The 144,179-nt window shown below is 40.1% G+C and overlaps 6 protein-coding genes across 9 annotated transcripts; 3 read left to right on the forward strand and 3 right to left on the reverse strand.

Annotated features, from left to right (window-relative positions):
- Positions 1-8,727: 8,727 nt before the first annotated feature.
- adgb (androglobin) lies at positions 8,728-45,953 on the reverse strand. The gene is given in 34 exon segments (XM_034143674.1): positions 8,728-9,140; positions 9,301-9,484; positions 12,364-12,466; positions 12,591-12,681; positions 12,846-13,001; positions 14,172-14,431; positions 16,491-16,599; positions 17,912-17,994; positions 18,821-18,987; positions 19,251-19,438; positions 19,819-19,972; positions 20,218-20,349; positions 21,127-21,220; positions 23,206-23,566; positions 24,151-24,318; positions 24,814-24,928; positions 26,839-26,974; positions 27,265-27,373; positions 28,262-28,363; positions 28,485-28,548; positions 28,711-28,822; positions 29,825-29,870; positions 32,478-32,631; positions 33,217-33,310; positions 33,721-33,895; positions 34,836-34,912; positions 36,745-36,911; positions 38,704-38,790; positions 40,399-40,538; positions 42,782-42,958; positions 43,207-43,278; positions 44,550-44,639; positions 44,805-44,961; positions 45,864-45,953. Coding segments are annotated over 34 exon segments (4,584 nt in total). The 5' UTR covers positions 45,932-45,953; the 3' UTR covers positions 8,728-8,948.
- A 1,296-nt stretch (positions 45,954-47,249) lies between these two features.
- Positions 47,250-60,098, reverse strand: rab32a (RAB32a, member RAS oncogene family). Its single transcript, XM_034142533.1, has 3 exons — positions 59,700-60,098; positions 51,114-51,391; positions 47,250-48,451 (listed from the first exon to the last, which is right to left on the reverse strand). Exons 1-3 carry the CDS (start codon positions 59,911-59,913, stop codon positions 48,302-48,304), a joined length of 642 nt encoding a protein of 213 aa, XP_033998424.1. The 5' UTR covers positions 59,914-60,098; the 3' UTR covers positions 47,250-48,301.
- Positions 60,099-61,183: 1,085 nt separating this feature from the next.
- On the reverse strand, positions 61,184-92,855 carry LOC117492338 (metabotropic glutamate receptor 1-like). 2 transcript variants are annotated; one of them, XM_034142528.1, is made up of 9 exons: positions 92,731-92,855; positions 91,015-91,855; positions 88,095-88,344; positions 71,666-71,901; positions 70,203-70,449; positions 69,436-69,604; positions 67,703-67,829; positions 64,918-65,851; positions 61,184-63,370 (listed from the first exon to the last, which is right to left on the reverse strand). In XM_034142528.1, exons 2-9 carry the CDS (start codon positions 91,739-91,741, stop codon positions 62,560-62,562), a joined length of 3,501 nt encoding a protein of 1,166 aa, XP_033998419.1. In that variant the 5' UTR covers positions 91,742-91,855; positions 92,731-92,855; the 3' UTR covers positions 61,184-62,559. The 2 variants fall into 2 exon arrangements, with proteins under 2 accessions (XP_033998419.1, XP_033998420.1); XM_034142529.1 differs by having other exon boundaries at positions 62,974-63,335.
- Positions 92,856-95,423: 2,568 nt separating this feature from the next.
- Positions 95,424-100,109, forward strand: LOC117492339 (F-box only protein 30-like). Of its 2 annotated transcripts, none has more exons than XM_034142530.1 (3): positions 95,424-95,570; positions 96,802-98,923; positions 99,324-100,109. In XM_034142530.1, the coding sequence occupies exons 2-3, from the start codon at positions 96,851-96,853 to the stop codon at positions 99,516-99,518; spliced, it is 2,268 nt and encodes a 755-aa protein (XP_033998421.1). In that variant the 5' UTR covers positions 95,424-95,570; positions 96,802-96,850; the 3' UTR covers positions 99,519-100,109. The 2 variants fall into 2 exon arrangements, with proteins under 2 accessions (XP_033998421.1, XP_033998422.1); XM_034142531.1 differs by having other exon boundaries at positions 95,434-95,570; positions 96,807-98,923.
- A 768-nt stretch (positions 100,110-100,877) lies between these two features.
- Positions 100,878-106,969, forward strand: LOC117492340 (arachidonate 15-lipoxygenase B-like). Its single transcript, XM_034142532.1, has 15 exons — positions 100,878-100,943; positions 101,092-101,260; positions 101,449-101,641; positions 101,727-101,808; positions 101,918-102,040; positions 102,141-102,244; positions 102,317-102,489; positions 102,592-102,735; positions 102,817-103,020; positions 103,141-103,227; positions 104,549-104,715; positions 105,108-105,229; positions 105,644-105,744; positions 106,392-106,562; positions 106,661-106,969. Exons 2-15 carry the CDS (start codon positions 101,114-101,116, stop codon positions 106,838-106,840), a joined length of 1,998 nt encoding a protein of 665 aa, XP_033998423.1. The 5' UTR covers positions 100,878-100,943; positions 101,092-101,113; the 3' UTR covers positions 106,841-106,969.
- A 22,788-nt stretch (positions 106,970-129,757) lies between these two features.
- On the forward strand, positions 129,758-143,767 carry LOC117492281 (arachidonate 15-lipoxygenase B-like). Of its 2 annotated transcripts, XM_034142440.1 has the most exons (15): positions 129,758-129,776; positions 129,928-130,096; positions 130,285-130,477; positions 130,563-130,644; positions 130,754-130,876; positions 130,978-131,081; positions 131,154-131,326; positions 131,429-131,572; positions 131,655-131,858; positions 131,979-132,065; positions 133,326-133,492; positions 133,885-134,006; positions 134,419-134,519; positions 135,180-135,350; positions 135,449-135,757. In XM_034142440.1, exons 2-15 carry the CDS (start codon positions 129,950-129,952, stop codon positions 135,626-135,628), a joined length of 1,998 nt encoding a protein of 665 aa, XP_033998331.1. In that variant the 5' UTR covers positions 129,758-129,776; positions 129,928-129,949; the 3' UTR covers positions 135,629-135,757. The 2 variants fall into 2 exon arrangements, with proteins under 2 accessions (XP_033998331.1, XP_033998332.1); XM_034142441.1 differs by lacking the exons at positions 129,758-129,776; positions 133,885-134,006; positions 134,419-134,519; positions 135,180-135,350; positions 135,449-135,757 and adding exons at positions 138,572-138,693; positions 139,099-139,199; positions 143,190-143,360; positions 143,459-143,767 and having other exon boundaries at positions 129,935-130,096.
- Positions 143,768-144,179: the final 412 nt, after the last annotated feature.

The following is a 144,179-nucleotide window of genomic DNA, read 5'->3' on the forward strand; positions in this document are numbered from 1 at the left end:
CTAAGGTTCACATAGCCTCTTGCTGAGCTGAGCTCCAGACCACCGCAGTTTGGCAAAGCCTAGTCGGGTGGACGTCTGAGGATTAATAGCTTTACTATGTTTACAGTGTGTCAATAATGCATACACCCTACTATAATTTCTGTACTTCCTGTCTTACTGCAGACCCTTACATTCATTGTTACCCTGCCAGCCACAGCACTGAACTCAGGTCATAAGTTCACAGTAAAGCCCCCAAAGGGCAAAACAATCCCAAGTGAGCTTAAGCGAGTAGATTTCAGATCCTCAGGGCAGCGGTGTATGTTTGTAAGGTCACAGATGAAAGTACCAACCTTGACAAGCTCAGCTGAGGCCGCTCACGCTTGAGTGGCACTGCCGTTGCCACCTGTTTGGGCTGTTTGCTAACATGCTCGTCTTCGACAGGTTTCTGCTGGCAGCAGGGGCAGGGGGTGCAGCGGCGGAAGTAATGGCTGTGTTAGCGCCCTTGCTAACAACACCTGATGCCAACCCCGTCCCAACCTGGGGAAAGTCCAAAAAAGGGCATTTCTATGTCCAACATGTAAGTGCAATTTGTAATAATCAATGCTGATTATTCGAGCTTGCTCATATGTGTTTCCACCTAAGCAGTCCTTTGTTGACACACAGCTAATGTTACTTGCATCAAGAAAATGAACATGCTATTGAATAAAAGGGCACAAAAAGAGAGGACCAGGGAACTGATTATTAATTCAGTAATCGTACCATGGATGCTTAAGAACAATTGTTGCAATTCTGATTTGCATAATGAACTGAAATTGACCATACGCACCCTTCAACCCCAACTGATATTGCCTGTTTCAGAATACATTACGCAGGCAAACAAAGAGGTTCTTATTAGTCAATCCTTGCATGTGTGTGAGTGAGTGATGTTGGAAGGGAGGGCTTTCGGCAACTCTGACATCAGTGATTTAATTTAGCACCATTGTGTTGTGGCCATTCATCCTGCTGCATTGTGTGTATGTGTGTGTGTTGTATTCTGAGTCTGACTGCTGTGTTTGTGCTCTTTGATAAGGATTTCCACTGAGGCTGCCCTGTTTTAGTGTTTTCTTTCTATTTTTGGTAAATAGCCAAAGTGTAAAGAGAATATACGACAGAAAGGGGGTTGGTCTAGCAGAGGTGCAAATCTAATTAAAAGTCATGATCTGGTTATATGTGTTTCCTTGACCAATATTTGGTCTTACGGTATGATGATTTCAGAGGTCATTTTTTATTCTTGAAGCTTGAACATTTTAGCAACAGGAGTACAACAATGTAAAAATATTATGATTAAAATGTCTATTACAGTAAGTTACTATCAAACAAACATCAGAGGAAAAAGAAGAGGGGTAATTTACACTAAAACACCATCAAAAATGGCTGTATGGTGAGATACTGAAATTATCCGACACATTCAAAGAATAGTAAAAGACTAGGTTGTTTTTGTTCAAATTATGAACCGGCCTTGTGACCACGGTGTAAACCACATCAGGTCGTGCTTCCGGATGCTTTTTTAAGATTACAAACGTCTTGCAAGTGAAACTATATTCTACAAAATTCAAAAACATTGTTCCTAACAACAACTGTAAGTAGATCAATTACAACACTGTGCCCCTGCAGCCCATCCATTACCTGTGTTTTATTATTCAACACAAAAACCCTGGGAAATATGTACACTGAACCCATTGAGAAAGTCTATTAGCTGTCATGCATGTGAGCAGAGCACTAATCTGGTACTAATCCCAAATCAGAGGTGAGGGTTGATGCGCCAGCTACAACTAACTATGACAACTGACTATGACTGTATCAAGCAGCTGCTGCACCAGCATTATGCACACTGGCTTTGCTCAAATTAGTATTTATATATATATAAGCAATGGCAAAAGCCTGTTACAAGCAGTCAATCAGTTAAACCAAATACACTCGATCACAAAAGTGTATTAATGATAAGAAGATTGGAAAGTGTAGTGAAAACGCCTACCTACCCATGCACATTTGCATACATTACACAGATGTTTGCATATCGAAAGTGAATATGCATCTACATACTTCATATACAAACATGCATCTCATCACTCTGATTTTACGGCAGGATTGTATGTTGTCTGATTATGTAAGAATGCAGTAGAATTGCATTATATTCCCATTTGAATCTTTACTGATTTTCCTCAACTGTTTGAAAATCACTAAACACGACTACACAACATGAATGAGGTTTGGTAATTCTCACAACAATGCACATATACGCAACAACCACACACAGTATTTCCCTCTTGGGGATTTCGGCCACTTAAAATCTTACAGATGACCTAACAGGGATAGACCTTGTCTCTCACACACTCAAGACAGAGCCTCTCACAGCGCCACACTGTGCATCGGCATCACACTAAGCCCTTTGTGACCCTACAGCAGCAAGTCTCTGTGCTGTCTGAAGAAAGTAAAAAAAAAAAAAAGGACACAGGCGACAATGGCAGGTCGCAGAGAGTCAGGGCATCTGCCTGTCATGCAGAAGGACTGGAGGGACAAGGACCTTCCGCCTAACTGACAGCTGCAGTTAATCAAGCGAATCATAGCACACCTGAGTTTAAAGCTTAAAGCACAGCCACTGTGTCCTTATACAGCGAGTTAACGCAGCATAGCACTAGCTGACAAGTGAGAGGACATCCAGTACTGTATCATCACACATATAACTCACGCACAGTTGTGCTTGGGGCTTGTGATTAAAAGAAACAAGCAGAAGATGCTCACACAAGATGTTTGTCACAAGAATTCAAACACAGAACAGAGGAAGCATAGAAGAATCACACAAAGCTTACACAATGTGCACGATACAAACACACACAGACATAAACACACACGTCCCAGAGGGATTGCAAGTTAATGAGTCAATGCCCTTGAGGAAACACTTGATTGTCTCTGCCTGGTTAAATAGCAGGATGTTTTCAATGTCAAACAATCCCCCTGCAAACACACATGCAGATGTGTCGCATGTGGACGGTTACAAAGCTTACATGCAGGTACACCTTTAAATGTCCCTCAGCATAACCCTCTGCCCTCCTCCTTCTCACCAGTCCTTATGGTTACAGAGGAGCTTATAAATATTGATGGGAAGATAAAAGACATGAGGAAATGTAGGGTGAAGAAATTGAAAATTACAATATTTTCAAAAAACTGGAGTCCAATACAAGCAGTGTTTATGGTCCTGGCATCAAACCTCATTTTTGACAAATGTGTGAGAGGAGAGAAGCTTATCAATATCTATTTTTACCATCAAAACATTTAGATGTTGTTAGATCAAGTTTTCAAGGTCAAACGTCCCTTTCAAGCCAGAAATAACTAAAACTGCATTTATTTTGTGGCATGAGTGTGTGTGTGTGTGTGTGTGTGTGTGTGTGTGTGTGTGTGTGTGTGTGTGTGTGTGTGTGTGTGTGTGTGTGTGTGTGTGTGTGTGTGTGTGTGTGTGTGTGTATATTTGCAGACATGTTTGCTCGAGGGATGAACGTGACCCAATGTCAGCTTGTCTCTACCCAGGGCAGCGCAGCTGGTATCAATTCTAATAATCAACCAAAGCGATAAGCTGACCATCAGCACACACTCTCACACACACACACACACACACACACACACACACACACACACACACACACACACACACACACACACACACACACACACACACACACACACACACACACACACACACACACACACACACACACACACAGGACCTCTGGGAGGAAAGATTCTTAGAAAGAAGCAGAACTCGGCGAGCTGCCAAAATTAAGTTGACTTAAACCAGTCATCCGGAAATCGAAGAGAGAGACATGGAGGGTAATACTGTTGTGTCCTCAGTTCAATGTCACTGAGTCAAAGGGTCAAGTCGGCAACTGCCCAGTTGTCTGAGGGAGCAGAGGGGTAATCCAATACAGTCAATGAAAGGATACCATCATTTTACTGGTATGAAGGGAACAGGGAAGTATCACAAATCCCTTCCCAAGCATTATTTGGTTTTAAAAAACAAATAAAACTAGGCTCAAAGGGATGTGTGTGTGCGTGTGTGAGTTTGAGAAAGAGAGTAGTGTGCTGTCCTGTTTTCTAAGATAGCAATAATCAATGGCAGGCACAGGACGGGTTATCGATGACTCCCTTGCACAGCCACCCCCTGTTGGTTAAAGCTCTAATCAATTCACACTTTATCAAATCAGCACTTCATCATGACCAGGCACCTCACCAAACCCTTTCTGTCCACTCAGCAGAGGTGAATGTCTGTCAGGTAAGAATCATTACATGAAAGGAAACTGAAGCCGTACACAATGGTTTACAGAAATTAGCACTGAAAAGTGGATTCTGAGGAAAGTTAAATGATATGCCTTCTAAGACTACAGCTGTGCGACGGTGATCCGTCTTTCTGCTGACTCTTCCCGTTCTGAAGCCTCTGTTGGTAAATTAAGCCAAACAATTATCCCCTGTGATTGGCAGGGGCTATTGCACAATCCAATAAAGTGGGATGAAACTTCGACTCCTGTTTTATTGGCAAACCTGACACCTCCCAGCTCTGCTGTGTAAACTGAGTCTGCACCGCTGAATTAATGCAATCATTTCCAACACGAGGCAATTAGGTTGTGATTTAAGCAGTCGCTGTGATGCTATTTAAGGAAATTGTGTGTATCCTCCCATCTATCTATTACCCTTGATCCCTGTATTGCTTTGAAGCGGTGACATCAAATGATTCATGATTAGTGCTGTGCTAAACAAAAGTGTTCCTCATATACAGGTACAAACAAACACTGAACCGCACCTGGGGCGGTCTAAATCACCATTCAAAGATCTTTTGAAATAAACACTTTGGACAGGCTGTGGCAGAACAGGACGTTACATCAGCTCCATCCTGACAGCCACGACGGCTTTTCTATAATAACTATGGACATGTGCAACTTCCAAACACACAGCGGCCACCAAAAGCAGTTCCCCGATATCAGTAGTTGTTAGTGTAACTGTCAGGGGATGAAGTTGGGACTAAAATATCCCAGAAGCTCGGATGCAAAAACAAGCATTGACTAGTATGTATTCACACACACATGTAGCAATGTGCCCACACAGCACACACAATCTCATGATCCCTTCACTGTAAAAGTTGTGTAGTGATATGCTGAGCTGTCAACCCAGGCCCCTGCTTTGAATCGCAAAGCAGCCTATTTCTGCTGTCACTGTCAAATCTTTAAATGTACATAGAGCTGGACCAAAGACTTTTATCTATACATGGGATTCAGTCTCAGCCCTGCTTAAATATTGATTGGGTTTGACCTTCAAATAGGCATTGGCTTATCTTTACAAAGTATTAACTGGTAGTCCAGGGAGGATCTTGTAGTTGATAAGTGAAAACCATAGGGAAATGAGGAAGATACAATTAGAAGGCCTATCTGTATAAGTTACAATAGGACACATTCTTACACAGGATTTCTCACGCTATAAGTCTCTTGTCACCTAAATCTGATGACAGGTACTGTTTTTCTATGGTGATGATGACATTGTGTTCAGTGATTTATTCGCTCTGCACCTTTAAAAGTGAAGTGTTGAAGTTCGTGAAGTTCTCCAGACTCATTATTTGATCTTCACATCACCCCCGGTGTCTGCAGAGCTGCCGTGTTGGCTGAAGAGAGTGGTGGTGTTCTGGAGGCTGGGCCAAAAAAAGGGTAAAGAGGGAGTGTAGCCAGAGCAAGGTGAGGCAGGGGAGCAAATTAGTTAGGTTACAAGAGTGAGGCAGCAACCAGGTCAGCATTTCTGTGTCTGCAAGTCTGGGGTTCCGTGTGCATTAGGGGTTTCGTATTACTGCAGTACAGCCTGGACGTCAATCTGTGAGCCCTCACCTTTTCCCCTTCACTGCTAGACTTGGCCTTTGCTCCATTGTCTGAGCTACACAAGCACAGGCTTTTTTCTCTCAAAGTCTTTCTCTCCTGTCTTTTATCAGCGTAGCAGGTACTGAGGACGAACCTCTAAAGACATTCAGTCCCAGAGGAAGAGAGAAAAGGCAACGTGACAATGCTGCAGCATGTTGAGCCAATAAGCCAAAGGACCCTGTATCAACCCCGTGCCAGCTGTTTATGTCTGGGTGTGTGTATGTGTGTATTATTGATGCGTGGGGAATGCATGAGCCTGGGCAAGCCAGAGAAAGGTGAACGAAAAGGCAAAAAGAGCTCACTGAGCATAAGGTTCTTGAAGAGTTGAAGGGCGCTGCATATTCTTTGCAGACATTACAGATTTACACATTGACTTTTTTATGGAATAAAAAAATCACTGGGTTGTGCATAATGCAGAAATAATTCTACATTTTGAATAATATGCCTACTTGCTAAAATAATTAGATGAGGGGATCAATACCACTCTCATATCAATATGAAGCAACAGCCAGAACGTGATTAGCCTAGCTTAGCATAAAAAGCAGTGGGAGGACGCTAGCCTGGCTCATGGTTAAAAAAAACTATTAACACCTCCAACACTTACTTATTAAGATTTTAATATATTTTGTTACCCACACACTCAAACTATGAGTTTTAATTCCCATGGCCAGGCCAGTGAACTCCTGGAGTCTGTCTGTCTTCATGATGCAGCAACACACTAACAGGTCCTGTCGCTAACTGATCTACTGCATTGATGCAGTTCAGGCTTAATTGTCTAGTGGTAAACAAATTAATGATAACGTACAGGTAATTAAAAGTAGGAGACGCAATGAACTCGATGACAACTGTGACCCCCTGATACTGAACCACATGCTCAAAGCTCAATGAAAGAGATCAATGCATACAAAGTTGTTGCCATAGAGACGGAGAGAGAAACCATTAATACACAGTCAGTTCCTGCAAGTTGAAATGCCCTTTTTGTCATTCACAAAAGTAACAGCAAATAAATTGATTAAGGCATTCTTGAATTATTACCTCACTAAATGGAAAGTAAATTAAAGAGCCACCGCAGTCTCCACATCGCTCGGGAAATGTGTACCCTATCTACTTTCACTTCATTTCATCATCCCTCAGTGTGGGTCCATTTAAGAATCAAATATTTTCTTGCTACTTGTGGGAAGTCAAATGCACACACAATCACACACACACACAGGCTGATTGTCCCCCTGTTTTCAAGGTTACACTAGTTCCCCGTTGCTCACAACATATTTGGATCAAACTACCAGCCAACAGCTGCCAATTAACATACAGCCTCTCCGTTAATACACACACGTCAGTGCCAATTACAGTGTAGGTTGATCTCTCTCTCTCTCTCTCTCTCTTTCTCTCTCTCTAATGGTGCGACACTATACACCCAAACACTATACCTCGCACAGAGGAGGGCGGGTTTAGGGGTAAGGAAAACAGCAAATCAGAGCTGATGTTTTAGATGGGGAGGACTGGGTGAGAGAACAGTGCAGAGTCAAGAGGGAAGGCTTTCAGGATTAGCTCTGTCATGCAGGTACAAGCGTTGAAATAGTGATCTGCTGGATGAGGCCTTACAATGATAATGTGTTATTTATTACACACATCTTGCATGAGCAGAAGCAATAAAGACATTGTGTTCAAAGTATAAATGTATGTGCAGGTATTCCCACAAATAATCAAAATACTGTACATTTTTCCTTGTGTCTACAGCATCTTTTTACAAGTCCAAATAGGATGTAATTCATATGTTGTATAATCATAATTTAAGTTCAATAACATAGCAAGGGGGAATCCTTTTCTACAAGAAAAGGATTTCAATGAACAAATTGTCAGCAGCACGGTACAAAAGTTTTATAACAGAGTGGATTACTGCAGGATGACTTTGCACATGCACACACATACAAGCAGGCACAACTAATACCTCTCAACCCTTTATCTTGTGCACACACACACACATACATATACACACACAGACACACACACTCTTACACACGAACAAACCGCAGTATAATAATTTCCTTCATACAGCAGCACGAAATTGAACTATTCATTATTGTCAAGCATGAAAACAGCATAGTGCAGTAATGAAAATCTATTAACGTCGACAGCCACTAGATGGCACCCTCTTCCCTTTCATTTCCAATTTAACTTCCCATTCCTCAGCTGGTCAGCTGACTCTGTGGGATGGAGACCAACTAGATACTTTTTCAAATACTAAGCTAAGATAAAGGGCATTTACTTCACTATATGACATTCAATCGACAAAGAAACACTTGATTGATCAACAGTTATGCACATCAGAAGACTCTCCATCTGAAATATATTCACTTCAACCTTGGGGATTATGGAAATCAATGCTCACCTTCCTATGTTGCATTTTCCATATAAAACACTTTGCCTTGGAATGGACTCTTGTGGGCTTCTATCAGCAGGAACATATCAATTAACCAATCAATCAGCACTCAGCTAGCAGGAGGTTGGCTGTATCCATCATGTCTCAACTCAAACAATCAATACAGTGACCTTCAAGAAAACAAAAGATTTGCAGAATACAATCAGCAAAAAGTCAAAGCAGTGAATTGCAAGTGAGATTGCTTGACATTCTCAGTGCTATAAAAAAAATGCAGAAAGCCAAATGCATTTTTTGTCTTTATTTAGAATGTAAAGCATTGCTCATATTATGATAACAAATGAACGAAAACTATAAAAAAACACTTTTGTAGGTGAACAGTGTTAATACAAGTTCTAAATGAAAGATAAAAGGTATCAATATGTGCTATGAGAATATGTTTAGCTGTCATACAGAATAAATGTTCTCAAAGTTCTTAGTTTCATATTTCAAAAGAGTCTAAAGTCATAAGCATGAGTTAATTGCAGCTCTGAATCAGGTGCTTGAACAATCTTTGAGTGAGGTATTATATCATCAGGCGCAGGCTACGATGTTGTGATTGGATTCTTCAGTATTGTTGAGAAGTGTCTGTTGAGGAGAGCTGAGAGTGATGCCAATGACCATCATTTCTTTTTGCCAGCACTCTTGGCAAGTTTGTTGGGCTGCTGGGTGGCAGCAGAGTCGGGGGTTGTTTTTTCTAAAGCTGCCTGCGGGGCAGGCTCCTCCAGAGCTTGTTTCGCTGCTTGTTTCATTTTAATGTTTGCCATCTGACGGTTACTTAATGCCTCGCAAGCATCGAGGAATATCTTACAGTGCTGCCACAAGAGAGGTAAAGAGAAAGATGTTACAGGATGATGTGAGGGAGAGGAAGCTGATAACATATCTTCCTCACTCTCTCTTACATTGATATTCACAAATGATGATTTTTTTTACTGTCTGCACCATCACTCAGTGCCCTCACTGTTCTTCACTGACCTGCACGTTCTCATATATCTCCGGGTGGTGTGTCCTCAGCTGCTTCCGGTTGAGCTGTTGCTGTTTCTGGTGCTCCAGCACATTGTCTCGGATCAACCGGTAAGTCTGGATCTTTTCTAAGCGCTCCCTCTGCTGGATCTCCTCCATTTGGGAGTCCTTCAGAACAGGAAAATCCGTTTGGCGTCTAAATAATGTACACAAGGAGTTGATACAATGTGTATATGTATCTACTTTACTATATTATATCACCAGCATGTTATTATTTGATGGTTTATGTTTTGCTTTGTGAGTGCTTAAAGGATTTCTCTGACAAATATAATGTTGTTCCGAAAAATATGTTCTACTAAATTGTGATTTAAGGAATAGATATTAAACAAATATCTCCAGCTCAAACTATACCAAACGTGGTAACACTTAACAATAATTTACTATAATTAACATCAATTAATACATTAATAAGCATTGACACACAGTTAATGACCAGTTAATTGATTTGCCAAAATAATCATTTCAAATGTGTTCAAGTCAATTATTCAACTATGGTATTCCTGTATACCTTATTTAATCGTCATCATTTTTTTGTAACCCAAATTAAATGTCAATCTAATGAAGTTCTTTGATATGATCAGTAGAGGGCGCACCATACTGCTCTAAAGGACATGTTATTGCATTAAGCTTATTATGTGTGGTAGTTGTACTTCTTCATTATTAATCATAGCATATCTATGAATGAGGGACTGCTCCACATGGCTCTTCACATGTTCTCCCAATATTTGGAATGAATTATGTTGATAACAGATGATGGTCATGACGAAGTGATTTACAGTTACAAATGTTTGTGAGAAATTAATGCTTGTTAATGCTTTTTACCAGCCTTATGCATTCATGAAGTGTAACTTAAGCAAATGTACAATAAGAACATCTACAGTACATTAAAGGAACAAACACATCTGAATACTATGGAGTCTGTCTACAGATCTCGACTATCGTATTTGAGTATTTCTCATATGATTATATAACTTGAATTTGTGTTTGTGGATAGAGGACAGTTATACAAGAAATGAGAAGCAGTCAACATTTGTTTGAGAAAGACAAATGGCCGGGAATCATCTGAGGCACACAGAGGGATGAATTCAAATAAAGGTGCTAAATACGGCTGTCTAATTCCTATAGATGACCTTAATGAAGAGGGGAGGCCAGTGGAGGTGATGATGGAGTGCATTTCATTTCATGCCTGGTTCAACCTCGTTCACAGCGTGTCTTTAAATGGAATGTGTGTGTGTGTGTGTGTGTGTGTGTGTGTGTGTGTGTGTGTGTGTGTGTGTGTGTGTGTGTGTGTGTGTGTGTGTGTGTGTGTGTGTGTGTGTGTGTGTGTGTGTGTGTGTGTGTGTGTGTGTGTGTGTGTGTGTGTGTGTGCATGAGGGTGAATTAAAAATGTGCCCTGCGCTGCACCTTTGTGTGAAAGAGGTGTATTGCAGACTAATCAGACTCTGCTAATAGACTACTCCTCTGGATCTCTCTCAGCTCAGATTGCAGGCCACGCTGTCAGCAGCCGTTAGCAGCTGGACACAGAAACACACGTGCAGGCACACACATGCACACACCCACAGCAGGAGAGGGTGGAGAGGTGATGAGCGAGGGGCACATCTCATTGGAGCAAGGAGCTCATTGGGGTCCTGAAATAGCTATCTAATTAACAGACCCAAATATCATCTCATTTATCATGGAGAGGGACGGACAGAGGGAGGAAGGGATGGAGGGAGGAGAGGAGAGGTGGTGTGAGGGAGAGCAACGGGAGACAGACGGGAACCGTAGAGGGAGACTCTTCGCTTCAGAATACTGACAAAAGTCAAAGGTTGACATTTCAGCCATAGACGAACAGGAAACTCTCAACGTACGTGCTTAAGAAACTGTATTGATTTGAGACTTTCTTAATAATTATATTTCCATTGTAGAGTGCTACAACAAACAATGTTGCTGCAATTAAAGCTTTGTGTGACCTTACTGATTGTGGAGCTGGAGTACTGCATGCTAAAATGATGTACTGGAGATAAACTAAACCATGAAGCAGGCGGATCCAAGAAGGAAAGAAAAGAAAGAAAATCTCAGAATCAATAAGCATCAAAGCAACACTCTGTTCACTTCATTTCTGCGGCTACAAGTAGGATGTGTTGTATACAGTACTAAACTATTTATGGACCAATCATACCATTATAACATTCACCTCAGCCATCAAGTAAATAAACAACTATATTCCTTGAGAAATCAGTTACAGTATATTCAATTGAGAAATGCAGTTTTTTTGTTTTAAATGTGTGACTTTGTGTTTTGACATATCATAAAACTGGTGTCATTTCTAAGATAGTTTTTCATGAAGAACCCCTCCATTTAGCCTATCCTTAATATCTATAAATGCCACAGTAGATAGTCTATAGATTGCCCTTTCAGGCCAGCCAGAGCGCACAGTCTTGTAACACTGACTGCACCAATAGGAGCAAAGGTCACAGGAAATCCCTAGCAATGTCCTGCAGACACTGCATGAACCAAGCTGGTATGGATGCTGAAGTTTGTATGTCCACCAACATAATATGCATACTGAAAATACACAGATATAAACACACCCTTGTCCACTCCTCTACCAAGCCTCGCAGCTAATGCAGGCCTACAGACTAGAAAACAGAGTAAACAGCATGAGGCAGCTGGAGTGCATACAAACAACACTGCAACAGGAAAACAATAAATAGCCTTTTGGAATAATGCAGTGAGATGATGAGTCCGTCAGTCAGTTAGTTGTTTATGTATTATTATCCATGGCTGACCTCTATGCACACTAAATGTGTTGGTACAGGCTGAAATACTAAATATTGAGGTGTCAAAACAAGCCGCGGTGATAATTCTGAAATGTATAGTTGTGTGGCTATAAACCATGTTAACACAACATGACATCTACAGTCTGCTCTAATCAGCATTCTATCTTTTATACTTATGCTGTTGGATAATATTATTAAGATTAATAATGATATTTCAAACAAATGGAAAATATTGTGTGTGGTGGGGGGGTACCTGATGAAAGGAGTGTAGTCCGTGGACGGACAGGAGCATGAGGCGTTGGTCAGCTTTTTATTAGATGGATTCAGAGAGATGTCAGGACCAAATTCGTGCACAGCTGTTAAAAGAACCAAGAACTAGAAATGATCTCATCATTAACTTACTGTATATGACAAGTGGAGGAAACAGAAAGTGCCTAAATATATAAATATATGCAAGTTTGTGTGTATAAAATATGGTACCTGGCTCTCCGTTTTCTGTGTCATCTGTAGAAGTTTCATCACCTGCTTGCTGTTGGAGTTGGTTACAAAACTTGAGACGAGACTGTAATGCCTAAAATAAAACAAAACATTCTGTAGTTGAAGTAGTATTATAGTAATTTACACCATTTTCTAAATCACACCTTAAATATTTCGTCAGCAGATAACATTAGAAACACAAATATTGGAATGAATTAAACTGATGAGTAACTACATTGAATCACAACTGCTTGTTACCCTGGCACAGCGGCCTGCCTCAGCCATCTCCCAGGCTTTTTTAGTGGCTTTGATCCAGTCCCTCCTCTCTGTGTCCTTGGTCATCTTGATGCTCTCCGATTGGCCTGTATCACTGACCACACGCAGAGTCCAGTTGGCCTTAGTCAGGTCAAGGCTCTGCACAAATATGTACACACACGGACAAAAGCATGACACACACGCTCCAGCACACAAACATCCTAGTTGAAGGTCACCGTACCACAGCACATCATGTCTCTTTCAATGAGCCACTCAGACAGTCTGGTACACAGCCGGCGACCATTACATGCACTGTTCAGCTGTTTTGTCTTCATTGTTAATAATAGATCAATTTTAGTTCATTTATGCAGGGATCATTATGTTCTCTACCTCCACCAATGTTGTGCTCCCGATGCCAAGAAAAATATTCACAATGGAGATGTATCTGTCAATATTATGAAAATGTCAGTCTTTAGGGTTTGACATGTAGCGCAGGAGAGAATAAAAGGCACTTGCTATGCAGCTCAGAGATTTATCAAGCCGCTGTGTTTCTATCTCCTCAACCAAGACAATTCTACTGATTACACACCATGAGATTGTATTATGTGATAAGCATCTCCTATTCAGTGTAAAGACACGCAGGTCATTCTAGCAGTTGTGGGATTGGATGCATGTCAAAGTTGGCTGATAAGAAAATATGTAAATACTGAACTGCCTATTTAAATAGACATGTCCGGAGTGAGCTCATTATATGTGGATGGGAATATTTGAAGAGGAGTGAAGTGCGTACTCAGTAGAAGTGCCTCTACAAACCCTCTTATTAAAAAGGTTAATATTACTAGTTTTGCTAATCCTGACCAAGTTTTACATTACCACTGCAGTGTGTCTAAACATCGGATACTTTGGAAAATACACTGTGGAAAAAAATATGCAAGGATAACAAAAGCAGTGCAGGGCCTTCAGTTCGAGGGCTACTCTATTTGAGTTGGCAAGAACGTTGGTAAATGAATGGTTTTCATAGATAGCATTGTATTATAAATTCCACTTGCAATCCAAAAAGCATATTTAATCCAATAAAAGCTAATGAAACGTAACAGTCATTTGGAAATGCAATTTGGCAGATATGATGAAGAGCTTTTCAGACTTCTCCTTAGCTACACAGTCAGTTAAAGGATTAAACTCCATCAACTCACCTCTGCGTTTACATTAAATATATAATCATATTTAGTTACTCTTTATATTATTTGATATATATTTGTAACTGTACATATTAGTCAATCGCCGTTGACAGTGTTGTTCGTTGCTTTATGTGCAGTGGTGAAGTATTACCGTTTCTTGTCTGGAGACAGATTTGGGGCTGGTCGCTGGCTTCTCCTTCTCCTTCCCCTTCTCCTTCCCCTTCCCCTTCTCCTTCTCCTTCTCCTTCTCCTTCTCCTTCTCCTTCTCCTTCTCCTTCTCCTTCTCCTTTTCCTTTTCCTTTTCCTTTTCCTTTTCCTTCTCCTTCTCCTTGTCACCTTTTCCTTTGCGCTGGGCTTTGGGTGTTTCAGATGTGTTGGTGGATGATTGGTTCAGGTCCTCAGGCTGGTATTCTAAATTAAGCAAACAGAGAATAGGTAAATTCACTTTTCCTATAACTATCTACAACGTCAAGAGTGTGAATACTCAGGTGATCCATACTGGCCACATGGTGTTTATAACTTGATGACGTCAATGTATTACGGTTTAATAAATACATATTCTGCAGTTAAAAGGGATTTTGTTAGGAATCACTTGTTTGAGTATTCTGAAACATTTGACAAGCATACAGTAGTCGTGTATACCTAAGAGCATTCAAGAGTTTTCCTTTCATACCATTATTTATGCAGAATTAACGTTTTTGTGCTTACCATTTTTACAGGTTTATACCAATCTAATTAAAGTGTGAACGGCTAACAACACATAGCATTCGTGTACATTCATCTTCACACTGAACCTTAGCTATGCACATGCTTCTCAACAAAAAGCTCTCTGAAGTGGGAGTGAGCAAACAGGGCATGTGTTGTGCTGCCTCATGTGTGCTAGATGGCACTGTTGCACTAGCTAAAGTGAACACAATCCCCAGTTTAGATGAGGCATTAGCTATGAGTCTCACTCCGCTGAAATAGAGAGGCGTAATCATCCATCATTTAGCTGACACCCTGCCACTCGGCCTCGACCGCTTTGGTGTATGCTTTTGAGTTACTAAGGGTCATGTAGAAATGCGATGTTCAGATTGGATCTTAATTTCTGTCTGTGTGTAATTTTAGGCTCACACATTTATTGATAACTGATTTACTGCTGGCCTTACTTCATCAGTGTACAATGATGTTTCAAAAAATATAGCACCGTTGTTTAGATACAGGAAACCGTTGTAGAGGATAAAATAAAATGTCAATGAGGTTGACAAGGGACTGAAAACCACTGCCACAGCTGCACACACAGCTACTGCTGACGGCTCTAACGGTATATACTAGGGTATAAAGCAGAGATGGAGTTAGAAGTAAATGTGCATACATTAAACATGCGCAGTACAGTATTTTGACTGCAGCTTGTTAAACAGCTTGTTAAAGCGGTTTCAAAGCTTGGCGTGGCATGTAGTGCGTGTGTATCCATGTAGCATGTAGGGGAGCATGATCAAGGGCACAGTCTCACCACTGAGACAGAGTTAAACTGGGTGAAATTAATTCACTCTCCTGCTGAGATATTTCCCAGGGCACCAGGGGGCAAGAGCCAACTTCATTTGACTTCCCATTGACCCACTTCCACAAGCTTATTGGAGAACCACAGGAGGTTTGTGTGGACATTGGACTACACGTACACACATGGACAAACCCATATGTGAATGTTGAAAAAAAAAAAAACTAACATGCTCTATGAACAGAAAGCACATGTAAATGGAACACACGGAATATCTCAGTAACACATCATTACTGTTCATCTCGCACATGACCATTACTGTAATGAGTATCTAAACAGAGGTTTGTCTTCCTTTGTATTCCAAATACATCTGATATTTGGCTTATTAGTTTAGGAATGCCTTCAACACGAGAGAAGAGAATGATAATTTAACGAAAGCATGCTGGCCTTTCTTTTCAGGCGATCATGCAAATTGTCACCCATGCAGCACCTCTGTCACATCAACATCCATCCATGTGGCAATTAATTCATCCCCTCAGAATTTTTAGGAAGCTTCTGCAGATTTCAAAGCCCTGATCCACTTTGTGCCGCATGATTAAAAGGCAGAGAAGCAGAGTTGGTGGCAAAGGACAGGATCATTGCCTCAGCCAACGAGCAGTGGGCACGAGAAATCTCACTCTGATCTGCACAAGCAGCTGTATTCATTTGGCTTTCATTAGGCCTGTGATTAACAGGCCCCTGGCTAGCAGAAGCCAAAAACAAACAGCGTCTGCTTTGGCCCCTGACACTGCCTAATGAGTATCTACCACGTTTCACACTCAACACAAAAATAAGCTGTGCAAAAACAAGCATGAATACCGATTTGTTATTGGGATATCTGAACTCTGCATAATGTGTATTTAGACTCTTATTTGGATGTTCTGTTTAATTTCCTAGGGCGCCTCAGTGTAGCTGACTGTTTGATGTTGGATGTTAATTGTCTTAAGTGTCTACCTCTCATTTCATTATTCTCCAAGTCTCTGAGTTTATGGACAAAAGCCAGCTGAGATTCGTCCAAATCCCAGCTATGAAGCACCTCTGCCTGCACCACATACTTATGACTCTGTGAAATACATACAAGCACATCAGTGTAAAACCCTCACATCACAGATTAAACACAGCATTACAAAAATAACCATATACAGCATCAGACATGTGGCATACAACATCATAAACACACAGCCAAAACAAGATGGAAGCCATTTTGTTTTTTGTGAACATACATCTGTAATCTGCACTACTGCTGATGATTAATAGAGAGATGCAGAGATCATAGGGAACTAAAATGTTTTAACAAGCGCATGCATTACATTGTCTGATGTTGTTGTTTTGGTTGTATTGAACCTAATGCATAAAGAGATTTGAATGTTATGAATTCCTATAAACACCATTTCTATGGATAAATGAAGGCCACAGCACTTTTCCCGCCATCTTTTTACAAACAAATCTCACTACGGGAGCCTTCAGCATTAATGTACCTTTACTGAGCATCAATATGTCTGGTGTGAAATCCTGCGGTGCTTTAATTACTGACCCTTTGCGCTAAGTCTTAGTTGTGATCAATAGCTGTTGATTATGGCCTGCTGCTGATCTAATCTATGGGATCTGACATGATCCGTCTCATTACTATTGATGTCACTCCACTGTTGGGTTCATTTGAAAGTGCTATATAAATCACAAGTATTCTTCGTTGAAGGAGCTTCGTATTTTAAAGTATTTATAACGTGCAAGATGTGAAAAAATGTACTTCATAATAGGTTTATTGAAAAGAAAGAATCATTTTTGTAGTTTAGTGTCTGAAAATCTATTGTTTTTCTTTATGAGGTTAAACAGAAGTCATGTTAAAATGATTGGTTCTGCTGATAGAAATGACAGTCACTACATCAAAACAAATAAACCTCAGTTCATGTTTATGGACATTGTGTGTGTTTTGCCTGCCAGTGCCTGATGGTACACACATAAAGTACTCACTGTATACTTTGGCAATCATTAATCTAGTACAACAGGTCTGTAGATAGGGGGTCTTCAGACAATCGAGTGACTCATAAATCATGTGTAGATCACTGCTCACTGACAAGCACTGATAAGACAGACAACAAAACCGCCCCTCCAGTTTCCGTTGCTCCCCTCTCGCAAATTTGTACTGAGTAAAAGATGAGTCCGTGGGTGTGATTAAGTTCATGTGTGTGCTTGTGTGCATGCTTGCAAGTCAGGCGTTATGTGTATTTGGCAGTGAAAAATTGATATCAACACAGGCAGCAAGTAAGTGGGTGAGAAAGACAGAGAGGGAAAGTGAGATGCAAGCTTGTGTGCGAGTGAGATTAGTAAAGTGTTTGAGCAACAGAAGATACCACGCAGGCAGTTGTCAGTGATACCATAGTCTCTGTGGGAGGCTGGTCAGACGAGGAGTCTGAATTCCCAGCTGTTTTGTCCTCCTCATCTCTCTGCTGGAGGGTGTCTGTAGCAGAAAGAGAGATATTAAACTAAGCCCTTATCTGAGAGAAGACAAATTAGCCAGTAATCTGTCCTTTTGTTACTGACGGGAGCATCAAGTGAAAAGTAAAGTGGGTTTTGTAGAGGTCTTGTGTCTCTACTGTCAACCTGCACTTTACTGTGTATCAGGCTAGCATAAACAAAAGACCAGTTTAATATGAGTTTAAAGGGTCAGTTTTTAAAAACTAAAACATATTTTCTCTTTTAAAGGATTTTACCAATGTTTCCATCCATCCCAATACAGTAGAATTTATTTTAAATGGTGCAATAACAACTTTTTGAACAATTTAAATGGAGTGTCTGGTAGCCGAGTGATAAGACCTCAATGACTGTGGTTTGATTCTGAACAGAGACCTTTGTTGCATGTCATACTCCTTTCTCTCTCTGTATTGGAAAACCACAGGAGGTGTATCTAATGTGTTTCCAATACATTAACACTGATAAACTGATTTAGCATTTTGCCTTTCAACAGGCTTCTTTCTAATGCCATGATTGACCCACATGTTGTGATTTAGCTACAACAGCTTATATTATTCCTGATGACTTTGTCCCTACAGGTACATTTGAAAGACATCAAATTCAACCAATATATAAATTCTTCCATTTTGCATGACGCTTTTTTTTGAAAATATTTGAAACCACTTGTATCACTCTTGTTATCCAGCACCTGATCTTAATTTAGGAAACTACCGTACATGTAACTCTGTAATACCCAAGATAGGGCACTTTGACAAATGTTCTGTCATGATCCAGAATGATTTTATTTTATAACTTAAATTACTAAACCTTACCTTTGTTAGCCAGGAAGCAGAACACAGGGATTAACACATGACCCTTCCCAGTGTTGCTAGCCATCTCATTCTCCTGGTCCAGGATGGACAGTCGGATCAATACATCTGGCTTGGAAGTCTGAAACTGAACAGTCCCTACAACGTCTGCTGTCACCTCCACAAAGTAACTGTTAAACAAAGTTTCAAATGATTGTGGGTACCATCCGTCTTTCAGGGTAACCTTAATGTTGTTTTGTGCAACAAAAAAAATGTTGGCCTTTTTTTCACCCATTATTTTTAATATTTATGATTCATATGTTGTAGTGTGCGTAAAAATAAGTAACAGCACTGTTTTGTTGATCCAAGTAAAATGGATTTCAATTGACAAGTTTAAATATATAATTCCTATTATAAATATGATAATTAAATATATCGTTTTTAATTATCTTACCGACATATGAGGTTCTTCTCATTGGGAATGTAATAATCCCTCAATTCCTTCACCGAGAATGTGTTGAGTGGATTCTCATGAGACAGTTTTGGCAGGAGTTCCCTTGAGCCAATCAAGCGCATCCTCCACTTTGCACCAACAGGGGGGCATTCAGGCGTGACAGCCTCTGCTACAAAGGTATAACCAAGCTGCAAGAGATTTACAGAGATGAAATCATGAAATCAAAACATTTGTTTTTTCAGAGGTGTGTGTGTGTTGGACAGATGTAAAAAGGGAAAAGCACAACTGGTTTACTGTTTTCTCTTTTAGGCAGTGTTTCACATCTTAAAAAAATAGAAATCCTGCCAACATGAAATCACCAGACAGCCAGAAATGGTGGCAAGACAGTCAGAAAATATGACCCCAGTTTTTTTATTAAGTCAGGCAGGAAGCATAACTAAAGTGAATCAATGTATCTTGGTAATAGGAAAAACTGGAAAAATATGCAAATATTCCACACACAAGAAAATATAAAGTACATTTGAAGTCAATTTGGTTTGAAGTGCAAGTATGTATAGCATCCACAGACCTTGTTGGGTTGATAGACATGTTCTGCTACATTGCTGAAGAGCGTGTCCAGTTCCTCTCCTGTGTCATTATTTATGATGTGCAGCAGACAGTTGGGGATTGGGGAGTAGATCTTTGGTACCAGCAGCATCTTTTTAGAAACCAGGAAGACCTCTCTGCAGAAACAACAGGTAATACGGTCTGACCAATGATCCTTTTCAATTGTTTCTGTTGATATTCTAAAATGGGATGTCATAGAAATATCTACATTTCCCAATTAATTGTTCGTTCAGGAATAAAATCTGAGTTAATTGCGTGAAGGCAACATATTGGCATTTGTTGAAAATTGGATGCTTTTCAAGTTCGGTCACTGTCTGTCAGTGACAAGCCTAACAAGCGTTAAGTTACAATGTTCTCTAACCTAAAGACCAAGACCCAGGAATTGGCTGTGTCTTGGAGAGGGACAGAGTAATCAGCGAAGGAGACTCTGGTCCATTCATCCTGCTGACAGGGGTAGAGCTCTGCTTTACTCTCAGAGCGGTCAATGATATACCTGCGCAGAAAACACAGAAGAGCAGAGCACTTTCAGTACATTTATTTTCAATGATCTTTACATTTTGAATGTTAAATAAACACGTGAAAAGATCATGGGAATGTTTATTTGTAGAAAATATTTACACAAACTTATTTGAATAAACATAACTCTATTGTATCTGATTATGAGTGAAATCCAGTAAAATAAAAATACATTGACGTAAATGCACTTCTCCTCTCAGCGTGATCTTTGGCTCTGGATGTCAGTTAAGAAAAACACATGCTCAAAGGCACACCATCAACCCCCACTCCACCCTTCACACACGCACAGGCACACGCACACACGCTGACCAAGCTTTTCAATGCCTATGCACACACATACTTCCCCAGGCAGCGGGTCATTCGGCAGACGCTGCTAGCCGATTGGAACGAGGAGAGGATAAACAGCAGATGGTACCACTGGGAAAAGATGGAACACAATGTGGAAAATGCTCCCTGCCTGGCCGCCACGGGCCGCCACAACCAGGAGAGGGAGCAGATTCTGGGCATGCGGTGCAACAGGGGGGCTAAAGGCATGCCATACAACGAACACAACATTGGCACAGGACTGCAGTGGGAGCGCATGTATTCTCTCAAATAATAATAATAATAGTATTCTCTCAAATAATGAGATTTGTGTGATGAATACCTGCTAGGCTAATAGGGAAGAGGTCTTTGTCTTTGTGTATGCAATTCATACATTGTATGCACATTATTTATTGTCATTCAGAGTCCTTGTGGTTACGCATTTATTTACCGTAGCAAGAGGGCAGCATGCTTTTCTGCATCTGATTCAACCTTCGGCCAGATGTCTGAAAGGATCTTAGATGCACTGAGGTTCTCCTTCCTGCCTGAATTACATCAACACACACACAAACACATTACACACACACACATAGAAAAGTAGCCACCATTAAAGATTTAAGACAATCCATGTTGCTGTCTAACACGTGAACAAAAATAATGAAGCTGACCTAGCTCAGGGTATGAATCAGAAATGTCAAAATGCGTTTTTGTCTCATTCAGTGAGAGGTGTAGGAGGAGATTATTCACACCTTGACATTAACTGTCACACTCATCTCAGCCGACAGTTACCCACTCTGACAGAAGAGAACATTAGATAAAAGATGCAGTACCGTGTTCATGAAGATGTGTGTGTCAGTAAGTGTTTGTCTGTGCATATAAGTGAGAGAAATGCTCTGAAGAGACAGCTGCATGACACAAGTTAGGTGTCCTCACATCCTCCCTCCAGCTCAGCACTTGCTTTTCAAATGCCCCCTTTTCCAAATTGATACAGCCATTATAGCAGGCCGTGTCTGGCTATTGAGAGATGAAGACCTCCTATCATCTTTAGAATCACAGACAGGCAGACAGACGGAGAGAATATTAGGCAGCAGGTAAGAGATGAAGGAACAGTTGAAAAGAGGAGGGAGGGAAAAAAAGTGAGAAGTACAAACATATGTGGTATAAACAAATGTGCTGCATCATAAGAAAAAAAAAAAAGAAAAATTGAAGCTAGACAGGCATTGTTCTTAAAATATGATTGGTGTTTTGACATTACTGTAAGTGCCACTCTGAAGTAAATGCATACAATTTGGGAGAGCTTAACCATGACAGGCCTATGTCATAAAAGCCAAGCTATTCAGTGTGTGTGTGTGTGTGTGTGTGTGTGTGTGTGTGTGTGTGTGTGTGTGTGTGTGTGTGTGTGTGTGTGTGTGTGTGTGTGTGTGTGTGTGTGTGTGTGTGTGTGTGTGTGTGTGTGTGTGATCATGCCTATGCCACATACTGTAACCACCAGCATTATTTGTAAGGTTGCTGGTATAGATGGGTTCTATAATGATGTGGATGTTTTTATGTTTGCTATGATCGAAGCAAATGTTCAAGCCATACATTTTTTTACAAATTACATTAACGCAAATGATCAACCCTATTTTATGCAAATACTGCATATGTACATGAGGCTGTGTATATTCCAATGGCTGCAAGTTATTTAATGGGTGACAGTGTCAAGTGTTGCATCTGGAGAAGACACAGTTAGCTTCAGGTCTTGGTAAAAGCTACAGAATGTCTGAGCAATGAAAAGCTGCAAACAGTAGTGCACCTTCACAGTGAGATAATTACCACCAATTTTAGAGACAATAACATATAAAAAAGTATGAAACGGAAGAAGGTAACAAAATGGAAATAGGCTGCAAAAGAGCTGCATTTGCAGTGAAAAAGTATAAAAACATTATTCCAAGCAACATTATTGAATACATTTATTGATAAAAGCTACTCAGTTCTGTCTCTTATTAAAATGTGCATTCTTTCCAACAAGCTGTCCAGTCTTTCCAAGTCTTCACTCCCCCATCTTTCACTTGCTGTCACTATTGAGAGGTATGGTTATTGATGTAGGAATGTTGTGTTTACGCATGTGCACATTTCCCAGATATGTGTGTATTTCGCCTCTGTGGCTACCCCTCATCTGTCAGGGTGTATTAGTAAGATTGGTAGTCTCATCAATACATATTTGTGTCTCTGCTCAGATATAAGCCACTGGGCTAAATCAAACTGTGAATGATGTTTCATGTGTGTTCTCAGATATAAATAATAATCGACAAAAACGTATTCTGTTTGTTTTGATTTATTTTTCCCTTTTTTGGTTCCTTTAGCTGTCGCAAATGCTGTAGATGTGTTTGCTTTTCAAACATAGAGAATTGAGGAAATAAGCTGAATTCAAGACCACCCAATCAATATTTGGTGAGTATTTTGGACTTCTGTATGACTAAAAGATAGGATTCAAAGCTGACCATGCTACTTGAATTATTACATTCTCTGTGTGAATGAGAGTGTTCACCTGGTTCTGAGGTGTTTATTATTTCTCGAACCAAATGTCCTTTAAACCCAACCTGAATAATTGTGACTGCCTTTTTGTTGAATGTGGTCAAATGAAGGAAATAATGTAGAAACCATAGTAATTATATCTAATTAAATTGACTTAAAGCAGTGTAATGTAGTTTTGAGTATATACTTACGTATGCAGATGTACAATACACAGAAACAAACAAATGGCACTTACATGTATCAGAGTGTTCTTTGGGGTCCATTGCCAAAGGTGAAGGGTCAGCTGTGAGAGCTAGTACAGCAAAGCGCTCTTCTGATGTCAGCTTCCTGCCCAGAGCCTCACACAGCATGCTGTACACTGCAAAGTTAAACACCTACACACACAGTGATAGTGCAGGAGGGTGTTATCAATTGTGTGTCTGCATGTGAAGATGCTTATTTTCTGGCTGCTTAGATTTTTGTAATTACATCCTCATGAGTAGTTGGCTGTGAAGTTGGCTGAAGGAGTTAATATTCATTTATGAATCTTTCAGACAAGCCCCCTTGTTGCTCAAGTAGGTGGGAGGTTAGTCTGCACATCATTCACCTTTTTCAATAGCCATATAGATAAGTGTGTATATACACTGTGTCTGTCTTTACCAGTAATCAAAACCTACAGACATTGATAAGTATGAACTTTCAAGCTTGGAAAATTATAAAGCAATTTGATATCTTACTATTTTAATATGAAATGCTACTTTTACAAAGTAACAGCCTTGTACAAAAATGTAGCCTTGTAACCATGAGTATTAGCTTAGCACATTGTTAGCTTCTGGCCAGGACTGATCATTTTTAAATGGCAATTTCAGTCTTTAAACTATAATATCTGTTGCATTACCAAGCTAAACTATGTTAAGCAGGGTGAGGTATCCACTCAACGTACACAGGAACTGTGTGCCATCATAGGCTAACAAGCTACCTCTTGGTGTTCCCCTTTCGCCAGGCTGGTGTTGATGTTCTGCGGACAGTGAGTCTCTTCCAGGTTTCTTCTGGCTGCTGGCTGATCCTGCTCATCGCTAAAGGAAGACACCACTCTGGAGAGGGCCTTAAAGATGGAGGAGGCCTGCTCTATGAAACGAGCACTTTCCTGTTTTGAACAGGAAAACACATATCCAGATATAAATATAAAAAAAGATTATTATTAATCAAGGATTAATAGAGGATTGTGCAGCCTCTGCAGAGGTATTCATGCTCTGAGTGCTGTCTAGTTCATTTGTTGGGCAAACACTGTATATCTCAGTCAAAGCGTCCCTCTGTTAGAGCTTTAGTGAGTGAGGAAATTACTTTGAGAATGAGAAGGAAATGAAAGAAATATGCATATCACCCCTCATGCTATCTTGTGGCATGATGTATGTTTAAAGCTATCCACATCTCGATTCGTCTGTTTAAGAGGATGTATGAGAAAGCAGCAAACAAGTATAAATGTCATGTAGCTGTTAAAATGCATCCACAGATAAAGAAAACAAATATAAATGAATATTCCTTATTCAGAAAACAAGGTACAATTACCTTTCAAATCCACAAATACTTGTGTGTTTTGAAAGTCATCTGATTGTCAACTGATAACTAAAGCCCTCGTTACCTTGGTGAGGTTTGACATGATGGTTTCTTCATCCCCAAAGATGAAAGGTGTCTTGCTGTACAGGTGAACGTGGTAACCCAGTGCTGCCTTTGTCTGGAAGGACAACACATGGCGCCTATAAGGGAGAGAAATCATTCTAAGTATTTTCAAAACAACAACATAAATCCTGGTGTTCTGCACACTATAAATTCCTCTAAAACAGCGGGCACTCATCTGTTTCACCAGTGACCCTTTAAAGAGAGGTGAAGTCTTTTCATGAAGCCTTTTCACTGGCCGCATACTTTGCTACAAAGAGGGGATGTTGCCTTCTTAGATCATTTCACAATAACTGTTCTAATAAATAATCTCTCAACCTCTCAGATTTGTCTTGCACCTCCTTGCAATTCCTGGTTGGGCTCTTGACAATTTGTTCTCCCTTTTCAATTGGTAAGTACAGAAATGTCAAAAATGTTATGCTACTTAAATTAGGAAACTTATAGTAATCAGTACATAGAGAAACCCTCCACCAACCACTCAGTGACTACACCGTTTTTGGTAATTGTAACTGTACTATCATGGACAAAATGTGTGAAATAAGTGTGAATAAAATCCCTTCCTAGACTTAAGAGTAGTACTATGTTATTCAAGTAATACTGAATGGGTCAAACGGTCGGAAGTGCAGTAGCCTAATGTCCAATGTGCCAAGTGCCAAGTTGAGTTCACAGGGCCTTGTCAGCCATGAGAGAGTGGAACCCAACTTCCATGGCCCCATAAGCTTTACATAATTCAGCCATCACATCCTAACTAAATGGATGAGCACTGAGGCAGAGCTGGGCTGGTGCTGTAGAAGCAAAGGGGAGCGTAGAAAATATAAAGAGAGAAAGAGAAACGGATGGGAGGAAGGGTAAAAAAAGGTGAGGTGTAGGGGAGAGAATACAGGAAGAAGAGAGAAGTGGAGTGGAAAGGGGAAAAATGGGAGTTGTACGAAAGAAGAGGACAAACACCTCTTTTTAAATGAATGGACACACAGGACAGTGATGTATGTTCAAAAATGTGAAATAAGAAAGCATAGTATACCACATACAGTTAACATGGGCTAAAAGTGACATGCAAGAACTAAAATAGTGGACATGTTTTTAAAGATTACTGCTACAGAAAAGCCTGGATGTCAGCTATTCTCTCTTGGAGTGAGTGTGCCATGGGGCATTTGGGCATAATAAGTTGAGTGCGGTGTGTGATAATGGCTCAGTGGTAATTGCACTGCTGCATACAGTACCTGCATCTGACCCCAGAAACTAGGCCCTCTGCTTCTAGGCCAAGTAGCACCCATTAATAGAGAGTAGGACAGATGCTTTTTACCGCTTTTCAGAGCATCTAAAGTAGGCAGAAATCCTCTGCTCAATTTATGATAGCTTTAAGTAGATCTCTGCATAGCGGTGTGAAAAAGATCACAAGAAGAGTGAAAAGCTTCCTAAAAAAACGAATCAAAAACTCTCAAGGGTGCTGTTCAAAATATGCTTACAGGTTCCCATGATGAGAATTAAAGCTCTAACCTTGGCATCATTATTGCAATGCAGAGGAGCGCTTAGGGTAATTTGTCGTTATGGGTTGGAAGCTTGAAGTTGGAAAAAATAAATGTGAAGAATTGTGAGAAAGGATACCATTTTGTAAAGATAAGTATGTGAAATATAAAAGGAAATATGAGTTATTAGCCATCAAGTTTGATAGATTAGACTGGTCATAGTGTAAAACATTTGCCTATATGTACAGTAGAATATTTAATGAGCATTGCATGGTTATCAAAATGTTCCACAAGCAGAGAGAAGAATCAAAGTACCCCCATATCAAATATTGTACGTATGAAATGGCATACTAAACCATTACCTCCTGTGGGAGTACTTTGGTATTAGGTAGTGGGGATCCTCGTAAAAATGGTTGAGCATGCAGTCTATAAAATAGATTTGTGACTGTAAATTCACTTTATCTAAGCCTTTAATTTTGATCAATACAACACACAGTTCTCAGTATTCATTAAGGCTGTCCTACCCCGGGGGTAAGTTAAGCACGGCTGCTTTTGAGGTGGTGGTCTTGATAGTGAGAAATGGCAGCTCAGACTGCAGGCTTTTCCAGGAGTAGGTCTGGGCGGTGAGAACTGCAGACCTACATACTGATGCTTCTTTTTCTATGAAGTGTTGGAGAGCAAAGACAGAAAATGTGCATAGTGACAAAGCACATTGAACTATCATGAACACAGTAGGTTATACATTCATTAGATACATGTTTTTTTTACTGTTTTTAGGAACATTATAAACCTATACTGTATATCCCACACACTTAAGTGATAGTTTAGGACTTATGCAAATGCTTAGATATAGAATTATAACTGCTTGATTTAGTCAAGCGCCTTACATTACTTGCATCAGAAAATCTTTTTGCGTGCAGAAAATGTGTGTGCGTGTTCATAATCCTTACTCTCCTCGGCTGTATCCGCCCAGAGAAGCAGAGCAGAGAAGCTGATGTGGATCTGGGGATGCTGCACGCTGTCCACACACAGGTAGTGTGTGCCTTTTACCTCTGGACTCTGGGGAGGGGAAGATACCCACACACACACATAAGCAAACACGCACGCAAGCGCACGTACGCCACATGCACTGAAACAGACAAAGGCAGTCAAGGAAAAAGACAAGCAAAAGACAGAAAGAGCAGAAAGCCATAGGGAGGGGTGATGATAAACTGATAGAAGAGTGGCTTAAATAAGATACAGGGGGAAGGGAGAAGAAGAGGTGGGTGAAGTAAATAGGAAGAGATGAGTGAGTGAAAGAAGCATTTGAGGTAGCACCTAAAAGAAAGAGGCTAAGGCGGTGAATTTAGTCATGTAAGAAAAAGCAGCTGTGAGAGAGACAGTGAGAAAGACAAAGCGGGAGACAAAAGAGGGAGGGAAAAAAAGACAGATAGGGAACAAGAAAAGAGGGAGAGCATGCATACGTGTTCAGAGTGACAAGCAGACTCAGTACTCTATACACACAGGCGTATAAACACACACAGACATTTAAGACACACACACACACACACTTGCATATGTTCACTCATACAACTGCACAGGTGTGTTTATGTAATGCATGCTTATTTAAGAACTAAATAGATTCCTTAATTGCATGTTCTGAATTGGAAATATTGGGTTGACAAAAACACTATTAATTCAAAGTTTACTAACTAGCCAGATGCCAAGAATGTGACAAAAGTTCCACACATGACAACAGAGCCATCTCCATGAGAACTAAGCAAACATGTGTGGGTACTATGAACCCCGAATTGGTTGAATCGTATGGTAGATGGCAAAATGTGTGCTTATGTGCAATTGGTACATGTGTGTGTGTGTGTGTGTGTGTGTGTGTGTGTGTGTGTGTGTGTGTGTGTGTGTGTGTGTGTGTGTGTGTGTGTGTGTGTGTGTGTGTTTGCATGTGTGTACTTCAGGGCTTGCTACAGCAGATATCAAAGGAATGGATCCAGTGATGTTAGTAGCTGACCCAGTACAGTTGGTGCCTGTTGCAGTTTTGGGCAGGACGGTGCTCTGTGAAAACAAACAGCTATATTCATAACGACAAGTACAAAACTGACAGCAAGAACCAGCAGTAAATTGTAAAGATGCACAAAGTAGTCACTAGATTGTTTTGTGATGATGTAAACTATACCTTAAAATTAGATTTGTGGATCCGATGTGGGAAGCATTGTGGTGTATGGAAAACCAAGAGGGTCCTGGAAGAAATGTATAAATGAATGCCAGTTATTTATGAGCTTAGTAAATAAAAAGCAATTAGAAACATTATCACGTATTTCTTAGGCACCTCAACCAACGTGTTCATTTGTTTCTCTATTGGTACAGTCTGTTTGCAGTAAATATTTGTCTCTGTGTCTCACTGAAAGCATTTGGCAAAGTCATCCAGGTCCACCCAGGTCTCCTGCAGGATGGGATTGACGGGAGTCGTGGGGTCCGCAGTTAAACGATCCTCCAATGCAGTTTTGGGTCGATCTGGAGGGGAGGTTAATTTGTGATTGTGAGTGTTAATGATAAAAACATTTTGTTTAGTTAGACATCTGTTGTAAGGTAGCAAATGTATTTTTTAAATGTATTTATATTTATACATTTATTCAGTATAACTCCTGCAGTATGTAAATAAATAAAAAAACATGTCCTCATAAGGCTGAGTAAAATCTCAGTTTTACTGTTGTGTCTCATGCCACGCTTACCAGATAGACACTGAATTGCCTGTGAAATCTCCTTTATAAAAATGCTGCAAGAAGCAAAATGCCTTTCCTCTTGTGACTCATATCAAGTATTCCGAGACTCAAATCATTATCTTAAACACAGTGAGTCGAATTGGCCAAACTCCCACATAATGGCATAGTTTAAGCACACATGCACATCCATACTCCCACTCACTGACTCACACAATCTCAATGCATGCAGAGCAAAGTCATAGACGTGCACACAGTCACACACACTCCACCCATAAAACACACACACCCGCACACACAGACACCGTTGCTCTGCCCCCAGGCTCTTCTTGAAGCGAAATGTCTGATCAGAAAGCTGAGGCGTCAGGGGTCAGTGTCTCTGCTGCTGAGCTATGTGGTATGCTAGCTCAAACTGCAGGTGTTACTAAGCAACTAAACGGGGGCAGAGAGAAGGCAGGGAATTGGCTAGTTGTCATAAGGCATAATTTCACAGTCCCATCTTCTTCAAAGTGACTTGGTCAACTGATGGAAGCATGGATAGAAAGATGGAGGGAGAGAAGGCGAGATATGAAAAATGTCCAATCTCATGAATTGGACTACTCTACAAAGATGCTGTTTAATGCAACTCGAAGATATTGCCTCCATTCATCATAAAGAATAAAACAATATCAATGACCATCTACCCAATCTGGCATCATAATATTTGACCTTGGGAATGTGATCTTGTGTACTGATACAGTGTGGATTACTTTCAACATGAATGTTGGGACCAGCAGTGCAAATAAACCGTTTTTACCATTGGATATGTCATCGTTGTCCTTCTGCCTGTCCTCTGCAGTAACCTAAAGGGACAGAGAGAGAGAGAGAGAGAGAGAGAGAGAGAGAGAGAGAGAGAGAGAGAGAGAGAGAGAGAGAGAGAGAGAGAGAGAGAGAGAGAGAGAGAGAGAGAGAGAGAGAGAGAGAGAGAGAGGGATGAACAGGGAGTTGCTGATGGAGTAACACTGCCAGAGAAACGCATCCGCCCTCTAGTGATTCCATGCCAGCTGTGGTGTTGAGCCACTCTCGCCGTACACCACAGGACACGAGACCCGGTTTAATGTGACAAGAACTGCATCTCTCCTGCTAAAAACACCACCAGGAAAAACCAGCTCCAATATAATTCCACTGTCGGATGAAGAGTTATTATGTTGTTGAGCATGTTACTTCTCTTGGATGGGGATTACTCAACAGCTGTGATTTCATGCTTGTCTGCCCAACACAATAAAGAAAAATAGCTAATAAGTCATTGTCAAATCCTTCAGATACTACATTGTTCTGTCTGCGCCATGCGAGAGATGATGTTGCCAGGAAAAAGGCTTCACTGCTGCTTTAAAAACACAAGATAAATTCAAGTGCAAGAAGTGCTACACCTGTATCGACTAAACAAACTTTCCTCGAGGCCCCTATATTTGAAGTTCTTGTCTTAAACAAAGTTCCCTTGAGGAACATCCCTGGTGAATGTCCAGTAGTTTACTCTGAATAGGAATGATGTCTTTGTGTCGTGTAACTTTGCAGCAACCCCCGCCAAGACTTTCTGATGAGTCACAGTGAGTGTGTGTCTCTGTGTGTGAGTCACAACTTATTTGAATAAGTACCCAGAGACCCAGACAGACGGAAAGAGGCATGGTGATAGGGAGGCACACTTGACCTTCCCTCAACCACTAGCAACATTTTCACTGCCAATAAAAACAAATAAAGATGAGTTGATATAGGAGTGTGTACCACTTTGAGTCAAGCTCCAAGGCATGGGATGAGCTGTCCACCCACAGCATGATATGTATTAGATCCCTTACCTGAGTACAGTAAGGGGACAATGAGACTGATAGATGTTACACACAATGCTCGTCGGATTTTAATATGTTGCCATAAAGCGATAAAGCTATATTTATTGTGATTAGATCACAGTTTTGGTCGATTGGGGGAACAAGGCTCATTTCTATAATCCCACACTTTATGGGGTTTTAGTTTGGACTGCCAGACTAGAGCTAAGTATTGGCTCTCCAAAAGGTTATCTACACCTGAGGTGTAGCCCATTTCCTACATGAATAATATCAAATAAAATCAAGTAAAAGATATATTTTGGGCTATTCACAGCTCGCAGGCAGAAGGATTTCCATTGATCTCAGAGCCCAGACGTAGTGTAGCTAAAGAAGTATTGAAATGTATTTATCTGGCACAAGACAACTTAAACCGCGGAGGGGCTTTAGCGATTAACCACATTCCAAGCATTTCAGTTTAAAACAGCACCGTTTCACCAAGGTCTAATTCTTTTACCCACAGTAATGTTGAGTAAGTAGGCTAATGAGGGTATTAGGGACATCATGTGACACTGCCTTCTTATATTCTAGGTGTTAAGCCCAGAGATTGATACTCTTGGCCAGAGTAGAGACAAACACAGGAAGGGGTCTAAACAGCAACACCCCATCTCACTTAATGTACAGTGCCGTCAGCACGAGTGCCACCACGTGCTTGTGAAGAGCGGGAACACACCAAGCAAAAATGTGGCACACATATGACACATCCACAGACCAATACACATGAGTGCATGTGCACACACACATCAAACGACAAATCAAATTAGTGTGTCCATACTGCCCTAGCCTAACCGCTCTATAACTGGTCACAGTTACACAAGAGGGCGATTAATATGAACTCTATTTTTTCTCTGTATGCTAGGAATGAAGTGTAATAATGAACCCCCCAGGAGACACAGACACTGATGGCTCACCATCTAATTGCACTGCTTTTTTCATCAACGCAGTACACGACCTCTTCCTGTATGAAACCCACGCGCCCCGTTCCCCGCCACCACCACACCAGAGATTGTCTTTTCCCATCTCCCTCTGTTTCCTGCTCCACTTTCATCTCTCCCTGTCCATCTGTCTTCTTCTTTCCATTTTTCAGTCCCAATTTGTCTGTAGAGTTGTCTTCCTTCTTCCTCTTATCTGGCTTTTTATCCTTGTCTATGTCTGTGTTTGTCTCCCTGCTGCTGCTCTGAACCCCCCCTCCCTTCTCTCACTGGTTCTGTGTTTAGTCGATGTGCCCCTGGTCAGTGGTGGCCTGGCTGGGAGACAACAGAAGTGACTTTGAGACTGGGGGATGGCAGCCTTGTTGTCACTGACACACAGAGCTACTCAGATGAGCCTTCAACTGCATACTTACAGAGTAGACGGAGGGGAGAGAGAGGCAAACATGAAACAAGAAAATAATAATAAAGGAGGGAAAAAACATTTGGCAACAAAATTCAGACATCTGCTACTACTAATAGCATCACACTGGGTTTCACAGATCCCAATAACTATTTCAATAAATGGCTAAGGGTGACCTCAAAAAGAAGATTCTCTGTAACGTGCAAATCACACCCAGGCTGATTATAAAAATCAACCCTAGTAACCAGTAATTGTATGTACCTCTATTTTGCCTGTTGTGCTGTTTGGTTTGATTGTGGTGCGTTCAGCTGCGTCAGGCTCAAGGCCTCCTCTGCAATCAGTCTCCTCTCTCTCAGCGATGGAGACCAGAGGGGATCCATGGGATTGTTTCCCCTGAGCGCTCCTCCTGGCCTCTCTGTTACACAAAGATATAGTCATGCTCTATGTGGACATGGGTCATTTCATGATCATGACATACACACATCTCATGGTAACACATTTAGAAGTATTATACACCATATCATTTACAAATGAGTCATGCATGTCCCTTTATATGCATCAAATGAAACCATAACAGTATTATACCGTAACTGCTGTGTTCGGTGATTAATACTTTTTTAAATCTCTTTCAGTGAGTTTAGTAATAGTAAACTGGGAACAAAGCAATCCTAATGTGCAATTGTTAATGCAAAAATGTTTAATAAAATAAACTGCGCATATCATTAGATTTTTTCAAATGCTAACTGTATGTCATTCCTGCAGGGAGAACTGAAGCAGAGGTACAGTAGTAGATCATAAATAAAACTAATATGATCATGATAATATGTATTTCTTCCCCAGGTATTGGCAGTTTTGTTGCTTTCCTTCCTCTGCATTGAGCTCAGAAAAGGGTTAGCTGAGGACAAGTAATACAATTCAGTTAAACGAGCAGAAGTACATGAAGAAAGAAAAGACTCATCTAGTTTAATTTCTAAGTTTTAGATGATTAAAGTGTACGCACAGCTCCAGGATCGGGCCAGCGCTGCTCTTGACACTGTAGGAGAGAAAAGGGCTGGCCACCTCAATGAACTGCTCTGGTTTGGACAAAGAAAGCTCTGTAAAAAGAGAAAAGAAAAAAAGAACTCTCACATCATGCCAGCATGCTTTTTCACACTCCTGACTACATTTTTGCTCCACTCAGATCAGTTGATGTCAGATATGCCCGAGCCAGCAGCTATTTTCATTACAGAAATATTGTAGCTATCCTCCTTCTTTTCTCATTTCAACATGTGGTGCTGAATGCCCTCTGTACTGCAGGTTCTACATATCCTGCATTAGCACTCGCTCTCCTTTCTAGTCATTTTTATTTATGACATTCACCTACACTCTATCACACAATTTGTACTTTTCTATGTGTTAGATATCCTCCTCTGCATCCTCCTCCTGTTTTCCCCCTTCCAACCTTTTTCCAAACTTAATGTTAACATTTCTTCATTTCCTGCCTCTTTCTCTGTCTCTCTCTTACTCCGTGGTTCATCCGTGACATTGATCTCCTTCGGCGGACGGATGAGTTTCCATTGTGGTACAGGTGGAGGTTTGGGTGGTGCCTCAAGCTGGCAAGCCCGGGTTCTGGTCAACAAGACGATGTGGCTGCACAGCGAGGAGAGACCGTACTGACGAAGGCACTCTGAGGAATTAGCCTGTGTGTCCGCACATAGACAAAAGCACAGATATAAATACACATGCAGTAACAACCCATCAACATGTGAAACTCGGTAATATTAATAATTACTATCACCAGTAACCAACTCTACATGTTAATCACGTCAAACTGTTAAAAGGGGATTTTGACCCAAGATCAGAGAGTGGAGGTGATGCAACACCTCTCACAAAGGAAATCCTGTCCACCAATTAGCCTTAGCATGGGTATAAATAATAAAACAAGTGAAGCCTGTTGAGGGGAAGCATCCAAATAGAACACACCATGCCCCCCGGTCACAAGCCCTGTTATGTTTCATCTCCACCGCCCACTTTTACTTTAGGGCTTCAGAACATTTTTCACATTACTGTGCTACATAAGAGAGGTATGATGGCGTAATAGGGCCAATGCCAAAAAATGATATTACAGCGAGAGAGCGTTAGATCAACCTCACACACCACCGACGCCCCTGCTTGCCGTGCATTATGCCTGCAGTGGATGATCTAATCAAATGATACTTTGCAATCGGATTTAGCAATAAGGAATAACTCGTGATTTTAGCCCTGAAACACCTTAAGCTTCCGGAATTTGCAAACTCAATGCTGTGTAATAAGCCTTTATAATGCATGCAATGGACAGCCATGTTCCATACTGCTGCACCTCCTCGCGCACACGTGCAGAAGTGACTTGGATAGTTTTAAAAGTACTTAAATGTATCTTAATCTCTCAAATGTAGTGTTCAATTATTAATATGTGGGAGTTGCTTGGATCAAATGTGGCCATTTAAAATTGTCTTTATATTTATTTATGTCTATGTGTGCAAGATAGCAATTTCTTCACGCAAATGTGTCTCGTTTCAGTGTGACTGAAGTAAAGAAATCTGTATGAAATGATCAGGTGTATGCATAGCAGCGGAGAGCAGGGATAGAGAAAAGACATACCATTTGTCCAAACCCAAAGGAATTATGATGTGGCTGTAAAGGGTAGTAGCTGGCACACACCACTACCTCAGGGGTACCTGAGGAAGTCACAAAGAAACTGACATAAGTAAACCCCACATGCAAACTCACAGAAACACAAGTAAACACAGACAGTCCAACATGGATACAAAATATATATACACTCTGTGACTGACATTTTACACCTTGCAATGTATCAGTTCGCAGTGCAATTTACTACAATTTAAATTATGGATTGACTCGGATTAAATGCAACGATAACGAAACTAAGTGCCATCTAAAAGTAAACCTAATAAAGATGATAGAAAGTGTAATGTAATGTGTAGCCCTGGAGATCTGAAAGCACTATTGGCCTCCACAGGTATAAATAAGGCAACAAGAGAGTATGTAGGTTATCTATGGATGGCCCTGCTTCTATGGGGCATCTTAGAGTATGTGGTATGAGGAGCACATGAGCCATGAGACATGGAAAATCAATTTGAAGGACCGTAGAGAAGAGAGCACGGCTGGACTGATATAAAGGCTGCGCATTAAGTATTGAACAGAGAAGTGCTTCTTATGCTGCATAGTGATTTATGCATTTCAATGTATGTACTTCAATGGAATACAACAGTGGGCACAAAAACAGTGAGACAGAGAGAGAACGTGTTTTGGTCTTTGCATGCATGTATATGAGGAGCACCTTTTTCTAGAGGAGAAATGTTTTTGAAGTAATGCATGTTGGGAATACGTGTCATTGTGTTAGTAACACTTGTATTCCTGTACATCAGCAGAATGAAAGGAGAGACAGAGGAACAGATTGCAGGCAAACAGGGCAGGTGGGTAAATACGAGGGCAAGAGAGGGAAGAGTGGAAAAGGACTTCCTGCTGTGGCCCAATCATGTTGATTTAAATACTTTAAATATTTTGTTTTTCAGTACATATGATTCTTTAAATTAATTGTACAACCTAAATAAAGCTTAAACTTTTTAGAATGCGTTTACACTGCACTACTTCTTAATGTCTTTCATTTTGTGTTGAAAGGTGCTATATAAATAAACTTGCCTTGCCTTGCCTAAACTCTATCCCTCTAAGTTAATGACCTGAAACATCTTCAAGCCACACACTGTTTTCTGAGGACATGTTTCAATCCTGCCTTCATCACATACCCACATTTAACTTGGGAGGCTCTTCTGCCCTGCGGGAACACCAAATAATTCACCCTGCCACTGCACCCTCTGCTGGTTTATTTATAGTCCACCATACACATATTAACCCTCCCTGCGCTCCATAATACATGAGCTTTAGAAAACAGGAAGTGATGCTTGAAACAACAGGAAAGAGGTCGCAGAGCACTGGCTCAGAATTGAAGGTGTTTTGTAATATGTGTGTGAGCGACCTTCAGCCGGGAGTGTATTTCAAGTCTCACAGCAAAACATTAAACAAATATGAATGTTGCAAAGATATATGACGTATTTCTGGAATAATAGAATGGTATCATTGATAGGATTGAGTTTCTGTAGGACAATGAAATATTCATTGTCACGCTCCATAGCAGTTGAATTATGGATACAGAGGGAGGAAAATAGAGATTTACACACACAGTGCATTTACAAACTGTAGATATATACAAATACTGCATACAGTATAGCGCAGCACATATAGTAGTAGACCATCGATATCATTTGTCAAACAGCCCACTGATGGAGTAATAAGCTGTAAGTATTATGTGCATTCGAATGCTCTCAATCTAATGGATGATTGATTTAATTGACTCACTCAATTATTGTGGAAGCAGAGTGTGTAATAGAGATGTATGTTTCCGGGTATGCATGTTTGCATAATTGCATGCCTTTCTGTGTTTGTGTGCTTTTGTGTGTGTGTGTGACTGTGGCACAGTTCAGTCCTTTACTTTTCTCCTGCTCTGCGGGATCATTCTTGCTGTCATTAAAGCTAGAATCTTTCCCTGCAGCTGAATCTGCAGTCTGAAGCTTCGTCCCCGGCAAACTCTCATCCGGTAATGTAAATATCGGAAGGGTTTCTTGTAAGAAATCCCAGGTTTTTCCCAGGTTTACGGACCTGAAAGGAGGTAAAAGAAAATAGGATTAGGAAATAGACGACAGTATTATAGTATTTGGTTGAAAACACCTGCATTTTTAAGATGGATTTGACTGTAATTTATTTTGCTTCCAATACAAAATGTTTTGAGCAAGCAGTCAGCTCTCAACACAATGACTTCTGCCTTAACAGATGAAGTCTACCATTTCTTCACACTGTCTTAGCACTGAGACTACTGCAGTTTCTGTTCCTGTTACTGTATACATCCCCCTATTTGCAATACAATGGGCTGCAGTTCTTACATCATTATTTAGAATACATTTAGCTTCTGCAGGCAAGGCAAGTTTATTTGTATAGCACATTTCATCCACAAAGGCAATGCAAAATGCTTTACATAATGCTTTTAAAACTATTTTAAAGCATGAAGACCTTCAAATGCAAATCAAAACAGAGACCTAAATGAAACACAACCTCACTGACACAATCTAACATATGCGTGTTAGAAACCAGTGAAGAATGACATTGAAACAGGTTCCTAGCCTCCTTACAATGCCAGATGTGTGGGTCATCTCAGTACACTTGCTGAAAGTATGGTAAAGCAAGTTAGTGTACCAGAATAAGTGAGCACTATTGTTATGTGTGATAAGCAACTCAAAGGTATAGTATGAGGTCATGTTATTTTCTTTGAAGAACATCACTGTGTTGTTAGCTTAAAGGTTTACTTTATGGATTTTCAGCCTGATCCTGTCATTCTAATGTGAGGAGGACATCTACTCTTTGCTTGAACTGCAGCCTGCACTTCTTTTTGAATACTGAATGTATCTCCATAAGAGGGCATAGACATATTGTTGGTAAAATAGTTCCTCCATCTTGTTAGCTCAGCAGTTGTGGAAGGTAGAGACAGTCCAGTGGTTGAAAATGATGCACCAGGGCATCATTTTGACCAAAAAACGAGTACAGTTTTCTGGGTTACAAAAACTTCTCCTCTGTGCTAATTGTTAGCATTAACCAGAATAATGAAAATCACAATTCTTCTTATGCCAAACAGCTGCCACTATATCATGCTAGTAGTACACAAGCAAAACACTCAACACGACCATTAATATTTTACAGAACAGAAATTAGAATGTTGTGGCCACAATATAGGTATAATTGCATTTTTGTCAATTGAAATGGTAGCAGATGTTGTAAATAGAATTGTATGTATGTACAGTATGTGTGTGATGTGTGGGGGTGTGGGAGAATGTGTGTGTACTGTACGTGCACATGGGACTGCAGACCCACGTGTCACGAATCAATTCGTAACACAAACATGTACAGCCCCTGAACGTGTTGATGGATTCCCCAGACACACACTAACAGCAGCTAACCTGCTGAGCTACAGAGAATAACACCACCCAGCTCCACTCCTAAACACTGTTGCCCTACTGAAGTTCCATCACTGACAAGCCGGGATTCTCCACTCCTCTCCTTCATTATAAATCTGCTTGTTTCTCAATAGTTTCTCCCAAAGTGTGACTTTCCATACCATTGTAGACAGATGCACATTTTTCTTTCTTTGCTACAGTAGATTCTATAAAATGGTATATTTGACAGGAAGAATTCACTGCTTGTCAAACTGTGTGATTGCCACAGCCTTTGATGTTATAAACTATCAGATATTAGATAGTCCCACTTTGGGTGGGATAGCAGCAAAGAAAGATTATCAACGGCATTAACATAGGCACAATTATGTAAGTCACTTATCTATGGATTTAGGAAGTGATGCAGAAGACAGAGGTACAAGAGTGGATCAGACCAATCAGGACCTTACCTTAAAGGACGGATTTCTGGGATCCAGCCAGTGAGGGTTTGGATAAAGCTGAACTCACCCATCTCCCTGCTGGCCTCTGACGTTACACTGGGAATCAAATACACAAAAAACTGTAAGAAAAAGACAAACTAGAGACTTCCTATAGTGGCATTGAAACAGTTCTAAAATGAAACCTGTGATGTTATGGTTTCAATGTGAAATCACAAACATGTTTCCCACTAAATTGCGTTAACTAATGACAATGAAACAAAAATTATTAGCACTTCCTCTTGTTTTACGTCTTGATTTTAGCATCATGTTTAGTACTGACACCAGAGAAGAAAACAAGGTAACATTTTAAACAAGATGTTTGTGACAATAATCCATAACAAAGAATGCCAAAACAATAGGATGTTCAAATTGACTCTAGTTACAAAATAATTGATTAACACAATTTGACCATTTAAGGCACCATTCAAAGCTCATATAGGTCAACAAGTAAAAAGTGTTTGGTGTTATCATAACCAGCCTGGACTTTTTCTGCCGTCTGTTTGACTGACTGTCAAAGGGACAGGCTGATCTTATATTCTTCATTTTGAAATGTGTCGTATGTGTAACGCAATTATAATTGAAGTCGCTTTAACCAATTTTCTGGTGTGTGTGTGAGTGTGTGTCCTTCGCACACTATTCTCAGTTGAAACAGATGCCTGCAGCAGCTCTAATTGGCCCTCTTGGGATCCTGTGGCCAACCTGTCCAGTCCACAGTCATGATACAAGAGAAAGTGAAATCAATACAACTAGATGAGTAATGCCAAAGCACATAAGCAGTACAAATCTTAAAAAGCTGCTCGACACAAAGGTGATGGAGCCTTAAAACTAATCTTTTTGTTTAAAAAAAGACTACATCCTTTCATATGAGCCCCAGCAGACACCTGGGCAAAGTTTGGGACTATTTCAGTACGAAGAACTTTCACTATGGTTCATAAATAATTTGCAAGGAAAAAGACTCCTTTGTTTCCTGTCTTGGATAAAACATTTATGTCTCGACCTTTTGTGAACACTGGAACAGCCACCTTTACACACGCCATGCTGCCCCATCACAGACACACATAACGCCTGTCTGTCACCGAACTCAAGACAGCCCCAAGGCAGAGAGTAGGTCACATGAAGGTTTGGTGGCAACTCAGCAAAACACACTTTAAGGGGTTCTAGTGCAAGTGTACGAGCTTTAAGTAGTTTAGTTTACTTCATCAGGTGTTAACACGTCAGCTTTTAAAAAATGTCCCCAATAGTTCAGCATGAAACATTAGGTATCTTTTACACTGTGATCATGAATACTTTTTTAATCTGATTTGATCTGGCAGGGTCAAAATGTTAAAAATAATAATTTAAAAAAAATCACAGTAAGTTCAATATCCTACCTTTATTTTGTTCATTGCAAATTACTCTAATGAAATTGGGTAATGGTACCATCCTTAACACTGCTTTACTTAGGCAGGCTTAGTGTAAAGTGTAAATAGTATAATGGGTAAATATGCATAGTGCATTTTTAAGGTGGTCTAATTTGAGTTAGGGTGCATAGTTTGAATAAACTTGGAATAAGCTGGAGTCTGTTCCTCAGCCCTCTTACTTTAAGACTATTAGAAATGTTTCTCAACTCCTTGCGGCAGTACTGAGACGCTTATGTAGTTTCTGCTGGAATGTACGGTAACTCACTTTGTGTTGGCCACCTTAATGAGAGCCTTAGCCAACAACATTGGCCACAGCTCTGACTGACAGGTGGAGGCTGGGAGAAGCAAGTTGTTTTCTTCATCAAATGGCATTGAATCATCTACTGTTATCTTCCTCCAACAACCCTGAAAACAAGGAAAGAACAAACAGTGAGTGAGGACGTGTAATCAAAGCAAATGAACTAAATAATTCAACATTTTATATTTTTTAAGTTCCTTAGAGTGGCACAATTAGATACTGCAGCTGTGTTCCAGAACATAAAACTCCATAATTACACACAAAATAATCATCTTAAAAGAGGCATCATCTCACAGTATATTTGTAAAGCTGATCGAATGGTGCTTTTTGCACTGATATTTGAGCTGCTGTATGTTCACATTTGGAAATGAGAGCTTCTGAGACCAGAATGGAGCAATGCCTTCAGGCCTATACTGAAATGGCACTGACATCGGCTGATTAGTTATCAGCTGTTAAATCATATGCTCATTAATGCCTCATCTTGCTGATCATCAGCTGACTAGTAACATCCAATAAAATGTGTATCAGTGTGTTAGGCAGCTTTCATAACCTTACAAATCTCACTTTGATTCTGCTGATACCTTCATGACAACACAGGCAGCATCATCAACCACTGATCTAATGCTCATGTACATTAACAGGTTTCAATTAATCTGTACTGAAGTGTTTTATATTAATTGTTCAAATTAACTTAATAACAATTTACAGTGAATTCCTTGACCCTAAATCTTTCTGACTGAAAAAATGGTTCATGCTAGGGAAAGATTGCCTAACTCGTTTAAACAGTCAGTACATTGTGGTTAGGAAAACAACTGCATTTAAAGGAAATAAGAGGAACTGATGTGATTGGCCAGCCCTAGACTGATACTAGCCCTGGACATATTCACTGCCGAGGTAATTTCTTGGATTTCTCCTCCATTTCTAAATGTGCCACAGGTGTCACTCAGATCACATTTTTCCTCAAAGCGCAATGGGTAACACGTGACCTCAAAATCTGATCCGAGGACATTTCCACACCTCTCCTAGCATCAGCTACCTTGCAACCTGTTTGGTGTCAAGGATTATTACATGCTGCCTGTGGTGTGGTCTGTTTACTGGCCGTCTGGGGGAGTTTCACACTGCTTGTAAGAAAAAGCAGGTCATAATCTGACTGACTGATCACAGCTGTGCCTCTCCTTACAAATCAGTGTGCCCTAGCATAACTGTATACAGAGTGGGCGAGCAGACTTTCTTTCTTGCTTGTTCTTCTACTTTCTTGTCAAACCATCGCCCCGAGGAAGAGCTGGATGTGTTCGGAGACGGGGTAAAATACAGCGTGAAAGGGCAAGTAAGAGGAGAGAGGAAGAAGAGGCGGAAAGGAGAGACGGAGCTGAGGGACTGAACAAAAACGGGCTGAGAAAATGGGAATGGAATGGGTATTCACAGCGGCGTGAAGGAGAAAAGAAGACTGGTGTGAATTGGAACAATAAGGAATCATATGAGCAGTAGATAAGAGAGTAGCCTATGAGCAATAACATGGGAGGAAGCAGGAAGGATGAATGGGGGCTGGGTGCTTAATGCCATCTCAACAACCATCTGTTAGCGTGCTATGGTTGGCACGGGGACTGCTGCCTACAACCGTGTCATGCTTGTTTGTCAAGGCAAGAGTCACAGTGCTACAGAACACCATCAATTTTAGCTCTCTCTCTTTTTTCACTTCCTCGTTGACCCAAATTGTTGTGCTGGAAGAAGTTTCCTTTCTGAAATGACACAATGATTTAGTGTCCACTACTTACAGATCTGTGGCAAGCAACACACATACTGAAACAACCAGACCAACAATATCAAGATGTATCCCAATGCAATGATGGTCTTTGATCAAAAGGGAAACACCAGAAATATCTTAACACTTAAATAAAATCTATTTGAATGACATAAAGCCCTACCATGGTTGTGCCTGCTCTCATGATCTTACTTGGCGTGGATACTCAATTTTGAACATGACTTCTATGAAGCAAGCTGACTCCTGTCAACCTTATCTACTCGTCAGGCAATATGAAGCCCGTCCACTTATGGCACAGTAGTGAGACTGATTGATCTGAGCTCTGAGTGGATAAGGCTTTCTCATCCCTCCCCCCCGCTCCAACCCTTAGTCAATCCCCATTCCTCTTTCATGGGGCCTGCTAAACAATACAATGCAATCTTAAGTCATCCATTGCCTCAAGTGTGCCTCTAAAATGTTAATAACAAAGAGGCATTGAGAAGCAATGACTTCACCTGCATGTCAGAAATGTAGTTTTCTTAAAAACTACTTTTTAAATAGACTAAGAGTAGGTGGATGTTTGTGTGTATGTGTGTGTGTCAGGCTCACCATCCAGTAGAGTCTGACCAGGTATTTTCCATAGTTGTTGTAGAGTGGCACATGACCTCTGCCCACCTTACACAGCGAGTAGATGGGATCCCAAGGTCTCCAAATATCTTGTTTTGTATCTGAATTGTTATGCAGCGTCCAAACTATATATATCTCACTGATGATCCACCTCATCAGCTAAGAGTAGAGTAGAGAAGGAAGAGAAACATTATCATGAGTTAACCGACTATCAACCTTTAAATCTCTTTCAATATCATTCACAAAATCAATAGGGCATTGCATTACCCAAGTGTAATTCACTCTGTCATTCAAACGTCACCCTGTCTGACATCTGAATTACACTATTCAAGTGCTGATCAATACTGGTTAGTGAAAAGTCAGTGCAATGCTTTATAGAAAAGAAGAAATAACAATTGAAAACAAACCTCACTGCAAATCAGATGATCATTTGGGGAGATCAGTTCAAAGGTCATTGGATTCTCAACAACTGTGATACCCTAAAATAGAAGATTGCAATATATAATATAACAATTAAATAAAGAAAACTTTCACAGCCAGATGACTGACAGAAAAGCTTTATGCACTCAGAATATTTTACAGTGTGTGGTTGTATTTCTACACATCATAACTAGTCATTATAAATGCACACATTGGCCATCTTGCGTCATCTGTTTATAATTGACATGAATATGTAACCCACTTAACACTTCTCTCCTCCTCAAAAGGTCCTCAACTGGTCTAACCTCACCATGATACTCCCAAGACTGTGTCTGCAATGAATATTTCAATATGAAGTTAATATATTCTACCATGTTACTAATTAAAACTGATTAAATGGGTCAGATGGTGGGGAGAGAGATCAGCTGAAGGTCAATTAAGGTTGTGTTCTCTCGAGACGTCACAGCAACTCTAAGAGGGAACCAAACTTGAAAATATTTCCGTCAATAACACAGCTCTGTAAATAAGGACCGCTATAGACTAATGAAGAGAGTTTCACAGTAGAGCCTCGCCTGCGTCTGCATAGCTGATTGCTTTTGTGTTTATCCCGTGTTCCTCTTGTATGAAATTAATTAAATGCTTTCGGCATCTTGAGTGGAAAGGCAGCTTTTTACCTGGCAAGGACTAAATGTAAAAGCAGGGAGTTTGCAAAAATAGCTTAATACTGCACTGAGAGAGGGGGAACAGAAAATCGGAGTGATTAAATTAAAACTATATTGGAGGTGACTACAGAGAAGATATCCTTAACTACATTACATTACATTACATTGCATTTCACATTATGTGGCAAAGAAATACACTTTGCCAATACAGCTAATGGCTGCAACAAACAGCTACTTAGAGTAATTCCCCTGACATGTTTAATTAGAAAACGAATACTTTCTGCAAGTATATGTAGTCTATTTGTCATTGTTATCTACAAAAAGGGGGACATAAATGACAAGTGACTTTAAAACTGGTTATTTTTTTTATACATATACTGTACATTTAATTTCCAGTGATATCAGAAAATTGAAGCCCTAGCTAAATTGAAACCATTAAGTAATATGAAAGAAGTGAAATTGTTTTTTCATGCGAGTTGACATTAAATCATTTTTCTAATTTATATGTGTACTGTATACCTTCATGACCAATGTGCTTTCTCCTGTTTATTATTGTTTCCTATTTTAACCACTAGATCCGATATACTAAAACAGACCTTCTAAGCGTATGTTTATCATTATACAGTGCAATAGAATACCTGTCATTTTGGTACTACACATGATGTTACCTTGACAATAAACTCTGTAGGACGTTTCCAGGAGTGCACTTTCACAGATGGAGGCAGGGATATTTTTCCCTCAGGATCTTCAAAAAAATGCTAAAGAAAAAGCAAAAAAAGTTAATTTGATACGGAAACACAACAAAAACAAAGAATAAAGATACATTTAGTTGTATAGTGAAATAAAACACTTTTTTGATAGTACACTGAACAGTACACCAATATATCAATATACAAAACAACAATTGTATACTCCAGATTTACAGCATTGGGACTCTTGTTCGAGTTTCCATCAGCTCCTTTACTTGAGTCCCATTTCTCCAGGTTGACTTCTGAGTCATTCCACTCGGGCCAAATGGGAAACCTGCATCTCCAAACACCTCCAAGGCTCTCATAGGAAGTTGCTCCTACGGACGATGCTCTGAAATAATGACATATAAACTATTCATTAAATGTGTAAGCTTATTTTATTTTTTTTGGCAATATTTAGCAAAAAAATGTGCCAGTACTGTACCAGACATTCAGTCCAGTATAACCCTGTTTTTGTCATGCCATATGCGATGTAGTGACATCTTTTCTAAAGTGATTACTTGAGGTTTTGACGTACAGAAACACATTGGCTCAAAGTAACGAACTACATATACTCAAGTACTGAACTTAGGGACCATTTTAGGTAATTTAGGTACTTTTGTTGAGTATTTCAATTGTTAGCTTCTTTGTACTTCTACCACAATTCAATTCAGAAGTAAATCATGTACTTTTACACTACATGTATTTAATAGATTTAGTTACTTTGCAGATTTGGATTAATGATGTGAAATAAAATCAACACTTACAGTAAATAAGACTTTTGTTACACCTTCAGTAACATTCACAAGCTACCCTGCAGTAAATAAAGTAAGTAACATTTGGTGCACCTTTCCCAGCTTTGATAACACTCTAATCAATGCATCAATAATTATAATCAAAACATATACTATTTATTATTCTGAATTTAAAGCTAATACTTTTGTATTTTTATTTGAGTAACATTTGGAATTCAGGACTTTTACTTGAAACGAGTATTCCTACACTCTGGTACTTTTACTTAAGCACAGGAAGTACTTCTCCCACCTCTGCGGAAACAGATAGATAGTACATATTTGTGAACCATTCATAAAACCATTAATTCAGCCACAGTTAATAAAGTATGGTGTCTCGATTAGTACATACTGAATGCTAACGTTAGCTTAGTTGTTTGCTGATATGCTGCTAACGCTCACGTTAATGCTAACAACAGCTGGTCTTAATTAACGCCCGATTGCTAACATTATCCGAACTCACTCAGTCGGTCGTTCGGATAAAGAGACTTTACTGGAGGTCTCCTTTTTCTTGAGTGTTGCCTTAGACATTGCCCCTGGTAAAATAAACCTGCAAGCAAATGTACAAAGAACCAAAAAGTCAGGTAGCTTGCCGGGGGTACATTTGTTTGGTTATGTCTCTGCTCTTCAAAGTTTCTCGTTGCTCAGCAACGGAGCCTTAAGGTGGGCGGGGACTGCAGCTGTGGCATCACTTGTTACTATAGTGAGGGATAGTCAGATTTTCCTTAACAACTAATCTATTTACAAAGCAGCAAAGAAACCTAATCAATTAAAAAGCTGGCCATATTGTCCTTTGTATAAACTGACACAATAAAACAATAGATTGAAACTGAAACCATCCAGAATATCGCCTCAGTTACTGTAACTTGACTCAGTAGCCTACCTTCCTCGAACCATCTTGATGAAAGTGTAACATTAAAAGCGTCACAAAGGTTGCATCTTCATGTATACCATGGCATTGAATAGCATTGATTTGCCTTAAATTAACAGATCATAGTGTAAAACCACACAATTGTAGCACCTCCTACACAGTAACATATACATTCATAGATTAAAACCAATACATCTGTATTATGTCAAGGTTTTAACTTTTTCTCTGAAATATTTTATTAATTTCATGCAGATTGAAGTATTGGCATTTAATGAGAGTTCCTGTAATGTAATACACCACAATACTGGTACACCTCCACTGCATTCCTGCTTCACAAACAGTTGTGTGTGTGGATGAGAGAGTACAAGTCATAGTGGTGAGGACATTGTCTGATGACTATCACACACTGTTTCTTAAGTGAAATCACATGGTCCTGTCTCCCTCTCTGACACACACAGACATGCGCAGAGTCTGAGTCATACATACATACATACATTTCACAAATACAACTTCATCTGTTGCACTGTGTGTCTTCAAGGGTAACTTAAAACCATGTTGTACGCATACACATGTTGTGACCTTGTTTTTCACATGCACAACTCTATAAATTGTGGCCATTAATGCTTACAGTACAGTACAGTGCTGGATGATATAACATCTAGACTTGTGAGTCTTATTCTAGCCATTGACTTTACCATTTGCTATTAATCTGTGCTTTTCATTAGGTAACCAACACTTAGGCCTGCTTTCAAAGATCAAATGATGTTGCCATCTCACTCTGAAGAGTTGCAGAACTTCTACTCGAGCATGGTTTATATATCTGCCACACCACACTAAGCCACACATGGTGCAACTTATTTATTCATTTTCATTCACAGAATATTATATGATACAAAAATAAAATAATACAGTAGATGAACTCATTTAAATATATTACAGAAATATATGTGAACAGACTAATCACCGGTAGACAACAACAATATTTTAAAATGTTTATTCTATTTTGGTCTTGTATATTTAAAGTATTTTTACATACACACTTTATCTCAACACAGTGTTTAAAAAGTCTTTCAGGTTTTTAATCTGAACACTTTAATGTACCAGAAAGTGAAGTCCTCCATTACATTCTGTTTTTCTGATATTTCGCTTGACAGTTGCATGGCAATGTATGACCCAACAATAAAAAGAAAAAAACATGCTGTAAATCTAAATGTTTATGCTGGTGAAAAGACCATGTCTCATATAGTACCACAATTAGATTATTATACTGTATTGTCTTTGTAAAAGTTTGAGTAAACAAAGTGTTCTGCTCTAATTAACATTGCAGTTTTTTTTAACAGAAATTATTAAATCAAGCCAACAATTAATTAAATGAGATACAATAACTCTTTGATAATGCTTAACCGTGAATTTTGTCTGCTTTCTTTTTCAAACAGTAGTAGAACAGCTGGAAACATAAACATGAGCGTGCTGCGAGCTCAAAAGGGACTTGTCTCACAGAAAAATATTGAATGACAAGGAAACGGACAGAAATCGAGAGGCTACAGGTGGTTTTCTAGTTAGTTTTTTGTGAGTTTTGCTTAGTTTGAGCCCCTTTCAAGCATGGTATATTCCAGGGCTTCAGGGGCTAACAGGGCAACTGGAGGAGTAGCAGGGTCCAAGTGTGGAGGGCTGGGTAGGATTTAAAGTTGGTGGTGGAATAAACCATCAGGGAAATGTGCAGTGAGATGAACACAATAATAAAGAAGGGGTGGTTTAGAAGTGTCAACAAAGAAGGAAACAGCCCTACAGAGACAGAGACAGTGACAACATTAAGATAAAATTGGGCTTCTATTCTGGCCTAGTGAGAACAACTATGGATGTGCAGGGCAAACGGGCATCAGTGCAGAGAGGAGAAGATCCTGGAGCTTTGGAGACCCAAGAATTGATATTCCTCAGAGAGGCTGCAGTAGAGGGCTGAGAGCCACAGGCCGGGTGCCGGGTCAGACCCTGCCAAAGGAGGCGGATGGCTAATATGAATGGATTTAGTGTCAGCAGCAGCCGGACTTGCTCTCAGCAGCCACAGTCTCCTGGTCCAGTTTGATCCGGTCTCCATTGCTCTCCTCGTATGGCAAACCTTTGTCGTTAGCCAAGATATTCTCAACCAGGAAACGTGCTGCGTCGTCCACGTTGATGTTGTCCTAGAAAAAGGTCAAAACAGAATATCAGAGTCGTTGTACAAAAGTACATCTGCAGAGTAACAATCAGACCCTGATGCATGTCTTTGCTTGCATCTTTAAATATTTGTTTTGGAAGTCAACTCAACCCCTCTCCATGAAACAGCCTGTTAAAGCAACAGTTTGGAGACAGGGACTATTACCAGAGATCTGAGGCTGACAGGGACGAGTTACAAACAGCCATTTACTTGTGTCCTTCACACTGTGGCGAAAAGCTGTCATCCCATGGGTTGAAGAGTTAATGAATATTAATGGCCTTTCTCCAGGCTCTGTAGCAACAACATTTTTTACAAAGAGGCCTGGTCATCTTGGGTAAAGGCGAACAGAGTTTTTTTTTTTAGAGATTACGTTTGCTATGAAAATCTAATTCCTTTTTGTTCATTTCATTTAATTTCAAACCTTTATTTAACCAGGTGGTCCCATTGAGATCATCGATCTCTTTTTCAAGGGAGACCTGCAGCAAGTAGGTTACAACATGAAACAACAAAAAACAATAAAGGACATCATACATCATATTTACAGGGCTACATTTACATACCTATCGGCATTGTTGTACAAAATAACATATCTGACAAGGAAAAATGTGGTATATTATTTGTCCAAATGTACTGTTAAAATCTGTTGTAGTGTTTAATTAATTGGAAGTGCGCACAATCACATGATTGTGTCTAGTTAACGTTTAAGTAATGTTTTTATGATTGTTCAATGAGTAGAGGGCGTGCTCCAATCAGAACAAGAGGCACCTCACAATTAGAGGGACTAAGTTGTTGATTACATAAAAGGCTGATTAGGACCACAGGAAATTAACAGCCTCTCCGCATTTGACAACGTTTTAAAAACTGGTGAAGACTTTTCAGCTCAAGAAAACTGTGTTTTGCTTCTTAAACTGAAACAAAGTTTGGTACTCATTGAGAAAAAAAAAAATAAAACAGAGTTTGTTGTATGTCTGGCTTATAGCCAACGTGACAGGCATACAAAAGAACAACACTTCATTGCACTCACAGAAAAGCTTTGCACTGATCACACACACCAACACACTTCACATGACACAGCACGTGACATGGCTGCACAGCCTAAGATTATCTGGAATGAGTTAACTAAGTTTACCCGGGCTTCCAAAACTGATCAAAGCATTCCTCTTTACCATTCCACGTCTCCCAAAGCAGAATCAAAAAATGACACAAATGTAAATGCAAAACATGGGAGAGGGCTTTCCCAGGACTCTCGTAGTTAAGAAAATGATCAATTGGCTGGCTGTGATTTTAGCCCTTGTCAGAAACAACTGCATCTTTCATAGGACGTCATTTATAAATGAACATGACACGGCACACCCAGAGTGCTGGCAGCCTTTTGTTCATGTCAGCCTCGTGCTCTCACTCAGTTACCTGCTGAGGAGTCTTGTATTATAGCATAGAGTTTGCACCTCAGAAAAAAACAAGACTTACAGCTGTGGAAGGTAGGTCAGTAGATTTACTCAAGTATTGTGCACTGTTTTTGGTACTTTTCCCTACGTCATGGAATGGAAATATTGTACCTTGCACTCTATATCATTTGTTTAAAAGGTGAAGTTACTACTTACTTTACATATGTACTTTTTATATACAAAACCAGATTAAAAACATGATGCTTTTTTACAAATGAAACTACCCAACAGTATATTAAAGAACTGCTTTACACAAATTATAATCCTACAATGCAAATATTCTCCCTGATGATTTTGTTGCAAATAGTCGTTTACTTTTCTTAGGTAAATGTTGCATGCAGGGCCTTAACACTACTACTCTTACTCTACTCAAAATGATCTCTCTTGACCAAAATACTAGTCACAAAAAGACAGAGTTACAAAAATATAATGTAAACACAATAACATTAAAACTGTAATATCATGACCGAAGTTGAAGAGAAACACAACCTAACATTATCTGTCAGGGGTCCTATCACTCAAAGCTCTGGGCTGCAACATCAATCAACGTCATGCGATACCAGCTGTCCAACAAATCTTTTCCCTGGTTGGAAAGATAAATGTCTGTAGACGTTGCGCATGACTGGCAGCAGAACAAAAACGTATACCATTTGCCATTATACAACACTGACATTTGGATCAAAACATTTACAATTGTTAAAACCTGTTGAGAGAATGCCCCAAGTCTTAACAAAAAACAAATCACTACATGTAACTATTTCACGATTGCCTTAGAAGTGAATAAGCCATTCAGTAAAATGGCAAAGTGTCTTGACCAGAAATATCCAGTCTCATCTTAGTTTGACTTGGCTGTGTATTTCAAAGCTCTCATCAAATCCGATTTTCCGCAAACTCGAGTCACGTTCATGCGTGAAATAAGATTTTAAGACATTACTAGTCATGTTTGGACCATGACCCAGGAAGCTTTAAAAGGAAATGTGTATCCCCAGTGTGAAAGATATTTTTGCCAGTATTAATCCCTGTAATTCCATGCTGCTGAATTGTAGAGTAACCACAAATAAAACGTAGAGAAAAATCAGAGAGCATGTTCATGAAAAAAGCCTGTTAAACAGATATAAATAGAAATACATCTAAGAGCACATAGACCTGTTTTATGCAAATGTGTAAGTAATGGCTTCTGCGTCTAATGTATTGATCTCTCACCTTTGCTGAGGTTTCAAACCAGCCCAGGAAGCCGGTCTCTTTGCAGAAATTGTCCATTAGGGTTGTGTTGTTGGAGCTGTCGTTCTTCTGGTCGCATTTATTGGCGAGCAGAACTGAGGGGATGGGGCTGCCATTAGCCAGCTTCACCTTGCTGTCCAGGTCGTGCTTCCACTTAGACACCGCCTCAAACGTGGAGCCCCTTGTCACATCGAACACCACGAATGCCCCCACAGCCTCTTTGTAGTACACTCGCGTCATGTTCCCAAATCGCTCCTGACCTGGAGGACAGAAAGAGAATACAGTGAAACATTTGCATTTTTACAAAGCCGCTGAAAGCAATACGAGTAATAGGTTTTTGGATTTGTGTAATGATTCAAAACATGTGGATGTAATGAAGCCCTCAAAAGCAAATACCATCACAGTATTTAAAGGATGAAACCAGGATGTCTAGCCCTGAGATTGTCATGCAAGTAATTCAGTCTCATTTCTTTCTCCATTTTGTCCATTGATAGAGATGAGGGCCTAATCGACACAGAGAATGGAAGAAGTAATCTGCTGTAATGATAAACCCTTTCTCTGTACTCATATTCCAAAAAATCTAAGAAAATAGTTCACAAGAGGCAAAGCATATTTGTATTTGGTGTCACTATTAATCTGAGAGAGACTCTTCTTAAACACAACCGGACCAGAGTGTTTTTTACTTCTTTTAAAAACTACCAATATGTCTGTCACACTGCCTCTTTGTGCATTTAACTCTTTGTGAATCCCACAACATCATAGAAAACAGCTACAGATATATCCACTGAACAAATATATCCACTTAGGGCTGTGCAATTAATCGTATTTTAATCGCAATTACGATTTTGGCCTGCCACAATTACGAAAACAACATAATCGAAAAAAACAATTATTTTGCTTTGCTAGGTTGTGACAGTGCACTGCAACATATTTGATCTAATTTATTTTAGTCTAATTTATTTGTATTTATCATATTTACATATGTTTAGTAGCTTGTTGGAGTGCGCTCCAAAATATTTGTTGATCTTGTTTATTGGTATTTATTATTTTTGATATTATTTATTTAAATGTGAATATAAATGTATCATTTATTTTATTTATTTTTGTATTGGTTTTTCAGTTGAATTATACGTTCAGGGTAATCAACAGTTAAAAAGATACTGTTCAAATTATTATTTGTATTTGTTTTAAAGTTCAATAAATGGATGTTTTCAAAGTCAATGAATAATCGTATTTAATAATCGTGATATCAATTATTGACCAAAATAATCGTGATTATGATTTTTGCCATAATCGCACAGCCCTATATCCACTGTAGATTTTAATAATGTTACTCATAACAAATACAAACATCAACAAGATGTTCCATACTTAAGTAAGCAATAGTACTTTATCTTAACCCTTAAGAGGAAACAGACTCTTGAAGTGGCGAAAACAAGTCCAAGCCGAGCTCTCTAACATAACTTTTACTCGGACCACATCACTTCACCTTAGCACAAGTGTGCACTGATGCGTGCAGCACAGCATCTCATTGGAGGAAGTGAATCTATGGTCAGCGGTTCAACAGGTGAACGGTATTTATTTTAATACTATGCTGTCACACTTTGAAGCCTATCTGATCAAAACAAAATCGGTGACGTAAACTGCCTGGATCGCAAATACAAATGGAAAATATGATTAGATAGAAGGTTGTTTTTATGCTGGGAGCTCATAGTTTAAATAACAATTACATTATGTTTCAGACCACATAAAGCAAAAGCAGTTATATATTAAAAGTTGGGGGATTATGGTTGTTTTTCTCTTTTTTGATGACAGCAGTGTTTTTTCTTTAGATAAAATAAAATGTCTCATACACACACGAGAGCTTGCGTAAGCTTCAATATATGGTTCCTATTTTTGAGCTTTTGCGTGCCCATATCAGTTCTGTTTATGATGGTGATTCATCATAACATATGACCTGCACAAAATGCTGATTTTAAGTACAACTATAAATATATGTCTCTTTCGGTTATCTGATGTGAACACACAAAACTCAGATTTAGTTGTTTTTTTTTACTTGAAATCAGGCTACAATAATTTGTTTAGGTTTAATAGAGGGCTATTGCTTCTTTACATTGGCTCACGTATTGTGTCTTTTAAGCACCTGCTCATTTCACTTAGATTTAGTCTCAGCAAACACATCAGGCTTCCAATGACTTTAGGTAACATTTGACTGATTTAGCACATCTTTTTGCTACACTGCTCCAATTTAGGAAAGCCTAGAAGGCAAGTGTAATTGTACTGTGTATTAGGACGTCAGCCTCCACCAGAGCCAAGTTACAAAATAGAAAATGAACCTAAGATTGAGGAACTGCAAGCAAAGCTTCTCTCAGCATACTTTCACTTTACTGTGGGTACTTACCCAATGACACGAGGAACTGGAGTTGTGTGGCGCAATGCGGGTGTGAGCAAGAGAGTGAATACACTGTGGGTCCCACAGGCCTGACGGTAATTGCTCATAATTGAGAGTCTAATTTTAGCTGATATAACCCCAGGTGAATTCACCAGAGACACGACACAGTGGGATAAAGAGCTGATGGACTGGAATAAGTCTTTTATTTCCAGGCCTTTTGTAGCTCATACATCCACAATATAGAAAGGAAAAAATTGCTTAATAATTTACCAGGCTGCTGTCTCATCTTGTTTTAATTATTTTTGCAAGGTCTGACTGAGCCCAACGTTAAGCCAAAACGGAGTAACTGAACAATTTTTAGCACAGAGGCAAAGAATGCAATAAACTATGTTTTATTCAATTAAATGAACTCCTTTCACCAATGAACAAAGCCAGTGATCAGACCCATTATTATTTCATAACATCCAAAAAAGGGCTTTTGTGTTAAGCTGAAAAAATGGAGGAACAATGGCTAAAAAGTAATCTTACGTCGCACAGCACACTCTTTTTTTTGCAAAGTAGTAAGTGAATGATGAGAATAAGTATGCTCATTCATTTATACCAGGAGTAAAGCACCAACTGTTCGCTGAAGAGGCCATGGACAGCATGTCATTGTCCACATTCAACACTTCACTTGATTTTCTGACATGGCCAGTCCTTTTCCTGGGTCGATGTGCAGGCACAGGAGGTTGGGGGCTTAACCTTACTTCTCCTTGGAGAGAACCGCCTGGATGGAATAGACTCATATGGGGTGATTATATCAATCAATACCACCAATGTGATTGGCACAGATATACACCTGACTGTTGCATGGTGTAATGAGTTATGTGGGGTATTGATATGTGGCTGTGGTATACATTAAATGACAGCAAATCCCAAGATGCCTGAACTTTAACTTTTGATAATCATTCAGCTCCATTGACTGAAGCCAGTCCTGTTTTAGAAAAACAACCAAATAAGAAAATTCTACATCATTCCTGATAGCTTCTTCCAAAGCACGGCAAATCTGAACTTTACTTAAAATAAACTACAGTGCACATGATTTTGGTCAAGAATGGAGGTCTACGGCACAGAAGATTAAGCTTTATCAGGGTTTTGATACACAGCCAGTTCCCTTCAATGTCGGTTTTGGTCATTCCTTTAGATTTGTTTAAAAAAAAGAAGGATACTGTATATTACGAATGCTGCAACTACTGTTTATTTGTATTTCTGATTATTTTATCTACTAATCAAATACTTAATTCCAACAAAAAATCCCCATCATTTCCCACAGACTTAAAAAATGGTTTCTTCAGATGTCTTGTTTTATCCTACCAACCATGTAAAACCATTTAAAAGAAAGAAAATAAATTCTGTTTCCTATCAAGAATGACACAGATAATCATGAAATCCTCAAATTTAAGAAGCTGGAACCAGACCACCAAACACTGATATTCAACGAAGCAATAACATTTAAATAAAAGGATAGATAACATTATACTGAAAGTATTAATGGCTGACATTTGCTGCTCACCCTAACAGCAGAAAACACAAGAATCAAAAGAGCTGTGTGAACAATTGAGTATTTACTCTCTGAATGCCACAGAGGCGCATGAGACTGCCAGAGAGAAGAACAAAGACTTGTGCTGCTGCCTCAAACGCTCAACATGCCTGCAAACGAAAGAAATGTATGTCTGAATCTATCCAGGAGAAACGGCAAACTATTGAGAAATCCCAAAGGGTTGAAGCGAGGTCATTTCAGTTGCGTCTACCACACTAATGAACACTGGTGCATGGCCAAAGGTACAGTTTGGTATTCTGGGTATGGACCTGGGATATCTTCAGAAATCTGCCGTTAATGCCTCAGTTTCAGCCACTGTATCATATCTGTTTGTGTGGGAGACATAGAAATAAAAGTCTCATCATTATCCATAGCCCTAGCAACCCCACTTCCCTCTACGGTCGCACATATTGCTATCCTGTGGGTGGGTTACCATAGAAACTGTCCAAGCCAGACACGGCAGTAGCAACAGCAGCAGTCTCCGTCTGTTGATGGGAGGCAACTGGCTGTAAAACTTCACCACACGCCCTCCCAGCAACTACATTACCCAAACTACACAGGGTCCAGTCATTAAAGGTAGTCTTCAGCACGAGCTTCTCAGGACAGACCGTGAACATCACATGACTGGCACGTTCAAATTCCACAGAGCAGCATGTGAGAGGTGACTTACTCCAGCTTACCAAGGCCTCAAGCACCAAACAAAGTCTGAATTCAGGGGAAATCCTCAACCTACAAGTCGTGTGACTATTGTTTTCCTCTACCTTTAACTGAAGGGTTAATGGGGGCCGATTAATATAAAGCCTTGGCACAACGTTGCAGGAATTTAGCTGAAAATACTAACATTTGTTGTAGATTTATTACATGTGATCCATTTAAACTACTACTGCATCAAAATCCTTTTTCAATCTGTGTAAGAATCAAGAACAGGCCAGGAATTGTTTCATGTTTTTCATTATTTCTGGTTATATTAAACTGTAGGATACAGAAAAGTGAAAAACAAAACTATATATTCTACATAATTACTACGAAAACTATAAAAAAAATACCAGATAATGACAGAGTTGTGTAAATGATCAACTTACCAGAGATATCAGAGATATTCTCAAGTGTAAAGTGGAGTGACCAAGGAAATGTTCAGCAAAGACTGTTACTTTTTACACTAAGGAGCTCCTTATTGCACATTGTTGGTGTGGAGCATTCATTGCTCATTCAACATTGGTGCATTTTTTCTACACGGTGTGCTTAAAAAGGCCTCAAGGTCACATTCGGTATTTAAAGTTGCGATTGCTAAATGGGGATTAATTGCTCTGCAGCAATAAAGTGTTACTTAGTGGTTGAGTTGTTTATTCTGTTAGACGATCAACAATCAAAACTAATTAGTCACTTTTTCAAAGATCAATTTGGTTTAAGTAATTACAATCGTTACTACCTACATCTCATCTTCAAAGATATATTAATAAAGACAAAATTATTTTTTAGAGGAAATAATCTACAGATTTATTGATGATAAATGTAATTGTTACATACAGCTCTTTCCTTAACCTTACACACACAAAATCCAAAGACAAAAGGTTAGGACAAACATTTATAAAACATAATCCTGGTGGAAAATGAAATGTTTGAGGGGAAAAGAGAGTAGTTGGAGGGGTCAATGTAAAATCCCATGTTCCTGACAGTACAGTGGGTTAGCACTGTGATGGAAACCCCTGCATACATCATACTGTAGTAACATGCATCCTCCGGCTCTTAGGTTCAGTCCTACGAGGTGCAGGCTATTTTAACACTTTGACTATTGGTAATCATCCTGTCCACAGTCTTTGACAAATCAAGGAGAGAGTAGCAATTCCGGGTGAAAAGGGGGTGGGAGCTCTGCTAGCTTTACACTGACTTCCATGTTGTCCACATCACGTACAAGCCTCTGATTACTGTCATTCCTCCCAGACTGTAATCATTAGTAGGGTTGCTAAAAGACAACCCTACTCTGAAGTTGCCCTCAGCGTTGCCCAGAAGATAATTCCTCCTCCTTTTCTGCACGATTAAATGGCTTAATGACTGGTCTTAATGACTTGGAAAATATACCTCGAGCTCTTTCACACCAACGATTTGATACTTATTTCATCCTCGGAGTCTGCTGGCCAGACCTTGTTGAGGTGCGATAATTGTAATTGACTATCTGTGTCATTTTACCTCAAACGTACTTCTGGGGGAGAGCCCACTCTGCCAATCAGTCTGCAATGACCCCCCCCCGCCACACACACAAACCAACTGTCCACCCCCTTTCCGTCACTGCTGTTAGCGATGGAATAAAAATAAAAACAGCAGTCTTCTTACCATCTGTCCTGATCTATCTCAGCACATGAGGTTTGTTAGATTGAGGGAGAAGAAAGGCCACGGTGGCGTTGGGAAGTATGAATTGAGTAAATCTAAAAAGGGCTATTTTATTTGTATTTGCACAACATGAAAAAAATATTAAATGGACATTAAAAATAGAATTGAAAATATGTTTACATTTCCTTAAATCAGAGCTCACATACTGTATGTATGTACAAAATGCAATGTAATGTATGTACACAGTGGATGTGACATTGAGCAGCTGACTCTTCAAAATACAGAAATCTTGACAAGCAACTCAGTAGTTAAAGATTTTACAGCAAAGCCAGATTACAAGCTATAACTGTGCCATGCCTATGAACAGCATGTACTAGGAAACAATCCCTATTCTCTGTGTTGCATGTGGTGCTAAATCACTTGCACATGGTGATTTTCAACCATCTTGAATAGTTTATAGTTTACCCATCTCAAGCTCTGTCGTGTGCATCATCTCTGGAAACCCATGACTGAGAGTCAGAAGGTACAGTGAAGGATTCATTGTACTTTAAATCCTTCGGTTGCAATTCAACTTCAGGAAATAGCAAATAGACAAATAAGTGTGAGCACAAAGTCCAATCTTAATGACAGCCGATGTCATCATAAGTAGTCATTTTGTCATCCTGTCAAAACAAAGGTTATGTCCACTACAAGCCTGCAGCTGAAAACAAAACCTGAGCTAGTTAAGTATTCACTGAATTACAGTTGCAAGGCTTTATGAACGACCAATAAGTAAATCTGACATTTATTTTGTTGTCAACTGCGATTGCTTGTTTTCTGCGTCTTTTATGATAGTAAACTAAATATTTTTGGACTCTGGTTCAGACCAAACAAGCAGTTTAAATATCGTGATGACCACTTATCAGTATTTTCCGACATTTCATAGTCCTTACAATTCATTCTTTAACTGAGCACATAATGCACACACAGACAGTGCACAGTCCTCTCCTCGAATGCCACCTTCTCAGAGAAAGATTAACTACTCCTACTTTCCTTCTGCACATGTGAGATCATTACTGTTTAGTCTAGGACTGTACCGAACAGATAATACAAATGGCATTTCTTAACTGTCACTTTTAAAGAACATATTTGCCATTTAGAATTACAGCAGCTACATAATAAAAAAAAAGAGACAACCCTTGGACTCTTTACCATCAACAGCACACACAGGCCCTGAAGCCATGTGATCTCATTAAACCAAACGAAAAAATACCTACCATAAATTGACCTTATGATTTACAGTATATCTGACTATTTCCCAAGCACTAATGTGAGTTTTATTTTAGGCTAGGAGGATACTCTAGGAATAACATGAAAGAAAAGAGGCTAATAGGATGTCAGAGAGACCCTTCACCCTCCCATCACCACACATTACATCTCTCATTCTGCCGATTTAAATGTGGAAAAAGCCTGCATTGATCAACATGGAAGTGTAAAAGAGAGTTATTGTGTGTGCTGGTTTGTCTACTTCTCACTTCCTCTCTGACCTGTCCTTTCCAGCAAGCCATTCTCAGACACTTTCTGTTTGCAATGTGATATTTTGGTGCCTGAAGATGAACACACAGTGAGAGTTTGAAACAGCCTGCAAGTGTGAAACTTTATTTACACTGCTCTGATTTGTCTGGCTTGCTTACTCAAGCTGCTGGAATTCACAGGTTGCTGTGTGTGCTAAGTTTAGAAGCTCATAGGGAGTTTACCCAAGTTTATTGAAATCCTCCCATGAAAAAAAAGGATCACATGGCAGAAGGACTTTTGGGTAACATTACAGTGACATTGCAACATGAACAACAGCATTGAATAACGATGAGGAACAGTTAAGTCAAATTAGCAAACCTTTAAACAAATTAATCCCTAGAGAAAATATAACAAGAATATGATGGTGAGTTCAGGGAGGGGGGTGGCGCTCTGTCGGTAATGACAACGTGACCTACATTCCTCTGAATTATATCATAAAGGGGACGAGCAGACATGATCAACCGGTCTTTTCTGTTGGAAATTCCTCCTGCCTAACTGAGCTTGTGGTACTTACTTCTGTACATTATGTCTATATTTCTGTTTGAATATTAAAACTTAAATGTTGAATTTCGTCATATCTTGCAATCTGTGAAAGTGAAACTTCCCCCTGTGCCACACAGAGAAGTTGAGCTTGGCATCCATTGATAGTGAAAGCATCTGATTCGGTTTAAAGCACCAAGTGTCACATGACTGTAGTGAATTAGCGTCTCCTTACCTGCGATGTCCCACAGCTGTAACCTGACCAGCGTTTTGTTGTCCCAGTTGATCACTTTAAGAGCAAAGTCGACCCCGATCGTCGCCCTGTAGTGCTGCGAGAAGAGCTGGTGCACGTAGCGTTTGATGATGCTCGTTTTCCCGACGCCTAATTCCCCGATGACCAGCACTTTGAACAAGTACTCCTTACACTCAAATACCGAGCCCCCGGCCATGCTGACACAGACACCGACAACTTTTCTCTAAACTCTGGCAGCTTCTGCTTTGTCGCTCATGTATGCTTCCTGTGAGAGCTGCTGTAGGACTGGGCTGGTCAGAGGGCTCAGGGCCAGATGCAACAGAAATTACGTTTGTCTCTCCCCTTTCAATTATCCTTCTCCTCCTCCTGCTCAGTAACCACCTGATAAGTCATAGGACCCGGAAATGTAAGAAACTTGACATACGCTCAGGCGTCCTCGTGCTGCTGCAGACAGAAACCTTCTCATGTGTACAGAGTGATGTGTTGTCCCCGCATTCAAACTCAAGCTCCCCAACTGTGTAATGTCAATGTATAATTGAAATAAAGTAACCATGAACCAAAGCCACTGTGGGACTTCCTTTGTACTTTAAAAACAAAGAAACAAGTATGCATTATTTGCTGCATTCAGAATAGTGGGTGGGTGGATACATTTTTGGAGTATATTACATTTCTTTGTTTTTAAATATGTGCCTTAAACATATTTAATTTGTTTAATTTGAAGAAAAGGGTCAAATTAACTAGTTCATTAAAAAAAAGTAAAATATAAAGCTATCGATAAATGTATGCAAATATTTTTACTTCAAAGATTTTACTGCTGGATGGACACATAATGAAAAAAAGTCCATTGTTTTCTTGAAAGCTCCAGCATCACATCAGACATTTTTAGGTGGAATATTGAGCAACAATTGCCTCAAAAAAAGTTTGGGTATCAAAATTATGTTATCTACCAAATGTCAAACTATGTCTTAAGATAAACATTTAATTTTAAAACATCTATGTGAAGTAACAATTAATAAAACACGTTTTTTAGTAGAGTTTGACCTAAAAACCTTTGAATTTAGCTTGACATACCTTGATAACCACTTGCGGATCATGGATTTCACACAAACCGTATTTTCCATCGATGTAAACTAATATTGAGCTCGGCAAGTCTTTTTGCAGGCGAACCGAATGACAACCCCGTTTTTGAAATCTATTGTATGCAGTAATCAGTCTTCTTAATATAAATTGTTTTTATTTTACAGCATTGTTCAGCTTGCCCAAAACATAAAGGCCTATTTCACTCTAGATTTGACAGTGTTAAACAGGTGGCACCCTCGTATATTTTACATTGAAAAATCATTAAAATCATATAACAACTTACACTATAATAGACTAAAAACATTTGGAAATACAATACAATTGCACTATGCACTGTATAGTCTTGAACTTTGAAATAATTTGTATTCTTACTGTATAGATAAAGAACTAAGAAACTTAACCTCAAAAGTTTATAATGCAAGATTTAAGCAAAATTGAAGCATGTATAATCTCATTACAAGAAGCAACTAATCATTGGTTACTTTAACAACTGAATATTATCAAGAGGATACAGTCGACTCAAATTAGCTTAAAAGTTACCCAAAAACCAAACACACTGCTCTGTGATAAATATTTGAGGACAGTTTCAAAATGTATAAACTCTTTTTTTTCTGTTGACATTCTAAATATAGAAACATTTATCAGTATTACAAACATACCACCTGTGTGAAAAACAAGAGATGGCTTAACAGTATTACAAACTTTGAGAACTTGTACAAGTACTGTGTTTTTCATTACAATGACACAGCCAACTCAGAAAACATGAGAAATATCAACACGGCATTGAAAGCAAAAGTTGTTCTTTATCACGTCCCATGCTCGTAAAACTGGTTCTCAGGGTTATGATTGAGTGTAAACTGAATACACAACATCGCCATCATCTACAATCGCGCTAACCTGTATCAGCTACATCGTAAAAACTGAAAGCAGGAATGTAGGTTGATAACAACTCTGATTGGAACATTATACCCATACCACATATCATACAGCGCAAGTGTTCAGCAGAATCTCAGTTCAGTGATAATATTTGTGCACAACTCGCAACACATAAAAGTAATATTCAACCAAATTACTGCACGTTTCTTGTTAATTAATCTCAGTAATATTTAAATTGCGATGAGTTTGGGTGAGAGAAAGCTGAGGTGAAATCAATTAATGAAAAAAAAAGGCGAGAAGTTTTTCAATGCAGCTGCTACTGCTACACACATAAAGAGACCTGTACATGTGCAGCAGAGCTAATCAAAACCGGCATGAAATGCACTTGAGCTACTGCACTGCTTAGAGCTAAATTGGTCTCTGGTTGTATCTAACAGTGTACATATATACACACAGAATGTTTCTCTTTCCATTTGTTCCCCATAGACCATTTAACTGCACTGCCATTATGAGAAGCACAACTACATCCTTTATTATGTCTCTAAGTGTCTCTTAATTCATCACAATTTGGCATGAGAGCTGTCTACTTTTGGCACTCTTCCCAGTTTAACATTTTCCAGAAAGGCTTTGTGCACCGGCAGCCCTTCAGAAATGTAAGCACTCATGGATGGTTCCTGGTGTTTGTCTACTTATCACTTGATTAACCCCTTACTTTTAAAAACAGAGTAATAAATAGAAGCAAGCAAATGGCAGGGAAAAAGGGTTACAAACGTGAAATTATAATACAATTAGGTTGTACAGTATGTTTCTGTTTGTGTGTGTCAACCAGTATGTGACAATTGCAATGTCTGTGTGATGCACAACTGTGTCAGCGCCTGTTTCGCACTCACAGTGTTGAGGAGCTGTGTGCGTAGTCATGGAGCATGTTTGAGGTGTAGACTGAGCTCGGAGGGCTCCCGAACATCGACTCCATGATGGGGGAGTCGCTGACATACTCCCCCGAACACACAGAGTCTCTGAAGGGGGAGGGGGGGGACAGAGCAAGGGAATCCTCCAGATATGGCTTGTTCTGAGTTAAATCCACGCTATCCCCTTCCTCCCCCTCCTCCTCCTTGGCATCATAAATGTAGCTGTGTAAGAGGTCCAGTGACTCGTCCTCGGACCCCTCCTCATCAAACACCCCCACTCGTGGGACCAAAGGAGGCTGAAAGGGGGTCAAGCTCAAAGGCTCGTTGGCAGGGTGTGCCTCCTTGGCGGTGTTGTCATTCAGTGCAGGGGCATAGGAGCTGTGTGTGTCCACCACAGCCCCCTGCAAGCGCTCCGTAGTGCAGCCCTTTAAATGAGAGGGCAGAAAAGATGCAGGCTTATCTAAATTAGACTCCAGCCCTTGCATCTGACCAGAGCAAGAGGGAGTCCAGAGGGGACGCTGCGAATCCTCGTCGTCCTCCTCCTCCAGGTTGTACAGAGGCTTAGCGCCGCGCGGTTCTTGATGGGGTCGGGGTTCTGTGCCACGGTTGCAGGTGGAGGGCTCACAACTGTGGGGGTCGGGCGTGTTAGTTAGGGGCCTGATGACCGCCGTCTGATTCAAGCCTGCTTCCTGTTTCCTCACATGCACAGACAGTCTGTGCCACACATTCCCCCCCCTTGGAGGGTGTCTTGGACCTGATTCAGACCATGACACAGACTTGCCATTAGAACTATGAACGAGATAAAGACCCAAGTTACTAACACAGGAAACCAAGAGGTGGTTGCAGATAAACAACATCAGCATAGCAGCAACATAACACAACAAGAGCAGCAGCATTTCAACATTTCTGATGCATGTTAAAATACTTTTTAACCACGTGACTTTGACATTAACAGCTTTGATAAGGGGTTCACTCATGAGCTCTAAGGAGCGTTACATTTATCCACTGTGTCACCAAACACTGTGAGTCATAATGTGCTGCAGACAGCATTATGATCTGCAAATAGCTTTAAACATTGAGGTACAGAATAAAGAGCCACCTAACTCCTTTCCTTCTGTCTTAACTATAAGCTTCTATAGTTTAAATGGGACACATGCATTTGTACTTTAGTTGATGCCTGAACTGACACAGAGTTTTAGTGCAGACAGAGCTAGGACTGGCTCTAATGTGATTAGTTGGAGAGGTAGGGAGGGGCGTTCATGCTGAGAAAAGTTAAATGTGAGGTTAATTCAGGATAAACCAAAGCGGCAGGGTGGCAGAACTTATTCTTGGAGGGCTTCAGTGTCAAAAACATTTTCCCCATATCCAGCTTAGAAGTGACAGGATCACAGAGGCAAGTGATTCCTTTAATTCACCAGACACTTGAACCAGCAGCATAGGCTTTGTTGTTGAACAAAAACAACAACAAAAACTGATGCTGAGTCACAACAAATGATATTCCATATATTTAACATATAGCTTATTTTATATTACTCGTGAAAATCAAGCATAATCAAATGCAATTGTTAAAATGCAATAAACAGAAGGTTTCTAGACAACATTCCACTTTTTTTAATCTAAAACTTTGAGGTAATCTCACAGATTTTCTTTCAAATGTCTCCAATGGTTGTTTATAATGATAAAATGTCTTAGTGGACAGTGCAGCTCTCCAGGAAAGAAGTTCAAAGACCACCATGCCAACAATGTGCCAGCCTCGACACTTTGCAGACAGTGTGCTGCTCAGTTCAGAAGGTTTAAGGGTTAGATGATTAGAGAGGCTGCATAGCAAGGGTGAGAGACAACACGTAAACATATTGGGATCACTCTCATACTCTGCCCAACTCCTTACTTTAGACACCTGTCCAGTGTCACTGCTGTGAATCTCAAAAAAGTTATATGCAAGTCTTATATATAATTTAAATGTCGGAAATATATACTTGAATTAACGCTGACACAGTTGTCTGTTAAATGTAGCTGAACTTCAGTGGTATTATTTTATGTTCCTCAGTGGGAGGGGGATGTGCCTTATAAATCAGTGTTCAATGCTTACTGTTTCTTAATCAATGCATCAGTTTAGGTCTGATCTGGAAAGTTAAAATTGGACAAATTAAATCAAGCATAAACACTCAAATATTGTTGTAAAAAAATCAAATAAGCACCTTCATGTTACTTTTAATGATGTATTTCGACAAAATACCAACAGATCAGCTTTGGACAAACCACAGTACAATTTGAGTGTTTAGGCATCTTATAATTGTGCTTCTTACCAAATATAATCATCTTAAAAAGGCACTCACTTGGCATTGCCAGAGACAGCCTTTTTCCGGCGGAAGATATTGAGGAAGCTGTTGGTCCCACATTGAGCTGACTTCCCATCTCCAACGTGCATTCGCACCACATCAGATGTTGTGAAGGCGCTTCGGACGTTCCTCTCTGGTTTGGCAAGCATAATATACATCTTAGGCGTGAACATGCACCCCAGAGCCACTGTGACACTGAGGCTGACAGAGAAGGATGTGGTTATGATCTTGTAGTTTGAGCCAAAATAGATTGGCACAAAGGCCAACCAGATGATGCAGGTAGTGTACATTGTGAAGGCAATATATTTCGCCTCATTAAAATTGGCCGGGACGTTCCGCGTCTTGAAGGCATAGTAGGTGCAGCTCATGATCAGCAGGCCGTTGTAGCCCAGTGGCGCCACCATGCCTACAGTGCTAGTATTACAGATGAGGTAGACCTCACGAATGCTGGGGTAGGACTTGACGGGCAGAGGAGGCTCCAGAACGATGAGTGTGATCTCCAGAGTTAGCTGCACGCTGACCAGCATAAAGGCGATGACCACCTGGGCCCAGGCGCCCATGAAGCGGGGCTTCTTGGTGCAGATCTTCTTCTTGCTGCCTGCCAGGATGCGGGCGATGCGGTTCGTTTTGGTCACCAGGGCAGAGTAGCACATGGCAGATGAGAGGCCCACCAGGAGCCGCTGCAAGTAGCAGGAGACCAGAGTAGGATGGGCGATTAGGGTGAAAGGACAGATGTAGCCCATGAAGATGCCTGCCAAGATTATATAACACAGTTCTCTGCTCGAGGATTTAACCACAGGCGTGTCACGGTACTGGATGAACACGAACGTGACAAAGGAGGTGATTAGGATTCCCACACAGGAGAAAGCCACGGCCACGATAGATTCCACATCCGACCAGTCCAGATACTTCAGAGGCAGCGGCTGACAGCCTGGAACAAAAGCAAAGGAGATATCAGGTTAATCTTTTGTTAGTTCTGTCGCAGTTCTTTGTTTGAATGAAAGTTACATTACAATAGCTGAAAAGGACCAATGAGCAGACAGTAGAGAGGGGGAAGAGAGGAGAGCAACACAGATTTGGAGGCACAAGGTAGTCAGATGTGTAGAGAAAGATCAGCCCTAAGATTGTTCAGGAATTAAGAATCTCCAGTTCTGTCAAAAATCTCTCATTTTTATTTGATGCCTAATGTGTATGTTATGTGATTATTTGTCTCAACTCTGTCATGATGAGCACGTTGACGGAAGTGTGCAGGGCTTAATGGGAGAAAACTGACATCCTTGACTTCCCCTGTATCATAAATGACATGCTGCTGCTAAAAGCATTCCAGTCACTGCCAGCAAAAGCAAGGCTATTCACACTGAAACCCACTTCTGGTCTGCTTGTTAATTCCCAATATGTCAAATCATAAGAAACAGACATTTTCAAACAACCTTACTTTTAGCCTCAGGAAACTCAACACAAAATGTGAAAGGTACGCCTGTGAATATGAAAGTTTAAAGCAGTTTTTACACTGAGGTAAAAGCACTACTGCAAACACACACTGAGGCCCACTTTCAAAGGAGAAGAGTCTGAAGAGCACTGAAGCACACTAAACTGTTTTCTTTGGACCACCCACCTGGCAGGCACCAGCCACACTGCGTCCATAGACAAAGGTGGCAAATATGAAATGCTCATATCTGGATCTCTTCTTACACTATCTTCAAATCCCTCATTCCTCGAAAAACCTATGCTGTCATTACATATCTAAGCTGGGGAGACCTTTAAATAATTTAAAAACAAAGCTCACTCTTGTGCTGAACAAGGTCTCTCTGTAGAGTCACATGGACTTCAGAGAAAAGCCAGCGTCATATAGAATTTTGTGAAGGTATTTAAGAAAAAAAATCCTGCCCTAAATGAGCAAATGAGTGGACAGTACAACCTCGCTCTATGAATAGAATACCAACTCTCTCTATTAGTATTCTCCAGATAGGTTACATGTAATGAGAGTGAAGGGAGAAATCTCTTCCTCGACAGACTGCTGAAATATATCCCCAAGCCCCTCATGGCCGTAATAGGATTTTACACCTGGGATCTGAGAGCTGCTCTCAACTCTATAAATCGCTGTCAAAACAATCACTGGGTCACAACAAGGCAAGGAGCAGGGGGGGGGAGAAGGATGTGGGTTGTGGATGCCAAGAGAGCAAGGTCATAGGACCTGGATGATGAAAAGTACCAGTGAACGGAGGTGTCAGGGTGTGAAGTGTGAATAGGCTTATGGGGGAGGAGGATTTTTGAGAGCCCAAAATAGTTAGAGGCTTTGAGCTGTTTTAGTGATGTTGGTGTTATAATATATGAATGACCTGACTAAGTGAGCAGGCAGATGTAGGTTAGCGTGAAATCAACGAAGAATGTTTATAAAATCAAAAGTAGACAGAAAAACACTATTAAATAACCATGGAAGGAAGCCCTGATATCTTCTATAACATATGGGAGAAATTCCTACATTTTTGTAAAGGAACTACATGTAACCTTGTCAAATTAGCACGCAAGATACTGCATGTACTGTATGGATAGTAAATAGCTACTTGTTTACCAGCTTTAAACTCACTGTTAAAACCTTTTCACAAACTTTCATTTTTGAACTATTATTTATTACCAAAAATTGAACATTTATGTATTTTGTATCTCTTTGGGGTGGGTATACATTTATGTAATGTATTTTGCTGGAAAACTAAATGAAAGTATTTGTCATACAAAAGGTTGATTGGCTCAGTGTTTTTAATTGGGTTTTTTTCCAACTTACCTTCCAGGTAATCGTCGGGCCACCACCCCAGCTCACACGCCTTGCAGGTGAACTCATCCTGGACGTACTCGTTGTCCTTGCATGTGGTGCAGATCCAACAGCAGCTCACCTCTCCCTTCCTGATCACCTGTAAGCAGAGAGGTCAATGGTGAGGGGTCACAGACATCTTAGGTACACTCATCAAACCAGAAGCACATCACACCCAAAGCAGCCTAAATAAGTAATGAAGGGGATATCAAAGACGAGGTAAGTTTCTTTCTCTTGAGCCCCAGACATACTGTTTATAAAACAAGGCCAGCTGCTTTTACATTCTGCTCCCAGATAAGCTGTTACCAGCACTGTGATATGTAAAGCAGGGTGAAAGTGGGGCAGAAAACAAAGCAGAGAGGGGGAGCAAGAGCAGCCAGCAGAGAGGCTGCACCCTCCCTCAGGGCGACTTACTGTACAGCTAGACTGAAAACAAGCACATTTCTGCATTCTGAGCACAATAACAGTTTTCATTATTTACTGTCCCAACTGGCCTTCTCCTCAGCCAGGTAGGGTAAAATGCACAGGAAATGATGCGTCACCTTGTTCAAACCTAAATGTTGTGTGACTTAGTTTTGACAGATAAGACTTGAAATATCATAAGAGATCCTGAAAAACACAAGATTATTTGACTATTTTACGTTTTCAAACATGTTTATTCAGACCGGAAAAAAAAAAGGGATCGTAAATTCCTTTTTCCTTTTAATGCATTTAAGATAATATTTCATAGAAGATGAACAAGGATGTCAACATGTAGGACAGAGTAACATCCAAAGAAAATGACTTGCCGGCTGAGGGATATGTTGTATGATGACCAAAGAGGACAAATGTGAAGCTACGAGATTCATAGCAGGAGTGGTGCATCACATCCAAGCAGTGACACAGTTACCAGTAAAAAAAAGTTTTTGGAGAGCACAGGGGAAATGCCATCTCTGTCTTAATTGATTGCACTCTCTGAGAGTATTTTTAGCCATGAAGCTGTGTGGACCGAGGGATGGCAATGTCGGTCGGTCAGCCAGTCTCCCGCTTTGGTCCAACAGAAATACCTGAAACTGACCTACTTGGGTGTATTGCCATCACATTATCTACGTACATGGTTCCAACAGAAGGACCCTTCATCTCTATCACCATTAGAAGTTCAGAGTGACGACAACACCGACAATTTTTTTTAAAATTCTTTGATGACTTCTTAAAGGACAATTTGACATTTTGGGAAATACATTAAGTTGTTTTCTGGCCGAGAGTTACAGGAGAAGATAAATACTGGAACCAGGACAGCAGCTTGCCTGGCTATGTCCAAAGGTATACCTTATGCCTCATATTTTTAACAGTCCAGTATGCCACATAAACACAGAATATTGATTTTACTACCTCAACATCACATTTTTACTCAAAAACAACTCGAAGAGAGAATTTGAGCATCCCATTTGTGTTGGCTTTCTTGGAAAAAGTCCTTTGTGAAAGTCATTGTATGTTTTACCTGGCATAATGAATCCATAGTTAAATTAGCTACTTAGAATCGCTAAATTGGACCTGCTGGTATTTAATTATATACATTGGTGTTGAATTAACACTTGTTGATAGTTTTAGACCTCTAGAGTCAGATCCCCACTGTTATTGACTATTGATTTATTAGACGTCAGGTTTTTTCTGGCTGAATGAACACTGGTTGAGTTTATCTAACGCTGGAGGGTTTGAATCCCTACCTTGATCTGTCCTTTGGAGCAGGGCTCGCTGCAGACTGAGCGCACGATGTCACTGTGGTTCATCCACAGCTTGTCGTCATCTATGCTTATGATGCCCTCGTGCCAGGAGCCCACCTTTAGGTAGTCATAGTGTTCCTCACCCACACCCTGTAGATTCATGATGTCATACCTGGATAGACAGAGGGACGGATGGATATAATGAGCAAGGACAAGAGTTACAATAGATAAAAAAAGACTAGAAGAGGGACAGAACATAGAAGAGTTAAAGATCACAGAGAAAGAAGGAGGAGGAGGGAGATATAGCGGGAGGGGAGAATGACAGAGTGACATGTAATTTAATAATACAAATATTGCAGCTTAGCAAACCTTTTATGCAAAGTCACTAAAATAGCTTCCTGTTAGTGTACCCTAAACAGCTCGTGGCAGAGCACTGTGGCTTCCTCTTTACATTTAACCAGGATGTGCTCCACCTGACCTCTAGCTGACGGAGTATTGACACGGCCATGTTTTCTGACTGTCAAATGCTGTCTGTTGGACTGAGCAGAGATGAAAGTGGTTGCTAGAGCGGACAATCCGCTGAATCTGTTCCAGTCCAAACTAATTACATCCTTCTGTGCTCAAGATTGGTGCACACTTGTGTGCATGTACATGCCTGCTAATTAGTAGCAGACCGTAAAATCATAGATTACAACCACGTCAATGATAGGAAATCTCTTTTTCATTTTCCTGCCATTTTGTATATTCTTACCACCTCTTCGTTCTCTTACCTTCCTGGGGTGTCTCCATTTTGATCGAAATAAATGTCCTCCCCTGAGACTCCTTTGAAGGATATCTTCAGCAGGTAGTCCAGCAGCTTGCTGCCGTCGATAGGGTCCATCGCCTCACACAGCCCTGGCTGCCCTGGGCACAACTCCAAGTGCATATCATGGAGGCCATGAGCCATGGCATAGATGGCATTGATGACAAATCCCATTTTACTATCCTGAACATAGTTCTCATGTAGACTCTCATTGCCTGTTAGAGAGGAAAAACAAGAGGGCATGAAAAGGATGGATAAATTGTGACCATTAACGAAGCTGTTCTTGTTTGTCCTTGTTTTTTGCTGCATTCAAACGTACACAGTAGAAACATTGTGTTTCAACAATGCATGATTAGAATTAGCCAAACCAGACACGGAGAATATATTGCAAAGCCTTATATAATATAATGTCCAAAAGCCTGAAAATGACAAATTGCACTTCACCATCTGCCCTCATTAAGACCCCTGTCCCTTCAGTCAACAGCAACAAGATTTGGAGGGTATAAATACAAATATGAAATGTTAACTATCTACATCCTTGTATGCAGATATTTGTTCAAAATGTTGAGACTGAATTTAAATGTCTATTTGCCCCCTTTGAAATATTGGTATTTGTTGTCTATATTGTTCACATCAACATGCACATACAGCAGACGGTGAGATCTATTTATATTATTTCATGTGCTTCTGACTGTCGAGTGAACTGTGTGTGCTGGGTGAGCCATTCCTTTGTGCAATTTTCAAAGTGTAGGGCCATTTTCTTTTTATTCCTCATACACTATAAACAAGCCCAGTGCTCCACATCAGAGTTTGACTAATGCAATCTTCGTTCTGGCCGAGAGCCTGACTCTGTCAAGATCAAGACATCTCACGGTCACAATCTTACAAAATTGCAGTTTCAACACATTAAAGAGAGTGTTGTGTTAAAGAAAGCATCAGTCAAACTCTTCCTCTCTTGGATGAGTCAAACGCTTACAGAGTGCAGGTGCAATTCTGATACAACCATCACCATAGTAGTGGCAAGAAAAATGCACTTACCACCTTGAAGGTCTTTGGAATAAAAGACGTGTATGTACAAAGAAAGTAAAAAAGCAACTATGACTGTACTGCTCTGAGATACTAACAGTCATCAAAAACCACACATGAATTTGATTTATCAGTTAATTAAAAGCATGCTGAGTTAATTTTAGTTTGTATGGATAATTCAATTGAATATTTTTTCAAATTCTTAATTGGATTTGTAATTTGTTCATTTGTTATTTAAATGGTATTAGCAAGCCGAAAACTCAAATTACCATGATCACCTTTTGGGAGCAAAGGGAGAGAATATTCGGGAAGGAAAACAGAGAGAAAGATACATTTCATTATTACCCTCTGTGACAGCAAGATAAAAGAGTAAAGCATATTGTTTTTTTTTTTGTTGTCACCTACCAGAGCACACTTTCTTGTAGTTCTTGTTCTCCTGTGGGTGGCCCGCGAGGCGGCACTGGAAGCGGTACTGCCAGAACTCAGAGAACCAGGGGTTCCTGGTGTTGGTGTCCAGACGCAGCTTCAGGTAGTAATCATCGAAGGTCTTGACCACCTCTGACTGCAGCTTCATGGTGATTCCTCCCTCTGCTTCCTGCTCAAAACCCTCCACCACCTCGTAACGGTCTGCCCATCCATCACTGCAGGAGCAAGAGAGGAAGAGTCTTTAACACAATGACCGCAGGGGGACCACTTAAATGTTATGAAAGAGATTTGACATCATTTAAAGTGAGAAGCATTACTTGACAGTGGTGGTAGTCTATACTGTACATGTTATAGTATGAGTCTTGTATTGGACTGTTCAGACTATCAGTCATTTGTTATATTCAAAGATGTTGCCTCCCCTCTCCCCCTGGTGTTGCATCAAAGCATTATTCTGCCCATCCCACTGTAATGCTCCATCTGCTTCTTTAACAACCATTAACAGCGAATATGCTACCATCTAATTTGAGATACAGGGTCCCGCGATTCAATAAAGTCAGACTGAAACACTCCTTTGTGCATCAGTCAATCCTCACAGTAAATACAGAGCTAAATCCCAGATCAAATGTACGCTAAAGGGTCTTTGAAAATGTTTTCTCTCAGTGATTGTGCTGTTATGTTAAATGTTTGTTTGTTGTTCATGTATTGTGTCTTGATATTTATCTATGTTGATGTTACACATGGAGCTGCTGTGATGCTAGTCAAATTTCAGACTTGATCTGACCAATAAAATATTATCGTATCGTATCGTATTACAAACAGGGCCCAACTCACAGGATAATCGGTCTCCCCACACCCAACTTCGCAGAGTTGAACAATAATGCCACTGCATGCATCACAACATCAGTGGAAGAGGAAATCACACACACTCAATCACCGTCTAACCCCGCTGCTCTCCATGTGAAGGTACAGAGCACTAGACCTCAGTGTGTTGTCTGTCATCGTATGTTCTTGTTGTGCTCTTGTGTGTATTTCTCTCTGACGTGTACAATGCATGTGAAAATGAATTACACCTTGGGGACAATAAAGACTAAATATACACACACAACAACTGCTGATTCAGACTGACGTGCCCAAAACACCTTTTGCATTACTGATACACATAAACAAACCAGGTGTCAAACTTGACTTTGAATGATAGATTCTCCATTCCAACATGATTTATTGTCTTTTTCTTAGCGGGACATGGCAGTACAGGTTTTGTCTTCAAACTGAACTCTGGATTACAGCTGTTACTGAATGAATGTTTTGCTTTTAGCAGACAGACCGTAGTTCCTTGTGAAACATTTTTGAAAGCTTAACTCACAAATAGTCAGCTGTTTGGCTATTAAACTTATGTACAGTGCTTGCATTGTACATTTGAATAGTGATCTGATGCTTAGCTGATAGGGAAAGAGAGCAAACAATGTGAGTGACCACAAACCTTAATAATCAGTTGATTCATTGTCATTTCCACATCTAAAAGAGTGTTTGGAGTACGGAGGAAGTAAAGCATAAAAACAGAACCACGCAAAAAACGATTTGAATACACAGAGCAGCGATTAAAGCAGCAGTAACATCAATGTAAAAGGAATTACTGAAGGAGAGCAGCTGTGAGTCGCATGTTGGTGTGTCTTTGTTCACAGGGAGACTCATGTCAACGCTTTTATAACAGCAGCAGACCTAATGACATAAAAACATCTGTGCACAAACCCAAACTCTAGGTTGTTGCTTTAATATAAATATTGATCTTCAACAACAGGTAGCTAGACTACAGCATCTATTCTTGTAGGATGTTAAATTAACTTGGCAGCACTGTTTGCAGGCTTATCTGAAGTCCAACCCAGCAATCCTCAATTTAAGAGGATGGAAATCTCACCATTAGTGCCTCAAGAGTAATTGTAGGCTTTACAAAATCCCTTCAGCTTACTTGTGTGACCCTTTGTGCGAGAATTTGAAACCTACCAAGCCAATTTTGACACACAGCTAGCCAGTGTCAGAGAGAGGGACCCTGAAAAACTAATTCGAGATACACAGCACCACTTTAAGCTCAGCTCTTTCTTTAAATCTATGTGGGGTTTTCAGCTGTATTTTATTCTGTGTTTCTCCATCTCCAAAGTGGTTCCGGGCTACTGCCTTGAAATACCTGAGCTATTGACTCCTACCCACCAATTACCTATGACTCACCATCGAGCCAATTACCTCGCACACATGGGATGTTCTGGGTGATGGATAAGGACGTGTGTGTGTGTGTGTGTGTGTGTGTGTGTGTGTGTGTGTGTGTGTGTGTGTGTGTGTGTGTGTGTGTGTGTGTGTGTGTGTGTGTGTGTGTGTGTGTGTGTGTGTGTGTGTGTGTGTGTGTGTGTGTGTGTGTGTGTGTGTGTGTGTGTGTGTGTGTGTGTGTGTGTGTGTGTGTGTGTGTGTGTGTGTGTGTGTGTGTGTGTGTGTGTGTGTGTGTGTGTGTGTGCAGGAGACAGTCTCTGACCTTTATGTCCACAGTTACCATCAGTCAAGAAAAAAGGAGACATTCGGCCAAACACCTGGAAGGAGGAAACTTTGAAACCAAAGTGATACAGCTGGTATACTGTATATATCTTCTCAAGCTAAAAAAAACATTTTGATTTCTACACATATTGGATATTAGTATTAAAAACAATCCTGGAATTAGAGCCCAAGTCATGCAGAAATTGTTCAAATGTCTCCAGCTGGGAGGTACAGTAGACATTAAGTGGACAAGGCTGGCGTTTTTTCTATTAATTATATTAATTACTTTCTATTAATCTGGCTTTTTATACTTTCTCACATCCCAACCATGTCCCATTTGTTCCTACTGAAGAAGCAAGTCTTTAAAAAGCTAAAGTTATTTCCAAAAGTAGCAAGGCACTGTTATTACTCGAAGAGCAAATAAACAATTTGCTGGGGCACCGATGAACAACCTGTATCAGGCTTTGCCTTTAGAGGCAGAAATCAATTTGGCTTTCAAGTTTAAGTTTTTGAAGGAAACCCAGAAACTTAAACATGAGAGCCATATCCAATACAACGCTCCATTTAATTTCACTATTACAAGTGAAAAAACGGTAAGCAAATCCATTCTTCTTTTTATAGTGATGTCGCTCTGAATTTGGCTTGAAATTGTTCGTCCTTCACAGTTCCAACTATCAGAGCCAGCTTAATATGTGTTGACATGTGGGAAGCAAGATAATACATCCTTGTGTCTTAGAACAAATGCATTGGAAACATAACAGATTTTATATAAATGTCCACATTTGAAGGGATTATGCAGAAGATGTATGAATCCATTAATGGGGGGAAGCTTGCGAGCTAGTTCAGGCAGTCAACTGGAGCACCAATGATTAACATGTGAGTTGTCTGACTGAAATGTGTTAAGTTTGCAAAGGTGTGTATAGTCTAAGGCCAGAATCCATTGAATTATACATGTATACTGTGTGCAACAATTACTGTTAAAGATGAGAACAGTGTGTGATAATGGTGAGAAGAAGAAAAAGCGCAATATGGGATCGTGAAATAATGTCCTATTCTTTGTGTAAGAATATCAGCCTGTTCCTAAAACATTTGCTGTATATTTAAAAGGAACAAATCAACTGAGTCTCTCTCCTAATTGAGTTTAGAGTCAGAAACACGTGAATGTCATTGGTGCCAGTCACATTTTCTTAATTCGCTCCAAGTGAATACTGTCTCTGTCCCTCCTGCTCTCTTCACAACATGTAGAGTGCAGATGGATTCACAAACACGCGCCCCTGTATCGATGTGTGCATATGTCTTCCATGTGTTTATCATAAATGTACTTTACCTGACAGGGTAGCTGTTCAATACAATTCAGTGTGGAACATGTTTGTTCTAACAGAACAGTGGAAAACAGATTGGGTTTTTAGATAAAGAGAGAGAAGAGGGGGAAGTGCTGCTCAACACTCCACATGAATAATGCACGAGGCACTGAAGACATGCTTGACTGTTTCTCGCAGTAGAGTTTATGATGAAGTAAAATGACGTTCTCTCTTCTCGCTCTCCTCTCTCAGGATTGCGGCTTCTGGCAGAACTCCAAACAGCTCATCAAAAACGCTCGGCCATCAGAGAGACGCTTAGTGGGACAAAATCTGATTTAATGTCACCTCAGTGTTCACGGCTACATACTGGAAGGCTCAATATTACATAACCTGAGTCTGACATACGGGAATTAAACACCTGTTAAAGAAGATTAAGGAGTCAATGCTGTTCAACTAACCTATCAGCTTTACTTTATCAGATTTACTGAAGACAGAAAAGGTTGTGGGTTGAAACATCAAACAGAGAATACCTTAAATACAGTTACAGTTTTTAAATAATTACTTTAAATTGTTTTAACTTTTAATTTAAGAAGGATGAAGTTTGTGACACAGGACAAAATACTGAATTATAGCTATTAGCAATGATAAGAATAATCACAAATGCAAACACTAAGCCTTTGAGATCTTGTATTTAAGAAACAATCCTCATACCTCAAACGCAAAATAGGTCATTTGTCATTGTAATCGGGTTTTTTTTAATAACAAAACCTCTCAAAATGACCCATAACACCGTTACAAACTCTATTCATTTGAGTGTAATTCTGATCCGGCACCAAAAAACATAAGATATTATAAGGAAAGATACTTTTTCAGCCATCATAAAAGACCATTGTGCATGTTACTTATGAGACTTAATTAAGGTAATTACAGCTAAAGTAGAAATATGTATGTGACATAGTTAGTAAAACCAACAAAACAATCCTGACAGTTTAAACTCATTTGAATGTCATTTTTATCCTCAAAAGAAATAAAAGAAATAAATTGTCTCTGCAAGTAAAGTCAGCAGGAGGCTATTCCTTTGACGCCAAATGCCTAATAATGTGCTGAATGCATTCTGATGATTTACTGAGACGTGATGATGTGTGGCATTGTTTAGAGGCGCACAGCATGCCAACAGCTGGATCATTTATAGAGTAGTATACAACAGTGAGTAGACTGAGAGCTCCCCCGACGCTCCCGGATGATCTAGTTCCAGTTTGATAGCACATTTGTATATTTATGAAGCCATGAATTAATTGGCAGGGCAGAGATTTAATCACATGCGCTGTTTCCCCTGGAGGATGAACAGGAAGAGTTACTTTAAAAAGAGGAACAGGATGATAGGGAAGTCAAGAGTTTCCTAATTGCTGTATGCGATTGTTCAAACAAAAGTTTCGGTAGGTTAGGTAATGGAAAAACTTTTAATCTGTTGTGAAAAACCACTCGAATGCACAATAGACACAATAGACTTGTTGCACTACTTTTAATTTTGTATTTTTGTATTTTATTATATATGTTGGATTGTTGGACGAGCTCAGGTCATATTTATTTATTTTTTATATTCCTGTATTTTACTTGCGTAGGGTGGACTAGCAAAGTAAGATTTCCATTGTACGGTGTAACTGTCTGTTTACTGTGCATATGACAATAAATATCTTGAATCTTGAATCTTGAAATGTCAACCGTCTAATTACTAGAATGACATGAATATTACAATTAAAATCATGTTGGGATTAGTATTTAAAACACAAACTTCATTTACTACCATTACTGTTTTACTTTTTGATTATTTTCAATGTATCTCATTTTCAGTGAGATACATTGAAAATGTATCTCTTGGGCAACTTGGGCTATTTGAAAATGAAAATTTGATGTAAATCTTTTGAAATATTGATATGTATACATGTTGTTTCTCTTGAAGATGGCTGTAACAAGATGGATTTTGAGAGAGGTTTTTTGTGCGAACTAGAAGTGACTATGGGCTTCCACCAGCCTCAACTCAATAAATCTAACAGCCTTCATACTTCATAGGGTTCAAAGATCAAATCCTGGGTTTTGAATAGTTTTCAATGGCAGCATGTACTCCTGGAGCTCATTTTCTCCGTAAAAGGTGCAACGTTATTGATATGTCTACTGACACACATGTTATATCAATCACTTCATAAGCTAACCTTGCTTAAACAGTGCGTAACAATTTATCATATGTTGCAAGATGAACATTTGAAGACAGCTGCCAGATAAAGTGAAGTAACCATACAGTATTTCCTTCAGAAACCTAGTAGAGAAGAGCAGATATTAAAAGAGAATACCATTAAATACTCAAGTAAATTAAACTTAACAAAAAAAAGTACTTAACTAAATGTTTTAGCTGTTTTCCACCACTGCTCTCTTTAATTTCAAACAACAGGAGCTCTTAGGGGTATTTTTTGTTTTGTGTTCTACATTTATCTCTATGATGATCCCACAGCATTCTTAATTAATTCGAAACCGCTCTGGCAAAGGAAGGAATATTCATAAAGGGGTTTCTCTCCTCAGCTCAACTCTAAAGCTCCAGCTCCAAAAACTCTCTCTGCCTTTATCCCTTCCTCCCTACTCTCCCATTCTCCTACATTTCTCTATTTCTGAGACTCTGTGGAGTTAAAGTAGGAGTGCTGGTGGCTGGTGAGCTAGATGGCGGCAGCAGCAGGGCTCTCTTGAGGTGACACAGAGGACCCTGGGTGAGCCGGGGAGCCTTTAAAAGCCCATCCAAGTTGCTTTTGACTAATTCATCATGCCCCAGTTTGAGTTGGGGGATCAGTCTCCTCTGTATTGACAGGGAACACTGCTGGGAGAAAATCCTTTTTGCTTCTCACTACCAGGGGACATTAATTCACCAATAAAACCCTCCACAAGCTCTGCATCCAATTCCAGCCGTAGCAGGGACTGTTAGATTTCAAGATCTTATTATTAGTTGGTACATTTATTTCCAAACCATTACATAAGGTTAGTTGGAACACTGCTGCTCAAAGACTCCTACGTTCTTCTACATCTAGCCATAGTCCTTTTTGGCATTTTGGTTGCTCTTTATTGCAAATAATATAACTACTCGTGATCCATGTTTTGAATCTCCCTCAGAAGAGGGAAAAAGGATGTAAAACATGTAACAATGTCACATTTTGTCCTGCATTGTGTCAAGTGTACACACATGCGAACAACGTGGACCACAAAATGGCAGCTCCATCTACAACTGCGAGATGTAACTATATTATAAAAAATATAGCATGTTGTTTCAAATTGACAACTAGCCTAAACAAGAGACTGTAGATAACATACTTTATGTCATTTAATTTGTACATCTTCGCAATAATCTTTTTTTAAATAAATGCAAATGTGTGAATGTTGAAGTTGCACATGAGATTAAGTCAGGGATGACATGCCAGGTTACATTTGCTTGACTTGGACCTTAAAGGTCTAATATATGCGTCATTCAATTATTTGTGAGCTTGCAAAATTCAGGTTGCGATGTGCCATTTCCTTTGTATGCTGAACCCACCTGGGGGTTTATGTGCATACTATTACTAAATTACTAAATCTGCCTCAAACCTTAGGTTGTTAAGATTTATAATAGCAAAACTGAAATAAGCAATAATATTAAAAAACTTCTTCTGCAATAATCAGTTGCTGTATGGTTTAAATGTGTTGCTGCTTTATTCACTATTCTCTTTATGTATGCATGTCATATTCACAAGGCCCAATATTAGCTGTCCAAAGAAGAAAGCATTTCAGCTTCTGCAAATCAGGATGTGACAGCTATGTCCAGATGCAAAGCCAGTGTGCTATTTCTGATCACTCCAATGTCGTTCACCCATCTCCTCGCACTAGGGAACACTAGGCATCAATTGGAAGGAAAGAGATGTCCTTGACAATGTGTGGCTGCTTTCAATTAACATCAGAGGCGTGTTATAAATATTCAGATGCTGCTCATTGTGTTTCCTTGCTTAGTGAAACCCAAACAGATGCAATCATGTTTCCACTAGAATATACTTTCACATGTGTGTGAGTAACGCAAGCAGCCCTGCCCCTTTTGCATGAGTGTAGACAATGTGTCCTTTTCTCATAATTACCATCTTTGTTGCTGTTGTTTCCGGGAGTATTTTTTCAGATGTCAGCCATATTTCCCAAGTAGGGACCATTGTGTTTGTAGCCATGCTGACAGACTGAATGACAGATCTGCAGTGAGACGATCACACTGACTCCATCATGAGCCCAAACAATATCTCCATGGTGACGAGAGCAAGCAGCACACGAAGCCTTTTATTCTGGTGGTACAGTAAATCTTGCCCTGGTAATAAAAATGATATTGCACATGATTCCTGCCCCACTAAACTCTCACTAAACTTGCATAAAGATTGCTTTAGTGCGAAAGGACAGAATAATGTCACACAGAGAGAATTACGTTAAGATGGAGGCTTGGCGCTCAACATTTCTCTTCTGCTTTTTTGTTTCAGTCGCAGCTCACCCCAGCATCACTTTCTCTCCGAGTCCTTACATTCATAAGTAATGATTCAGTCACTATTGTGTTCTCACTGAAAGCCTAACGCAAGGAATATGTTTCTGGGGAGTGAGCCTAGCAAGAGAGTGGAGCACATTGTCGGGGATCATGCCACGCACATCTCAAGATAATCCTGGAAAGGGGAAGAGGAAAACTGGAGATGATTAGAAAAACCTGCCTGTGCTTCCAGGCTCCAAACAGTCATGCAGTATCTAAAGCACGAATGCCATCATCCGTCTATTTTTAAATCTGTCTTGAATTTTAAATTAATTAAACTTAAAGGACACCTATCATGCTATATTTAAATGATATATTGTAGGGCCATACCTATATAAGGTATATTTATACGTTTCTGTTTTCAAAATACCAAACAGATCATGCATTTTAGCCATGCCTCATTTCGCTCTATGTGCTGTTTGCTGTCTACGGGGCTGATTCTGTGAGCTGCAGCTGACCACGCCCCCCTGCAGGAGAGGGGAGCCGCTCTGATCAAGTCAGAAGAGGGGGAGAAAAATAGATCTCCGTCCTCCGTGTTTTATTATATTATTATATAGAGTCGTTATTCATTTGTTTTAAAGCTCAATAAATAACAAAGAAGACCTTTGACCGGCACTTTTCTAATTTTGTCCGGAAGATTTAAACTTTAACGGACATCTTGACTGGCGAAAGAAAACCTAACTGAAACTCTGCCGCACGGTCCCCTCGTTCCTTGGAAGAGGCGGAGAGGTGGGTGTTTGTCATCTGCTGGTGGACTAACCGGAGAGAATTACAGTGCTTGCCTCGACGGGGAGGGATTGCATTGAATTAAAGCAGCAGGAGGAGCAAACGCTTTGGGGAGGGAGAAAAAAAGCCACAGCGGAGAATAAACAGAAGGGTAACCATGGTAACCATGCACGGGAAGTCTTCTTCGCTGCTTTTGTGGCAGACTACAGCGCCACTTACAGGCCTGGCATATGTACTACAGCGTCTCCAGCGCTTTCGAGCGGCAATGGCCGGCTGTGGCCCAACTCCACATTCCCCTGATAGGTGGAGAGTTGGCCCAATAGCCGTAGCGCCACCGTCCTGACGTCAGGACAGTGTTCAAATCTGGATCAGTTTTGATCAGATCCGTTGCAGCCCCTTTTTTAGAGATTTGGGTATGGAGGAAAATAGAGAGGGTTGTGTTTTCTGACACTTGGTGAGTTCCCTGGAACACCGGGGACACATATTCATGTATAAAAGACGTACAAAAGTGCATTTTGCATGATAGGTCCCCTTTAAACTTTAAATATCCATCAAGTTACTAAATGGAAATCATTTTCTGCATTCAAATAAGTCCTTGAAGCAGTTTTCATAAACCTGAGTATATCTTTGCAGGTCAGATAGCAAATCATTTCTAAAAGATAAATTACAAGAAACAAAACATCGGTTTTAACCCCTTGTACATCTTTCATTCTTGATGAAAAAGATACAGATTTATTTGGCGCTTTTGGCCAGTGCTGTTGCCAGAGATAAGACAGAATCTCTTTCTGCTCACGCCCCGCTATTTGCCAAATTACTCGAAGTCAATAGGCAGGATTCCACATCCTCCGCGCTCTCCTTCCTGAGATGGGTAGGAGATGAAAGCCTTAGAGATGACAGGAAAAAGAAAGCTAACTGTGTTGCGCCACAACTCCCCTTTCTCTCTCTCTGGCGCCCTAAACGTTCCATTTATTAAAGCTCAGAGCAAAACCTGGGTCTCCTTGTTACAGAAAACCGAATAGGACAGCCAAAATGCATGTGACACACAAAATATCGGGTCACAGCTTTCTTTGCACCTCAGCACAGTCTCAAAAGACACAGTCATGCCCTGCTAATGACTTGTGCAAAGCCATTACAGAGGCAGAACATCCACATTCCTGTCTCAGTGTCCATTTTGTCAGGAATATAAAAGAAAAACAAGCGGCAAGCATTCAAAATGGGACCCGGACCAAAACTGTGTGTGTAAAACAGGGGCAGAAATGAGCGTTACATGTGGAAAAGCAGCTTATGCAAATGATGTTTAGTAATAACACCATTCAAGTAGCATTAGAAGGAGAGAGAAAATGAATGCCGCTAATTGCAAGAGAGCGAGCAGCCGGGCAAATGGGTAGGTGGGTTCAAATGCTGCCTCTCAGAAACTAGGCTGGGTGCTGGGGAACAGGAAGAGAAGGAGTGATAACAAAATACATTGTAGATGTGTTTCTATCTCTCAAAGCTGATACAAAAAAACCCATTAAATGGAAATGTGTTCATATTACTGAGTAGGTGGAGATTCAGTTAGGATTCTGAGATTTACTGTAATGCTCAGTTTAACTGCAGGGGAGTTTAATGAAAGACACACCATGTTAGATATTTCTCAGAGATACAGTGCGTTTCTGTCAGTTCAGAGACATACTTTATCACATTCACTTCTTAAATTAGAAAATCTAATTTATGAACCATTCTTTTTTTAGGAGTCTATTTATTAAATGTATTAAGCCTGTGTTTCAACTTCACTTATTCGAGTGTTTGACTGCAACAAAAACGTCTTTTGCTGCCTTTTTGGAAGAAATCAGCGCGTTTTGAGTGTTTCATCTATCTTCAAAAGGCTAGAGCCGTAATTTACAAATAAAAAAAAAAGTAAATAAATGTTTTACCTGCAGCTGAATCAGCTGTATTTGACACTGCAAATGTCAACAAAGCATTACGAAAACAGACAGAGTACGCATTCAATTGTTGGCAGGCAGAGAGCTTTTTCTTAGTCTTATTGAGTACACTCTCGACGTCCAATTGTGATTACTGTGCCAAATGTCTATCTGATGTGTGATGCAAGGTACATTTGACTCCTATCAAGTGTCTTTGTGTTATGTAATTGGTTTTACAATTAGTTGCAAATACATTTATTTTCTAAGGAGGTTCCAAAAGAACAAAAAAGGGGTACTTTTTTTGGGCCTGGATTTTTTATTCTTATAGTAAAACAAAGATTGTGGTGACGAGATGAATGATCTCGACAAACAAAAATGTATAAATGGAAAAACAGCCTTTTTTTTTGGCTGCGGGCACTGTTCACAGCTACCTAACAGGAACATGCTGCTGGTGGATCTGTAATAATAAGGCAGCACCCTCCTGGGAGCAATGCATTGTTCTCTGTGGTTGATTAACAGGCAAGGAGTCTGTGGCCATTTTACAGTATCATGTGCACTCTATGTAGCACACTCTGTTCTCTCCTCTCCGGTTATTTACCATGCTGACCATGTTAGTACTTAATCTGTTTGATATTAATTGGGGAAGAATCAATCAGGTTTCGTCAATTTCTGTCCAGTCTAGAAAAAATGCAGCTTTGGTTGGCGTGTTAATCTGCAGTAAGACAGCGAACAGATAAACTGCAATGGAAGCAAACAGAATCAGCAAATGTTAGCTCTGAGAACAGCGTAAAACCTTTTTAAGATGCAAATGTTACAGCTCAAGCCAAGATGCAGGCATGGGAGGATATATATTTTTTCTCCTCTGCCTAAGAAGCTCTTAAGCCTCTTAAAAGTCCTCCTCCCTACTCATAATAGTGGTTCACCTCAGGAGCTCTCTAATGGCTAAGGTGCTTTGTGAAAAATGATTATATGGAATTTAGTCTTGACTGTGAGTGTACACTCTTAGAAAATGTCAGAATTGTGTCACTTGGAGTACTCTATGTACCAGGAAGCTTTACAGTATGAATACGCCCCATTAAGCTTGATGGGAATAAACGCCACTCTACAAGTCTTGTGGCTGTACTCTCAAGACGATAACGCTGTTTTAAGGATAACCTGGAATAGAGACTTTATTTCAGTTTCCTATATTCTGTTCATATTATGTATTATATTCACCTGTAGCTGCTGCTTGCTCTTTGAGGACATTCAAATGATTCCTCCCTACAGTGAGAATTATTTCTGTCCTAAACGTGTTCGGTTAAAGCTGAACCAACTTCAGAGAGGCTTTGAGAAAATGATTTGGAGTCATGTTGTGCTCACTCATTTCGGCAAGGTCTGTTTGTCATGCCTCTGCCATTTGCTGAATTATGTCTTTGATAGTTTAAAAAGGTAGAGCAACACTTTATACAATTAAAAAAAACGCTTTATGAAAAAACATCAACTCCCACAGGCTCCTTTATCAGATGACATCTCCATTAGCCTGGGTATGAGGCTTTTATGAAATGTGTTTTATGCAACAAGTCCTCCAAAGTACACAAGACAATACGTCACAATGTGGCTTTAAATGAGTTTGTAACTACAAGTGGCACCTTTCACATTACGTTTAGTAATATTTATCTCAACTATTGAGTGGTGCAGCTTTAAAGGAAATGTCAACAAAGCGTGTGTCAAAGTAACATGCTTTGCTGAACTATCTTTTCATACCAGACTGCTCCTTTGAGGTGTCACACTACGTCTACTGTACCTTTTCCCCCTGAAAGACAAGGGTCCAAGATCAGGGATGATAACATAACACAATCTACAGCCAGCCATGCTTATCCTTCTCATCTCCTCTGTGTTTGCCTTTGTCTTTCATTACATACATGTTCTACTTCTCTCATGGTGGCTAATAATCTCAAATCTACTCCTATCTATCATCATCCAACCTATTGTAGAACTGATAGACTCTCCTAATCACTTCCAGTGCAAGTGCAAAAACGATTCAGTTTTAATGAGGCTTTATAAATGGATTTTCTGTGCTTCTCGCTTTATTATGCCTAAACAGGATATGTGACTCATCTAGTACAATCTACTTAATGTAATGTCCTTTAACAAAACAAAACTACGGACATCATGTCTTCTTGATTGGAATGAAGTGTATCATCTATGTCGGGTCTCTCTATTTGTGTGCCAGAGTGTATGCCGGGGATAAATGTTGTCTCTTGTGCGCATATACCGTGTGTACATGTTGTAGATTATTGGAGGCAGCTGAATCATGATGGACATCACAGAGAGAGAAAGACAAGAGCCCTGTTGACTGACAATAGCCGAGCAGAGTGGATGTAAAGTGTTGAAGTGATGCAGAGTAGAGTCTGCAGGTCGGGGATAAAGTGGGTCGAGCACACTGCCACACCTGGCCCTCGTCTGAAGAGCAGGTTAGCCGAGCAGCTGAAACAAAAGCCCTCACGTCCAGAACCCTGCATGTCTATTTGCAGTTTACGCAGACTGTATTGTGCCTCTGTGGAGTTTTATGATCATCTCCACATATGACATCCACAACATTGCCTGCTCTTGGATTTTCCCAAATATTTGTTATGTCTTGTATGCCATTTCTTAAGCGGTTTAGTTTGTTTGTGCAGAGTGCTATAAAATGGTGAGATGTAAAAGGTCAAGGAGACGTATAAACCAATAACTGTCTCACCGTCTCACTGATGTTGATGAAACCTGCTGGCTTACAAATTATACTGACCACCCTGAGGCAGTGCAATGATAAAAACAACAATATCCTCAATGTTGTATTGTTAACTCTGTATGTTAACTGTGATGAGGGGTGATGCCTTTTGTTTGGATGATTTGACATTTTAATCATTAATCTGATTGGCCTGATGGGGATGCTGTAATAGAATATATACATAGAAAACAAAGCTTTAAAAGGCAGGACTCCAACAGTGCCAGTCTGATTAAGGAGATACTTGGACCTATGATGGGGCCTGTCTCATTATGCTTCCTCTGGCAGGATTATAGCCATGTGTTGGCTACTGGTTCATCACTATAAGTGACCCCTTAAACAAACACATGGTCAATTGGTCCCTTGATGGATATTAGATTATTTAAAATACATTTTCAGTAATAAAAGAGAGCGTGAAAAGAAGAAGATGTTCAATGAAAGAACAACAGAGTGGCCTGTGTTGTTTCATTCACTCTCTGTTTGTCTTTGTGAATCTTACATCCCTACAACTCTCTGTAACTCTCTGTGTACACACACACACACACTCTCTCACACACACACACACACACACACACACACACACACACACACACACACACACACACACGCACACTTCATCAAAGAGGCTTATTTTGAGGTGAAAGCATGAATTAAGAAGAGAAAACCCCTTTGATGAGATAATATGCATCTGACAGCTTCATTCAGTTGATCACTACATGCCGGGAAACACACACATGGCTTAGCATCTGTGTTGGCCCAGACTTCCTCTCTGTCATTTTTACACACTCTGTCTATCTCCTTCTCTCTTTCCCTCTCTTTCTTTTACCTCTCATCTTTCGTTCCTCTCTCCCTGACCCAGAAGCATTTCTTACGCCCATGGAGACTTCCACAAAAGCTAAAAAAAGACCCACTTTACCGTCTCCTATGGAGGAAACAAGCTAAAGGAGAGATATGGAAAGGAATGTAACCCTAGAGTGTCATTATAATGGATAATTTAAAAGGCATGTTCTCCAACTGCAAAGAAAGAGTGGTTTCCCCTGCCAAGATCTTAAATATGCATTGAATATAACACATACAACATAAACAGAGGCTGGTAAGAGACACACTTTTCTTCTCTTTGTTTCTACCACTGGGATTTATTACAGGAAATAGGAAAGGCTTCCTCAAGGATAATGGCAATGAAAAGAAACAAATCCTTCAGCGCCTGCCAATAGAGGAGTGTTCCTTCGACTGGATAATCCTATGTGTGTAAGTTCATACAAGTAAATGCAACAAGGTGTACTAATTGACATCTATTAGATGCTGTAGCTATTCAACCAGGCAATTTTGAGGTTGTCTGCAGTTTTCCTACTGTCAGATCCCATGAAAAGACCCAAACCAATACAGTGTTAAACCATATCTCAATGTGACATCTTTATACTGCCTGTGGCTCTCAGCCTGAAGCCTAGTAAGAAAAAGATAGTAAAAATCGGGTGAAATGAGTGAAAAACAGGCCATTTGTTGGGGAACAGTTTTTTGCTGCAAATTATTACACATTTAGTGCTACAGTGAGTATGTACAGTTCAATCTTATTTAAACATCAATGGTAAATACATCTTAATATTGTAATCTTAAAATCTTAAAATATTTTAAGATTAGGCATGGTCAATATATTCTGAAAATTGTACATTTCAAAAAGGGCCCCACCCAAACAAAATTGGCCATGAGTCTTCATGACTAAATTACCTTTTGCTTTTATGAAGAAATGTAGAGGTACAAAACAATCGACTACTATGCGCCAAAATCTGAGGGAACATACAGTAATGACAGAAGCTACTATTCAGTATATTGTCTCGGATATTTCTCCTGTTTGAAGATGATGGCTGGAATCCTGAGCTGCACTCATGCAGTGCTTATCTAATCTCCAACAAATACTGCTTAGCTCGGCTACAAGTCTCAGTCATCCTTAGCTGTCTTATTAATGTACTCCTCTTGTGACAAGCAGCTGACAAGTGCCCTACAACAGACCAATGCCAAAAAACCTCGCCCCTCTCTGAAATGATGGGGGAGAGGTATCGCATGAATGAACTGAAAGGAGCATCAAAGTTGTTGAATTTTACTAACAAGTGTGAATGGCCCTCGAGTACTATTTAATGGTGTAATGTGCCGCTGTATAAGTGTGTGAGAAGGCTCTGTTTGCCCTTTTGCAATGACTCAGATTGCAGCTACAGCCACTGTCACTCAACACTGTCAAAAAGAAAATCAAGAACGAGGTAAAATGGAAAGAAAAATATTGGAGAATATCCAAAGAGGAGGTTTCATCATCAAAAAAAGAGTTTGACAATTCGGTTGATTCTTGATGTCCTCGCATTGCCTTTAAAAAGCAAAAGAGAGACCGCCCAACATGTAGAGAATAGACGAGACGCATTGTTTCCCTCTCTAGTTTTGTGTCTGTGACAGAAATACCAATTATTCATCGCTGGAGAACATTTCTATTCAGTGCTATAGGAATGTGATCTAATACTTCTCTGTTGCCTTGGTGACATGCACATCAGGAAGACAACACAGCATATCGCAGCCTTCCAGCCTGTTAACCGATTTCTTGCCATCCACAGAGATGCTGTCAACTGTGAATCAAAAGGTACGATAGAAAACAACACATCCATACCTGCCGAGGAGGAGGAACTCCCCGGACACCCCCAGCCTCCTCATGGCCATCAGGAGACCTCGGACAGTCATGCCCTCACAGAAGCACACCACCACACGAGCTTTGGGCAGACGTTCCCGTAGTTTCCTCAAAAGGCGATCAAAGTGCTTCTCCCCCGCGTTACTGTAGATCTTGTCCGAGTGGGCAATGCACAAGCCTTCCAGAGAGGCCAGCTCCTTGAAGGCCTCCATGCCACTCTCCCCATAGTTTCCTATTGGTGAGGAAGAAAATGGATCGTTACTAAACAGGGCGAATTCAGACGGAAACCATTCTGTCCTTATCTTGATCTTCCTTGTAAAATGCATTTTCATTGTATCCACATTGTGAATATGGTGTGAATACACTGGTTATGGCACTACAAAGTTGCCATGAAAAAAAATGTTTTAGTGCCAACCATAACATGCCTTCATAACTAAATGCTTTCAACTTTCTAATTACTTCACTGTTGGACAATTAATGTCCAACAGTGACATTAAAACAACCACCCCTCTCCCCCCCCAGCAGTTGTTTTAATGCGTTCAATTCAGATCCTCTCGTAATGAGTGTCGGAGAGTTTCCTGGCTCCTGATTGCAATCAAAGCCAAAAGGGGTGAAGATGGCTATCCTTGTTTTAACTGCACAGCATCACAATCAAGAGCCCTGCAAAGCTGTTTTAGTACAAATCTTCTATTTCCATGCGGACTGCAGTGCTACTGTGTCACGGTCTGGATTGTTGATAAAGCCCACAGCTCTTTAGCATGAGAGCTGGATTAAACAGACAATCCAATCACTTGTGCATGCTTGAACATGTGTCTCTCTCTCTCTCTCTCTGTGTGTGTGTGTGTGTGTGTGTGTGTGTGTGTGTGTGTGTGTGTGTGTGTGTGTGTGTGTGTGTGTGTGTGTGTGTGTGTGTGGGTGTGGGTGTGGGTGTGGGTGTGTGTGTTGTCAAAAAGTAAATAAGTACCTCTATCCACAGAATTCTGAAAACATTTGAAATGCAATTGCCTTATTGAGAGTACAGGTTCCTTGGGGCATCCATGCCGTGTCCCTTAATATGGGTGATGTAGACTGAATACTCCATCTGTTTGTGGCATGGCTCTTTATGGAGCAGTACAAACGATAGATGAAATAGGCGTCACAGTAATGCATTTACTATGGCCCACAACGGGCGCCTGTGTTGGTTTTCCAATAGTACTTTGAGGATATTTTGCCTCATTTCATTTTGTGACTGGTAAATGGGAATAATGGTATCCAATTATTTTACTTTTTCCATCTAGGCTGTGAGACAGGTAGGTGTGTGTGCATTAGTTGACAGCCCATTTGACAATGATTACCAAAAACCTGCTTTTTGTATTCCCACCAGACTGATGATAATCAGGAAAGGCAATTTATACAATTTCACAGCCCTAGCTGTTGCTAAGGGAACGCGCTGCATTTGTAACTTGTCTACAGTGGTGGAAGGAGAAAACTCATGAGCTTAAGCCAGTCGTGACCACTATTTCAGAGATGGAGCTAAACAAACAAGTGGGTTTACATATGACTCTTCAAAGGTCAGAGTAAGGTCTGCATCAAACAAATTCGAATGTGAAGTCTCCTCTGTTTTCTCTTAGGAAATTGAAGCTAAAGTGTAAGGATTTGTATTTACAGTGTGTGCAATTAAAAAAACAAAAACACAATTTCAACTATAGCTTACACATTTGTTCTTTTGCAACATTTTTGGAAATTATTTTACTTTTATCCCTCACATTTGAGTAAATCATGTTGCTGGCTCCAGAGGGCAAGCCTAGAGACACCAGGTGCATGTTGAAGGTCAGACAGCTGACGCCACCTAGTTATGTGGTCAGGTACTACAGCGACCTCTCTTCATCTATCTGACAGCAACTTGTGTTAAAAAGCCCCTTGCCATCAGATGACTATATTGGGATTTTCCAAAGATGTTCTTCACCCCCAGTGAGCTCCCCAGGGGGGATCCTGCAATATAGCCTGCAGTTGTGCTTTGGGTGCAAACTACTGGCTGGGAAAAAAGCTATGGACATAATTCACTTCACAGTAATTACTCTGTCTACCCAACCAGTTGTGAACCTAGCCCATCATAGTATGAAAAGCTATTATCGCAGGGGTTCGTGTTGAGATAAGACATTTATTTTAATTTCCATAAATCGGGTAAAATTTGAAACATTCCTGTCATTTTCATCCCTGCCTCACCCTCCTGACTTAACCATCAAATTAATTTAACATTTCTAAAGGGACACCTAAATTGTTAATGCTCAAAAGGTTCCATCATGTTCTTTGATTTTAAAACTGCCGCAAGTACAAATAACAGTCAAAAACCTCCAGCTTTGGTTCCACAATGCCAAAGCATGTGAAAGAAATCCAAGGAGTAAGAGTTGGAGGATACCTTGAAAGATTGTATTGAAAGATAAAAGATGAGACCATTCATTGTTTACTAAACATACACTATACTTACACGTTAAAGAATAAATGCAAACAAAGCTGCATGATGGTGCATTAGATGCGTGGGAAGATGCTTGAAGCAATGTCCACACATCAAACCTCATCTCCAGACAACATAAAAATGATGAAGATGATGAAGATATACGCAGGGAGGCACATGTCTGTGTGGCTGCAACTACCTGCTCTGATAAGACTGACTGAGACAGAGACATGGAGAAAGTGTGCATGTAATTATCTCTCAAGTAAAACGTATGTTGGGGGGGAATGTATAAGTATCCTGAATATTTTCCAAATGATAGCATGAAATATTAAAACAAATGTAGGTTTCTCTCTAAAACGCTAAATGCTAATAGTTGAGCACATTGAAGAGATGGTAGGTGACATTTCTACAAGAACAACAACAATATAGTGATTTGACTGTAAGAGAGGTCAGTGATAGGAGTCTCACCCTCAGTGTGCACTGCAGACACATAGGTCCAGTTGTATCGCTTGACAATGTCCAGCATGGCCCGGGCCTGCAGAGTGTCTGAGGGCACGACCCTCAGGAAGTACTTGAACAGGGTCTTGTCGCTCAAATCGATGCTGGTGGCAGAGTATGCGATCTGCGGGATGTTAAAGAGCTGCAGGAGGTTCTGCACCTGAATGGCCACAGAGCTGGATCCGGGTCCGATCACTCCAGCGATGGGCTTCTTGGTGGGTGGAGGCTGGTGGGACGGGGTGCCGTCAATGCACCATTTGGACCCGTCCTTGTCATCCCGGATAGAGATGAGGGAGTCACGGATGAACTCGATGCTCTGCTCCAGGGCCACAGAGGAGTGCCAGCAGGAGTCGCGGATCTCGCAGCCCAGGCTGATGTTTGGGAGGAGGTGTGGGTCCGCGTTGATCCGGTCCAACGTGTGGAACATGGCCTCCACCCTTTGGATGCCATACTGCTCGCGGACGTCCCCGCACTTCCGCTCAGCTACTTTCTCCGCAGACGGCTGGTGGTGGACGGAAAAGAGCGCGCCGATGATCACGTCTCCATCCATACGAGCCACGGAGCGGACAACCGCACGGGGGACCGCCGCCCGCTCATAGATGCTGCTGTGGGAGACCACGAAGGCGCGGAAGAAAAACGTGGGGAGAAACAGAAGAGCGAGGAGACCCATCTTTACGCGTGCCATATTGTGCCACATCGCGTGATCCGTGCCAACTGTGCAGGCATACTATCTGCTGTCTGACAATACATCCACGTTTATCCAAGAGACCATGATTTGTGAGCACGACACCCGGGGCATATCCACGCGAACCTGCAGAGAGAGAAGACAAACTGCTGTGTAATGTAAGCTTGGAGAAAACCAGGCCAGATGTGCTACACTGGTATGTGGGAAGAGTTGACTAAGCACGCATGCTCCTTTCCATCTACGCCCTGATTTACATTCCTACAGCTGACAACAGTCGTCATGCCTCTCCCATCAGCTCACATCGAGGTGCCTTTGAGCAAGGGATTTAACTCACACCCACCTGATCAGCGAGCATTATTGGCTGAACAGGAATGCAGTCCACTGGGAAATGCCCAACCGTGCAGGTGGTTAGCTCTGTAAGGAGCAGCGAGGTACTTTAAAATGTCTCAAACAATCGATTCTTTACACTTTGCACCGGGAGAGGCTGAGGGTGCTGTGCTCGCTGTCCATTGAGAAAAATCATGCAGACAGATTTCAGCACCGTGGACAGCGTGCTTTCCAAACACATTACAAGGACGTCTTTGGGACTGTTGCCCAGGTTCGTCATCCTCACAGACATCCCTCCCGATTTGACTCAGCTAGTGTCTATTAATAAATACAATAAATATATAAATAAAGCCAAGAAACTACATGTTTTCATAGCCACCACCTATTTCAATTCTACATGAGAATGAATAAAAGACAGCCAAGGTTGTTTTTATTTTCAAACGCACCTTACATTATTCGTTTCTACCGTGCAATCTAAAGTAGCCTTCATTGATGATAATACTACAATAATAATGACAATAAACGAATGATAATAAAGCAGGGAGAAGCTCAAGATAATAGTATGTTCCCAAATGCCTCGATGAACGTATAATCTGTTTATCTTTTTCCATTCTTCTATTTACATCTTACATAGTTTAAGCTGCTTTTTCTGTGTCTGTTGCATCAAAACTTACCTGAATCCTGGAGACATGCCTTCGTCCGTCTTCTGTAGCGCGTGGTCCTCGGCTGTATCACTTGAATCCCTCTGTCTCTCTCTCCCTCTCCCTCTCTCGGTCTCTCTCTCTCTCTCAACTCGAACGTGTTAACTGTCGCCTTTTCAGTATTTGCTTCCAATGCTTGCACGTCTTGCATTAGAACATGTCTAATTCTTATTCATATTAAGACATGCATTAAGACGGGTAATGTTTTATCAGAGCTAAAATGACTGCAAAAACCTGGATATATGCTGCCAGGTATAATACATTACATCAGTGGAGCAACTGCAGTGCTATGCAAGATAGTTGGATACTGAATTATTGCCATTACTAGTAATATGATTACATCTTGCATGGTATTTTACAAGCAAGTTTGGAAATGTTCGTGGTACAGATACTGTCATCTCTTCAGCAGCACTATTATAAAAATGTGGTTAGCTGCATAACTGCTATACAGCATGATTGTATCCCGTTAATGCTGTCCCATCATAAATAGCTGCTTAAATTAATAATTGAATGTATCTATAATTCTGGTATTTTGAGAAGGACAGAGATATCGGGTCTCTCTCTCAGGCGTTGGCCACCAATTAATTATATGACAGCTGAGCTCTTGAGTGTATGTATTGGGTGTTCATACGGTTTTAAACTGTCAAACACTTACAACACGCAGACATGGCGACATGCACCCCTGTCTCTCGTAATAAATATATGATATGTTCACTATTTGAGTTTACCTGACTTCCACAATGGATGTTTTCGGCACCATGGACAGCAGTCAGTTACAGTTTGCATTGCGCCATCTAGCGTTTGAATGGAGGTCATTGATGGCATTTAAGCAGGCCTAAACAGACTTAGACATGAGACAAACACCTATTTAATTGAAAAATAAATGACTTTAAGTATATATTTTGAGTGGGCTATATCACTGATTGCTTGCCCAAGTGCAGGAGTTTACCCCCACTGTACCAGTTGTAAATTGAAGTTCTGAAACTAATCAGCCCATCAGTGATGAAGACTGGATGAGTCCAGGCAAAGACACGACTCACTCCGGGGGGGCATGCAGTTCACTTGGTAGGGTCCTGTCGTGACTCATGCCAGGCGGTATAAATCACAAATAAACGTATAAAAGAGTCGCAATGACACTGCCACTGCTGGTGCTCGGGGCTTCAGGAGGCCTCATCTGATATTGAACCTGAATAAAAGTGACATGTTTGGGAAGCAGAGACTACTTGGATACTGCAGCCACACTTCAGGGCAAAGGGCGACAGCGGTACTCGGTTTATTCTAGGACTGCTGTCTGCGTGGGTTGACCGCAATTGCGCGTTGACTTAAGCTGTAATATCATTTTTGATTATGTTGGCTAGTATTGTTCAGGAGAGAATGTTTTTGAACAACATTTTGTAGAAGTCTATTTTAGTCTATGGATTGCTTGCCGTATTCCTGGTGCAGGCTAGTATCGATCAGTCAAAGACCTTTTAGTTGTCTGTTATCATACTTTCAATGCTGGCCTTAACATTAGGATTCAGGTATCAGATTGTTTTATACTGTAGTTGCCTGGCAACTTTAAAAAGGCCATTTATTAAATGAAGCAAACATACTATATATGAACCAGTAAAACAATCATGTCAATAACACAATTCTTTGTCTTGTGGGAAATCAAATATGCACATATCACATTAAAAACAGTCTGCAAATGCTGTCATAATGCAAAATCCACATTTAGTCAGGTTTAATCTAATACAGCTAAAATTGTTGTAAAATGTATGTCGGCAACTGCTTATTAGCTTAATGTATAAAGAGTTGTATGACAACTCTTTGTGAATTCAGTCTTAATTTTATTTTTAAATCATGTAAATGGTGATGGTCCCACTGACTGCATGGGTTTGTTTCAACACCTCATGACAAGTGTATTCAGTATTACTAAGCACTGTCCTGCTGATGTGTCCATGAGTCAGCCCTCCCAGCTTCAGGGGGGCTGCTTTGTAGGTGACCCCGACCTCCAAAAGTGGCATGTCCCTCAGTTAACTGCAGAAGTCCAACCACTACCAGCCAGGAGGCCGTTTAGCAACAATAAGAGGACACTGCTCTCTTCTGGTTGTTACTGGTTACTGCATGTTGGTTGTTTTTCAATAAAGAAAGAAAGACGTTTAATAATGAAGTTTATTTAATACAACTTTTGAGTTTTATTTATATAAATAAGTATATCATTAAACATTTAATCCAGTGTTTGTTGAATATTTTTTAAACAGGATTAAGTAGACCAAGTCGAAATGAACAGCTCAAATAAATGTAATTCAGATTTGTATAACTCATTTTAATTAAAAGCATTTTAATTGGTGAAGATACAATTGTTATAGGAAGCAGAGGATCATTTCAGTGTAACATTTAGCTGAATTATTAGATTTTATTGGTGGATAGGTTTAATTTATTGACACATGCAAACCGTTTTATTGACAACTCATACCTTCATAATACAAATCTGATTTAACATTTTTGTATTTTTTTTAATTACAAAGCTGTTCGGTGTATATCTATACAATACAATTCTGTTCTTTTTTCTCTCTTACCTTTTTTGTCGACCTTTTATAATGTCGATATCGTCGATATGAGCCATCAGGCCTTTTAATGATACTGTAAATGGTTCAACATCTTGGTCAATAAAGTTTTGAACAGAAAAAAAAGGGGCTGGATGACAAGGATTGTAGTTAGCTGTTATTAGCATTTTTTGAAAAGAGACAACTACAGCAGCAGCTAGTAGTATTTATATATAACAACAATACACATCTCAGCATACATTTTTCTACCAACGCAACGATAAGGTGAGGAACTATTCGCATGCTAACATTAGCTCGCTGTTAGCTTGTTGTGAACTTCCGAGCTGTTGTTAGCCAACATTAGCCGGCTAGGATAGCTAGCTTGCCATTGTTTTCAAAACAAGTTGGTTTAACAGCGAAATAAATGTTGACAACAGGTACGGTGGCATACAAAACTATTGTTAACTGTTTATAAAGCTTATCTTGTCATCGTCGGTTCCTTTAGTACAGTGCTGATTGTGGTAAGTAAACTTAAAGGTCTAACTGTGAAGCTAGTTACAATCGACTTACTGTGTCTTCCTGGTAGGAAGCTACCTCGGTTGCCATCTGTATATGCGCTCTGTTTTTGCTACTTGTTAAGTTAAGTTAACCTGATTTAACCTTTACAACTAAACAGAATCGTTGCATGCTACATTTCGCAACAATTCAGGATTTAGTTATGACAAAAATGTATGCTTTTTATGGCTCAGTGACTACTTAACGTTAGATGATGTATTTTGGCAATGTCCATGCAAGCTGCATTCGTAAACTGACCGATGACTGATTCGTAAAAGTGACAGAATATAAATTCCCTTAATATATCGTTGATAAAGTGGTTATGGAAACAGAATACAGTTTCTGTGTTATTTCAGCAGTAGCATCTTAGATGTGCATCTCAGTTGCAGAAGTTTACATTTTCAGTAGTCTTTCTGCACAATTATCAAAATACAATTGCAACCATGTTAGATGTAATGAAATAAATGGTCAATAAACGTCCTTTATGTCTGTTCGAGATATTCAGCATTAATTGCACTGTAATACTTATCTTTATCATTCATTATTTTCACACTATGTTTCCCTTTTATACTAATGATAGGAAATCCCACAAGCACTCTGTACACAATCAGATATCAGATATAAATGTTTTGATTGGACAAAACCTTAAGATTTCTTTTTTATGTTTCTTCCTATTTGTTCCAAATGAATATTGTAAGCTCTGGGCTCAGATCTCAGCAAGCACTGTGACTGACATCTGGTGGTCTGAAGTAAATATAGCAGCCATTTACAAGTGGGCTAAAATCCCTGGTACTACACCAAACCTTATATGTGTGCAACAAAAGTTTTAAAACACTACTATCACAAAGTCATCATGCAACAGAAGATCTGACACAACAAATTGAAACCGTGCTCTCTGTTTTTTTGTCTTATCCCATCTCTTATATACTGACAATATTTGCTCTTTTTGCTTATTTGGCAGGACAGTGGATTTTCTCACACTCAGAATCTTCCACCCCTTGAGTCTGAAGATGGAGGAAGATCATGTTCACTGTATGTCCTGCTTCAATCAGAGATGCAACTTCAGAACTCAACCAGACATTTCTTGTGATATTATGACCTGTCCTTTAGTGTGTGGGGCTGTATTTCACTCCTGCAAAGTTGATGAGCACCACCTTATGTGCCCACTGATGAGGGTCCCCTGCCTAAACAGAGACTATGGCTGCCCCGCCAACCTGGTGCGTAACCAAATGTATGCTCACCTCGATGTGTGTCCAGCTGGAGTGGTGTGCTGCACTATGGAGTGGAACAGATGGCCCGTTAGCTGCCTGGACTACACTTCCTATGAAAGCCTGAGCCGTGGAGTGGAGGAGGTGGAGCAGCTAGACATGGCACTTGCTCTTCAGGACCAGCGTACACTACTCGAGTCCCTCAAAGTGATTGCCATGTCACCCACTGCAGAAGGAGAGCCGTTTCTCCCTGTTAGTAAGGAAAACAGGGAAACGGGCTCATCTTCGCCTACATCCGCCCCTGAGGCCTCCACCGTTATTGATACAGCTTCACACTCATCATCCTCACACCAGCCACAACCTCCCCCGTCAGTTTTGGCAAAGGAGAGAATTGCCAGTGGAATTAATGGCTTGAATGAGGAGCACTTCGGTAAACTCTACGAGGCCACAGTGGAGACAGCAAGAAGCTTAGCTGCTGCTTTGGACTTTGTTAGCAATGCCAACTCTGTTGACAGCAGCACAGAGTGTGTGAACAGTGGAGCTGCTACTCCGATGAGTACATTGAGCGACAATGGAGACCCTAAGAAGGAACTAGAAATCAAAACACCAGTAGCCGCTGATGGTTTAAATAAAAAAGACATGGAGGTGCAAAGTGTCTGTTCTAGCTGTTTGATAGGAAATGGGGCTCTCAAAGGAACAGATCCAAAGATTTTAAAACCTGCAAATGGACCACTGTCGGGAGCAATGGAGGCCTTTCCTGTTGAGGTTCAAGATGACATGAACGCTGGGGTTTCTGAGGAGCCCGTCACCCCTCAGATGGCATCTCCGGTGCATGTCAGACAGGGAGTGGCACCGAGCGCTGGTCATGTGTTGCTTGAAGACAGGGGGCTAGCTCTTTTAGAAAACCATGGGCATGATCGTAAATTTCACAACTACAATTTTTTTAGGGGCCAAGGCCAATGTTCATTACCTAATGGACGGAAAGGTTACTTCAAAGACAGGTCACTGTATAGATTGCGACCGAAAATGGAGGACAAGGCAGTAGATACCTCAGATTTGGAGCAGGATGAAGACCCCATGGGTCTGGGAGAAATCGATCTGATCACAGCAGCGCTGTTCTTTTGTTTAGAGGAGTCCAGAGAGTGTAGAAGGATCTCTGACAAAGTCTATGTTGATGGCTACCGTGTTGACTTTGGCACACAGACTTTCACTTTCCCTGCAGCCATCTTGGTTACCAACACTAGAGTCGGGGACATAGCTTCTGCATCTGCCTGTGACCATGCGGCCCCCCAGCTTTCCTACCCCAGCCCTTTCCGCACTCTCCGCCTCTGCCTTGTCTTGGAGGCTCTGGAGGTCGAGGCAGTTCCACATAACCGCTACCTCCCTCCTAACCCTCGCTACCAGCATATGTTCCCTTTCGTCTGTGGTCAGTCATTGCGCAGGGACCAGTTTTCTTCCCATTTCATAAATGTCCATGGTGACATTCACGCTGGTCTCAATGGTTGGATGGAACACCGCTGCCCGCTGGCATACTATGGCTGCACATTCTCTCAGCGAAGGTTTTACCCATCCACCCAGGGGGCCAAAGTGGTTCATGACAGGCACCTCAGGTCCTTTGGGGTTCAGCCTTGCCCAGGGGCTCAACTTCCTGTTGATTTCCAGTCGGACCAACTTAGTGGGCTTCCCATTGAGATATTGTGGCATATAGCTGGGTTCCTGGACAGTTTCAGCCTGTGCCAGCTGTCTCTGGTGTCACGGACTATGAGGGAGGTGTGTGCCAGCCTCCTCCAGATAAGAGGCATAGTGGAGCTGCAGTGGGAGCGAAGACGTTGCCCTGGTAACCCTGGCACTGTATCATGGCAAATCAAAAATAGAGTGAGTAGAAAACCTGTATTATAAAGTTACTGTATGTCAGTTATTTTTAATATTTCCTTTAATCTGTATCTGAAATCTGAGAAAAGTGCTTTTACAAAAGGAAACATTTCAAATAGCTGATGGAGCTCTACAGTAAATGCTACAATATTATACATAGCCAACATAGACTAAAGAATAATTACTTCAAATCTGTTTGAAATAGATAGATTTTTCTGGAGGGTGCCCCTAACATATATAATGTTTGTTTAGGATAACATTTTACATTTTTGTAAATCAATGTAAGCAGTAAGATAGAATAAGATTTTGGATGCTGTAACAAAAGAAGGGAATGCAGCTTCACAAAATGATTAGTATGCATTGACCTCTTCATTCAGTAATCCTTTTTTATTTATTTATGCAGGTGTGGAGATTCAGCACTGCCTTCAGCCCGGTGTCATCATGGGGTTTCAATGATCTCCCCAGCATGTCGAACCATCTCAAGAAGTGTCACTTCAACACAGCAGAGCACAAGACAGAGCCCGTTCCCCTTCCTGCCATGTGCACTGCACGAGATGGACAGTCGCTGCGCCGCGTCCTGCGTCACATTAACTCCTGACTCGACGCGGCTCGCCTCTTGCTTCTGCACGGGAGTCACTGTGGGAATATGTGGATGTTGCAATAATAGATTTTCTGTCATTAAAACAAATAACTCTACCTGTAATTCATTTGTGATGAAGCCTTAAATAAATCACACCATACTTTTCACAATGAAGGTCTGTGTTTGTGGGTGTCCCTATGACGAGAAAAAAAATTGTTAGCATGGATTTGTGCTGAAAGTTCCACTTTATTCTGGTTAGATGAAAATATATATATTTTTGAAGACAAATATGCACAACAGATTGATATGATTCTATAAGATATACTGTATAACTGTTTGCCTTTGAGTAGTAGCCATTGGGGAAAAGCAGATTGTTGGTTATGTTGCATTATCTCTGTGTTACAGAAACTTTGCCAGCACTTTACACAAGATTTGCTAATCCTTTCTTTGTTGATGTGACCATAAATGTTCAGTCTTTCTGATCCCTATAGCGGGTGTCAACCCAGGGTGTGTCAGGACATAAGTCAAAACAGATGGATATTAATGTGAGGACAGCCTGACAACGCATGTGATTTACTACCATTTAATAAAGTCTTTATAGCCTTCTAAGTATTTGTTGAATTCTTCAAATCACTCACAAAATGAAAATGCAAAATGTTATTGTCTTGCTTTATATGTTAACATCCAATTTTCCATTTGAAAACAAACTGAAATCTTTAATATGATTAAGACATAGCATTGAACACATCCACATTTCTTCTTACAAACTGACATGCCGTCCAGTTTCAACACTGCATGGTGAAATACCTGATCTCAGCTAGTTACATAAAGATCTTTCCTTCTTATATAATTTCTATAAAACACCAATACCATATTATCATCCCAAACATAGACACTTTTGGTTAATTGCATGTTAATCAGCCAAATCTTATTACGTGGCTCACAGATTCTCTGAAAATATATTTCCATTATTCTGAAAAAAGCCTCAAACCAATGTAAATGTGGTCAAAACTATGAACATTATGAAGAATCAAACAAACATGTGAACATTACATTTTAATAAAGCTTAACCCGTTAACTTTTCTATGTTGTTTTGGTGTGTGGCCATCCTTTTTATTAATCATTTCCAAGATATGGCATGTGTGTAGCTGCGGCCTCTGCTGGTCACTTCTGAATGAATTAAGATACCTTAAAAGTTACCTAAAGATACATTTATGAATGGCACTTATTCTAAATAGTGATAATAAGAGCAACTTAACTTCCTTACTGTTTTAATGTGTTTAAGACAGATTCTCACTCTGGGCCTCTTTGATGGACTGACCTTATAGAAAACAACTCTGAGGTCTCAACACTCTTGATTAGGGAATGCTCAACACCTGTGATTTCCTTTCAAATAGCTCAATCACAGTCCTGCTACACCTGTGTGGTGGTTCAACTGAAAAGGTGGGTTACCTCTCTATGGGGCTTTATCAGTTCAACAAGAACACTCATGATTGTGCATGTTGGATGCGGTCATATTTGAACGTTTTGGAGTAGAGAAAAGCTATGTACTGCATGTAATCATTGTTGTTTGTTATCCATTGTGTTTCAGTTGTTGAAGCTAGCCAGGCATTATGGCAGAGTACACTCTGAAAGTGACCACAGGAAGCATGCTGCATGCAGGCACATTTGATAACTTGTATGTTACCCTGATCGGTACTGAAAGGCAATCGGAGCGCACTCAGTTGACGAGTTTGGGATTGGATGATACAAATGGAAAGGTAATTGGTAAAACTAAATGAATTGTAATAGTCCATACAGTATCTGTTTTTCTCTTAACATTATGAAGGAGTTGTTGTTCCAGCATTTGATTTGAATTCAGGACAAAAGTTAAGGGTGGAAACTGTTTGGTAGAAGCTTAATATATGCCCATATTGAATCCTGAATGCATCTTCCTTTACAACACCAGGTGGGAACGTTTGCTGTGACTACACTTTTTACGTTGGGATGTCTTCTCTTCCTAAAAATGGAGAAAGATCCTTTGGAGAAGGATTGGTTTTGCTCCACAATAGTGGTGACAACACCTGAGGGGGATGACATGATTTTCCCCTGTCACCGTTGGCTTTCCAAGGGGGAGTTTGTGTTGTTGAGAGGGGGAAGAGGTTAGTGAAGTAATTGTTAGAAGCTATGTCATGTACATTTTAAGCACATTTAAGAATGTACATGTATTTCTTTGAAAACACACAGCTACAAAGGCTTTTGAAGATCTCCATCCTAAACTAGTAGACCAACGGAAAAAAGAATTGGTTCAACAAAAAATAATTTACAAGTGAGTTTTCAATCAACTTAATTTTGCAGTGTACCAAGGTGCACCTCAATGACTGTTGATTGGGATTTATATCTTTTTGTATCTCTTTATTTCCTGTTTTACTCTGCAGATGGGCTTCGTATGCAGAAGGATTGCCATACATGGTGGATATCAAAGATAAGAATGCTCTTCCTGCAGAAAGTAGGTTTTCATTCTCAAGAGCCTTTGAACTCCAAAACTCAAAAAAAGAAATGTAAGTGCCCTAACGTACCTTATTTTGAAGACCAAGTGTCTAAAACAAATATCCAGTGCAATAACAAGTGATTTCTCTTCTCTTTTTTTCTCTTAACCAGATATGCTGAGTTCGAACTAAAAGGTCTGACAGATTTGAATCAGCAGTTTGAAAGCTTTGAGGCCTTAAAGATGGCCTCATTGGTTAAAAAGACACCATTGGCAGGTAGGATCTCAGTAAAGTGTTTCACTGCTCTGTTAAACACCTTTTTATACTAATACATCATTTATGTCCCAGAGTATGTGTCGGAGCACTGGAAGGATGACGACTTTTTTGGATACCAGTTTCTCAATGGAATCAACCCCTTCATAATTCAACGTTGCTCAAAGCTGCCATCCAACTTCCCCTTAACAGAGGAAATGGTTCAACCTTTTTTGGCCATAGGAAGTTCTTTGAATGCAGAGATGAAGGTAAAGTGAATTTCCAGTGTATTTTAAATTACATTTTTTAGATGTGTTAAACATTGTCCTCACTTGGCACTTATCTGTTTTATAATAATTTGTTTCCTACAGAAGGGCAATATGTTCCTTGGTGATTACAAGATCATGGAAGGTCTTTCCACAAAAGTTATTGATGGTAAACCCACTGTGGTGACTCCTGCTCTCTGCCTGCTGTACCTAAATCCACAGAAGAAACTACTCCCCATTGCAATTCAGGTTTCTCATATCTCGTGATCTCAATTAAGTTTTGTTTTTTTGAATACCTTCTACAAAATAAAAAATTGTCCCCACCCTCAGCTCAGTCAGCAACCTTCAGAGGAGAACCCAATTTTCCTGCCTACCGACTCGGAGTCTGACTGGATGCTGGCCAAAATGTTTGTAAGGAGTGCAGATGCCCTCCATCACTTATTAGTCAGTCATTTGCTGAGGACTCATCTACTGCCAGAAGTTTTTACAATGGCGACACTTCGCAACCTCCCAAAGAATCACCCCCTGCACAAGGTAAGCCCTATTTATTTTTTTGAGTGCAGTGTTGCAGGCCATATGAGATGTGTTTACTTGAATCAGCTCAATGATATTACAGTAGGTTCATTACTGTCACCTATGTCTTCTTTCTTACAGCTGCTGACCCCCCATCACCGATTTACCATTCCTATAAACATACTTGCTCGTGAGACTCTTTTAGGCCCTGGTCAATTTTTTTCAAAGGTATGACTTTTTAATATATTTTTAAAAATGGAAATCATACATTAACAATTTAAACAACATAGTCAATTCTATAACTGTTTAAATATCTTGATCAAATAAAAAAAAGTTAAAGCCTTTTATTGTAATTGTACAAAGACACAATGAGATTCAGTGCAACCCTCTCCCAGTGTGCAATAACTAGACATACATAATATTAAAACACGGCAGTTAGTCAAAAAGATATTGTAGGAGCCAATTAACACTGTGGGTATAAAGGTAGGAACCAATGTTTGTGGTTAGAGGTTCCGCCGGAAGGCCATACAGTTTTTGACTACATGGCGAACACTCACACAAACACGGGAATACAAACATTCATTGGCGTTTTTATATGTACAAAAGTGGTGGGGCACGAACAACTTGGATGTGTTTGTGTATGTATAAGCTTCTGGTGCTTTTTTAAACACGTAAACAAATGGCTGTAGGCTATCCATGGTTCCGATAGAGAGGGGGGTATAAGGAAAACAGACACTCATCACCGAGGTCACAATATCAATCGATCCAGCAGAGCAATAGCCTATAGGCAAAACACAGAAGATCAACAAAAGATATGAACTTACCAAAGTAGATGGTCAACTTCATTCATTTTCTTTCCGTTTGACTGATTTGAATCGCTATACGCTCCTCTCGTCTCCTCTTCACAAACAACTACTATTTTCGCGGCACACGTACTTGCAGCCAATCGGCTCTCTGAATTATGAGATGACGTTTGGTAGGTATGTCAGCACAGTGCCCCTATGGTGTTTATTCTTTTGCCACACACATTGAATCGAAAAATACTCTGAGCATGCGCAGTGTAGTTTTTACAGCAACCATTCACTTTGACAGAGAGAGAGGGGCTAGATCGGGGCTTGACCCACGTTGCTCAATAGGCACACTGTAGACACTAATTAGAAGAACACAGACTAAAACAGCAATGTACAGACAAATCGGATGATTAAACATGATCTTAAAATATATTTTAAGATGTATTGTGTTTTGCATTTCTTTGGAATTATTATTTGAATTACTTTCTGCTGACACTAGGTGAGAAAATGAAGCAAATTAAATGGACACCAGTCAAAAGGAAATCAATGGACTGTATTTAACTGGAAACTTTGTATCAGACTTTTATTCACCTGGCAAACTTTGTGTGCGTCAATTACGCCAACATAGCGGATCCTCAGAGGCTTAAAACGTTGGCTTAGCCTCTACAGATATGTTTGGGGTTTTAACGGTGAGAAATGTTATGTAGAGGAAAATGAAATTTGTGCATTTGAAATGTAGCCAGTATTTGTTGTTTCAGAGTTCACTTGATAAAGAGGGACAACTAGAACTAATGAGAAGGGGGCTCTCCAGAACGACCTACAGCTCCCTCTGCCTGCCGGAAAACATCGCAGCTAGAGGACTGGAGTCCATCCCCAACTTTCATTTCAGAGATGATGCACTGAGGCTGTGGAGCATCATCAACAGGTGACTTTCTGCTTGATAGCTGTCAACCCTGGTGTTTGAGGATTAATGCCATTATATGCCACATTAGACAAAATAGGGGGACACATATTAAAACTAAGTATTAAGATTCTGGACTTTAAATTGGATATTGAAGCAACAATCTCAAGATGTCACACGTGTAGATATGGGGAAATGCAATTCACATCCTGATAGGGATAGTGGTGGTCTAATGGATAGTGAGGTGGGCTGAAGATCGGAAGGTTGTAAGTTCAAATCCCGCCAGGGATATCACCACTAGTGTGCCCTTGAGTAAGGCACTTATGTCCTTAGTTACTCCAGGGAGAATTCGCTTTGGATAAAAGAGTCAGCTAAGTTAAATGTAATGTAATGATACTGGTACATTTTGTCCTCAGCTTCATCCAGTCAATGGTGGCATACTATTATCCATCTGACAGTGAAGTGTCTGCAGATTCTGAGCTCCAGGAATGGATCAATGAGATATTTTATTATGGATTTCTGGGGAATGGTGACTCAGGTATATATATATTTGTTGTTATATGCTCCTTTCAAAATGTTTACATGTGTATGTAAAAGCCTAAGGCCCTGCAGTAGTCCTTTTTTTGTTAGGGGCAGATTGTAGAATATCATGTAAATTGGCTTTAGACGCCAAGTCAACCCCCTCCCTTCACATTAAGTTTTAACTTGTCTTAAATGGATAATCTATCTTTCCAAAAGGCTTTATCTTGATTGGATGATATTTGCTGTAAAACAAATGTTAAGAAACTTAAACAAAGTATCACATTCTGAAATAGACAGTAAGTAGAATGATGAATGCATGTAAAAACAAAAGCTGGTTATTACATTTTGAGATTTTTAAAAATATACAAAAGTAGGATGAGATGCTCTGTGAGAAATGTGCAGTAGGCTTTTAACCAAACATTCTTGATAGGATTTCCTTCAAGCCTTCAGACTGTGGAGGAACTTATCCAGGTCGTCACTACAGTGGTCTTCACGTCATCAGCTTCACATTCTGCAGGGAACCGTGGACAGGTAAATATTACATTTTTAGTAGAATCTAGTTTTTTGGGGATTTTAATGTTCTTTTGGGTGATGAGGTCACCCTCAATTTGTACTGGCTATCATATAAATGTTTAAGTTCTTCAAATGTGACTATGCCGTGCATCCTATAGTTTGACGTCAGTGTTTTGATCTCTACAACTGCTTGTCCAACACTTCTTCTAAAGTCCCAATGTGTTGGTGCCATAATGACTGGTTTTGTGCATGTAGTGCTCCTTGCCCTCAAACCATTGAAAACCAGAGATACAACAAGGGTAGAAAATCAGGCTGGAGGAGCTTGCATCTTAGTAGTTCTTCTAGTTTAGTGATTGTTATCTCTCTTTTGATGATCCCACAGCTCCATTAAAGTATGTAAGAGGACAAAACCACTAACCATAACCTAAAGTTCAATGATTTAGTGTTACACCTCTTGTGTTTTGTACACATACAATTGCAACATTTTACATTGATAGCTGGCTGGCTCAGTTGTGAGCAGTAACAGCTTACTTGGTAACATTATGGGTGAGATTAAAGTAATTCAACATTCATCTCTACCATAAAGAAATTAGGAGAACAAATGAGGTTTATTAATGTCAAACTATACCTTTTTTTTATTTTAACCCTCAAGATTTTTTTTTAAGTTTGACCATCTAGGTTGGATTCCCAATGGTCCACTTAGCCTGAACAAAGCTCCTCCAACTACAAAGGAACAGTCAAGCATGGAGGACATCTTGGCATATCTGCCCAAAAAATCAAGCGCAATACTTGTAATGTCATCTACATGGCTGTTCAGGGGGAATTTCAGTGATTTTGTGAGTATCCTGCGTTACATTAATCACAAAACCAGTAACTCTACCTTTTCAAAGATTTCCCATTCCCTTGCATAACATTTGGATTTTGTCCCCGTCAGGAACCCCTCGGTACTTATCCTGAGCAACGCTTTGCTGAGCCTGCAGCCTTACAGATGATCGAAGATTTTCAAGCAGTGCTGTCCTCCCTCAGTGTGGCCATTACCATGAGGAACTCAAAGCTTGAGCTGCCTTTTAATTATTTGAACCCAAAAGAAATTGAAAACAGTCCAGGAATTTAATCTTGGTATTTGACCAAGAAAATACTTTAAACTGTGGCTCAAATAAACAACCTGCTGTCGCTTTGTTGTCCAATGTACTGCCATCTTGATACTGTAATCTTATCTTGAAAGTAAAGTTTCACATATTTATATTGTTGTTTTTGTTGATTGCATCTCTTCACCAAACCGTTCAACTGCAAGTATTCTAAACCAAATGGTTAAAATTGTAAAGACCAATGGCAAATATCTTCATTAAGTAGGTTTTCCTGATGTAAGGGTTGAGGCACAGGTGTTTAGTAAAATGAGACTTTTACTCCATTGCTTTGTTACCCTTAGATTATGTTCAGCAACTTCCGATATCACCTTTAGTACAGTATAAGGCTACGGTTTTTATGGTCATCGAATACAATTATTAATCGAACAAAGACTTGACACGATCAAATTTGCTTTTTTTTTTTTTTTTTTTAAGTCCGGTCAGAATGAGCAGAGGGAGGTTAGCAGAAACTGTAGCAGCATTTAGTGTGGCAAACAAAACTCAACACAAACAGTGCTGCATAACAAACTCGTTTCACAAGCTGCATCTGTGCAGCAAGTTCAGTGTAAACTAGTGAAATGTTGTGTGCCTCGGGCTGCAGCTACCAGGATGCATGTTGACACGTAACTGTTGTCTCAGCATTCTTGTTTTAGCTCACAGCAACAATATTTGGTAAAAATGTACTTAAAATACAGCTTTAATGCAACATCAGTCCGTCTATGCCTTCAAAAGACTCATCCTTGGAAAAAAGTATTGTCCCACTCTGCAGCTTCCCTGTCATTCAATGCCTCTTCAAGGTTTAGATACAGTTACGAAGAGCTGGTGCTTGTTTTATAATCTGAACCTTATTTTTTTACATTTGTTTTACACTTTAAAAATACCGAAGCTGGTGGATGGGACCATCAGTTTTTTTTTTAAATTAATTTATTGAAGATGAAAATATTCAGGGTGTGCTTGCTAATATTTGTTGCTAGATTGTTTTGAATTTAATATGTTACCCTCTTTGAACAAACTTGCTGATCCCTTCCATTACTCTCAAACTAAATGCTTCCTGATAAATAACCTGACAGGATTTTGAAAACAGTATGGATGTTTAACTTAAAGGAAACCTATCATGCTATATTTAAATGATATATTGTAGGGCCATACCTATATAAGGTATATTTATACGTTTCTGTTTTCAAAATACCAAACAGATCATGCATTTTAGCCATGCCTCATTTCGCTCTGTGCTGTTTGCTGTCTACGGGTCTGATTCTCCTGACCACGCCCCCCTGCAGGAGAGGGGAGACGTGCTCTGATCAGCTGCTGGGCTGTCAGAAGAGGGGGAGAAAAAGAGATATCCGTGTTTTATTATATAGAGTCGTTATTCATTTGTTTTAAAGCTCAATAAATAACAAAGACCTTTGACCGGCACTTTTCTAATTTTGTCCGGAAGATTTAAACTTTAACGGACATCTTGACCGGCGAAACAAACTGAAACTGAAACTCTGCCGCACGGTCCCCTCGTTCCTTGGAAGAGGCGGAGAGGTGGGTGTTTGTCATCTGCTGGTGGACTAACCGGAGAGAATTACAGTGCTTGCCTCGACGGGGAGGGTTTGCATTGCAGCGGGAGCAAACGCTTGCCTCGGGGAGGGAGAAAGAAAGCCACAGCGGAGAATAAACAGAAGGGTAACCATGGTACTGTAACCAAGTCTTCTTCGCTGCTTTTGTGGCAGACTACAGCGCGACTTACAGGCCTGGCATATGTACTACAGCGTCTCCAGCGCTTTCGAACGGCAATGGCCGTGGCTGTCTCCTCCTGATTGGTGGAGTTGTCCCAATAGCCGTAGCGCCACCGTCCTGACGTCAGGACCAAGCCCCCAGGAAGTGCGCCGGACTCTGATGAAAATATTCGTGCTGGCCAAACGGCGGTACTACACTTCCTTTTGGTTGCCAGGCCCGGAAACACTTTTTCCCATTGACTTACATGGGGAAAGAGTGGTCTGTAAATCGTTGGATAATTTTTTTGAAACTAAATAAACTACCCAGTATGAACACTTGTATAGCCCTTATTAAAAACATTCGTTCCTCAAGTTGTAAAAATGTGCTAATAACGTTATTCTGTGAGTTATTTCCCTCTGCATTATGAACGCGCATCTAACCCACGGGACCGCGCCGCCCGGCACGTTCATGTTACGTGTTCAGCACTACATGCGTTTATCTTTACCCATGGATGCACAATAAGAACGGACCCATATTTGCCAGCCCACGGAGCTGTAATAATGGATATATTGCACATGTTTGCTGTAATTCATCATTTGTCAAATATTATACTACATGGGCTGTATGATTAAATCTTGTGCCGTAAATGTTGTATTAAAGTTAATATTACCGACGTAGATTAACGTCCCTGTAGCTTCTTATTGCACTAAGAAGTTTATTGCACTGTATATATATATATATATACATATATATACATATATATATACACATAAATATATATATATATATACATATATACATACATATATACACATATATATATATACATGTGTATATGTATATACATATATATATACATGTATATATATATACATATATGTATATATATACATACATATACATATATATATATATATATACAGTGCAATAATTCTTTCATGCTAAATGAAGCTCTGCTGCTTGGATATCACTAGATCCTGTTACAGCGTAATATAAAAGTACATAACGATTGATGTGTAAATAAGCATAATTACTAGCTAACCGCTAGCTGCTAACTGCCGCCTCGTTAATATCAAATCCATCATAATAACAATCCATTACCATGCTGTCATGAACGTGCGGTGCTGTTACGTGTACGCAAATGGACGTGCTTGATGTGAACGAGCATTTTGGGGGGCATGGTTAAAGTTGCGCATGCGCTATGAGCGCACATACGGGTACTTCTCAGGCATGCCGGGTAATCTGTGACGTTTCGCTCTCTCAAAAGTTGGGCCATTTTATCATCATGCGCGAATGAGCAACTCTCATAGGAATGAATGAGGCCCCGCCTCCCACGCTGTATCCAGTTCTTATTATACATCCATGGTCAGGACAGTGTTCAAATCTGGATCAGTTTTTATCAGATCCGTTGCAGCCCCTTTTTTAGAGATTTGGGTATGGAGGAAAATAGAGAGGGTTGTGTTTTCTGACACTTGGTGAGTTCCCTGGAACACCGGGGACACATATTCATGTATAAAAGACGTACAAAAGTGCATTTTGCATGATAGGTCCCCTTTAATCTTTGAATAGTCAGTCAGTACTGTTGATGCTACATCTACAACAAATCACAAGACTTCACCTCAAGAAACAGCAAGAACTTGCATATAGGTGCAGGGAACTAAAGATCAGACCGAGAGAGTAATGAATCGGCATTTCAGAGAGTTAAACAGAAATGTGTACTTTGTATCTAAATACTGAGTATCAACAGGGTAAATTACTGGGGGAAAAAACTCAAGTTTGTGGATAATAGTGTGAACAACACTACACCATCCAGTCTGGCTTTTTGACATTTCTAATTTTCTAAAACAAGATATTTAAGTTTTCAGGTTTGTTAGGATTTGAATGTTCTTTTGGGTGATGAGGTCACCCTCAATGTGTACTGGCTATCATATAAATGTTTAAGTTCTTCAAATGTGACTATGCCGTGCATCCTATAGTTTGACGTCAGTGTTTTGATCTCTGTACAACTGCTGTCCAACACTTCTTCTAAAGTCCCAATGTGTTGGTGCCATAATGACTGGTTTTGTGCATGTAGTGCTCCTTGCCCTCAAACCATTGAAAACCAGAGATACAACAAAAAGGTAGAAAATCAGGCTGGAGGAGCTTGCATCTTAGTAGTTCTTCTAGTTTAGTGATTGTTATCTCTCTTTTGATGATCCCACAGCTCCATTAAAGTATGTACAAAACATCAAAGAACATCAATATGTTTTGCGCCTTTAAATATAGTATGACTCTTCACTTTTCTTAATATTTAGACAATCCAAATACAGCAAATAAAGCAGTAGCTGAGCACTTGGTGTATTATTATATAGTATTTAGCTTTGGGCTAAAGAATAGCTGATACTGGTACATTTTATTGTTGTCCTCAGCTTCATCCAGTCAATGGTGGCATACTATTATCCATCTGACAGTGAAGTGTCTGCAGATTCTGAGCTCCAGGAATGGATCAATGAGATATTTTATTATGGATTTCTGGGGAATGGTGACTCAGGTATATATATTTGTTGTTATATGCTCCTTTCGAAATGTTTACATGTAAAAGCCTAAGGCCCTGCAGTAGTCCTTTTTTTGTTAGACACAGATTGTAGAATATCATGTAAATTGGCTTTAGACGCCAAGTCAACCCCCTCCCTTCACATTAAGTTTTAACTTGCCTTAAATGGATAAACTATCTTTCCAAAAGGCTTTATCTTGATTGGATGATATTTGCTGTAAAACAAATGTTAAGAAACTTAAACAAAGTATCACATTCTGAAATAGACAGTTAGTAGAATGATGAATGCATGTAAAAACAAAAGCTGGTTATTACATTTTGAGATTTTAAAAAATATACAAAAGTAGGATGAGATGCTCTGTGAGAAATGTGCAGTAGGCTTTTAACCAAACATTCTTGACAGGATTTCCTTCAAGCCTTCAGACTGTGGAAGAACTTATCCAGGTCGTCACTACAGTGGTCTTCACGTCATCAGCTACACATTCTGCAGGGAACCGTGGACAGGTAAATATTACATTTTTAGTAGAATCTATTTTTTTGGGGATTTGAATGTTCTTTTGGGTGATGAGGTCACCCTCAATTTGTACTGGCTATCATATAAATGTTTAAGTTCTTCAAATGTGACTATGCCGTGCATCCTATAGTTTGACGTCAGTGTTTTGATCTCTACAACTGCTTGTCCAACACTTCTTCTAAAGTCCCAATGTGTTGGTGCCATAATGACTGGTTTTGTGCATGTAGTGCTCCTTGCCCTCAAACCATTGAAAACCAGAGATACAACAAAGGTAGAAAATCAGGCTGGAGGAGCTTGCATCTTAGTAGTTCTTCTAGTTCAACCCTGTCTCCTAGAAATTACGTTCCCACAAAACTAAACTGCATTCTCAAATACGTTTCGCAAGAAACGTATTTCCTTCCACGTTACGTTTGTTATGAACATATCTTAAATACGTTTATTTTCTACATATCTTCTAGAAACCTATTTTCTCTCACATGACGTTTGTTATGAACGTATCTTAAATACGTTTGCTTTCTACCTATCTTTGACATTTCTTTTCTAGCTTATAATAATGATAATAGTCATTTATAAATATCATTTTAGAGCACACATTTGAAATCGACGATCGGGCTTGATATCCTATGGTTAAATTAAAATCAGTAGGCGAGGCTGTAATTTCGCCAGCTGCGAGGCAGAGTTTTAACATGCCAAAAAGCTGCTGTGTCGTTTATTGCACCTCAAACACCTCAAACTTCACGGGGACGAAAACGGGTTGAATCCGCATATTTCTCATGCGTATAGCCCTCTAAGCTCGACGACGCCGTAAGGGAAACGTAGAAACAGACCCCGCAAACGACAACGGGTCCAAAGGTGGATAGATCTGGGAACGGAGCGCTCTGGGGGGTCCAACGGGGCCGTGGAGTCGCCTATACGGTCATTCGTTTTTATAGCCCCGCCTCTCCCCCGCAGGGTTGCTATCGTGCTCCAGTCGCTACTGACCATGCTACAGTTCTTTGTGCAACATCTACAGGAGCTCCTCCTTGAATTCAGATTATTTATCTTTATCTCGATATGGACATAAACGCGAGTGAAGTCTAATCTGACAGGACAGAGACACGCAGCTCCTGCCGCTGTGATGCAGCGGGAGCAAAACACACACTTCAAGTCAGATCATCACCCTTAGCTATTTTAATTACCTCTCAAACTACCTAAACTAGTTATAAATATGTTCATTTTTACTGTCGGGTCACTCATTACAGGATCAGCTGCTGCATGAGACAGACACTGACGCTGTCAGAAGAGAGGAAAAAGAGACAGGCTCCGTGTATTTGATGATTATATATCATTATATCGTCGTTATTCATTTGTTTTAAAGCTCAATAAATAACAATGAAGACCTTTGACCGGCACTTTTATAATTTTGTCCGGAAGATTTAAACTTTAACACACGCTGACCGGCGAAAAACTCTGCCCGGTTCTGTCGGCCCCCACCGCGGAGAATACACAGAAGTGCAGCCATGACAACCATTCTTCTTCGCTGCTTTTGTGGAGGAAGTTGCTGCTTTTGTGGAGGAAGTTACAGTGCCACGTACAGGTTCGGCATATGTACTGCAGCTTTTCCAGCGTTTGGATGTAAACGGAGCCGCCTCGTGGAGCTTGACACAATCCGGTGTATATTGCGTGGGGACGGAAGGTTTTTTGCGGTTGCATTTGCGTTACTCCGATGCGTTTTGCCGTATTTGTCCTCGTGGAGCCGGGGCCAGGAATTTAATCTTGGTATTTCCTGGTAGGAAGCTACTTCGGTTGCCATCTGTATATGCGCTCTGTTTTTGCTACTTGTTAAGTTAAGTTAACCTGATTGAACCTTTACAACTAAACAGAATTGTTGCATGCTAAATTTCGCAACAATTCAGGATTTAGTTATGACAAAAATGTATGCTTTTTATGGCTCAGTGACTACTTAACGTTAGATTATGTATTTTGACAATGTCCATGCAAGCTGCATTCGTAAACTGACCGATGACTGATTCGTAAAAGTGACAGAATATAAATTCTCTTAATATATTGTTGATAAAGTGGTTATGGAAACAGAATACTTTATGTGTTATTTCAGCAGTAGCATCTTAGATGTCTGCATCTCAGTTGCAGACGTTTACATTTTTCAGTAGTCTCTCTGCACAATTATCAAAATACAATTGCAACCATGTTAGATGTAATGAAATAAATGGTCAATAAACGTCCTTTATGTCTGTTCGAGATATTCAGCATTAATTGCACTGTAATACTTATCTTTATCATTAATTATTTTCACACTATGTTTTCAAGAACTCATCAAGCTTTGCCCTTTTCTACTAATGATAGGAAATCCCACAAGCACTCTGTACACAATCAGATATCAGATATAAATGTTTTGATTGGACAAAACCTTAAGATTTCTTTTTTATGTTTCTTCCTATTTGTTCCAAATTAATATTGTAAGCTCTGGGCTCAGATCTCAGCAAGCACTGTGACTGACATCTGGTGGTCTGAAGTAAATATAGCAGCCATTTACAAGTGGGCTAATATCACTGGTACTACACCAAACCTTATATGTGTGCAACAAAAGTTTTAAAACACTACTATCACAAAGTCATCATGCAACAGAAGATCTGACACAACAAATTGAAACCGTGCTCTCTGTTTTTTTGTCTTATCCCATCTCTTATATACTGACAATATTTGCTCTTTTTGCTTATTTGGCAGGACAGTAGATTTTCTCACACTCAGAGATGGTAACAGGCATGCGCTTAGGGCCCGCTTTCCAGCCAGTTTCTGTGGGGTGACGCATTCTGAAGTGAGGCAGAGCTCATCTGTGCCTCACCTCACCCCACAGTAAATGGCTTGAGCGCGCTGACAAAATAAGTGGCCGCGCTAAATTAGTGCCCGCGCTCCAGCAAGTTACTGTGAGCTTACGAGAGGCAGAGCACGTCCCTGCCTCACTTCTCATCGCTCCCGTAGCGGAGCTCGGCAAATTTGCTGATTTTGACTATAAAATGCGATTGGAATCATACAGAAATCACATTTACACAAGATCAGTGGAGACATTTTATTATTATTATTATTTAGTTTTTCTTTAATTGTTTTCCCGTTACATTGGAGTATGACAGGTGAGGCTCTGCCTCCCCTGCCTCCACTGACTGCACGTCGCTGGTGCCCACTGATGAGGGTCCCCTGCCTAAACAGAGACTATGGCTGCCCCGCCAACCTGGTGCGTAACCAAATGTATGCTCACCTCGATGTGTGTCCAGCTGGAGTGGTGTGCTGCACTATGGAGTGGAACAGATGGCCCGTTAGCTGCCTGGACTACACTTCCTATGAAAGCCTGAGCCGTGGAGTGGAGGAGGTGGAGCAGCTAGACATGGCACTTGCTCTTCAGGACCAGCGTACACTACTCGAGTCCCTCAAAGTGATTGCCATGTCACCCACTGCAGAAGGAGAGCCGTTTCTCCCTGTTAGTAAGGAAAACAGGGAAACGGGCTCATCTTCGCCTACATCCGCCCCTGAGGCCTCCACCGTTATTGATACAGCTTCACACTCATCATCCTCACACCAGCCACAACCTCCCCCGTCAGTTTTGGCAAAGGAGAGAATTGCCAGTGGAATTAATGGCTTGAATGAAGAGCACTTCGGTAAACTCTACGAGGCCACAGTGGAGACAGCAAGAAGCTTAGCTGCTGCTTTGGACTTTGTTAGCAATGCCAACTCTGTTGACAGCAGCACAGAGTGTGTGAACAGTGGAGCTGCTACTCCGATGAGTACATTGAGCGACAATGGAGACCCTAAGAATGAACTAGAAATCAAAACACCAGTAGCCGCTGATGGTTTAAATAAAAAAGACATGGAGGTGCAAAGTGTCTGTTCTAGCTGTTTGATAGGAAATGGGGCTCTCAACGGAACAGATCCAAAGATTTTAAAACCTGCAAATGGACCACTGTCGGGAGCAATGGAGGCCTTTCCTGTTGAGGTTCAAGATGACATGAACGCTGGGGTTTCTGAGGAGCCCGTCACCCCTCAGATGGCATCTCCGGTGCATGTCAGACAGGGAGTGGCACCGAGCGCTGGTCATGTGTTGCTTGAAGACAGGGGGCTAGCTCTTTTAGAAAACCATGGGCATGATCGTAAATTTCACAACTACAATTTTTTTAGGGGCCAAGGCTAATGTTCATTACCTAATGGACGGAAAGGTTACTTCACAGACAGGTCACTGTATAGATTGCGACCGAAAATGGAGGACAAGGCAGTAGATTTGGAGCAGGATGAAGACCACATGGGTCTGGGAGAAATCGATCTGATCACAGCAGCGCTGTTCTTTTGTTTAGAGGAGTCCAGAGAGTGTAGAAGGATCTCTGACAAAGTCTATGTTGATGGCTACCGTGTTGACTTTGGCACACAGACTTTCACTTTCCCTGCAGCCATCTTGGTTACCAACACTAGAGTCGGGGACATAGCTTCTGCATCTGCCTGTGACCATGCGGCCCCCCAGCTTTCCTACCCCAGCCCTTTCCGCACTCTCCGCCTCTGCCTTGTCTTGGAAGCTCTGGAGGTCGAGGCAGTCCCACATAACCGCTACCTCCCTCCTAACCCTCGCTACCAGCATATGTTCCCTTTCGTCTGTGATCAGTCATTGCGCAGGGACCAGTTTTCTTCCCATTTCATAAATGTCCATGGTGACATTCACGCTGGTCTCAATGGTTGGATGGAGCACCGCTGCCCGCTGGCATACTATGGCTGCACATTCTCTCAGCGAAAGTTTTACCCATCCACCCAGGGGGCCAAAGTGGTTCATGACAGGCACCTCAGGTCCTTTGGGGTTCAGCCTTGCCCAGGGGCTCAACTTCCTGTTGATTTCCAGTCGGACCAACTTAGTGGGCTTCCCATTGAGATATTGTGGCATATAGCTGGGTTCCTGGACAGTTTCAGCCTGTGCCAGCTGTCTCTGGTGTCACGGACTATGAGGGAGGTGTGTGCCAGCCTCCTCCAGATAAGAGGCATAGTGGAGCTGCAGTGGGAGCGAAGACGTTGCCCTGGTACCCCTGGCACTGTATCATGGCAAATCAAAAATAGAGTGAGTAGAAAACCTGTATTATAAAGTTACTGTATGTCAGTTATTTTTAATATTTCCTTTAATCTGTATCTGAAATCTGAGAAAAGTGCTTTTGCAAAAGGAAACATTTCAAATAGCTGATGGAGCTCTACAGTAAATGCTACAATATTATACATAGCCAACATAGACTAAAGAATAATTACTTCAAATCTGTTTGAAATAGATAGATTTTTCTGGAGGGTGCCCCTAACATATATAATGTTTGTTTAGGATAACATTTTACATTTTTGTAAATCAATGTAAGCAGTAAGATAGAATAAGATTTTGGATGCTGTAACAAAAGAAGGGAATGCAGCTTCACAAAATGATTAGTATGCATTGACCTCTTCATTCAGTAATCCTTTTTTATTTATTTATGCAGGTGTGGAGATTCAGCACTGCCTTCAGCCCGGTGTCATCATGGGGTTTCAATGATCTCCCCAGCATGTCGAACCATCTCAAGAAGTGTCACTTCAACACAGCAGAGCACAAGACGGAGCCCGTTCCCCTTCCTGCCATGTGCACTGCACGAGATGGACAGTCGCTGGGCCGCGTCCTGCGTCACATTAACTCCTGACTCGACGCGGCTCGCCTCTTGCTTCTGCACGGGAGTCACTGTGGGAATATGTGGATGTTGCAATAATAGATTTTTTCTTTTTTTTTTTTTTACAAGTCTTTTTATTTCATTATAGTGTACAATAATCGATGCCATTTCATTTATATTGTAATATCACAGTACACTCACTACACTCCCCCCTCCCTCCCTCCCTCCCTCCCTCCCTCCACCCACACATACCCGCACAGGCAAAACCAAAAAATGCTTATCAATATAACTTAAACAACAGAGCCATGAAAATAAACATAAAAAGGAAAAGGAAAAAATAGAACCAAAAAATAAAAAATAAAATAAAAACCAGACAAGTAAAACAAACAAATAATTATACAATACAAATAATTATACAATACAGTGACAATGTAGACAATGACAACACCATAACACGTATTTCCGGCCGTCAGGACAAATAGCCACAGAATGCACCATTCCATCACAGGTCATATCTCAGATGTTTTCCAAATACGAAAACAATGGCAACCACAGAGCTTGAAAAATATGTCCACGATTATATTTTTCCAATGTCATTTTCTCCAGAGGTAAAAAATGTGTTATCTGATCAATGAAAAGTTTAAATGTTGGGGGACGTTCATTCTTCCAGAATAAAAGTATACATTTCTTGGCAAAATATGTTATTGTGATTAGTATTCTGTAATGTTTTGGGTTCAGTTTAAAGTTTGGCATGTCATTTAACAGGAAAAAACATGGATTTAGGCTAATTTCGATGTCTAAAACGGCTTTTGTGAGAGCATGAATCGAATCCCAGAAATGTTTCAAGACATCACAATCCCAAAACAGATGCATAAATGTTCCTTCTTTTATTTTACATCTCGGACATTTTGGAGGGTTTTCTTTGGAAATTTTATGCATCTTTATGGGTGTGAGGTAGAATTTGTTGATAAATTTAAAGTTTGCTTCTTTGATTTTATTGCTTGTGAATGGAAAATGTGTTCTTTCACAAATGTTCAGCCAAGTAGTTTCATCTATCTGTATCCCTAAATCCTTTTCCCAGATCTTTTTTAAGGTTAGAAATGATGACTGAGCTCTTTTAGAAAAAACTGCATTAAATTCACTAATTTTACCTTTGATCGTGCTCGATGACATCAATATCTCCTCCTCTTCTAACAATCCCGGTCTCAATTTATTGCTTTTAATAATTGATTGGATCACGTTCCTAATTTGCAGGTATCTGAAAAAATCCTTATTTGAAATGTCATATTCTGCTCTTAAATCATTAAATGATTTCATTGTTATATCTTTGTGAAACAAATGTTTCAATTGCTTTATACCTGATTTTGTCCATTTGTTTATATCGATTGACAACAAATATTTGCTAAGATCCGGATTGTTCAAAATAGGAGAAAAGATGGAAATACCAGAGTTAACATGAGCTTTTTTTGTACAGTCCCTCCAGGCTAAAAGTGTATTGACCACTGTAAAACATTTGTCCATATTCTTCACCTTATTGAAATCTTTAACAAATATAAGAGTTTCCACTGGCAACGGGTCAAAGACATTGGCTTCTATCTGAACCCATAGTGAATCCTTTCTTCCCAGAGACCATGATAGTACATTTCTTAATTGAGCTGACCAGAAGTAGTGTTGAAAGTTAGAAAGACCAAGTCCCCCCATAGTTTCTGGTTTCATAAGAGTAATTAACTTGATTCTTGGTTTTTTATTACACCAGATAAATGTTGAGATATGTCTATTGAGAGATTTAAAATAGTCAGCGGATAAATAGCATGGTAACATTTGAAAAAGAAAATTACATCTCGGTAGAATATTCATTTTTATGACATTGATTCTTCCTAGCAGTGATATTGGCAATGTGGACCATTTAGATAAATCCTGTTTGATTTTGTCAATGAGCGGATTGTAATTCTCTTTAAACAGATTATCCAGGTGTGGTGTTATATTTATTCCTAAGTATTTAAAGCCACCTGGTGACAAATTAAAAGAACAAGACTTTTCCAGATTTGCTGTTGGCGTCATATGTAAGAAACAAGCATTAGATTTCTTAAAATTAATTTTATATCCTGAGTATCTTCCAAATTGCTCTATCGTGTCGTGCAGATGTGGTACTGAATTTTCTGGGTCTGTTAAGTAAAGAATGATATCGTCAGCATACAGAGAAATGTTGTGTTCATCGTTAATCTTCACTCCTTTAATACCCATGTTGTCTCGCACACATGACGCCAGTGGTTCAATTACAATAGCAAAAAGCAAAGGCGACAGTGGACATCCCTGTCTTGTCCCCCTTGTTAGTGGAAACAAATCTGAGGAACTGCAGTTAGTGATAACCGCTGCTTTAGGGTTTTTATAAATTGATTTGACCCACTCTATGAACCGAGAGCCCATATTCAATCTATTCAAGATAGCAAAAAGAAAATTCCACTCTACCCTGTCAAACGCCTTCTCGGCATCTAAAGAAAGAAGCAGAGAAGGCCTCTGACAGGTGTCCAAATGGTTTATAATATTCAAAAGTCTCCTTATATTATCAGAAGAATATCTGCCTTTGACAAAACCTGTTTGATCAGGACTAATTAGTTTAGGTAAAATAATTTCCAGTCGTTTTGCTAATAATTTGGTGATAATCTTATAATCATGATCCAAGAGGCTTATAGGCCTAAATGAAGAACAATTCAAGGGGTCTTTTCCATCTTTATGTAGTACAGTAATATATGCAAGATTCATTGTTTGAGGAAGTGTTCTGTTGTGAGAGAAGTTGGTAACCATTGACATAAATATAGGTTGAAGTTCAGTCCAAAACTCTTTATAAAATTCTGCCGAGAAGCCATCTGGCCCTGGGCTTTTATTTATAGGCATAGATTTAATTGCAGCCAGAACTTCTACTTCTGTAATTGATGAGTTTAGATACTCTTGATCTAAATCAGATAACGTAGGTAAATTAATGTTATGGAGATAATTGTCCAGTTCATCTTGTGAGTAATCAGATTGAGATTTGTATAATTTGTTATAAAATTCATAGAAAGTCAGGTTAATCTGTTTTGGGTGGTAGCTTATTTCGTTGTCTTTCAGACGAATTGCTTTTATAGCCCTTTCTGCCTGCTCCTTCTTTAATTGATAGGCAAGTAGTTTACTTGGTTTATTGCCGAATTCATAATTCTTTTGTCTGATAAGATTCATTTGTGTTATATTTTCATTTGTTAAGTCAATATTTAATTTAGCTCTGGCTGTGTTTAATTGTTTCCAGTTTTCATCTGTTGATGCGTATTTATGAAGTGCTTCACATCTGTTTAATTCTCTTTCAAGTTCTTGTCTGAGCCTAATTTTTTCACGTTTTTTAAAGGATGTGTATGAGATAATAAGTCCTCTTAAAGTAGCTTTTGCAGCTTCCCAAATAATATTCGGATCTATAGAGGGGTCATTGTTTTCTTTTATATAGTACCTTATCCACATTCGCATTTTTAATTTTAATTTTTCGTCTCTAAGTAAGGAGTTATCAAATTTCCAGCGCCTGGATACAAATTCTCCACTCTCCAAGTGAATAGTTACATGAACTCTTGCATGATCCGAAATATTAATGGAATCAATTTTACATTCTTTTACCCTATGCATGTATTTTGAGGGAATACAAAAATAATCTAGTCTAGAATAAGAGTTGTGGACATTTGAAAAGAAAGTGTAATCTTTGACATCCTGATTTAGTTGACGCCATACATCAATAAGGCCACATTCTGCACAAAGCCCCTGAAGGACCTTTGAGGATTTAAGATTGTGGCTCTTGGACTGGTTAGATTTATCTAATGTAGGGTTAAGAGTGCAGTTGAAATCGCCGCCCATCAGTCCTAATCCTTTACAATTTTCATTGAAGAGCAGCACCATGTCAGACATGAACATTGGTTCATCTATGTTGGGAGCATAGATATTTAAAAAGGTAATTGGGGTTCCAAAAATAGTACCGACAACCAAAACAAACCGACCATTTGGGTCTGTAACTAATTTTTCTAATTCGAATGGGCAAGTTTTGTTTATCACAATAGCTGTCCCTCTACTATGGGTTTTATATGATGAAAAATACACCTGACCTATCCAATCTCTTTTCAATTTAAGGTGTTCAGTATCTGAGAGAAAGGTTTCTTGTAAGAAGACCACATCAGCTTTGTCTTTTTTAAGAAGAGATAGTACTTTATTCCTTTTTATGGGATTTCCCAAGCCTTTAATATTCCAAGAATATATTTTCATATTTTGCATGGTGACTGCTGCATATCTGTGGGATTATATTTAATACGTTGTATATTTTGGCCCCATACACAAAAGGGATTGTCACTGCTTTTATTATTTACCATTAAAACTAATGTAACAAAAACGTAAAACACAAAAAGAAAACAATATAACATCCCACCCAAACCAGGGTCTTCCGACCCTGGCAGTTCATCTACCCAATTTGTTGTAGCCCAGAGAGAAACAAACGTCAGAAAAATGTTCATCTCAGAACTAACGAAATGTCCTCTTTGTGTTGGCAACTTGGAGCTCCCTTCCTCAGTTCTCATTGAAAATAAATACATTTCTTCATAATTTTCCTCCTAAACAGAGGACGGGTAGATAGAAAAAAATAATGGAAACAACTTTCCCTCATATTGAAAACCCGTCCGCATCCCAAATTTCATCATGGTATGTTCCATCCGATTATTTACATATCAAATAATAAATTGCCATAAAAAACAAGACAAATTAAAAAAGAACGATCGGAGGAGTACATGGTGATATCTTAATCGTCAAATAAAAGTGGAGGAAGATTGTATTTTAAACAGAACAGTATGTTATTGTTTTGTCAGACCCCCTCCACTACCTTCTTTGTTGGTGTGGTCCGTTACGTCATTCTTTGTTGCCGGAAGCAAAGGCACTGGTAAATATAACAAAATACAAATGAACCAGTTCGATCCTTTAAACAGGAAAATCCTCTTAATGTGTCCTTGCGAAAAACGATTTCCACACGTTTCCCCAATCCCGATGACAGTTAATTTGGAGTTCGATTATGACTTATAACCGTTGCAACATGGGAATGATAAGAAGAGGAGAAAAAAGAAAAAAGAAAAGAAGAATGTACATCTTACCTCCACTCCGGTAGGTTAGAAAAATAGCGACTTACTGCAGCTGCTTGACAAAAGTGTCGGCTTCTTTGGGATCTTCAAAAAAAACAATCTTCTCTTTATGAAGAATACGGAGCCGATGAGGATATGCAAATCCTCTGAACATGCCTTTTTCGAGGAATAATTTGATCACCAGGTCAAACTCCTTGCGTTTTCGGCGTACCTCTGCAGACAGATCCTGGCGAATGGTGAGTTTAGTATTACCCTCGTGGATTGACATTTTCTTCGCAGATTGCAGTATCATTTCTTTATCTCTGACTCGTAGAAAGCGGATCATAATTGGTCTTGGAGGCTTCCCTGGCTCGGGATATGGTCGTAGAGAGCGGTGAACCCGCTCCAACTCTAGATTCTGATCGAGGGAGAGTTTGAGCCAGCAAGGTAGTTTTTGTTGAATGTATTGAAGTAGTAGTAGTTGGCTGCCTTCTGACTTCTCTGGGAGCCCTAGTAGAACAAGGTTTTTACGTCTCCCTCTATTTTCGAGATCATCCGTCTTAGATTCCAGCGTCTTTATCAACTTTTCGGCTCGGTGAAGATCCCGTGCCGTAGTTTGTAAGGTGTCTTCTAATGTCGAAATTCTTTGTTCAGCTTCATCCATACGCTGAAGTTGATTCTCAAGGGCCTGGTTTGTTGTAGCTAGTGCTTCTTTCATTGTTGAAACTTGACTAGTCACAATCTCCAAACGATTATCAATTCCATCGAGACGATTGTTGGAGCAGAACACCTCTGCTACGCGCCGTTCGTTGGATGAGGCTGGATCTCTATTAAATTAAGAAAGGAATTGAAAACACCGGAATCAAAGTTATAACAAATTATCTGAGTTTACTTCTGGTAGGAAACCAAACACATATACAAGTTATACAGAGTACTCGAGTACTCCGGATTTCAGGTTTGTGATGCGATGCGGACACAGATGTCGGGACCGGCCACTCACCAAACCAGAAGCATTTTTACATACAAAAGCATCAGTATTCATATCTATTTTTGGGGCGGAGATGTGTCGACTCTTCCTTCCCATTTTCCTCCCAAGCGAATCAGAGTTCCGTGAGGAGGAGCTGTGTAAGCTGATCACCTCCCCCAAGTGTCCTGACTGGCTGGATTCACTTCTGGTTGAGTTCAATAGTTCTTCACCAGCACTTGAAATTCCAAAGTTCCCTAAGGTCAAAAGTCAACCTCTATCTCCGATTCGAATCTTAACTCCATTCCTTTCCCATGAGTTCTTCACATAAACTATCCTATTTCAGACATTTAAACCTTTCTCCACATATTTAAGGAGGTCTTTAACGACTTAAAAAACAACATCTGGCTTTTAGGGGTGAAAAGGTCAAGTTGGTGTGTGAAACAGAATCTCTGGATCAGTGAGTTTGAAAGTAAGAATATCATTTCTATATATATGATTACCCAAAACCGTTGTGATTACTTGAAACAGTTCAAACAATACATGTTCACTAAAATACAATTCAAAATAATACATGTTTACTTCAATACAGTGTAGAATCATATCTTTTTACTTCAATCCCTCTTTTGATCTCACCTCATGAGATCAACATATAGCATTTGAAACATTACCACTGTCAATTTTTTTCTTACTGTGTCTGTCCCAACATTTATATAAACCCATCAGAAGTTGGGATATAGAGCACTTTAAACCTTTAGGAACAGTCCACAACAACAACTTATTATGACAGTGGAGGGAGAATAAAACATGTCTAAAAAGCAAAGTCCTTGTCAGCTGAGTCATCTTTACTCTTCCCTCAATGGTGGAACTGATGAGTCTAACACACAATGAGCGGATACAAGGCACACAACAACAACCACATGTCACTAAAATGGCAATAAAAGTAGCCACAGAAATTAGAAAAGACATTATCATACTTTTCCCTCTTTTGGTAACACATAGTTCTGTAGAATAAAAAATACAAATCCCTTACATTATGGGATATAAAAATAAAGTTGAAAGTTCCTCAAAAAAAATGGATTGTTCAGACAAAGTTCCACACCGGCTATATCAACCTGTTTCAGCGGGAAATGGAGTTCCCTGTGCCGTCTTGGTTTGCCATATCTTCGTCCCCCCAGCCCGCTGACGGCGGCTTCTGGGGTGCTTGCTAGAGAGATGTGGCCTGATTGTCTTCCGCCCGCCCGCTGATGGCGGCCTCCGGGTCGATGCTGGAGAGATGTCCCGATCCTCCTCCTCCGGCCCGCTGATGGCGGCTTCCGGGTCGACTGCTGGAGAGATGTCCTGATCCTCCTCCTCCGGTCTGCTGATGGCGCCTCCTGGGTCGACTGCCTTGACGAGAGCCAGATCTGTTCTGATGTCGTCTAGGGTCCTCGCGACGAGGGCCAAATCTGTCCTGATGTCGTCTAGGGTCCTCGCGGCTGTTTTTCCCGACCGCACACTGGCTCCAGTGGTACCAGTTGTCTCCCTTTCCATCTAGGCGGACGGCATGGGAGGTCCCCTCCAACCAGACGTAATCTGCTGTGTTGGCCTTGTGTTTCTCGGGTCCCCCTTTTGGTGTCAGCAACCTGTGTGGAGAAGTCTCATACCAAGCCCTTAAGTTGCTGGAAATATGGTTTTGAAATCATCTCTTCTACTTCTTTAGTGTTTATTGGCGGCACCAACTAGACTGGAGTGTGGACAAGAGACTATGCAGAAAATAATAAACAAAAAAAATAAATAAAAAAATAAAAAAATAAAAAAAATAATAAAAAATAGAACAAAAATAAAAATAAAACAAAAAATAACCAAAGCTAGATTATTTTAAATGTATCAATTTCTCTTAAAAGCAACAAACAAAACAAAACAAAAAATACCAAAACTAGTATTTTAAATTGATAAATTTCTCCTAAAAACGTAATAATCTCACATACATATTGTCTGATGTATATCCTATCCTTTTCCCCCTTTTTCTGAAATAGAACGCCGTTAACGGTGTTCTTATTTTCAGAAATATCGAGCCTTATACATCAGTTATTTAATATCAGCTATATATTTATTATTACTATTACTTATATATCAGGCATTAAATGTCAGCCTTCTTCCATGATTGACCTCGTTTATATTATCTGACTTATGTTGATACGTGTTCGTTTGTATTTATTTAATATACTGGGCAATTATTGCTTTAATTCTAAATATTCAATACGTAATTTTTCAGAATGTTGTAGCACTCCCTGTTCGCTTAACAACTGGAGCTATGGCTATTTGAAATCTGACTTGGTTAAGAGATGATTTGTTTATTGGTGAGAGGAACACTCTTCCCCTTGTGATGGGGTGGGGGTGGGTAGTTTGGGAGAGTTCCTTACAATCTCCAGATCTTCCTCTCTGTGTTGAGGCCATAAAACCTTTTAATGGGCTCTGTGGTCTGTTCAGATTTAGATTTTCTTCCTCTCCAGAGGTCATGCCTGTCTTTGACCCTGGGTGCTGCTGTGAGTCTGCAGCACCTCAGGAGCAGAGAAAGGGGGAGATCTCTTCCCAAAAGTGTAAGCTCCCTCATGAGCAACATAGCACCACATTTAACTCTCCCTGACTTGTTTGTAAAGCGTTCTTTAAGGCCTGAATTGAGTCTTCTGTTGTGTAACGGAAAATCCCATTTCCAAAAGGGGTCCGTTTAATAGTCCTTATCATATTATCGCTCTGTGCTTGCATGCTAGGACCTATTCTCTTTGCCAGAGCTGCTGCTATTCCTCCTACATGTTTTAGCTCCATATTATCAGGGTTCACTAACATGGTTGGTTGATCCAGTTTAAGATTTTCAATATCTGCCATTACTATTTCCAACATTCCTTTTCCCTGAATATCAGGTCTAACAATGTGTTTTCTTTTAGGAGTATTAGATGGGATACTCATAAGTGGCATTTGTGAGCTATCATCTCCGTAGGGTGGAGGTAGGGTCTCAGACATTATACCACCTGCTTGTTGCTCTCTGTCTCTATGTCTTCTGCAATTCTTTACCCACAGTTCTTTTTACTGGATTTTTCTCTCAAGTATTACACAGATTTGACTTAAAAAATCACACAGAGTTTTTCATATATTCACACAGTACAGTCAGGCACATTTTTATTGTGCGATGTATATTTCAACAGATAGCGTGACTTCCAGAAGCAAGCTTCTACAATCCCCTCACGGCGATTGCGGCTTCAGGCAAGGAGTTAAAACTCAGTCAACAAAATCTCTTTATCGTCACGTTTAATGAGCCTGATTATCCCCACAGCAGTTTTTGTGATGAGATTCGGTCGTTCCAAATAATTAGTTGGAGGTCGCGTCTCTCTCCTCCTCTATCACCCACCATATAACAATTACAGTAATTTTATACATTTAAAGCACCACGAAAGGTAACCGCATTAATCAATCTTATCATGATCTGCGGGGAATTTAACCCATCTGTTTTTTACACCTTTCCAGCCTTTAATTGACGCACTGCAAGCTAACCGCATTAATCAATGTTATTTTGACTTGCGGGGAATTTAACCCATACATCTTTTACAGCGTTGCAGCGTTCGTTTTTAGTGGGTCATAGGACGGGACTGAACTACCCGCCTCTTATGAGCACTTTTGTGCCTTAGGTAAGGACTGAACTACCCGACTCTAAGCACTATTAATCTAATTCAACTAGAATATGTATTGTATTTCCCACCGTGACTAAGAACACTGAGAACGCTGCTGACAACTCTAAATTTTTTAGTATAATCAATCACAGATTTTTGATAGTCAAAACAGGTGTCTGCTCACCTTTTGTATATGGCCATTGGATTAGTTGTCACCAGTATCTCTGTGTCCTCCCCCTGGACTGAATTCCGTCCCCTGGCTATCGGTGTCCCTTTCTAGAGATAAGCACTCATCACGTCGGGGTCACCACTTGTTGGAGCAGAACACTTCTGCTACGCGCCGTTCGTTGGATGAGGCTGGATCTCTATTAAATTAAGAAAGGAATTGAAAACACCGGAATCAAAGTTATAACAAATTATCTGAGTTTACTTCTGGTAGGAAACCAAACACATATACAAGTTATACAGAGTACTCGAGTACTCCGGATTTCAGGTTTGTGATGCGATGCGGACACAGATGTCGGGACCGGCCACTCACCAAACCAGAAGCATTTTTACATACAAAAGCATCAGTATTCATATCTATTTTTGGGGCGGAGATGTGTCGACTCTTCCTTCCCATTTTCCTCCCAAGCGAATCAGAGTTCCGTGAGGAGGAGCTGTGTAAGCTGATCACCTCCCCCAAGTGTCCTGACTGGCTGGATTCACTTCTGGTCCAGTTCAATAGTTCTTCACCAGCACTTGAAATTCCAAAGTTCCCTAAGGTCAAAAGTCAACCTCTATCTCCGATTCGAATCTTAACTCCATTCCTTTCCCATGAGTTCTTCACATAAACTATCCTATTTCAGACATTTAAACCTTTCTCCACATATTTAAGGAGGTCTTTAACGACTTAAAAAACAACATCTGGCTTTTAGGGGTGAAAAGGCCAAGTTGGTGTGTGAAACAGAATCTCTGGATCAGTGAGTTTGAAAGTAAGAATATCATTTCTATATATATGATTACCCAAAACCGTTGTGATTACTTGAAACAGTTCAAACAATACATGTTCACTAAAATACAATTCAAAATAATACATGTTTACTTCAATACAGTGTAGAATCATATCTTTTTACTTCACGATTAAGTATCTCAGAGCGTTGAGATTTTAACTCGGACATTATCTCAACAAACGAAGGATTTCTATCATCCTCTTGAGACTCAGCCGCCGGTTCTGGTAGGCCCCCATTGTCTTGGTTGTTTCGTGGGGGTTTTCTTGGCATCCTTCCTTCTTTTTGTAGCAGGAGTCTTTCCTTAGATGTCGACTCTTAACTATAGTCGATAAAGATGTTAAGCTTTTTCTCTGAGTGGAGGTAAAAAACTCAAATTAATCACTGAGGTTGTGCGGAGCTCTCAGCTCAGGCTGCCATCTTGTTCCTCTCGGCCTCCTCCTATCAATAATAGATTTTCTGTCATTAAAACAAATAACTCTACCTGTAATTCACTTGTGATGAAGCCTTAAAGAAATCACACCATACTTTTCACAATGAAGGTCTGTGTTTGTGGGTGTCCCTATGACGAGAAAAAAAAGAGTTAGCATGGATTTGTGCTGAAAGTTCCACTTTATTCTGGTTAGATGAAAATATATATATTTTTGAAGACAAATATGCACAACAGATTGATATTATTCCATAAGTTATACTGTATAACTGTTTGCCTTTGAATAGTAGCCATTGGGGAAAAGCAGATTGTTGGTTTTGTTGCATTATCTCTGTGTTACAGAAGCTTTGCCAGCACTTTACACAAGATTTGCTAATCCTTTCTTTGTTGATGTGACCATAAATGTTCAGTCTTTCTGATCCCTAGAGCGGGTGTCAACCCAGGGTGTGTCAGGACATAAGTCAAAACAGATGGATATTAATGTGAGGACAGCCTGACAACGCATGTGATTTACTACCATTTAATAAAGTCTTTATAGCCTTCTAAGTATTTGTTGAATTCTTCAAATCACTCACAAAATGAAAATGTAAAATGTTATTGTCTTGCTTTATATGTTAACATCCAATTTTCCATTTGAATACAAACTGAAATCTTTAATATGATGAAGACATAGCATTGAACACATCCACATTTCTTCTTACAAACTGACATGCCGTCCAGTTTCAACACTGCATGGTGAAATACCTGATCTCAGCTAGTTACATAAAGATCTTTCCTTCTTATATAATTTCTATAAAACACCAATACCATATTATCATCCCAAACATAGACAGTTTTGGTTAATTGCATGTTAATCAGCCAAATCTTATTATGTGGCTCACAGATTCTCTGAAAATATATTTCCATTATTCTGAAAAAAGCCTCAAACCAATGTAAATGTGGTCAAAACTATGAACATTATGAAGAATCAAACAAACATGTGAACATTACATTTTAATAAAGCTTAACCCGTTAACTTTTCTATGTTGTTTTGGTGTGTGGCCATCCTTTTTATTAATCATTTCCAAGATATGGCATGTGTGTAGCTGCGGCCTCTGCTGGTCACTTCTGAATGAATTAAGATACCTTAAAAGTTACCTAAAGATACATTTATGAATGGCACTTATTCTAAATAGTGATAATAAGAGCAACTTAACTTCCTTACTGTTTTAATGTGTTTAAGACAGATTCTCACTCTGGGCCTCTTTGATGGACTGACCTTATAGAAAACAACTCTGAGGTCTCAAGACTCTTGATTAGGGAATGCTCAACACCTGTGATTTCCTTTCAAATAGCTCAATCACAGTCCTGCTACACCTGTGTGGTGGTTCAACTGAAAAGGTGGGTTACCTCTCTATGGGGCTTTATCAGTTCAACAAGAACACTCATAATGATTGTGCATGTTGGATGCGGTCATATTTGAACGTTTTGGAGTAGAGAAAAGCTATGTACTGCATGTAATCATTGTTGTTTGTTATCCATTGTGTTTCAGTTGTTGAAGCTAGCCAGGCATTATGGCAGAGTACAGTCTGAAAGTGACCACAGGAAGCATGCTGCATGCAGGCACATTTGATAACTTGTATGTTACCCTGATCGGTACTGAAAGGCAATCGGAGCGCACTCAGTTGACGAGTTTGGGATTGGATGATACAAATGGAAAGGTAATTGGTAAAACTAAATTAATTGTAATAGTCCATACAGTATCTTTTTTTCTCTTAACATTATGAAGGAGTTGTTGTTCCAGCATTTGATTTGAATTCAGGACAAAAGTTAAGGGTGGAAACTGTTTGGTAGAAGCTTAATATATGCCCATATTGAATCCTGAATGCATCTTCCTTTACAACACCAGGTGGGAACGTTTGCTGTGACTACACTTTTTACGTTGGGATGTCTTCTCTTCCTAAAAATGGAGAAAGATCCTTTGGAAAAGGATTGGTTTTGCTCCACAATAGTGGTGACAACACCTGAGGGGGATGAAATGATTTTCCCCTGTCACCGTTGGCTTTCCAAGGGGGAGTTTGTGTTGTTGAGAGGGGGAAGAGGTTAGTGAAGTAATTGTTAGAAGCTATGTCATGTACATTTTAAGCACATTTAAGAATGTACATGTATTTCTTTGAAAACACACAGCTACAAAGGCTTTTGAAGATCTCCATCCTAAACTAGTAGACCAACGGAAAAAAGAATTGGTTCAACAAAAAATAATTTACAAGTGAGTTTTCAATCAACTTAATTTTGCAGTGTACCAAGGTGCACCTCAATGACTGTTGATTGGGATTTATATCTTTTTGTATCTCTTTATTTCCTGTTTTACTCTGCAGATGGGCTTCGTATGCAGAAGGATTGCCATACATGGTGGATATCAAAGATAAGAATGCTCTTCCTGCAGAAAGTAGGTTTTCATTCTCAAGAGCCTTTGAACTCCAAAACTCAAAAAAAGAAATGTAAGTGCCCTGACGTACCTTATTTTGAAGACCAAGTGTCTAAAACAAATATCCAGTGCAATAACAAGTGATTTCTCTTCTTTTTTTTTTCTCTTAACCAGATATGCTGAGTTCGAACTAAAAGGTCTGACAGATTTGAATCAGCAGTTTGAAAGCTTTGAGGCCTTAAAGATGGCCTCATTGGTTAAAAAGACACCATTGGCAGGTAGGATCTCAGTAAAGTGTTTCACTGCTCTGTTAAACACCTTTTTATACTAATACATAATTTATGTCCCAGAGTATGTGTCGGAGCACTGGAAGGATGACGACTTTTTTGGATACCAGTTTCTCAATGGAATCAACCCCTTCATAATTCAACGTTGCTCAAAGCTGCCATCCAACTTCCCCTTAACAGAGGAAATGGTTCAACCTTTTTTGGCCATAGGAAGTTCTTTGAATGCAGAGATGAAGGTAAAGTGAATTTCCAGTGTATTTTAAATTACATTTTTTAGATGTGTTAAACATTGTCCTCACTTGGCACTTATCTGTTTTATAATAATTTGTTTCCTACAGAAGGGCAATATATTCCTTGGTGATTACAAGATCATGGAAGGTCTTTCCACAAAAGTTATTGATGGTAAACCCACTGTGGTGACTCCTGCTCTCTGCCTGCTGTACCTAAATCCACAGAAGAAACTACTCCCCATTGCAATTCAGGTTTCTCATATCTCGTGATCTCAATTAAGTTTTGTTTTTTTTGAATACCTTCTGCAAAATAAAAAATTGTCCCCACCCTCAGCTCAGTCAGCAACCTTCAGAGGAGAACCCAATTTTCCTGCCTACCGACTCAGAGTCTGACTGGATGCTGGCCAAAATGTTTGTAAGGAGTGCAGATGCCCTCCATCACGTATTAGTCAGTCATATTCTGAGGACTCATCTACTGCCAGAAGTTTTTGCAATGGCGACACTTCGCAACCTCCCAAAGAATCACCCCCTGCACAAGGTAAGCCCCATTTATTATTTTGAGTGCAGTGTTGCAGGCCATATGAGATGTGTTTACTTGAATCAGCTCAATGATATTACAGTAGGTTCATTACTGTCACCTATGTCTTCTTTCTTACAGCTGCTGACCCCCCATCACCGATTTACCATTCCTATAAACATACTTGCTCGTGAGACTCTTTTAGGCCCTGGTCAATTTTTTTCAAAGGTATGACTTTTTAATATATTTTTAAAAATGGAAATCATACATTAACAATTTAAACAACATAGTCAATTCTATAACTGTTTAAATATCTTGATCAAATAAAAAAAGTTAAAGCCTTTTATTGTAATTGTACAAAGACACAACGAGATTCAGAGTGCAACCCTGTCCCAGTGTGCAATAACTAGACATACATAATATTAAAACACGGCAGTTAGGCAAAAAGATATTGTAGGAGCCAATTAACACTGTGGGTATAAAGGTAGGAACCAATGTTTGTGGTTAGAGGTTCCGCCGGAAGGCCATACAGTTTTTGACCACGTGGAGAACACTCACACAAACACGGGAATACAAACATTCATTGGCGTTTTTATATGTACAAAAGTGGTGGGGCACGAACAACTTGGATGTGTTTGTGTATGTATAAGCTTCTGGTGCTTTTTTAAACGCGTAAACAAATGGCTGTAGGCTATCCATGGTTCCGATAGAGAGGGGAGGGGGGGGGGGGTATAAGGAAAACAGACACTCATCACCGAGGTCACAATATCAATCGATCCAGCAGAGCAATAGCCTATAGGCAAAACACAGAAGATAAACAAAAGATATGACTTAAATGAACTTACCAAAGCTGAAGTAGATGGTCAACTTCATTCATTTTCTTTCCGTTTGACTGATTTGAATCGCTATACGCTCCTCGTCTCCTCTTCACAAACAACTACTATTTTCGCGGCACACGTACTTGCAGCCAATCGGCTCTCTGAATTATGAGATGACGTTTGGTAGGTATGTCAGCACAGTGCCCCTATGGTGTTTATTCTTTTGCCGCACATATTGAATCGAAAAATACTCACTAATTAGAAGAACACCGACTAAAACAGCAATGTACAGACAAATCGGATGATTAAACATGATCTTAAAATATATTTTAAGATGTATTGTGTTTTGCATTTCTTTGGAATTATTATTATTTGAATTACTTTCTGCTGACACTAGGTGGGGGCTTTTCTGTGAGAAAATGAAGCAAATTAAATGGACACCAGTCAAAAGGAAATCAATGGACTGTATTTAACTGGAAACTTTGTATCAGACTTTTATTCACCTGGCAAACTTTGTGTGCGTCAATTACGCCAACATAGCGGATCCTCAGAGGCTTAAAACGTTGGCTTAGCCTCTACAGATATGTTTGGGGTTTTAACGGTGAGAAATGTTATGTAGAGGAAAATGAAATTTGTGCATTTGAAATGTAGCCAGTATTTGTTGTTTCAGACTTCACTTGATAAAGAGGGACAACTAGAACTAATGAGAAGGGGGCTCTCCAGAACGACCTACAGCTCCCTCTGCCTGCCGGAAAACATCGCAGCTAGAGGACTGGAGTCCATCCCCAACTTTCATTTCAGAGATGATGCACTGAGGCTGTGGAGCATCATCAACAGGTGACTTTCTGCTTGATTGCTGTCAACCCTGGTGTTTGAGGATTAATGCCATTATATGCCACATTAGACAAAATAGGGGGACACATATTAAAACTAAGTATTAAGATTCTGGACTTTAAATTGGATATTGAAGCAACAATCTCAAGATGTCACACTCATAGATATGGGGAAATGCAATTCACATCCTGATAGGGATAGTGGTGGTCTAATGGATAGTGAGGTGGGCTGAAGATCGGAAGGTTGTAAGTTCAAATCCCGCCAGGGATACCACCACTAGTGTGCCCTTGAGTAAGGCACTTATGTCCTTAGTTACTCCAGGGAGAATTCGCTTTGGATAAAAGCGTCAGCTAAGTTAAATGTAATGTAATGATACTGGTACATTTTGTCCTCAGCTTCATCCAGTCAATGGTGGCATACTATTATCCATCTGACAGTGAAGTGTCTGCAGATTCTGAGCTCCAGGAATGGATCAATGAGATATTTTATTATGGATTTCTGGGGAATGGTGACTCAGGTATATATATTTGTTGTTGTATGCTCCTTTCAAAATGTTTACATGTGTATGTAAAAGCCTAAGGCCCTGCAGTAGTCCTTTTTTTGTTAGGGGCAGATTGTAGAATATCATGTAAATTGGCTTTAGACGCCAAGTCAACCCCCTCCCTTCACATTGAGTTTTAACTTGTCTTAAATGGATAATCTATCTTTCCAAAAGGCTTTATCTTGATTGGATGATGATATTTGCTGTAAAACAAATGTTAAACGTAAACAAAGTAACACATTCTGAAATAGACAGTAAGTAGAATGATGAATGCATGTAAAAACAAAAGCTGGTTATTACATTTTGAGATTTTTAAAAATATACAAAAGTAGGATGAGATGCTCTGTGAGAAATATGCAGTAGGCTTTTAACCAAACATTCTTGATAGGATTTCCTTCAAGCCTTCAGACTGTGGAGGAACTTATCCAGGTCGTCACTACAGTGGTCTTCACGTCATCAGCTTCACATTCTGCAGGGAACCGTGGACAGGTAAATATTATATTTTTAGAAAAAAGTAGTAGAGTAGAATCTAGTTTTTTGGGGATTTGAATGTTCTTGTGGGTGATGAGGTCACCCTCAATGTGTACTGGCTATCATATAAATGTTTAAGTTCTTCAAATGTGACTATGCCGTGCATCTTATAGTTTGACGTCAGTGTTTTGATCTCTACAACTGCTTGTCCAACACTTCTTCTAAAGTCCCAATGTGTTGGTGCCATAATGACTGGTTTTGTGCATGTAGTGCTCCTTGCCCTCAAACCATTGAAAACCAGAGATACAACAAGGGTAGAAAATCAGGCTGGAGGAGCTTGCATCTTAGTAGTTCTTCTAGTTTAGTGATTGTTATCTCTCTTTTGATGATCCCACAGCTCCATTAAAGTATGTAAGAGGACAACCACTAACCATAACCTAAAGTTCAATGATTTAGTGTTACACCTCTTGTGTTTTGTACACATACAATTGCAACATTTTACATTGATAGCTAGCTGGCTCAGTTGTGAGCAGTAACAGCTTACTTGGTAACATTATGGGTGAGATTAAAGTAATTCAACATTCATCTCTACCATAAAGAAATTAGGAGAACAAATGAGATTTATTAATGTCAAACTATACCTTCTTTTATTTTAACCCTCAAGATTTTTTTTTTAAGTTTGACCATCTAGGTTGGATTCCCAATGGTCCACTTAGCCTGAACAAAGCTCCTCCAACTACAAAGGAACAGTCAAGCATGGAGGACATCTTGGCATATCTGCCCAAAAAATCAAGCGCAATACTTGTAATGTCATCTACATGGCTGTTCAGGGGGAATTTCAGTGATTTTGTGAGTATCCTGCGTTACATTAATCACAAAACCAGTAACTCTACCTTTTCAAAGATTTCCCATTCCCTTGCATAACATTTGGATTTTGTCCCCGTCAGGAACCCCTCGGTACTTATCCTGAGCAACGCTTTGCTGAGCCTGCAGCCTTACAGATGATCGAAGATTTTCAAGCAGAGCTGTCCTCCCTCAGTGTGGCTATTACCAAGAGGAACTTAAAGCTTGAGCTGCCTTTTAATTATTTGAACCCAAAAGAAATTGAAAACAGTCCAGGAATTTAATCTTGGTATTTGACCAAGAAAATACTTTAAACAGTGGCTCAAATAAACAACCTGTTGTCGCTTTGTTGTCCAATGTACTGCCATCTTGATACTGTAATCTTATCTTGAAAGTAAAGTTTCACATATTTATATTGTTGTTTTTGTTGATTGCATCTCTTCACCAAACCGTTCAACTGCAAGTATTCTAAAACCAAATGGTTAAAATTGTAAAGACCAATGGCAAATATCTTCATTAAGTAGGTTTTCCTGATATAAGGGTTGAAGGAAAGTTGAGGCACAGGTGTTTAGTAAAATGAGACTTTTACTACATTGCTTTGTTACCCTTAGATTATGTTCAGCAACTTCCGATATCACCTTTAGTACAGTATAAGGCTACGGTTTTTATGGTCATCGAATACAATTATTAATCGAACAAAGACTTGACACTATCAAATTTGCTTTTTTTTTTTTTTATTAAGTCCGGTCAGAATGAGCAGAGGGAGGTTAGCAGAAACTGTAGCAGCATTTAGTGTGGCAAACAAAACTCAACACAAACAGTGCTGCATAAGAAACTCGTTTCACAAGCTGCATCTGTGCAGCAAGTTCAGTGTAAACTAGTGAAATGTTGTCATGTTGTGTGCCTCGGGCTGCAGCTACCAGGATGCATGAGCAGGATGTATGCATGTTGACACGTAACTGTTGTCTCAGCATTCTTGTTTTAGCTCACAGCAACAATATTTGGTAAAAATGTACTTAAAATACAGCTTTAATGCAACATCAGTCCGTCTATGCCTTCAAAAGACTCATCCTTGGAAAAAAGTATTGTCCCACTCTGCAGCTTCCCTGTCATTCAATGCCTCTTCAAGGTTTAGATACAGTTACGAAGAGCTGGTGCTTGTTTTATAATCTGAACCTTATTTTTTTTTACATTTGTTTTACACTTTAAAATACCGAAGTGGGTGGATGGGACCATCAGTTTTTTTTTGACTAATTTATTGAAGATGAACATATTCAGGGTGTGCTTGCTAATATTTGTTGCTAGATTGTTTTGAATTTAATATGTTACCCTCTTTGAACAAACTTGCTGATCCCTTCCATTACTCTCAAACTAAATGCTTCCTGATAAATAACCTCACAGGATTTTGAAAACAGTATGGATGTTTAACTTAAAGGAAACCTATCATGCTATATTTAAATGATATATTGTAGGGCCATACCTATATAAGGTATATTTATACATTTCTGTTTTCAAAATACCAAACAGATCATGCATTTTAGCCATGCCTCATTTCGCTCCATGTGCTGTTTGCTGTCTACGGGTCTGATTCTCCTGACCACGCCCCCCTGCAGGAGAGGGGAGACGTGCTCTGATCAGCTGCTGGGCTGTCAGAAGAGGGGGAGAAAAAGAGATCTCCGTGTTTTATTATATAGAGTCGTTATTCATTTGTTTTCAAGCTCAATAAATAACAAAGAAGACCTTTGACCGGCACTTTTCTAATTTTGTCCGGAAGATTTAAACTTTAACGGACATCTTGACCGGCGAAACAAACTGAAACTGAAACTCTGCCGCACGGTCCCCTCGTTCCTTGGAAGAGGCGGAGAGGTGGGTGTTTGTCATCTGCTGGTGGACTAACCGGAGAGAATTACAGTGCTTGCCTCGACGGGGAGGGATTGCATTGCAGCGGGAGCAAACGCTTGCCTCGGGGAGGGAGAAAGAAAGCCACAGCGGAGAATAAACAGAAGGGTAACCATGGTACTGTAACCAAGTCTTCTTCGCTGCTTTTGTGGCAGACTACAGCGCGACTTACAGGCCTGGCATATGTACTACAGCGTCTCCAGCGCTTTCGAACGGCAATGGCCGTGGCTGTCTCCTCCTGATTGGTGGAGTTGTCCCAATAGCCGTAGCGCCACCGTCCTGACGTCAGGACAGTGTTCAAATCTGGATCAGTTTTTATCAGATCCGTTGCAGCCCCTTTTTTAGAGATTTGGGTATGGAGGAAAATAGAGAGGGTTGTGTTTTCTGACACTTGGTGAGTTCCCTGGAACACCGGGGACACATATTCATGTATAAAAGACGTACAAAAGTGCATTTTGCATGATAGGTCCCCTTTAATCTTTGAATAGTCAGTCAGTACTGTTGATGCTACATCTACAACAAATCACAAGACTTCACCTCAAGAAACAGCAAGAACTTGCATATAGGTGCAGGGAACTAAAAATCAGACCGAGAGAGTAATGAATCGGCATTTCAGAGAGTTAAACAGAAATGTGTACTTTGTATCTAAATACTGAGTATCAACAGGGTAAATTACTGGGGGAAAAAACTCAAGTTTGAGGATAATAGTGTGAACAACACTACACCATCCAGTCTGGCTTTTTGACATTTCTAATTTTCTAAAACAAGATATTTAAGTTTTCAGGTTTGTTAGGATTTGAATGTTCTTTTGGGTGATGAGGTCACCCTCAATGTGTACTGGTTATCATATAAATGTTTAAGTTATTCAAATGTGACTATGCCGTGCATCCTATAGTTAGACGTCAGTGTTTTGATCTCTGTACAACTGCTGTCCAACACTTCTTCTAAAGTCCCAATGTGTTGGTGCCATAATGACTGGTTTTGTGCATGTAGTGCTCCTTGCCCTCAAACCATTGAAAACCAGAAATACAACAACAAGGGTAGAAAATCAGGCTGGAGGAGCTTGCATCTTAGTAGTTCGTCTAGTTTAGTGATTGTTATCTCTCTTTTGATGATCCCACAGCTCAATTAAAGTATGTACAAAACATCAAAGAACATCAATATGTTTTGCGCCTTTAAATATAGTATGACTCTTCACTTTTCTTAATATTTAGACAATCCAAATACAGCAAATAAAGCAGTAGCTGAACACTTGGTGTATTATTATATAGTATTTAGCTTTGGGCTAAAGAATAGCTGATACTGGTACATTTTATTGTTGTCCTCAGCTTCATCCAGTCAATGGTGGCATACTATTATCCATCTGACAGTGAAGTGTCTGCAGATTCTGAGCTCCAGGAATGGATCAATGAGATATTTTATTATGGATTTCTGGGGAATGATGACTCGGGTATATATATTTGTTGTTATATGCTCCTTTCAAAATGTTTACATGTAAAAGCCTAAGGCCCTGCAGTAGTCCTTTTTTTGTTAGACACAGATTGTAGAATATCATGTAAATTGGCTTTAGACGCCAAGTCAACCCCCTCCCTTCACATTAAGTTTTAACTTGTCTTAAATGGATAATCTATCTTTCCAAAAGGCTTTATCTTGATTGGATGATATTTGCTGTAAAAAAATGTTAAGAAACTTAAACAAAGTATCACATTCTGAAATAGACAGTAAGTAGAATGATGAATGCATGTAAAAACAAAAGCTGGTTATTACATTTTGAGATTTTAAAAAATATACAAAAGTAGGATGAGATGCTCTGTGAGAAATGTGCAGTAGGCTTTTAACCAAACATTCTTGATAGGATTTCCTTCAAGCCTTCAGACTGTGGAGGAACTTATCCAGGTCGTCACTACAGTGGTCTTCACGTCATCAGCTACACATTCTGCAGGGAACCGTGGACAGGTAAATATTACATTTTTAGTAGAATCTAGTTTTTTGGGGATTTGAATGTTCTTTTGGGTGATGAGGTCACCCTCAATTTGTACTGGCTATCATATAAATGTTTAAGTTCTTCAAATGTGACTATGCTGTGCATCCTATAGTTTGACGTCAGTGTTTTGATCTCTACAACTGCTTGTCCAACACTTCTTCTAAAGTCCCAATGTGTTGGTGCCATAATGACTGGTTTTGTGCATGTAGTGCTCCTTGCCCTCAAACCATTGAAAACCAGAGATACAACAAGGGTAGAAAATCAGGCTGGAGGAGCTTGCATCTTAGTAGTTCTTCTAGTTTAGTGATTGTTATCTCTCTTTTGATGATCCCACAGCTCCATTAAAGTATGTAAGAGGACAAAACCACTAACCATAACCTAAAGTTCAATGATTTAGTGTTACACCTCTTGTGTTTTGTACAAAGTGTACACATACAATTGCAACATTTTACATTGATAGCTGCAGTGGCGGCGCCAGGGTATGGCTGGGGTAGGCTACAGCCATACCAAGAAATGGCTTAGCCCTACCTTAGCCACACCATGAAAAATTATGTTAAAGTAAGCAAATTACATTAAATAATAAGCACGAGAACACGGCTTCCTCCCGGGGTCATATTTCTCCCGCATTTCCCGACAAAATCAGATTTAGTCACGACTGTTTCCACTCGGACTTGAATACAGCTGTACCATTGTTTGGTTTCCATGGTAGCGCGTCTCTTTAGTAGCGCGCGCAACTGAGAGTCTGAGAAGTCAGATCAAAATGCCTCCGAATGCAATTTGAATAGACAGCCAATCAGAGCAACGAAACGTTGGGTCTGCGTCATGCATTACTGATTGATCATACGTCACGTTCACAGTGAAAAGTCCCTAAACTCGCGCCGAGTAAATTGCACAGACAGCAGAACCTTTATATTTCGGATGGATACATTTGTTCTTAAACGCCCTCGCATTGAGGTACACGACGAACAGGTGCCAGAGTCACACGACCCACCTGAAGAGGATGCCAGCCAGCGGGGACCCGATGGGATTGGAGAGGCCAGAGGTGGCGAAGATGAGGAAAATATGGAGCAGGAGGCCGCTAACGTTAGCAACATCAGCCAAGGACCTGAGGCTGTTAGCGACATTAGCCAAGGACCCGGAGATGGACCAAAACGTCCCATTCGAAAAAACTATCCGTCAAGACAGATTGGAAGCCAGCAACGGTCTTTTAATGGGGCCTGGTTTGACACATACAGCTGGGTCGAATATTCAGTTGAAACTGACTCAGTGTTTTGCTTTGCCTGTCGTCATTTTTTGGGTGCTGGGAAACGATTCCATTCCGAGCCTGCCTTTACCAATGGCTTTAAAAACTGGAAAAATGCAACAGGAGCTTTCAAAAAACACAACGGGAGTGCAGCACACAGGTGTGCCATGGAGGCATGGGCTGAATTTAAACAGACAACGAAAGATGGCTCAAGACTGGGAAACATGATTGATACAGGTCATTTAAACTTGTGAAAGAAAACCGTGAGTACATGAAGGCCGTGGTGATGTCCTTACGTTATACTGCATGTCAAGGCATTGCACAGCGAGGTCACCGGGAGCAGGAGGGTGAGGAGAACTCGGTTAATAGGGGAAACTTCCGAGAGCTGCTACAATTAATTGGTGAATTTGACGTGACTGTAGCAAAGAAACTGAACGACAATCCTCAAAATGCTAAATACACACATCAAGACATCCAAAACGAGATTTTCCAGATAATGGCAGATATGGTGCGAAGTGAAATAAGTGCAGAAATTAGGGAAGCTGAATGTTTCGCCCTAATGGTTGACGAAACCAAAGATGTCAGGAAAAGCGAGCAACTGTCCATCGTTGTACGTTATGTTAAAGGAGAACAAGTGCGTGAAGAATTCCTGCACTTCAGACGCACAGAGGGCCTGGACGCCGACTCGCTCCTCAGTACCATCAAACAGACGCTCAGCCAATGCAACATCGACCCACACATGTGTGTTGGACAGTGTTACGATGGGGCTGCTGTCATGTCGGGATGCAAGAACGGAGTACAGCAGAAGTTTAAAAAGGAGGTGCCAAATGCTGTGTATATCCACTGCCATGCACACAGATTAAACCTTGTGTTGGTCGACGTGGTCCGCAATGTTGAAGCAGCAGCCTACTTTTTTGAAACTATACAAATGCTGTACAACTTCTTCGCCAACTCAGTCGCCCATGATATTTTCCTCAAGAAACAGAGAGAAATGGAGCCAACTTCACAACCAGTTGAACTTAAGAACCTATCGGAAACACGCTGGTCATGTCAATATACAGCACTGGTGGCTATCCGCAAATCACTGCCTGCAGTAAAGGCAACATTTACAGAGATCATGTCTCAGCCCAATGCGCGGAGGAAAACGGAGGCCAGAGCGGTGAGTGGACTAATTGATGAGCAGTTTGTCTTGCTTCTTACGCTTTTCGAGGATCTTTTCCGTGTCACAAAATTCATGTCTGACCAGCTCCAATCTCCCAGCCTTGAGCTGTCCTCCGCAATGGACTTGGCTGATTCGGTCATAGCGACACTGACAGACAGACGCGCAGAGGAGTCATGGAGGGAAATTCGGGACAGAGCAAGCGACCTGTGCACCAAAGCCAATGTAAATCACAATGAGACACCCGAAAGGAGACAGGCACAGCCTCCTCGACATCTACAGGAGTTTGTTGTGGAAGCCCAAATTGAACGCACACCAGTTACATCCCTAGATGCGCTGCGCACAGAGTGTTTCTACCCAGTAATCGACAGACTTGTGGTTGAAATGAGAAGACGTTTCTCAACAGAGGCCGGTGGTGTCCTATCCGGAGTCTCGGCACTCAGCCCCAAACATGCATCCTTCCTAGACAATAAATGTCTGCAACCCATGGCCAAGTTCTATGGAGTGACGGAAGAGAACCTGACCCCAGAGCTACACCAGGTTAATCGCCTACTGGAAAGAAAGAAACAACAGGGACATGATGAACTGAAGGACACAGCGGAATTCCTGGCTTTAATGCGACCCTACAAGGATGCCTTTACGGATTTACACAGACTCATATGCATATCCCTGACTCTGCCTGTGACCTCTGCTGGCTGCGAACGCAGCTTCTCCTGTCTCCGTCGCATCAAGAATTATCTAAGAAACAGCAGTGGTGATGCACGGAACAGCAACCTGGGCCTGCTGGCTATCAATAAGCAGAGGAGTAAGGCACTGGATGTCCAGCGTGTCATTGACATTTTCGCTTCCAACCACAACAACAGGCGGATCGTGCTGCTTTGAGAACGTCAATAGTGAGTTTTGCATATATTTTGTAATAATGGGTCATTTGAAAAAGTGTTTTGTATGACAATAGAGACACAGGCCAGCTGTTGTGTGGTCTGTCTGTCTGTCTGTCTGTCTGTCTGTCTGTCTGTCTGTCTGTCTGTCTGTCTGTCTGTCTTTCTCTCCCTCTCCCTCTCCCTCTCCCTCTCTCTCTCCCTCTCCGTGTCAATTCTATATGCCAATTTTTCTTGTTTCTGCCGCTGCGTAGCATGTTGTAACAACGTGGAATTAGCAGAATAGGCTATTGTATTGTTTAACTCACACCTGTTGCTCTCGATGTAATTTAGCTGATAAAAGGAGACTAATAAAAGCTAATAAAAGCCTCACGCGTGGCGTTTCACTGTCAAGGGGTGCGATATAGCGTGTATGTAATTACATTACAAATACTGACTTGAGCCCCACCACTGTATGGGTTAGCCCTACCATAGATTACCCAACAAAAATACCCTGGCGCCGCCACTGGATAGCTGGCTGGCTCAGTTGTGAGCAGTAACAGCTTACTTGGTAACATTATGGGTGAGATTAAAGTAATTCAACATTCATCTCTACCATAAAGAAATTAGGAGAACAAATGAGATTTATTAATGTCAAACTATACCTTTTTTTTATTTTAACCCTCAAGATTTTTTTTTTAAGTTTGACCATCTAGGTTGGATTCCCAATGGTCCACTTATCCTGAACAAAGCTCCTCCAACTACAAAGGAACAGTCAAGCATGGAGGACATCTTGGCATATCTGCCCAAAAAATCAGGCGCAATACTTGTAATGTCATCTACATGGCTGTTCAGGGGGAATTTCAGTGATTTTGTGAGTATCCTGCGTTACATTAATCACAAAACCAGTAACTATACCTTTTCAAAGATTTCCCATTCCCTTGCATAACATTTTGATTTTGTCCCCGTCAGGAACCCCTCGGTACTTATCCTGAGCAACGCTTTGCTGAGCCTGCAGCCTTACAGATGGTCAAAGATTTTCAAGCAGAGCTGTCCTCCCTCAGTGTGGCTATTACCATGAGGAACTCAAAGCTTGAGCTGCCTTTTAATTATTTGAACCCAAAAGAAATTGAAAACAGTCCAGGAATTTAATCTTGGTATTTGACCAAGAAAATACTTTAAACTGTGGCTCAAATAAACAACCTGCTGTCGCTTTGTTGTCCAATGTACTGCCATCTTGATACTGTAATCTTATCTTGAAAGTAAAGTTTCACATATTTATATTGTTGTTTTTGTTGATTGCATCTCTTCACCAAACCGTTCAACTGCGAGTATTCTAAAGACCAATGGCAAATATCTTCATTAAGTAGGTTTTCCTGATATAAGGGTTGAAGGAAAGTTGAGGCACAGGTGTTTAGTAAAATGAGACTTTTACTCCATTGCTTTGTTACCCTTAGATTATGTTCAGCAACTTCCGATATCACCTTTAGTACAGTATAAGGCTACGGTTTTTATGGTCATCAAATACAATTATTAATCTAACAGACTTAACACTATCAAATTTGCTTTTTTTTTTAAGTCCGGTCAGAATGAGCAGAGGGAGGTTAGCAGAAACTGTAGCAGCATTTAGTGTGGCAAACAAAACTCAACACAAACAGTGCTGCATAAGAAACTTGTTTCACAAGCTGTATCT

Source organism: Trematomus bernacchii, unplaced genomic scaffold, assembly GCF_902827165.1.
Source record: "Trematomus bernacchii unplaced genomic scaffold, fTreBer1.1, whole genome shotgun sequence".
NCBI lineage: Eukaryota > Metazoa > Chordata > Actinopteri > Perciformes > Nototheniidae > Trematomus > Trematomus bernacchii.

What these genes read in the sequence shown, in the direction of transcription:
- rab32a (XM_034142533.1), bottom strand. Translation starts at nt 59,913, where the DNA reads ATGGCCGGGGGCTCGGTATTTGAGTGTAAGGAGTACTTGTTCAAAGTG. An exon ending in ACAGCTGTGGGACATCGCAG is followed by an intron (nt 51,392 to 59,699) that starts GTAAGGAGACGC and finishes TCTGTCCTCCAG; the next exon opens with GTCAGGAGCGATTTGGGAAC. An exon ending in GGTTTGAAACCTCAGCAAAG is followed by an intron (nt 48,452 to 51,113) that starts GTGAGAGATCAA and finishes ACCTTTTTCTAG; the next exon opens with GACAACATCAACGTGGACGA.
- LOC117492338 (XM_034142528.1), bottom strand. Translation starts at nt 91,741, where the DNA reads ATGTGGCACAATATGGCACGCGTAAAGATGGGTCTCCTCGCTCTTCTG. An exon ending in GTCTGCAGTGCACACTGAGG is followed by an intron (nt 88,345 to 91,014) that starts GTGAGACTCCTA and finishes CCTCACCAATAG; the next exon opens with GAAACTATGGGGAGAGTGGC. An exon ending in GAGTTCCTCCTCCTCGGCAG is followed by an intron (nt 71,902 to 88,094) that starts GTATGGATGTGT and finishes TTGCTCCTGCAG; the next exon opens with TGATGGATGGGCAGACCGTT.
- LOC117492339 (XM_034142530.1), top strand. Translation starts at nt 96,851, where the DNA reads ATGGAGGAAGATCATGTTCACTGTATGTCCTGCTTCAATCAGAGATGC. An exon ending in CATGGCAAATCAAAAATAGA is followed by an intron (nt 98,924 to 99,323) that starts GTGAGTAGAAAA and finishes TTATTTATGCAG; the next exon opens with GTGTGGAGATTCAGCACTGC.
- LOC117492340 (XM_034142532.1), top strand. Translation starts at nt 101,114, where the DNA reads ATGGCAGAGTACACTCTGAAAGTGACCACAGGAAGCATGCTGCATGCA. An exon ending in AGAATCACCCCCTGCACAAG is followed by an intron (nt 103,021 to 103,140) that starts GTAAGCCCTATT and finishes TCTTTCTTACAG; the next exon opens with CTGCTGACCCCCCATCACCG. An exon ending in TCTGGGGAATGGTGACTCAG is followed by an intron (nt 105,230 to 105,643) that starts GTATATATATAT and finishes CATTCTTGATAG; the next exon opens with GATTTCCTTCAAGCCTTCAG.
- LOC117492281 (XM_034142440.1), top strand. Translation starts at nt 129,950, where the DNA reads ATGGCAGAGTACAGTCTGAAAGTGACCACAGGAAGCATGCTGCATGCA. An exon ending in TACTCCCCATTGCAATTCAG is followed by an intron (nt 131,573 to 131,654) that starts GTTTCTCATATC and finishes CCCCACCCTCAG; the next exon opens with CTCAGTCAGCAACCTTCAGA. An exon ending in CTGGTCAATTTTTTTCAAAG is followed by an intron (nt 132,066 to 133,325) that starts GTATGACTTTTT and finishes TTGTTGTTTCAG; the next exon opens with ACTTCACTTGATAAAGAGGG.